Source organism: Monodelphis domestica, chromosome 6 (genome assembly GCF_027887165.1).
Source record: "Monodelphis domestica isolate mMonDom1 chromosome 6, mMonDom1.pri, whole genome shotgun sequence".
Lineage (NCBI taxonomy): Eukaryota > Metazoa > Chordata > Mammalia > Didelphimorphia > Didelphidae > Monodelphis > Monodelphis domestica.
In genome coordinates this window covers 63,121,381-63,264,990 of record NC_077232.1, presented here as the reverse complement: position 1 = coordinate 63,264,990, position 143,610 = coordinate 63,121,381, and the positions used below count along the sequence as shown (strand labels likewise).

The 143,610-nt window shown below is 43.4% G+C and overlaps 1 protein-coding gene across 3 annotated transcripts; it reads right to left on the bottom strand.

Annotated features, from left to right (window-relative positions):
• Positions 1-25,030: 25,030 nt before the first annotated feature.
• On the bottom strand, positions 25,031-125,772 carry DENND5A (DENN domain containing 5A). Of its 3 annotated transcripts, none has more exons than XM_001379248.4 (23): positions 125,243-125,772; positions 86,495-86,566; positions 85,571-85,680; positions 81,023-81,686; positions 70,857-71,044; positions 60,921-61,238; positions 58,412-58,627; positions 56,929-57,163; positions 55,890-56,040; positions 55,023-55,116; positions 48,205-48,336; positions 44,203-44,355; positions 42,466-42,550; positions 40,484-40,568; positions 39,914-40,042; positions 37,041-37,162; positions 32,291-32,436; positions 32,069-32,187; positions 31,656-31,837; positions 30,761-30,843; positions 30,020-30,143; positions 28,054-28,222; positions 25,031-26,284 (listed from the first exon to the last, which is right to left on the bottom strand). In XM_001379248.4, exons 1-23 carry the CDS (start codon positions 125,361-125,363, stop codon positions 26,101-26,103), a joined length of 3,882 nt encoding a protein of 1,293 aa, XP_001379285.1. In that variant the 5' UTR covers positions 125,364-125,772; the 3' UTR covers positions 25,031-26,100. The 3 variants fall into 3 exon arrangements, with proteins under 3 accessions (XP_001379285.1, XP_056658083.1, XP_007497139.1); XM_056802105.1 differs by lacking the exon at positions 125,243-125,772 and adding an exon at positions 113,691-113,721; XM_007497077.3 differs by lacking the exon at positions 86,495-86,566.
• Between the last annotated feature and the right edge of the window lie 17,838 nt (positions 125,773-143,610).

Sequence of the window (143,610 nt, the reverse complement as noted above, 5' to 3'; positions counted from 1 at the left end):
AGGAATTAGAGAACAGTTGAGCACAATCTGATATGCAACTTAGATCTTTGGAAAGCATAGTTCAAAAGGTTCATGGAGAAGATCAGTGGGATCCCATTCATGACAATTTTACAGAGGAATTCAGTAGACTCTCAGGAATGAACTTCTGAAAAACAATACTGATAAATGAAGAAGAGAGACTGATGTAGATACTCATTAAACGACTTGGATTTTTTTTAAGTATGTACAAAATGGGGCAGCAAGGTGGCTCAGTGAATGGAGAAACAGGCCTAGAAATGGGAAACCCTAGATTCAAATCTGGCCTCAGACACTTCTAGGCACATTACTTAACCTTCATTGCCTAGCCCTTACCACTTTTCTGCCTTAGTACTGATTCTAAGTAAAATAAATAAATAAACTATGTACTGAAGATTCAAGTGAGTATTTTGTTTCACTGGTTGACTAAAAGAGTCAAGACTGTGAAAGTAGGTAGTCATATAATGGGAGAGAAGAGAGAGTTTGAAGAACCCAAGGTCCTGTTGAGAATAAAAAGTAGATTTAGGAGGACTGAGAGTGGGAGACCTGGAAACATGGGACAGAGTAATCAGAGAAGTGGATGTTATCATTCAGAATCTTGGAGATAGTGAAGCTTTAGGTAATGGCGAGTCCAAGTTGTGACCATCCATGGGAATGGCTGAGGTAAGCTGGAGACAGAGGTTATAGGAGTTGAAAGGATTGATTAATTGGGAGATAATGATACTTGTGAATATTAAAGACACAAAGGAGGAGGGCAGGACTTATATGGAAAAGAAGCTATTTTTTATTGTCATCCAGTCATTTTTCAGTCACGCCTAACCCTGGTTATGGCTCAGGATGCCATGGATGATCTCGGCATCTTTGATGTCTGACCAAGCTTTAAGCTCACCACATTACCTCCTTCAACTGTCTTCATGGCTGTTGGAATAAATGATTCTCATCCACCCCTTCCACCATGAGGATGTCTTTGAATGTTTGGGATAGACCTTTCTCCTAATTCACAAACAACTTTACCAGCTTATTACCTTCATCCTGGTTTTACCAGAGATGGACACCAAAGGTGGATGAGCAGCCCTGAAAAGGGCTCTGCAAGCCTTCACACCAGAGGTGCTACACTTCCCTGAACATCCCATATACCCCTGTTCACCCATCGCATGGGCACCAAGCACTTTCTACTGCCCAGCAGTGAAGAACAGCATGACCTAGTGGACAGAGGACTTCCCTTGAAGTCAGAAAGACCTGAATTCAAGTCTTCCCTCTGATAGTGTGACTATATCATTTTGCTTTTCAGTGCCTCTAAGAAACTCACAGAACCATAGATTTAGTGCTGAGAGGGACCTCAGCAGTATTTTCTCTGGTTCAGCTCGATCGTTTTACAGATGAGAAAATAGTCTCTCTAAAGCTCTAAATTACAGGGGAGTTGACAGCCTACATTGGTATTGGTGAGAGCTTAGAAAAGAGAAGGTTGTATCCTACATCGAGGAAATCACAGATCCATAAGTCCATTTCTGTTAGGAGAGGCAGCTCCTCCACAGTAGATAGAGAATTTGGCAAACTATCTCTTGGGCACACTAGCTATGAACCCACAGGCCAATCTCTTAACCAGTTGTTGCCCTGGGCAATTCTCTAAGACAACTCGGTTTTGGTTTAGTCAGTATTTAGTCATTTTTTTCTCTCTGACTCTTCATTGATCCTATTTGGAGTGTTATTGGCAAAGATGCTGGAGTGATTTGCCTTTTCCTTCTCCAGCTCATTTTATAAATGAGGAAACTGAGGCAAACAGGATTAAGTGATTTATCCAGGGCCACACAGCTAGTGTCTGAATTCTGGTCTTCTTGACTTCAGAATTAGCTCTCTATCCAATGGACCACCTAGTTGTTCCGATCAGTTTTACTGATTTGCTTTTCTACATTGCTATTATTTTTGCTATTTTGTGTACTTGCTAGTCTGCATTTGGTGGAAAGAATGTTCACACCAGGAGTTCCCCACAGTGATGAGTCCAAAAATTACATATAGTATTTATATATGTATTACACACTAATGGAGTATAGATGTTAAATGATAGGGAGAGGGGAGTCGCATAAATAAGGAAACCAAAATAATAGGAGGATTTGATCTGCCTTTTTAAAATACTTTATTGAAATTTTAGGAAGGTGGTTTTGGTGATGAAGTCATTCAACTGGAAGACTATTTAATTAATCCCAAGACCAGAGCGCAGAGGACAGGTTAACAGCTTGCTCTATGAGTCAATGCACCAGGACACCATGTTACTCGCATTCGTGTGGTTTTCAGAAAGGCAGAAGCTGAGTCTGTGACAGAATGGATATAAACTGCTGCAACAAGGAAGGTCAGATCCTCACTAGCTCTTCAGAGTGAGAGCTTAGAAAATAGAAGGCTGGAGCCAACCAGTGGCTTTAGCTTCTATGGGAAATGGCTTATAAGCTGAGAGGCTAACGTTTCTTCTGGGTGAGGGTGGCATTGTGGGTAAGGGGCACCCTCAGAAAACCTCAGGGTGCCCTAGGTGGAAAACCAGCTTAGAAGAGAACTTGGCCAACCAGCTCAAGAAACTGAAGACTGATTCTGGGTAACTAATACTTCAGTTCCGAAATTTTAGAAACACTGACTGTCCTGACCAAAGGTCAGTTGCTATAATAAACTATTTTTCGGATGCTGGGAGGGATAATACAGCAACCTTTTAGGGTCAGAGACACAGTGTACTGGGGCATCTCAGTCCAAGAGGAAAGAGACTGGTTTTATTTTTGGAGCAGCCAAGGGAGGAGAACACAGAGTCAGTGCATTATTGGAGGAGCCTGAAAACATCTGGCACGAGAAGAAATAGAAAATGTACAAGAAGATGCACTGGTATTGGGAGAAACTTGGAGTGAGGGAGAATGTCATGGAGACACTTAGGCTGAAATACAAGGTACAGATGCAAAGAGAGTTCACTTAAGCTTTGCTTGAGTCCACCTCTGACTCTTCTGTGCAAGTGGATCTGGAATCTTGAAGACTAGTTTTCAAAGTGATCAATCAATAAGCACTTATTAAATGCCAGTTGGATTTTCTGCCAAGAGGGCCACTTGAGTAGGCTGTATAATTCCCATTTATCTACTCCAGTAAAGCACTAAAGTTCACACCACATTGAATAATGAGCAAGAAATCCAATAAAAAAAAAACCATGGGCATTGGCATCTTCTACCAATTGAAGTGCACAAAAATTCAGCCAGAAGTCCACCAGCACCAGTGCCCTCCAGCATGGCCAGTCATCAAGATCCATACAAGGTCCATACAAGGTGCTGGATCCCGAAGCAGAAAAAGCTGAGGGCTCCCCACCAAAGCCCAAAAGTGGTGAAGAGAGGGACCTTAGAAGGGGACCTTGAAACCCCCAGGAGAACAGCAGCAAAGACCCAGTTTGATGCCAAGAAGCAGTTCTCAGTGCTTAATCTAAGAGAGTCTAGCCCTTGAGGGGCTCTCAGGTCTCTGAGTCCAGAGACACCAAAAAGGACTCTGAAGGTTCCAGGCTTTGAATTTCAAAGATTCAGGGAGGCCAAACCCCAATGGGGTTTGGAGATAAGAATAGCGGAGTTGGACAGATGGGTTGCTCAGTGGGTAGAGCCAGGGCTAGAGATAGTAGGTCTTGGGTTTAAATGAACAACTTACTAAACAAAGCTGAGTATAATCCTACACGCCTATAAGTGGGAAAATGGATAGAGAGCCAGACTTAAAGATGGGAAATCCTGGGTTCAAAAATGACCTCAGTTACTTCCTACCTGTTTTAATCCCAATTATCTAGTCCTTACCACTCTTCTGCCTTGGAACTGATACTCAGTATTGATTCTAAGAGAAAGGTAAGGATTTAAAAAGGAAAAAAAAGAGATACAAACACTAAAATCCAAAGAAGCCTAGAAAAGCATATTTATGGGAACAACTGGAAGGAGCTTTAGGATGATGGAATGGTTCCATTCTAATAGGAGAAGAGACATGTATCCCTTCAGAACCCATGAAAAGCTCAGAGTAGGGGCACCCCAACAACAATCTGGGTGAGCCCTTTTTGAGGATGTGGAGAGGCTTATCCCCAGAGAATAGGCTACGCCAATTCCTGAAGACTGTCTGATTAGAGATGGAGGCCTTGTGACCTGTATCCACAAAGGGAGTCCACATGCCAAGGAAATCAGGGCCTTTGAAGTCATGAAGTAGGGGTAGGCAAAACCACAAGTTTGCACAATCGAAGCTATATACTTGCATTCACATGAGATAAAAATCTATGGCTTATTAATGCCAGCCTAAGTGGGCTATCAGGGAGGAACCAATTTTGCCCAACATCCATCTCTGATAAGGGTTTTCTCTCTCTGGGAACAGTCCAATGGAGGTGGTAAGCTGTAGCCAATTATAGAGACTTGGGTAGATTCAAGGGAGATAAACCCACAAAATGCCAAGACAATGTCTAAAACTTCAAATTAATTTCAGGGATGAGCTCAATTGGCATCTTTATCAAAGATATCACCAACACAAGCAAATTCCTGAATTTTCCATGAACATAGGACTTAACTTGCAAAAAAGGGAATGTTCTTAGATCATAAGAATCATAACACACAACAACTAGCCTTCATATCCCTCTTCAAGGTTTACAAAGAATTTTTAAAATAGTATTTCATTGGATCCTCACAACAACTCTAGGAGCTAGATGGTTTTATTATCCCCATTTTATAGTTGAGGAAACTGAGGTACAGAGGAATTCAGTGACTTGCCCAGGGTCCCACAGCCAGTAAGTGTCAGAAACTAAAATTTGAATTCAGATCTTCCTGATGCTCTCTCTCCCATTCCACCTTGTTGTTCATTCATTGTTTTCAGAGGACTAATGATATTATGAGTGGTGTCCTGAGTTAGATTTAAGTAAGACAAGTTGCACAAAATCATCAGCCACACTCTCTTTCAGAGTCACAAAAGGCGAGATGATGGCAAGAGCCTGGAATACAGTGGATGATCTTGGCCTCTTTGATGTCTAACCAAGCTGTAAGGACTCCATGTGCCTCCTTGGTCTGTTTGAACAAATTGTTCTCATCCACCCATTCCACCAGGGGGAAATATTCAAATGCTTGGGCTGTGCCATGTGGCCACTCAAGAAATCTATGTTGTTGTTGATTTATATGTATAACCCTTATCTTGTCTTAGTATTAATTCTAAGACAAAAATTGGGGTGAAGTGGTTTGCCCAAATTGCACAGCCAATAGACACCAATGGCAGTACTTAAGCTCTAGACTTCCAGACTTTGAGGCCAGTTCTTTATCCATTATAATTCACCACCTCTCTAATTTGTTTACATCTTTCCTGAAATGTAGTGTCCTGAATTGGTGCTAAGTGGAGCAAACTTATCATCGCCCTTATTCTGAACAGCATTCGATTAAGACAGACACCATTAGATCTCTGGCTGCCTCCTCAAACTCACATTGAGTTGGCAGGACATTTAGACCTCCAGATATCCTTCACAAGAACTCTCTAGCCAAGTCTTCCTATCCTATACGTACACTGAAAAGTCAGAACCAATTAAGTCAAATCTATGGGGGTTTTTTCTATCTTTATATTTATCCCTATTAAATTCATTCTGCTTGAATTGGTCCATTTCTGTTCTTTTTTTAAAACCTTTACCTTGTCTTAGAATCAATACTAAGTAACAGTTCCAAGGCAGAAGAGAGATACGGGTTAGACAATTAGGGCTAAGTGACTTGGTCAGGGTCCCAAAGTTAGGAAGTATCTGAGAGCAGATTTGAACCCAGGACTCCCTGTCTCTGGGTATGGTTCTCTATCCATTAAGTCACCTAGCTGCCCCCATTCCTGTTCTGTTTAACATCTATAGTTCCTTCACCCTATCCTCATAGGACCACTTTTCCCACCATACTGTTCTCTCTCAACAGCTCCATCAGTCCCCCAATTTCACTTCATAACTCTTTTCTTCCTTGAAAGAATTGGCTTTAATTGCTTCAAACCTTGCTATTTAAATTTATTTAAACCTAGAAATCCCAGTCAGTAAATTGCAGGCTGACCAACATGTTTAAATTAGGATTGAAAAAATATTTGACCAAAAAGAATTATAAAATGGGTGCCCATTAATTGAGAAATAACTACAACTTTTTTTGGTTTTGTTCAGTTGTTCTTCATGACACCATGGACCATGTTGTCCATGAGGTTTTTTGGCAAAGATATTGAGGTGGTTTACCATTTCCTTTTTCAGGGGATTAAGGCAAAAATCGATTAAGTGATTGTCCAAGATCAATCACAAAAGTAAGTAACTAAGTATTGGAGGTCAAATTTGAACTCAGGTCTCCCTGACCTCCAAACTCTATGCAATGAGCCACCTAATTGCCTCCTGAGCCACCTAGCTTGGTAACAGATCTAAAACTGTACTCCAAGTGGCAATCATTAAAGCAATCCAGTACTAGATAAGAAACAGAGTGGTTGATCAGAGGAATATATTAGATATACAAAATATAGAAGTAAATGACCACAGTAAACCTAGCATTTCACAGACCACAAAATCTTACCTTTTGAAGCAAGAATTCACTATTTGGCAAAAACTACTGGGAAAACTGGAAAGCATTCTGTCAGAAACTAGACATAAAGTGAAGCAACAAATTGGGAAACAATCTTTATAACAAAAACCTCTGACAAAGGTCTAATCACTCAAATTTATAAGAAGCTAAATCAATTGTACAAAAAACCAAGCCATTCCCCAATTGATAAATGGGCAAGGGACACGAATAGGCAATTTTCAGATAAAGAAATCAAAACTATTAATAAGCACATGAAAAAGTGCTCTACATCACTTATAATCAGAGAGATGCAAATCAAAACAACTCTGAGATATCACATCACACCTAGCAGATTGGCTAACATGACAACAAAGGAAAGTAATGAATGCTGGAGGGGATGTGGCAAAGTAGGGACATTAATTCATTGCTGGGGGAGTTGTGAATTGATCCAACCATTCTGGAGGGCAATTTGGAACTATGCCCAAAGAGCAATAAAATACTGTCTGCCCTTTGATCCAGCCATAGCACTGCTGAGATTGTACCCCAAAGAGATCATAAGGAAAAAGACTTGTACAAGAATATTCATAGCTGTGCTCTTTGTGGTGGCCAAAAACTGGAAAATGAGAGGATGCCCTTCAATTGGGGAATGGCTGAACAAATTGTGGTACATGTTGGTGATGGAATACTATTGTGCTAAAAGGAATAATAAAGTGGAGGAATTCCATGTGAACTAGAATGAACTCCAGGAATGTATGCAGAGTGAAATGAGCAGAACCAAAAGAACAATTTACATAGAGACTGATACACTGTGGTAAAATCAAATGGACTTCTCTACTAGTAGCAATGCAATGATCCAGAACTATTTGGAGGGACATATGAGAAAGAACGCTATCCACATCCAGAGGAAGAATTGTAGGAAAAGAAACACAGAAGAAAAACAACCACTTGATCACATGGGTCAAGGGGATATGACTGGGAAAGTGGACTCTAAAAGATCACCCTAGTGCAAATATTAACAATATAGAAATAGGTCTTGATAAAGGACACATGTTAAACCCAGTGGAATTATGAGTCAGATATGGGAAAGGTGGGGGGAGGGGAAGGAAAGAACATGAGTCTTATAACCATGAAAAAATATTCTAAATCATCTAATTAAATAAAATTTTCCAGAAAAAAAACTAGGCATAAAATAACATCATACCATACACAAAGATATGGTCAAAACATGTACAGGATTTAGATATAAAATGTGATATCATAAACTAATTAGAGGAGCTTAGGAAAAATTATTCATCAGATCTATGGATAAGCAAGAGATAAGAGAAAAATCACAAGGCAAAATGGATTAATTTTGATTACAACAAATTTAGAAAGTTTTGCATAAATAAAATCAATGCAACCAAATTTAGAAGGATTCTGGAGAAAATTTTATATAGCAAAGTTTCTCAAAAAAAAAAAAGATCTCATTTCTCTAATATATAGGGAACAGAGCCAAATTTATAAGAAATAGGAGTCAATATATAATGGGCCAACATTCCTCCATAGATAGTCAAAAGATATGAACAGTTTTCAGAAATAATAAAAGTTATCAATAATCATACTCAAAATCACTAGTTAGAAAAACGCAAATCTCTATCAGATCAATCTCTATCAGATTGGCTAACACGACTGAAAAGGAAAATGACAAATATTGAAGGGGATGGGGAAAAATAGAGGCACAAATGCATTGTTGGTGAAACTGTGAACTGGTTCAACCAATCTGGAAAACAATTTGAAACTATGTCCAAAAGGATTTAAAACTAAAACTGTGCATCCCCTTTAACCCTATAATATCACTCTTAAGTCTGTATCCCACAGAGATCATAAAAAAGGGGAAAGGACTTACTTGTGCAAAAATATTTATAGTAGCTCTTTTTGGGGTGGCAAAGAACTGGAAATTGAGGGGAAGCCCATCAACTGGGGAATGGCTAAACAAGTTGTGGTATATGATAGTGCTACAAGAAAATAATGTGCTGGATGCTTTCAGAAAAAACCTGGGAAAACTTATGTGAACTGATGCAAAATGAAATGAGCAGAACTAGGTGAACACTGTCTACAGTGACAGCAATACTGTACATGATAAACTGTGAATGACTTAGCTATTCTGATCAGTAATGACAATTCTGTAAGACTCGTGATGAAGAATGCTATTCACCTCACAAAAGAAAACTGATGAACTCTGAGTGCAGATTGAAGAATATTTTCTTGCTTATTTTTGGCAATGTGGCTAATATGGAAATATGGGGTATTGGGGCTTTTTTTAACCCTTTCTTTCTTAGTAACAACTCTAAGACAGAAGGGCAAGAGCTAGGCAAACAGGATTAAGTAACTTGCCCAATAACTAGGAAGTATCTGAGATAAAATTTGAACCCAGGTCCTACAGGCTCTGAGAGGCTTGGTGTTCTATCCATGGTACCACCTAACTGCTCCATAGAATTGTTTTTCATGACTTCACATGCACGATGTAAATCATATTGCTTGCCTGCTCAATGGATGGGGAACAGTTGGAGGCAAGGAGAGAACTCAGAACTGAAAATAAATATTTTTTTTAAAAGAAATGGCTAGGGAGCAGCTGGGTAGCTCAGTGGATTGAGAGTCAGGTCTAGAGATGGGAGATCCTAGGTTCAAATCTGGCCTCAGACACTTCCCAGCTACGTGACCCTGGGCAAGTCACTTAATCCCTATTGCCTAGCCCTTATCACTCTTCTGCCTTGTATTCTAAGATGGTAGAAGGTAAGGGTTTTTAAGTAATAATAATAAATAAATAATAAAAGAAATGGCTAGACAAATTGTGGTATATGACTATCATGGAATGCTATCACAATGTCAGAAATGATGAATATGAAGAATTTGGACAGACTTAGAAAGATTTGTATAAACTGATGCAGAGCAAAGCAAGCCATGCCAGAACAATTTACAAGATAGCCACAATAATGTAAAGGAAAATACTCAAATTTCAAAATTCAGATCAAGGCAATGATCAATTTCCATAATTATAACTTAGCATGTTCCAGAATACTAAGTTTGCCTGAAGAAAAAATAATACTTCATTTCAATAAAGCCATATTTAACCTGAGCTTAGAAAGTGGATCTAAAATCTGAGGAAAGTACACAAGCCCAGTTCTATTGCTATGGGAAGGAAATGAGAGAAGAAACAATTGTTTTTATTTTCACAATTAGCTCACTAGGTGATTCTGGGTAAGTCACTGAACCCCTCTTTTGCCTCTTTCCCCAATTGTAAAATGGGATCAGGTTCTCAAGGGAATTATAAAATCAAAAGATGAATGTAATGGTGTAAAAAATATTATTATTTAAATTGCAAAGTTTAAATTCCTTTTTAGAAGAATTTTAGGTAAAGAAGATGCTACTTCTCTGAATCCAGAACTGAACTGTTGGAGAAGCCTCCAGACCACAAGCTGCACAAAATTGAACTTTGGGTGTGGTTGATTGAACATTTATTTGTATGTATACTTTCATGCCAAAGGGGACTGCCCCCTAACTGGCTTTTTGTCAATGCGTCCAGCAGTTATTGGTTTTGTTCTTTTTTTTCTCTTATCCTCAAATTATTGTAATCTTTAAAATTGATTATGTTTTTATGATCCTTTGGGGAAGTCCTGCCCAGAGAATCAAACGGGGGAATGTAAAAATAGACTTGAATCCAGGACTTCAATCCCCAGAAATCCTTGCTCCACTTCCCCAGAATGCCCTCTAATCTCACTGAATTCTCACCTGGGTCGAGAGTGAGATGGGGTATTTACTGGAATTGCTTTCCATAGACTGAGGCATATCTGAGCTCCTCTCTGGCTAAAGTCATCTATAGAGATAGGAAAATAACTATTCCTTCTTTTTTTTCATTTAAAAATGTTTTATTTTTTTAATTTTCATTCACAAAGAAAGGACAGTTATTATATACAGGGGTTAACTGTTCCTTCTATGTGTATGTATGTACAGACACAACTTCTTGTCGTTGTTATTGTTCTTGTTTGTCATTTTCCAAGAGGACCAATGGCCTCATGAGAGTGATGTCTTGATTTGAACACAAGTCGGATTTAAGCAAGGCAGAGTTGTACAAAGTCCTTGGCTTCCCTCTCTCTTCCTGAGTCATTGAGGTCTGGTGATAGAACAAAAGTCAAGATGACTGGCTGGCCCAGGATATAGTCGGTGGATGACTTTGGCATCTCTGACATCTGACCAAATTCAACAAGGAAATGTCAGGAGCCGTGATTTGATCTTGGGTCTTCCTAGGTTGTGTCCCTTGTGCCATCTAGCCAAGAAAGAAATCCATGTTTTATTTATCTTGGTGTAGGGTGGGAAGTGTTGGTCCAAGCCTAATCTCTCCCACACTGTCTTCCAATTTTCCCAGCAATTTTCCATGTTTTATTTAATGAAATCATAAGAGCTAAGAGTTAGAAGAGTTAGAAGTTTCATTCATAATACATAATGCAAATGCCTCCAACAAATGCCTACTGTAAACTCTAAGGAAGAAACCAAATTTGAAGAAATTGCTGCTGACACTTTAAACTCACCCAGCCAGCCCTGGACCGGCATTTAGAGATTATTTTAATCCATCTCCCCAGTCAGAAAAGATCTTTCCTTCCTCTGACCTTGCATAACACTCTGGATTTCTTTTAGAATCATTATACTCTGTCACATGAAAACAAAACTCAAGAAGAGTTTTATTTAGAGTTCATTTGTGGGAGCTCTGCCCTCCCCATAATAACCTCATATTGAAAAGCAGACGTTAATAATAGCAAATATTTATATAGAACTTTAAAGTTTGCAAAGCGGTGTGCATATGTTATGTCATTTTATCCTTACAATGACCCTAGGAATTAGGTGCTATTAATATCCTCATTTTCCAGATGAGGAAACCGAGGTAGACTAAGGTCAAGAAATTTGCCCACGTGTATAATGAGTGTCTAAGGTGGGATTTGAACTCAGGTCTTCAAATCTCCAAGACTAGCATCTTCAGCACTTAAACCACCTACTTGCTTAATCCTTAAATTGTTATGGACTATGCTGAGATATACAAATGCTAATAATAAAATTATTTTTATTTTTTAATTCTGATTTTAATTATTATACAATTAAATTTTAATTTAATTTAATCATTTTAATAAATAATTATCTGTTATATAATTAATTTTAAATTATTAGATATAAAATTAGTTAAATTTTAATTTAAGCTTAAAAGAGCAAAGGAAAGACAATAGATGGCATTCTGAAATCAAAGCTGAATAGGAAGAATCTGTTTAAAGCAATTAATACCTATGTAACCCTAGTCTTATTATATACTTTCAGAACTGTAAAATAGAGCATGACAGATTTGGAAAGTAGCCTAATAAAAAAACCTCATGCGATATTAATGAAAGACAAGACCCTTTAGGTAGCTACAGAAAGATCAATACTTCCTCATCAAAAAAAGAGGATAGGGGGCAGCTGGGTAGCTCAGTGAATTGAGAGCCATGCCTAGAGACGGGAGGTCCTAGGTTCAAATCTGGCCTCAGACACTTCCCAGCTGTGTGACCCTGGGCAAGTCACTTGACCCCCATTGCCTAGCCCTTACCACTCTTCTACCTTGGAGCCAATACACAGTATTGACTCCAAGACGGAAGGTAAGGGTTTAAAAAAAAAGAGAGAATAAACACTCTCAGAGTCCATGATAAACAAGTTAAAAATCTACAGAAATATTTTTAGAATAAGCAGACATCCCTTTGCCAAACATTAGTAAAAGCTAATAACAGATGCCTGCCATTGGATGTGTTGAAAGAACTCCAAATTGAGTGACCTCTAGATGGAAGCTGTAAACCAGCTAAGATCCCTGAATGAAATCAAAAGGCCCTCCATGGGCAACATACACATGAAATCAACCAATATATATCTGTCAACAAAAAAGTGTCCAACCAAAGGTTGAGCCATGTGTTTATTCACAGAAACAGAGGAATTTATGATAGTAATTCAGAACCAGGTCAGGTTTTCCTAATAATTCAATGTAGATCCCTCAAGGAAAGAGTAGAATGTGTGTAGCACTTCACTGTAATATGCAAAAATCTTTAGTTGTTCAGTTGGTTCCAACCCCATTTGGAGTTTTCTTGGCAAAGACACGGGACCTTTTCCAGGTCATTTTACAGATGAAGAACTGAGGGAAACCAAGTGACTGGTCACACCATTAATAAGTGTCTGAGACTAGATCTGAACTCAAGAAGATGTCTTCCTGACTTCAGGCTTGATAATTTATCCACTGTACCACCTAGCAGTCATGTAACAATTTAGCTTGATAAATAATAAATAAATAAATAATAACGATGGAATAAATAAATAAATAATTGATTAATAAAATTTTAAAAACAGATAAATAAAAAAATAGCTTGAGCAAGACAAAACCAGGGGGCTTGAATTATTCATTAGAAGCCTCCTATCTTTCATAAATTAACAGGCTTCAAAATATCCTTGAGAATTCTACACATAAACTGTTGTGGTTCCAAACAATTATCACAGAGAGAACAGAGAGAACTGTTGCTAAGGCCAACCCCTCAATCTGTATCCTTGATCCCTTCCCTTCCTATCTTCTCTAGTACAATAGTGCCTCAACCATGATCTCCACTACTCTCTCTCACTCTAAGAGCTTCTTCTCTGTTACCTATAAGCATATTCATAACTTCCCCATCCTTAAAAAAAAACACACCTCATTTCATCTTACCATCCCCACTAGCTTCCACTTTTACCTCCTTCTCAGCTAAACATCTTTATAAAGCCATCTATGACTGATGACTTCACTTTCTCTTCTAAACCCTCTGCAATCTGGCTCCCAACCTCCTCATTTAAGCGAAATTGCTCTCTTCAGATTTATCAGTGATCTCCAAATGGCCAAATCTAAAGACCTTTCCTCCACACTCATCCTTCTTGCCCTCTGGTCAATCCTTTGGAGTTTGCTTGAGAGGATTTTCATTTCACAACCCAGTGGATAGGTTACAGTTAGGAAGACCCAAGTTCAAAGCTGACCTCAGACACTTATCAGCTGTGTGACTCTGGGCAAATCTCCTGACCTCTGTTTGCCTTACTTTGCTGAAGAAAGAAATGGTAACCCACTCATGTATCTTTGCCAAGAAAACTCCATGGACCATATGGTCCACAGGGTCATGAAGAATTTATAGACATAATTGAACAGCAATAACATTATCCTCCAAGGCTCTCAGTTGGTCATCTCATCAACACCCTTGGGTTCAATTATCATCTCTTTACAGATGAGTCTCAGATCTATGTATCTAGCCCTAGACCCTCTCCTGAGCCCCACGTAGTCCCACATCACCAAGTGCCTTTTGAAAATTTCAAATTGGATGTCTTAACACCTCGACATATCTAAAACAGAACTCATTATCTTTCCCTCTTCCCCACTTCCCCATTTTTCTTGAAGATGGCACCACTGTCCTCTAATCATCCAACCTAAGAATCTCTGTCATCCTCAATTCATTTAGATTCACTCCACATATCCAATTTATTGTCAAACCTTATTGTGCCCTTACAACCTCTCTTGTATCTGTTCATTTACACAGCCACCATGCTAGGATAAGCCCCCAATGCCTCTTGCCTGAATTACTGAAATAACCTTCTCATTGGTCTGTCTGGTTCAAGATTTTCTGCATTCCAATCCATCCTCCATTCAGCTACCAAAGTGATCTCCCTCAAGTCCCAGTCCCAGTGTTATCTCCCTCTTCTTCCCCACTTATTAACTCCAATGGCTCCATATTACTTCCAGATCAAAAACAAAATCCTTTATTTGGCATTAAAAGTTCTTCACAACTTATCCACTCTGGGATCTAGCTTTTTTAGTCATTTTTTCAGTCAAGTCTGACTCTATGACCTCATTTGGGGTTTTCGTGGTAAAGACATTGCAATAGCTTGCCATTTCCTTCTCCAGCTCATTTGATAGATGAGGAAACTGAGGCAAACTGGGTTAAGTGACATGCCCAGGATCACACAGCTAGTATGTGTCTGAGGCTAGATTTGAACTCAGGAAGATGAGTTTTCCTGACTTCAAGCCCAGCTCTCTTATACACTGGGCCACCTAAATGCCCAAGGCTCCAGCTATATTGGTCTATTTGCTTTTCCTTGCATGGAAAAGCATTTCCCATCTTTTCCACCTCGATGTTTTTGCATTAGCTGTGTTCTATGCCTGGAATGATCTCTCTCCTCAGAAGCCACCCATTCATTTTACAGAGAGGAAAATTGAGGCTTAGGGAGAAGCAACATGTACCTTCAAGAGCAAGCTATGTAGGGGGCAGCTAGCTGGGTAACTCAGTGGATTGAGAGCCAGACCTAGAGACAGGAGGTCCTGGGTTCAAATCTGGCCTCAGACACTTCCCAGCTGGGTGACCCTGGGCAAGTCACTTGACCCTCATTGCCTAGCCCTTACCACTCTTCTGCCTTGGAACCAGGACACAGTATTGATTCCAAGATGGAAGGTAAGGGTTTAAAAAAATTTTTTTTTAAAGAGCAAGCTATGTAAATCACACCAGAACCCTGGTATCTTGGATCCCACCCCAGGGATTCTTCAAGTAAAGAACCCTGTGCTGCCCATCCATGGGCTAGACAGGTACAAGCAATTAGCTATTAGGTGAGCTGAAGGTGTAGGGGCAGTCAAACTGGGAATGCCAGAGTAGTAGGCCTGGCTCAAGGAACCAGACATGGCACATAGATTCTAGGATGGACATCCCACTACTTTTGCCTCCTGACCATCCAGGAGTAACTATGGCAGGTAAATTAAAGGTAAAGACTCTTTATTGATCATCACATTCAATTATATCCTCCACTTAGATTATAATGTTTAAGTGGAAATTTTCTACCTTTGAACTACGTTCCCCAGAATTCCTTTTGTATTTCCCAGCATCCTTTTCCTTTTATTTACCTGAGTCTTTATGTTATTGGTTATCACTTTCTGAGACTCCTCCCTTTTTTCTCTTTTTTATTGACACTGAAGCTTGAGTTAGCTCTCTTTTAACTTGTTTTTATTTTAATAAATCTTATAAATATAATACTTTAGTTATTGTATATTAATTTTAATCCTCACAATATCAATATCTAACAACTGGGAGGTTCAATTTTAACCACTCTATTCAAGGCCAAACAAGACTTCTTATGAGTGGGCAGTTGTGTAGCTCAGTGGCCTGAGAGCCAGGTCTAGAGACAGGAGGTCTTGGGTTCAAATTTGATCTCAGACACTTCCTAGCTGTGTGACCCTGGGTAAGTCACTTAACCCCCATTGCCTAGCCCTTATTGCTCTTCTGCCTAGAAACCAATACACAGTATTAATTCTAAGAAGGAACTTAAGAGTTGTTTTTTTAAGCCCTCTTATGAGCTTGAGTGCCATATGGATTTTGCCATATGGATTTCCAATGGAGACAATACGGTTCAGTAAGAAGACAAGACAAAGTCAGAAGACCTACTCCACCTCAGACTCCCTAGGTGATTTTGGCAACAAACAAACCTAAGTTGCCTCAACTGAAAAATGGGGGAGAAAGAACTAAATCAGTTTTGAAGTCCATTCCAATTGCCCTCCCCGCTCCTTGCTTGTTGGATTCCTCCCTGTCCACTCAAATGGCATTTCCTCTGGGAAATTTTCCTTTGATAAAGACCTTCCAGCCCTCCTTCCCCCCTCCCCACCCCAGCTAGCACTGATCCCTCTTTCTAAATGTCATTTCTCACCCTGTATCGCATCTTTCGACTGTAAGCTCGAGAAGGGCAAGGATTGGGTCTTACCTAAGTTTTATAGGTACCGACGGCTCCTGGGATCCCCAACCTCAATCAGGTATAAATTACCAAGTTCCCATGAGGCAACCCTCAGTCTGTGGCTGGTCATCTCTTCGCTAACGGCCCTGCCAAACCTCGCAACCAACCGGAGCTAGGTCTTGGACCTTGTGGGCGATCTTATGGAAATTATGACTTGTGTTCCCTCACCTTCGCCATAAGATCATCGCTCTAAGAACTAAAAGGGACTTCAGAGACCATCTAATCCAACCCCTACTTTACAGATGAGAAACTGAGCCCCCAAAGGGACCTAGGGTAAAAGGGAGGAGTTGAGGCCAGCTCCTTGGACGCTTCATCCAGTGCTCTGGAATCAACGGAGGATCAGGATGGGTAACTCAGGGGAACAGGACATGGGCCATTGATTTTAAGACCTTCTCCTCTTGCCTGAACCCTGGGGACTTCTTTCTTTCGGAGCCTTCCCTTGCGATGGGGAAAGGGGCCAGTTATGGGCAGCAGTGAGGAAGAGAACCTCTGGGGAAGTGGAATCAAATCACGGGACTAGATCGCTAATAGGGACCCTTACAAGAGTGCCAGGGGGTGTAACGGGAAAGCATCCAAGCCTAGAAGCCAGAAACTAAGCTCTCGTGTACAGCTTTGTGACTTCATCCCCTGGGCCTCAGTTTCTTTTTCCTTTAAAATAAGGATTTGAACTCAAAGTCAATGACTTCTAGCCTCGTCGGTGCTAGCATTTCGGCTGAGTCAGGGAGTGTGTGGATCAGCACAGCCTCTTACTGCCACCTACCGACAAGATGGATTGTTTCCACCATTGGCGATGTCCATAAACCTAATTATCGGGTCCCCGCAGTGTGCAGAGCCCTGTGTTCAAAGCGGAAGGCTTTTACAAAGTTTAGAGAAAGTAGTGTTGACTATCAGTGGGTACCCAGACCAGGAAGAACCGGAAGGACGTGAATGCAGGCTCCCAGAGAGAAGGAAGTGGGTTCTGTCTTTGTGGGTCCGGTGCCTAGCGCAGTGCCCCGCGGCATTGGAATAGACATCAGATAACTAGGTAGCTCTCTTCCCGGACTAATTCCTCAGGTCGGCAGTCCGTTTGCTGTTTGGGCTGTCCCTGTGAGGGCTGAGGGCACTTGGCGGGGATCAGGACAAATATTCTGGGGAGGGGGGACCCGCTGATGTGGAGGAGTGCTCTGTGGGTCCCGCTTGCTAAAATTACATCTTCTGAGTCCCAGTGAGCTGGCCTTCCCTAGAAAGCCAGAGGACACAACTGGCCAAAGAGAGGCAGATACATAGGGAAGGAAGGTGGCCACAGCGAGCCACAACACTACGTCCCAGATGTCCACACTGCTTTCTGTTGGGCATATCATCTCTTCTGGGCAGGATGCTGCTCACATGGGCTTCCTGGACCTGAGCTCAGCCCAGTGCCCTGTGCCCTGTGCCAGGATTAACTTCCTCTTGTATCCCTAACGGGCTCTCTTCTTTATTGCCTGGGGTCACACTCCTCAAATTTGTCCTGACTCTTTTCAGACCTGCTGGGTGTCCTGAGTCCTACTGGGCAAGTAGCCACCTTACAGAGCTTATGGGGAACAAGGGGAGCAGAGGAGAGAGAGATCTCCTCTTCCACACTCCATCCTGATGCCCGTGGGTAGAGATATAATGAGAAAAGCAAAGACTGGCCTCCTCTCAAGAGCCAAATCCTCTCTCGGTAGCCTCCTTTCTTCTTTGCTGGCCACACTCTTCCGGGCTTTCCTAGGTCAGCCCTCTTTTGGCATGACAAGTTTGCTTTTCAAAGGATCCTGGGGGGCAAGAGAGGGGGAAACAGTTAGGTGGGTCAGTGGATTGGGATCCACGCCTAGGAAGAAGAAGTCCTGGGTTCAAATTTGACCACAGACACTTCCTAGCTGTGTGACCCTGGGCAAGTCACTTAACCCCTCCCTGTTGCCCAGCCCTTACTGTCTTCTGCTTTGGAGTCAAGATGGAAGGTGAGAGTTTAAGAAAAAGAGTACCAGGGATGGAGGAGATTTGGGGGCATCCAATGGCAAACTGCCCTCTCAATTCCATCAAGTTTTCTGTTATGAATTCTTCATTTCTCATAGATGGATAACAAAGTATAAAACACTTCTTTATACTTTAAAACCATCATATCTTTTTTATGTTCTCTGCCCCTTTATTTTCAGGAATTTTATCAACTGGGCTGGGAGGAAATAATTTGATTTGGGGGTGTTGGGACCATCTCTCCCCACCTTACTTCCCCACATTACCACTCTATACACCAATACAGGGCATCAGAGACATGTAAAACAGGTGCCACCAAGAAACCGGGTTTTTGAAGAGAGATAATAAACTTAGATTTGGGGGCAGCTGGGTAGTTCAGTGAATTGAGAGCCGGGCCCAGAGATGGGGAGGTCCTAGGTTCAAATCTGGCCTCAGACACTTCCCAGCTGTGTGACCCTGGGCAAGTCACTTGACCCCCATTGCCCAACCCTTATCACTCTTCTGCCTTGGAACTGATACACAGTATTGATTCTAAGATAGAAGGTAAGGGTTTTTAATTCCTAAAAATAAATAATAAAATAAAATAAACTTGGACTTGAATTTGTTGAGTTTGAAATGCAGATGGAGACAACAGCCAGAGAGGTGTCCTGTGGGTAACTGGAGCAGGGTACAAAGGGCTGGAGGTCAGAAAAGAAGTCAGGACTACAATGAAAAAATTTGGAAGTCATTAAAAAAAAAGTGGGAGTTGAAATCCTAGACAGGAATAAGGCTGACAATGGAGAGCATGAACAAACAGCATTTTAAGGGTCACAAGGCACTCCTTTATATATCATCCAGTTTTAGCCTCATACCCCTAAAGGATAGGCCCTGGAGGTACTCTCATTCCCAGTTTTTAGATGAGAAAACTGAATGCCAGAGAAGGTAAGTGACTTGGCCCTGGTTGTACAGCTAGGAAATATCTGAAGCTTGATTTGAATCTAAGTCTTCCTGATTCCAAATCTGGGAGCATTCTCTACTTGGCTGGTGGTATGGTGGATAGAGAGGCAGACATGGAGTCAGAATAACCTAAGACTAAATCTAGCCTCAGATACTTCCTCTGTGACCCTGGGAAAGTCACTTAACCTTTGTCTGCCTCAGTTTCTACAACTATAAAATAGAGATGAGAATATCATCTGCCTCACAGAATTATCTGTGAGAATGGAGCATTTGTAAAGTGCTAAGTACAGTCCCTGGCAGACATTAATAAAATGTTCATTCCCTCCCCCTCCACGCTGTCCTATACCCCAATTATCTCTAGCTTGACCAATGAGGCAGCCGTCCAACCTGGGGCCCTCACTCTGGAACTCATTTTGCCCCAAGTGATCTTATTCCTCTCTCTAAGAACCTGTTTGCACATCTGTAAAGTGAGAATGATGCTCATCCTTCCTCCACTGACAGCACTACAGAAGCATGGGCTCTTCCATCACCTCTGCACCCCCAAAGCCCTCCCCACAAACCTCAACCCCAGGAGCAAACCTATCCTCCCAGCCCTAACCTGGATAGATCTTCAAGGCTTTAAAGCCCAGCAAGACAAGCCTGGCTTCCAAGGAGTCCCATTTAGAAGCCACTGGACCACAGGCCAGAAACATGAAAAAAGAGGTGGCCTTTCCCTCTAGCTTTGAGGTGCCTCTGGAGGGTGCCTCAGGGAAATGCTGGGGTGATTTTTATTGGGGTTCTAATTTGCTTTCTTGCTTCTAATCTCTCTCACTGGTCTGTTCTCCATACAGATGTCAAAATAATCTCTCTAAAGCACAGATCTAACTTTGACACTCATTTATCATCGCCTGCAGTAGCACCATGGATAGAGCACCAGGCCTGGAATCTGGAAAGCCTGGATTCAAATCTAGCCTCAGGTATTTCCTAGCTGTGTGACTAGCAAAGTCATTTAAGGCTGATTGCCTCTCCCTTACCACTCTTCTGTCTTGGAACTGATATTTAGACCTGATTCTAAGACAGAAGGTAAGAATGTTCAGTGAGGGGGCAGCTAGGTAGCCCAGTCTGGAGTCTGGGTTCAAATCTGACCTCAGATACTTCCCAGCTGTGTAGCAAGTCACTTAACCCCAAGTTCCTAGTCTTTGCTTCTCTTCTGCTTTACAATTGCTACTAAGACAGAAGGTAAGTTAATTTTTTAAAAAAGGAGAACCTTCAGTGGCTCATTATTGCCTTTAGGATAAATATGAATCCTTCCATTTGGCACTTAATTCTCTTTCACAGATGGTCTAGCTAATCAAAACTTGCATTTATATAACATTTTAAGGTTTTACAAACATCTCATTTTAGGCAGTTAGGTGGCAAAATGGGCAGAACTCTGGCCTTGGAGTCAAGAAGCCCGGAGTTTAAATCCAGACATTCCTTAGTGCTGTGTAACCGTGGGCAAATCACCTAACCATTTTGTGCCTCAGTTTCCTCATTTGTAAAATGGGAGTGGTCATAATAGCACCTGGCTCCCAGCATTATCAAAAATGGAAAGAAGGAAACAATCATGCATTAAGCCCTACTTTGTACCAGGAATTATGTTATGCATCTTACAAATATTATGCCATTTGACCCTGATAATAATCTTTGGAGGTAGGGGATATTATGGTCTCCATTTTACAATTGAGAAAATTGAGGTGGCAGAAATTAAATGACTCTCCCAGAGTCATTCAGTTAGTATGCACCTAAAGCTGAATTCAAACTCAGGTGTTCCTGACTCCAGGTCCAGTGCTCTAGCCACTGAGCCAACTAGCTGCCTAAAAGGAGATCAAAAGTGCTATATAAATGCTGCTATTATATCATCTAATCCAATTTCCTTCCTGCACAGAGGAGAATACTAAGGTCCAGCAAGGGGAAGAGTGGTAGCTGTGTAGATGGTACAGTGGTACATTTATAATTACAAAGTCTGAGTTCAACTTACTATCCATGTGACTCTGAGGAAGTCATTTCCCCCTTCTAGATCTCAATATCCTCCTCTGTAAAATGAAGAGGTTAGGGGCAGCTAGGTAGTACGATAGATAGAACACCAACCCTCGAGATGGGAAGTCCTGGGTTCAAATGTGGCCTCAGATACTTCCTAGCTCTGTGACCCTGGGCAAGCCACTTAATCCCAATTGCTTAGCCCTTAGTACTCTTCTGCCTAAGAATCAATATTTAGTATTGATTCTAAGACAGAAGATCAGGACTGGTTGGGGTTTTTAAAAGAAATAAACAAAACCAAAATGAGGAGATTGTAGCAGATGATTTCCCAAACCAGGACACTTCTGATGCTAGCACTATCTCTAGTCTAGTACTGAGATACAGACAACTAGAGGAAAGAAATTAGGATGTCTGTATCATTCACACAGAAGTTCTGCCTTTCATTGTAAGAGTTAAGGTTTAGTTGAACAGATGAAATTTTAGGACATTCCTTCCCTCCCAAACTCTGTCATTTAACCAAATTCTGTAGAAATGCCAGAAAAATCTCACTGCTAGTGTATTATTTGGGGATCAGCTGTTGGCAAGTGATAGCCACTAGCTCTCCAAAGAAAATGGAGCAGAAAGCTATAGAAAACAGACTGTTCTCAGACAGGAACACTTCAGGGCTTGCTTCTAGTTCTGTCTAGACAGAGTAAAATGCATCCTTTCCCTGAATGGATCCATTCAAAAGCAATCAACCTCATCCCCACAGACAGCTAGCTGCCCACAAACTAAGAGAAAAGCATCTGCCAGCAAACCCAAGTTAGGAGTTGGAGACAACAGTCCTTCACCTCAGAATAGCAGTATGGAGGCTGGCTACCATTGTCACACACTCTCAGGTTCTCTCCTCTGCAGGGATCCAATCCCTGGGTCCAGAACTTGGAATTATAATATAGGAAATGAGTTCAGAAATCACCTCTAAGAAGTAGAATGAGCTGAACTTGGAGTCAGGAGTCCAAGATTCAAATCCCATCTCTACCATCTACTAGCTGTTGGAACCAGGGGCAAGTCCCTTAATTTCCCTAGGCCTCAGTTTCCCCCCATTACCACAGGTCACACAGAGATTAAGTAGTAAAGTCTAGATTTGAACACATCCTCGATTCCTTATCTTGAGACCTTTCCATTGTGCCTCACTATCTCTCCAATTAAATATTCACCTTCATGCACACTTCACTCTAGTCAAACTGGCCCATTAAGTGTTTCTCTCGCCCTCAGTTTGCTCATCTGTAAAATGGGGATAATATTAATATCTCCCTCCAATGGCTGTTATGAGGATCAAGTGAAATAATATGAAGAGTACTTTGTAAACCTTAAGACATGTCTATGAATGCTAGTATTTATTATCATCATCATCATTACTACTACTACTATTACAAGGAAGAGGTCAAGTAGTGTGCAATCTTATTTTATACATGAGAAAACTGAGACCCACGTAATTTGCTTAAGATCACAAAGCTAATAAGCAGCAGAGCCAGGAATTGAACTCAGGTCTTTCCCAATATGAGGAATTAATTTAAGGTCACAGAGTGAGTCAGTATTTGAGGCTGAAGATGGTTCATTAGTTACTCTGCCCCTATATTAGTCTTTCTCTTAGTCTTCATCACCCCCAGACCCTAGAGTTCAAGATTCTCCTGATATGTCATAGCCTCCCCCTCTACTATCTAAGTTCCTTCTATCCCTATTCACTGTCTGCCTCTCAGCTAAGTCAGGAAAGCATCCACACTAAGGTGTAAAAAAGGGGGCAGCTGGGTGGCTCAGCAAATTGAGAGTCAGGTCTAGAGAGGTCCTAGGTTCAATCTGGCCTCAGACACTTCCCAGCTGTGTGACCCTGAACAAGTCCCTTAACCCCCATTGCCTAGCCCTTAACACTCTTCTGCCTTGGAGCCAATACACAGTATTGATTCCAAGATGGAAGGTGAGGGCTTAAAAAAAAAAAAGAATAATCCTTTCCAAACCCTATGACAGTCATTTTAAGGATCAAAAAAGGTAACATGTATATGATAGTCTAGGCAAGAGGAAGTATTTATGAAAAGAAAAATGGATGGAGGAAGCCAAGTTCCAGAATACCTTTCTATGGGGTGGAGTCTCATCTAATGACATTCTCTCTTTTCCAGGTCCTGACATCCATCCTGGGTTCTTTTTATTTATTTTTTAAAACCTTTATCTTCCATCTTAGATTCACTACTGTGTATTGGTTCCAAGGCAGAAAAGCAGTAAGGGCTGGGCAATGGGAGTTAAGTGACTTGCCCAGGGTCACACAGCTAAGAAGTATCTGAGGTCAGTTTTGAACCTCCCAACTCTAGGCCTGGCTCTCCATCCACTAAGCCACCTGGCTGCCCCTGAGCTTGTGTTCTTATAGGATCCAGAGGGACCTTGGAGATCATCATACTCAACCAGTTTATTTTACAGAAGAAAAAACCTAAAGGCCAGAAGAAAGAAGTGGCCTGCTCAAAGGGCAGCACAGTGGTAGAGTGCTAGGTCTTGATTCAAATCTAGCCTCAGACACTTCCTAACTGTGTGAGCCTCTGCAAGCCACTTAAACCTGATTGCCTAGCCCTTACTGCTCTTCCATCTTAGAACTGATACTAAGACAGAAGGAAAGAGTTAAAAAAAAATTTTTTTTAAGTAATTTGCTTAGTGTCAAGTAACAAAACTAGAATTTGAACCCAGGTCCTAGAACTTCAAAAATATGTTTTGATTATTATGCCCCAATGAAGGCCCCTTTCTAAACTTGGGCCTTACCCAGCTCCAACATTCTATCATTGAGGTCCTAGGCTCAGAGCCAGAAAGGACCTTCTAGGCCACCTAGTTTATCCTTTTCCTTTGAGGGATAATAAAAGTAGAAGACAAACCCTGGAAGGAGCAGGGTCAAAATCTGAACCCAGGTCCTCTGCCTGTAAATCTGGTTCTGTTTGCACCGAGTCATCCTGTCTTCATCCTCAAAGGTCCTTTTGAGCTCATAAATTCCCCAGTTCATGATCTAAACATCTAGTTCTGACCCAATGATGTTAAGTTGTGGAACCAAGGTTAAAATCCAGGATTTCAGGGCTCCTGAGCCACAGCAAGTCCCCCAAACTCTGCTCTCTAGCCTGGCTCTCTGTGGTCACTACAGAAACTTGGAGCACGCCCAACACCTCTGGAAGCTCTCTCAGTCCTTAGAGGAAAAAACGGCGAAATTGCCACCCTTGAGGCTGCTCGGTGTAGGGGGTCAAGTCCAGCTCTGCTGCCCCTTCCCCAGGGGAAGACCCTCTCCCTCTCCAAGCCAAGCGCTTCTGGCTTTTAGGCATTGAGCACACTTTAACTTGTCTCATGCTTCTGTCTCTGGATGTCTCGGTTTTCTGTTGTGCTAATTAATACCCATTCATTTCAAAAGTGTATGGAAGTTTGCTAAGCAATTGTCTTTGTTTTCCTATAAAGTAGGCAATGCAAAATTTATTATCCATGTTCTGCAGATGCAGGAAATGAATCCCAGATTGTCCAAAGCTGAGATTTGAACCCATCCATGACTGCTTCCAAAAATCCAGGGCTCTTTCCACTCTACCACATTCCCTTTCTAGGCTCCAAGCTCTCTGCGGACAGGGACCGTATCCCTCTGTCTCCCCCAGTCAGCAAAGGCAGGGAGGGTGGTGTGATAGTCCCTGGAGCCCCAGCAGACGCTGCCCTCTCCCAGCAGCCCTCCCATCTCCCCATGGCCCCCTCCAACAAGCTCAAAGCATGCAGGCAGGTTTAGTTTCCAGGTGTTTTATTGATGTGGGCTGTATGACCACTGGTTTCTAAAACTGCCCAGAACAACAGAAATGGCACAGCCGCTAATCAACGCTAACAGAGCAGTTAGACTTTAAGAGGCCTTACCTCTTTAAAAAATTTAAAAAAAAAAGACTTACAAAACACACAATGGAAGGTTAAATAAATAAAATTAAAAACTAGACACAATGACACGGCGGTCCAAACCCACACTCAGTTTCCTCCCGAGCAGGTGCTGCAGCATGCCAGGAGAAGCTCTGCTCCACATTCTATCCCCAGACCTGGGTATGAGCTTTCCTTCCTCCTCAAATAATACTGACAACCAAAAGGAAAGGAAAAGGGGGGCTGAGGTGACTGAAAACAAAACCCAGCAGGGCCCAGGGCACTTCCCCAGCCAGCTTGCCAGGAGTGGGGCGGGTTCCGTCCAAGCACACGTTGGTGATGGTGTGAGTATAGAAAACAAGAGAATCACAGAATCACAGGATGTCGGGGCTGGAAGGGACCTTAGAGATCATCTAGTCCAGCCCCTCATTTGACAGATGAAGAAACTGAGGCCTAGACAGAGGAAATGGCCAGGGTCACACGACCAGTCCGTAGCAGAGCCAGGACTAGAAGGCAAACGTCCTTGCAAATACCAGCAATGGGATGTGGCCACTGAGTTTTCGGACCCAAAAGCCCCATCAAAGGCCAAGTTCTAAGGACGCCAAAAGGGTCACCGGACGTATGGAAAATACCACAGCTTGAAAATAAGCTGCTCAAGACTCATCTCTTCCTTCACTCTCTTTCACATGAAAGTGTGAAAGCAATTCTGCAAATAGACTCTAAAATAGATTATTTATTCCAAAATCCTCTTTTTTTTTTCTTTTTACATCGAGTTTACACCTCCTATCCGTTTCCTGCACTGTGCGGGGAGTCTCTTTCAGGATGCAAAGTCCAAGTTCCTCGCAGGCCCCCCAACCTCTGGGGGAGGCCATGCCTGGGCAGGGTCCCTGGAGTTGGGCCCTGGCATTCCTGCGGCTCCCAAGGAGGACCCCCTTGTCCTAGGATGGGGTCAGATATCAATCCCTTTGACGAGGGATGTCTCCAGCGTGATATTGAATTCCTGCAAAGTCTGTAGTACTCGGATCAAGGAATTAACGAGTGTGTGGTCCTTAAGAAGTGCCACGTCTTCGTACATCTGTGCTGTGATGGGACAGTCTGCGAGCAAGGCAATCCAGTGGTGTAACAGGTGATCTCTGCCCACAGCAGGATGAGCATGGCAAAAGAAAAAAAAGAACAAAAATGAAAAGGAGAAAAGAGTGAATTACAATCATCACAAAGATGACACTTCTCTACTAGTAGCAATGCAGTGATCCAGGACAATTACTTAGGAGATTGAACACTATCCACATCCAGAGAAAGAACTGTGGGAGCAGAAACACAGAAGAAAAACAACTGCCTGATCACATGGGTCGATGGAGTTATGATTGGGGATGTAGACTCAAAACAATCACCCTACAAATATAAGTAATATGGAAATAGGTCTTGATCAATGACACAAGTAAAACCCAGTGGAATTGAGCGTCGGCTATTGGGGGTTTGGGGGACATGAATCATGTAACCATGGATACATATTATTAATTAATTAATTAAAAATTTCCATTAAAAATAAAAGAATCATCACCAGGCTCACAGAGAAGACCACATCAGGGACATCCTAGGGACTGGATGAAACACCCCTGAAGTTGGCAACTTGGTCAGTTTTTTGGTCTTTTGGTGGGGAAATGGGGGGTGTTGTGTGTGCTTATTTGCAAGACTGTATATGAATCTCCTTCCCTTAAGTCTTACTCTGGGCATGAAAAGTGACTGCTGGGTGGTCAAGAGCAATGTCAAGGAAGCACAAAAAGCCTAGGAGACACCCCATCCAGACCCTACCAAGCTGAAAAGACTTCTATGAAAGGACCAGAAACTGTGACAGGACATCTGTTGGCTGAATAACCTGCCTAATGAAATAGGGAAAAGATCCTCACCCAAGAGCAATGAAGTTTGGGGCATCAATAATGCAGACACAACAGGGCTAAGATCTGAAATTACAGATCCTTAGAGCGACTGAAGTCTTTACCAAAGCAGAGGACAAAGAGAGAAAGACACAACGATAGAGGCCCAGAGCAAGGGCACTCTAGACTATGGTAATTCATAGACTGGTCTGGGCCATCAGTATTTCCATATTAAATACCCTTGCAGATAGACAGTGAGCTGGGCCCATAGTTCAACAGGAAATGGAAATGAAACTGGGTGGGATTGGAGGTCAGGAAGGACTTCTAGGATGCCTCTCCATCATCCCTTTTTAAACCCAGATCTAGTCTTCTAGTGGTGTTCAATGGCTACAAATCATGGAGTTCCATTATCTCAGTAAAATCATAACTGCAGGTGACCCAAAGGGGCATCAGACAGGAGAAGACATCGTCGTCGTCATGGGCAGGTTGGACCAGAAAAGAGAAGGCGAGAGAGAAAACAAAACTAGTACTAGACAGGGATCCGGGATATACTGGAAGAAGCAGAGGGAAGCCTCTAGCTCTGTGAATGGTTTTCTGATGGAGGATTTATGAACCAAGAGAGGTAAGGAACACCCAGAATGAGAAGGCATAAGTGGTCCAAGATTGGTGCCCAGGAAAGTATACCAATCCCAGGAAGATTCCTGCCCTCTCCATGTAACATTCTGCCCTCCTTGCCCTCGCTTCACTGATGCAGGCACCTTTCCCAAGATGGATAAAATAGCAACCTGCCCATATACACTCAGGAAATTTATCACACATGAAAAAGGCTTCTTTGGTTCGCCTGAAGGTAGGGCGCCATGAACTATTTTTTCTGGTTTCTGCACCACGGATGTTCGGACAGCCAAGCTGGAGCTACATTCTTAAAGAGCTGCCTTTGAGCTTTGACCACAGGCACAAAACTGTCCAGAGGGGACTTCTTCCCCGGACCGTAGCCTGGGGAGGGCACGCATGGCCGACTGAAGGCATACCTGGCTCCCAGACACACCAACATCTGGAACTTGCCATCTTTGCCAATGTTGCGGGGGGTGTTGTTGATGGCGGTGACAAAGCGGCAGAAGTTTCTGGCCCTCGTCTGCCAGTTCTCCTCGGGGACAAGATCGCTCTGTTCAAGGGTCTCATAGTACGTTTGTGCTTTTTCTTTAAAGAAGATGAGAAGGTTTTGTCCTCAGTGGCATGTCTGTCCTGCCAGAAGCCACCCTTCCGATGTCTGCCCATCTCCATTCCATCCCTTCCACCCAATCCTTGACCCCTTTTCTCCTAACTACCTACACAACTGATTTTTAAACATTATTACTGTCATTGTGGTATATTTTAACCATTGGTGCTCTCTGCCTGTGGATATGCCTTAGGTTTACCTTGTCTCGAAGGCTTTGCATTTATTTATCCATGCCCATGTTGGGCCTCTACCTGCCCCAATCCCCAAGCAGGACCTAAATTCCTGGAGGATGAGGATTGTCTTCGTCTTTGTCTCCCCAGAAGCTTCATAACTATTTGTGGTTTGATTCAATTTGATGAATAGGTAGATAGAATACAGTGCTAAGATCCTAGCTAAATATTTATTTAAATAACTTTAAATGGTTTTGTGTTTCCTATCCTTAATTTTTTTTTTAATAACCCTTACCTTCTAAGAATCTATACTAAGCATTGGGACCAAAGCACAAGAGCGGTAAGGTCTAGGCCATTGGGGTTAAGTGACTTGCCCAGGGTCACCCATCTAGGAAGTATCTGGGGCCAGATCTGAATCTAGGACCACCCATCTCTGGGCCACCCAGCTGCCCCTAAAATGCTTTCTATTTAAAAGAAGCAAAGAACCATAAAACAATGGGCACTGGAAGTCTCTAGAGTTTTTAGGACTCATTAAGTCTCAGTCCCTTCATTTTACAGAAGAAACTGATGCCCAGGGACAGCAAGGAAGTTGCCCAGGATCACACAATGAGAGGGACAGAACCAGGTCTCTAGATTCTAGGTCATTACCTGGCCCTCTTTGGAAGGATGAGAAGGAGGGGAAGAACTGAGTTAAAAAGAAAAATGCTGCTTGTTCAATATAATTAAACCACCAACATAAGTGCCTAATAGGGCACCTCTTGCCCGGCCAAGACCCTTGGGGAGGGACACGGGGTTTCCCTATCTCTCAGCCATCTCAAACAAGGGAACTTGGTGACATCCCACAGTTAGGACTCAAAAAGGAGACAGTCCCTGATTTCAAGCACCTTACGTTGTACTTTTGAATTACCTTTCCCCAACCCTATTCATTTATTCCCCCTACGAATCTGTCACTCTCTAGGGAAAAAAAAAAGATGTGGTCCATCCCCAATCCTTCTCCTAAGGCACACATGCAGGCATGTAGGCAGACAGGCAGACACACACAGATGTAAATAGCCAATTAAATGGTGCCCAGGCAGCAAACAAAAAATCCATGCCTACAATATTCTCCTCGATACACCATCTACATGAGGGACCTTCCTGCTGCTCTATCTTAGAGACCAGCCGGCTCACAGTTTGGGGGGAGTGAGTACACCCTGGCCTAGGGTGAGACACCTGTCAATCCTCAGAATCCCAGAGGTGGGGGAACCCTAGAAGGCCTCAAGGCTAACTACTACTTCAGGAGTCTTTTCTACAATCTGCCCAAACCCTGGACATTTCTAGCAATGAGGAGCTCACCTCCTTCCCAGGAAGCCTATTTCCCCAATTGTTAAGACTTTTGCCTGATATTGAGAGCCTACATCTGCCTCCCAGTAATCCCTCTTTCTCCCATCTGCCCCTCAGCTCGTCATCTTTCTGGCCTTTGAGGGGTCCAGCACAGAGGATGTCACAGCTGCTGGCTAAGTGGGAATGGTTCAACAGGGAGGTAGCGGTCTCACCCCAAATGGACGCCCTCTATACCCTCCCTTCTGCTTTCCCCTCCCATCATGTGTGGCCCTCACCTCAACTCACCCAGAAAATCCCAAATGAAGACGTTTTTGAAGAGCCGAGGGGATTTAAATCCATGCTGAAAGACTTGCTCCAGGGCAGACACCAGGCCACACTCGCCACAGAGCAGGAGCGTCAGGCTGCCTCGCTGCAAAACAGCCAGGAAGCCCTTGGGTCCCACCGGTGCCTTGTCTTCTTGTGGGGCCCCAACCAAGACGGGGCAGGTGGTGCGCCACCCCCAGCAGGCCTGAGGCTGAGCAGCGAGGCCCACAGCCCCCCTAACTCACAGTGGCCTCCAGAGACCACAAGGCCACCCCACGGGGATGGCTGCGAAATGAAGGAATTCCTAGCAGGGGCTCCCCTGGGCGCTGGGGTCTAACTCTTGTCTCTTTCTTGAGGAGTACAATGACATCATTTCTTCTTCCCCTCGCCCCTTACCCCCAAACACGCTGCCCCCCAATCCAGTGGCAGGGAAGCCACTGGACCAAGAATACGAAAGCCGTCTGCATGGTCTAGAAAGCCCCATCCACAACACGAGCTGCTCCAACACAAGTAATAATAACAACTTCCGTCGTTAGAGTGGAGGAAATCAAGTGTCTTCTTTTATGGAGCTTCCAGACAGGGAAGTCATTTTGTCCACCACGCTGGCCCAGGGCACAGCCAGGCCTCAAACTGAGGTCTCTTCCCTCTGAAGCCAGGCCTCCTTTCCCTCGTGTCCCCCTGGGCTCCCTCAGCTCCCAGGCCACCCCCCTAGGGGAGTCTCACCTCTTTCTCCGGCTTGTGGAAATGCTTGACGATGCCATTGACAGCCTCCCCAATGGACTCCTGGATCTGTCCTGTGTTTAACTCTGCACAAGACAGAACCAAAGCTGAGGTTCATTCCTTTGTGGGTCATTCCCTCTCCTCCCCCCACCTCCCAACCAGGACTAAGGGAAGCCATGACCCCGGCAAAGGGGAAAAGTTCTGGTAATGCAGGCCACAGCATCATAGGATTCAGAGGGAAAGGGTCATCCTGGGACAAGCCTCAAGCCAGAAAGAGAAACTGAGGCAATGGATCAGGGTTCATGACAAAGCTGCATGGAAGCAGCAGAACACCACGTACCATGAGCCACCCACAGGCCCAGCCAGAGCTCTAAGGACCATGGTGTGCTGAACGAAAGGGGAGTGAAGGCCTCTGGGTAGGCTCCCTTTAGTCACCCCAGAGCTCTGTGACCTCCTCTCTGACCACACAAGCCAAAGAGTGCCCTGTCCACCCTCTTCAGTAAAAGGAGAAAAAGTGTTTGTCCTGGAGGGTGAGAGATGTATAATTGAAAATCTGTTACCCTAAAAACTACATTTCCTGGGAGCCCACTGACTTCCTGTTGTTACGTACTTCCTGTAGACAGGGGATATTAGGCAGTGGGTGGAGGGTCCCACCCTCTTTGGCTTCCTGTCAGGAGCATGGTGGCAGTAAGTGAGGGGATTTTGAACTAGCTGATTAGCCATGGGCACGTGGTTTTTATTTTATATCCCTTTCATTCCTTTATATCTAATAATTACTAATAAATCTCTTAAAATAATTTTTTTGTATTATTGGAGATTAATTTTAATTTTTACAGAGACAAGGAAAGGCTCAATGCCTCTTGGCTAGCCAGGCCCAAGCCCTCCCCTTCCAACTTACTGGGCTTGTTACTGGGAGAGATGGTGACAAGCCTCCGGATCATGCTGGGTGACTGCTGCAAGGGGGGCGTTCGGCACTGCCTCTCATCTGCTTCTGGGTGACAGGTGAGCAGTTCTCCGACCAGAATCCGCTCCAGGCTCCCGTCATCCATCCCCTTCCCCAGCCACCGGCCACAGGGGAACCTGCAGGTATGCCAGAGTCACCAAGGAGATGCCTTGGACACCCCCACCCACATACACCCGAGGGCATGGATGTCTGGGGTACGGTTGTGATCATTTCCTTATCAAAGAAGCAGAAATGTGGAGGAAGGGTCTCGGGGGTAGAATATCCAGGTTCCTGTTGAGGTGGAGTCAGCCCTCCAAAAACATCCATTCCCTTCCCACCCAGAAGAGTGGGGCTGTGGACCCTCTTACTTATAGGTGTGTCCTGTGATCTCATTTCGGACCATCACATGCTCCACCAGCCACTTGGCGTACAACCCCGAGTTATCATGGCCAATCTGGACGGTGGTGAGCTTCCCCAGATTCTGGTACTGTCGAGTCCAAAAAAAAAGAAGAAGAAGAAGAAGGTGGGGACGGGGACCTAACTGGAGCCCAGGAGAAACGAGGACCCAATGATCTCTCCTGAGAGCATACCTCAAAGGTCATCTCCAAGACATTCCGGGGAACCTGAAGGATCTGCGTCTCTCCCAGCTCTCCCGAAATGCAGATCCAAGGGTTGGCCGTGAACATGGAGCCACCCAGCTTCTTGCTGGGGATGATCAGGATGTGGTACGGGATCACTGTGAGGGGGAAAGACACAGGGGGCTTTTGAGGCTAGGCTGGAGTCAGGCCGGAGGATGCTACTCTAATTTGGGAGGGAGACCCCTTTGGCCCCACGGCCGGCCCTTCCTGACACCCAGTGGTAGCCCCAGCATGTCCCTGCCCTGTGGAGCCAAGGAGGGGAGAGCAAAGAGCCCCCACTGTAGGGCTCAGTGTCATGAGAGCCCAGCAGAGACTCCTCAGCTCTGAGGATCCAACTCGGAGCAGAGAAGTTAAAGAGAGCTCAGGGAACAAGGCTGCATCCTGCAAGCACACAGATCTGACTCACGGCCAACACCTCTGGCTCATCCCCAGCTCCGTGCTGGCAGGGTGAAGAGAGACTGTGGGGTGGTTGACAGAATGCTAGATGAGGGACTTGAGTTCAAACCCTGCCTCTGACACTGACGAACTGAATGACCCTCAGAAAGTCATTTGACCTCCCTCAGACTCCTCATCTGGAAAATGAGGGTAATAAGAGCACCAACTTTGCAGGGTTGCTGTGGATCAAATAAGGGAATATCTGCAGTCCGGTGATCTGGGTTCACATTCTACTTCTGATGTTACTATTTGTGTGACCTTAAGTTATACTTAACTTTCCTTGGCCTCAGTTTTCCCATCTGTAAAATGAGGAGACCAACCAAGATAGCCTCTGAGGTCCTTCCCAACTACACAATTTTGATCCTAGAATCCTAAAGTGTTTTGCTAATGTAAAGATTAAATTTTAGGGAACATGGGGAGACTGAGGCAGGTAGAAATTAGTTTCTCTCTGCAAGGAGTATTATATTTTTTAGAGGTTTATTAAAGTTAAGGATTAAAAGAAAATACAGGATAAGAAAAAACACGTGTCTAGGCCAGAGGCCTAGACCTCACCTACATTATGGAAAGAGCTGTGTCTGCTCCAAAACGGAAGTCCTTAACTCACGTGACCGCTCTGAAGGAAAGCTGTCTGCGGGCGTCCTCCCTCTCCAAGCTCCTAACACCAACTCCCCGTCTAGCTCTCTCCACAGGAAGTGAGCGAATTCCAGAGGCTGTTCCCTACCTCACTTCCTGTGTCTCACAAATCCAATGGTTGGCTCTAGCTTGGCTTAGGACAGCCCAGGTGGGCAGTTAGTTATTTCTGATTTGTCATTGACTAGCGCATGCCCGTGTAGTGTGGGTGTGCACAATTTTTGGGTGCTAGACCAAGATGGAGACTTTTAAAATTCACAATCCCCCCTGATGATGATTGGGAGACTAGTCTCCCCAATTGATCACTAAACATAAGCATACTGCACCCCAAAAATTTCTAACTATAAGTGTATACAAAAATTTTTTTTACCCACTAAGAGGAAAATTGTAATAGTTGTAAATATGGGGAAATAGAGGAGAGAGAAGGACAGCAAACCAATGTTTTGCTGGGCGCATTGACAAAAGCCAATTAGGGGGCAGTCCCCTTTGGCATAAGAGTGTACATTCAAAAATGTTCAATCAACCACACCCCAAGGTTCATTCTGGATCTTCCTGTAGTGAAAAGGTTTAGATATCTTTCTGCAAACAGTTCATTCTCTGGATTTAGTTAACTAAATATATTGATTGAACATTGAACATTTTTGAATGTACACTCTTATGCCAAAGGGGACTGCCCCCTAATTGGCTTTTGTCAATGCGCCCAGCAAAACATTGGTTTGCTGTCCTTCTCTCTCCTCTATTTCCCCATATTTACAACTATTACAATTTTCCTCTTAGTGGGTAAAAAAAATTTTTGTATACACTTATAGTTAGAAATTTTTGGGGTGCAGTATGCTTATGTTTAGTGATCAATTGGGGAGACTAGTCTCCCAATCATCATCAGGGGGGATTGTGAATTTTAAAAGTCTCCATCTTGGTCTAGCACCCAAAAATTGTGCACACCCACACTACACGGGCATGCGCTAGTCAATGACAAATCAGAAATAACTAACTGCCCACCTGGGCTGTCCTAAGCCAAGCTAGAGCCAACCATTGGATTTGTGAGACACAGGAAGTGAGGTAGGGAACAGCCTCTGGAATTCGCTCACTTCCTGTGGAGAGAGCTAGACGGGGAGTTGGTGTTAGGAGCTTGGAGAGGGAGGACGCCCGCAGACAGCTTTCCTTCAGAGCGGTCACGTGAGTTAAGGACTTCCGTTTTGGAGCAGACACAGCTCTTTCCATAATGTAGGTGAGGTCTAGGCCTCTGGCCTAGACACGTGTTTTTTCTTATCCTGTATTTTCTTTTAATCCTTAACTTTAATAAACCTCTAAAAAATATAATACTCCTTGCAGAGAGAAACTAATTTCTACCTGCCTCAGTCTCCCCATGTTCCCTAAAATTTAATCTTTACACTAACCTTAAAGCACAATATAAGTGTTAGTTATTTTTATTTATAGTTTAAAACTGGAGGCAGGAGTTTAAAGATCTTCATAGGGCCCTAGAGTTCCTGAGCTCCTCAAAGCTCCTCTAATTAGTGGTAGAGAAATGTGTGAGAATTGAACGCTAGCCTGCACCCCTTTTCTATTTTCTTGGTACCCTAAGACTGACTTTAAAGTTTAAAAGAGGAAAATTTCATACCCAAGTTTGAAAATAGTCTATTCTCTGACTGAATTAGGCTGCCATTCAGTCCCACCCTTTGATAAAATTAAGAACAAAGGCTGGTGCTTATCAATCAGCAAACTATTTGAGAAAGGGAGAGAGGCAGGCAATCTGGGGGGACTGGAGTCCCGTAGACACTTGCCTCTGTCCTCAGCAGAGGCTGCCAAATCAGAGGGACTCAGAAAAGAGGTGTCCCCAGGAGTTTAAAGCAGAGTTGGGAAAAGGAAGTACTCCTCTTTTTCCTCCAAATCACAGATGGAGGAGGTGGCTAGGTGGGCGCTGGTGCATCTGTGGTGTGGTTGCACCCCTGGCTCAGGGAAGGAGGCTAGAAGAATGCCAGCGCTGTCGAGGAGGAGGCATGCCGAGGGGACAGCCAACCACAAGTCTTTTCATTTTCTGACCTGCTTATTAAAATCATTTAATAAATACATATACATTACAATACAGTCTCCAGAGAATTTTAATCTTAGCAAACGTCTGGGCCAAACGATGAGTTTCCTCATAGGGAAAAGAGATGAAAATTCATGATTCTGCTGATTCATAAGGAAAAATGCAAGTGTTTGATTGTTGTTGTTTTTTTATTTTTTCTGTGACATGGACCACTTTGCATTAAGTAGCCTACAGATTCCTTCTCAGAATAAATGCCTAACAGAAAAGCACAAAAGATTACAAAGGAAACCAATTTTATATGGAAATACAGAAGGGGGATGTGTGTGTATGTATAATAAATTCATAAGGAAAAATGTGAACGTTTGGCTTTTTTTTTTTACTTTTTCTGTGACATGGACCATTTTGTAGTAAGTAGCCTACAGATTCCTTCTCAGAATAAATGCCTAACATTAAGTACAAAAGATTACAAAGAAAGCCAATTTTATATGGAAATACAGAAGGGGGATATGTGTGCATATATAAATTCATAAGGAAAAATGCAAACGTTTGGTTGTTGGTTTTTTTTTTACTTTTTCTGTGACATGGACCACTTTGCACTAAGTAGACTACAGATCCCTTCTCGGAATAAATACCTAACAGAAAGCACAAAAGATTACAAAGGAAACCAATTTTATATGGAAATACAGTGAAAGGAGATGTGTGTGTGTGTATTTTTTAAATTTAAATTCAAGCACTAAAGTAAAAAATCCCTTTATTAGAGAAAGTCTACTTCCAGAACCTCAAGATTTCAGCATTCATATACAGGCTTTAAATCCCAGAACTCAGTGGATGATCTTGTCTTCAAATAATATTAGTAATGCTGTTATTAGTCTTCATCTGACTCAAGTTTGTAACTTTGCTTCCAAAGTGTTCTCATCCTCTCAGTTTGTCCTCAGAACATCCTCTTCCCTTTTACAGAGAGGGGAAAAACTGACTAGAACCCGAGTCTTTCCTGCCTCCTTCACAAGATTACACTGTAGTAGTGCATTTCTTACCCCTTCTGTCCAAAGTCATCCATGCCTTCCTCAGAGAAGGCAACGCCACAGAACACTTTTTTTGCAAAATGAGAGGGGTATGCTGTGTGGTTTTAAAAGGGCCTGGCCTTCCAGCTTTGTTACCCCCTCTTTCCAGGTCTGGAAGTGCCCTGGGTCTGAATGGTGCCCTTGGCACCAGATGGAGACCGAGAACGACCCAGACTGCTTTGTGAAACAACCAGAACCATATTGGCAGCATGCTGACCCAGAGAGTTATGCTCACCAACCAGAAGAGGGTCAAGCTGAATAGTTTTCAGAACAAACAGCTGTTTATGGCCAATGTGCATTTGTGTGAACACACACACGCATAGTATATACATACCCACGCTCACAATACACCCATACGTACACATTGCCCACCACAAATATAAATATACAATATACTCTCACATACGTATATACAAACACATAAATTCAAAAGGCCAACAGTTTGCCTTTTTTTTTTAAGAAAAAGAAGGAAAAAAGGATGAGAGAGAAGCTGCCAGATAGTTGGTCCAAAAAGGCAGATCAGGGACAGGAGGTAAGAACTACTCACTGATTGTCGTGAAGACATTGGTGAAGCAAAAATAGTCCACAGCGTTGAAGGACAAAAGATGATAAAGGAATTGCTCCTTCTCGTCATCGCAGCGCAGGAAAGCATAGCGTTTGTACAACTTCCTGCCAAGAAAAGGCCACACATCAGCCTCAGGGAGAGAGCAGAGGCTCGAGAGGACCAGGGATCTGGCCAGCCCGAGGAGGAAAGACCTTCACACTGCTTGAAGGGGAAGAACAGGCAGGGCTGCCCTCAGCTGTTCTCTCTCTTCCTTAAAGACTACAATGGAAACAAGGTCACACTGTAGTGTTCCAGGAATCATGGTACTAGAAAGACCTTGGAAGTCTGGTAGTATAATGCCCTCATTTTACAGAAGAGGAGACTGAGGCTCCAAGTGGCTAAGAGATTTGTCCAGGGTCACCCAGACAGGAGATGCCAGGCTAGGATCTCTTTCTACCCTGCCACATGACTCCTTCCTTCAAATCAATGAAAAAGTAATCAGGTTTTCCCAAGGTTCTCTTCTACAATCTTAAAATTCACAGAATCCTCAAGATCTAGAAGACCTCAGAGGGCATCTTCCCACATCTGAATGGAATCTGCCTTACTCAACAAGCAGCAATCCAATCTTTGCTTGAGAAACTCCAGTGGTGGGGACCTCACTGCCTTCCCAAAGTGCCCGCTTCCACTTGTGGGTGACTCTTAAGTGTTCACCAGTATTTCCTTACAACAAACCCATATTTGCCTCTTCACAACTCCCACCACTGCTGCTCATTCTGTCATCTGGAGCCCAAGAGAACAAACCTAATCCCTCTGCTCCTTCCATGATAAAGTCTTTCAGACATGGGGAGCTGGTTATCATGTCATGCTTCTCCTCCCCTATTGCCAAATCTTTCCTTCTCCAGGCTAAATATCTCCATTTATTCAAGTCATCCTTCACCATCCTGGCTACCTCCACTGAACATTCTCTAGCTTATTAATGTCCTTCTTAAAAATGGGATCTCCAGAATGGAATACAATACCCCAAATGGGGTCTGACCAAGAAGTACCATAAGACTATCATCTCCCCGATCCTGAAGACTACATCTCTCTTCAGGCAGTTGAAGACCCCATCAGCTTTCTTGACCACTATATTATACTGTTGACTTGGACTGCACTGCTGGGCCACTAGAACTCCTCCACCATCTTTTAGATGAGTTGTTGTTAAGCAATATCTCCCCCATCTTAGATTTGAAGAAGTTGACTTTTTGAGCTCAAGTGAAAGACTTTACACTTCTCCATATTAAATTTCATCATCTTCCTAGGTTCAAACCTGGCCTCAGACACCTCCCAGCTGTGTGACCCTGGGCAAGTCACTTAACCCCCATTGCCTAGCCCTTACCACTCTTCTGTCTTGTAACCAATACACAGTATTGATCCCAAGATGGAAGGTAAGAGTTTGAAAATAAATAAATAAATGAATGAATGAATGAATGAACGAACAAGCAAATAAAAATTAGGTAAATATATGGATTGATAAATAAGTAAATAAACAAATAGCTACATAAATGAATAAATAAATGAATGAATGAACGAATAGATACATACATACATAGGTACATAGATAGATAGGTACACAGACAGACAGACAGACAGACAGACAGACAGACAGACAGACAGATAGATAGATAGATAGATAGATAGATAGATAGATAGATAGATAGATAGATAGATAGATTAATTTCAGCATCTTGGATTTGGCCCCACTTTCTGACCTGGGAAGATTTTTCAGCATCACCAGCTCTTTCCACCAATCAACATGTAGTAGACCCACCACACTCCTCTCTCTCAACAGCTCCAGGAACCCTCGACTTTCACTCTCTAACCTTTTCTTTCTTTGTGGGCTTATCATGGGAAAGAAAGCAATTGGGTTTGTTCTACAAGGGTCCTGAAATGGTGGAAGTTGTGAAAAAAGCAAATTTAGGTTTGTTGTAAGGCAATACTTCTGAACACTTAAGAACCACCTGCAAGTAGAATGGGATAACTTGGGAAGGCAGTGAGTTTACCCTCACTGACAGTCATCAAGCAAAGATTATCACTTTTTGTGTATGATGTAGAATTGTTTCTAACCTTGCCATTCATAGTCCCTGAAACTTATTTCTCAAAAAAAAATTTTTAAGACTTTAAGGGGGAGCTAGATAGCTCAGTAAATTGAGAGCCAAGCCTTGAGACCAGAGGGTCCTAGGTTCAAATTTGACCTCAGATACTTCCTATCCATGTGACTCCAGGCAAGTCACTTAACCCTTGCCCTGGGATACTAAAGCAGAAGGTTAGGTTATTTTAAAAAACAACAACAAACTTAAACAGGTTTCTGATAGTTCGTTTCCCAAGAATGAGTTGTACAATGCCATATCCCCTGGATAATTAGTAAATAGGAACTTGGTGAAGTGAATTTTCATTTAGGTATAAAGACCTACCAAACCACGCTATTCTTAATTCTTAAAGATCAGTTTATTGATTTATAAAGTACTCTTGTAAAAGATTAGACTCTTCTATAATACATCTTCAAGCCTGGACAAGACAATTCACAGAATCCTCAAGTTCTAAGAGTTCTTGGAGGCTATCTTCCCACACCTGAATAGAATCCCTTCTATGTCTTGGGGAAAACAGAATGAAAAGATAGAATTCTGACACAGAATTCACTGTGAATGGGATACGGGAGAAGAGAAGGAGACACTGCAAAACCAACACACAAAACTGGAACACGACAGCAGAGGGTGCACAGCCCCAGGAGAAGGGTTCACCCACAGATTTCTTAACCACATTCCTCCCATACTCTGAATCTGCCTCACACTCATCATCTGTCTTCCCTACAGGAAGGGCATGCAGATTCTTCTTACTTGGTGAGTTCATGATCTGAAAGCAGCTGCTTTAGGTGCCGGGAAAGCAATTTCTTCTCCATGCTCAGTCGAACCCATGCCCTGGCCTTGCCAACATCAGTTTTGATCTCCCCAATGTTCTGGATGTGCCTGGAAGGAAAGAAGACTTACTTCAGTGGTCCCCAAGGGAGGGAAGGATGACAAGTTCCAACAGCGCCTACAGGAGACCCCTCTCCACTCTTTAAAGTTCCTCAATGTTTGTTGATTATGAGATGTTGCTTCAAGGGGCTCTAAGGGTGAAAGGCCACTTCTACACCCAACTGTCTTGTTTCAGTAGCTCAAAGTTGTTTCTAAAAGCCATTGCAGGTCTTGGAATATACTACTTTCTTATAGCAAAGTTTATAGTTTCGATCAAGAAATTTAAAAACAAAAACTCCCAAATATCTAAAGAAACCTACAAAAGTCTCATAAAAAATAAATTGCCCAGGAGGGAGATAATGCAAAGAAAGCCTCGAAGATTAGTCTGGACCACACACTGGTCAATGGAATGCTAAGTCGCTTACCCAAGACCCTTTGTGAATGCAAACAAACCTCATATCCTGGATGAGGGAGATCCTTAGGGGAGGCATGGCGGAGCTTGCATCAGATTTCCTTCGTTCTGAATCCAATAGTATTCCTAAAAACAAGACTCAACCAACTGAGCATTTCCAAGGAGATTTGGGTAGTGACCAAAATGGGGACATAAATGTTTGTGTATATACATGTACACATGTAGACATCTACCTAGATGTGCAGATGGACAAACACCGCCCAACTGGCTTCTGCCTCCAGGCTCCCCCCCTCCAGTCTATCTCTTTTTCCTTATATGCAGATCTCATCCAGTCTCTCCTTTGGGGCTTTATTATAAAATAGTGGTCCCTCAGTTTGGTGTTTAAAGTCCTCCATCATCTGACTCCAACTGACCTTACCATTCTTTTCCGCATCATTACTCCTCCTCACGTGTTCTTTTTCCCATCCCAAAGGAATTCACCTCATGCACCAATCCCTGATCCCATTTGGCCTTTCTACCTACTTTTGAAACACTCTAGCAGGAAATTCCCTATCCCAGGAATGAATGAACTCCCTCCTCATCTCTGCCTGCAGGGACCAGCTCAGGTACCACCCACTCCAAGAAATCTTCCCTCATCCCATTTCTCAGTAATGAGGGTCCCGTCCATCCCCAAATTCTCTGAAGAGTACACTTTTGTCTGGATGATAAATCCTTTGCCCCCATGTATTCTCTCATATTCTTGTATATATATGGCATCTTGTGTACAAATGGTATATTGTTAATGACAATAACAGTAGTAGTAATAGCTAGCATTTATAGAGGGTTTTATTTAAATGTTTTACAAAGTAGTTATTATAAATATTATCTCATTTGACCCTCACAACAACCTGTAAGGTGCTATTACTGTCCCCATTTTACAGAGGAAGAAACTGAGGTATGTGGGGTTAAATGACTTGCCCAGGGCCATACAGCTAGTAAATATCTGAGGTCAGATTTGAACTTACATATTCCAGATGCTTTCTAGCACTCTAATTATGGAGTCTCTATGAAGTTGGGGCCAAGCTGGATACTTCCCCCTTGCTTTACCATTTACTCCCTGGTTGAGCCTGGGCAATTTCTTTTATTCCATGGAGCCTCAGTTTTTCCCTCTCTAAAATGAGGGCTAATAAAACTATCTCACCAGATAACAGGTAAAAATATTTTGTAATTTTAAAAGAAAGGATAAAATATTAGCCTTCTTCTTATAATTATATAATTATTATATATTATGCTAATAATTATAAGTATTGCTATTAATATGATCCAACAAACATGTATTATAATAATACTATTATTATACTAATGTTATTATTATTCTATAATTATAGAAAACACACAATGCTGGCTATGATGCCAATGAATGCCATTTGAGGGCCTTATGATTCAGAAAACATTTCATAGCCTTTTCGGCTTCCTGGAAGCAAAGATCTGATTTGGAGTATTTTGTGGAAGAGATTTAACTCAATCAATCACTATACGTTAACTAAACAACTATTATATCACAAGCACTTTGCTAGATCATTGGGTAAAGAAACACAATGAAACAATCCCTCTTTTAAGGAAGCTAGAGGGGCAGCTAGGTAGTTCACTGGATGGAGAGTCTGGCCCAGAGATGGGAGATTCTGGGTTCAAATCTGGCCTCAGACACTTCCTTGCTGCGTGACCCTGGGCAAGTGACTTAACCCCCATTGCCTAGACCATTCTTCTCTTCTGCCTTGAAACCAAGACACAGTAGTGATTTTAAGACAGAAAGTAGGGGTTTTGAGGGGGTTTAGGGATAGGGTTAGGGTTTTTTAAAGAAGCAGCAGCAGCTAGATTCGTAGGATCAGAGGTCTCTAACTAGAATGGACTTCAAAAGCCATCCAGTCCAAACCTTCATTTTACCAATGAGGAAACTGAGGTCCAGGGAGGTTAAAGGACTTTGGCCAACATCAGACAGCTAGCAAAGGATAGATTCTTCCCTAGAAAGAAGAGACTGCCTTACCTGAGGTACTCAAGCTTCCTGACGTCAGCTTTCTTTGTCGATTTTCCTGATAATGCAATAGGTGTGACCACAAGGCTGACTTCCCCTGAAGGACAGACAAGAACAGTGGCAATGATAGCTTAGTTTCCAAACTTCAAAGAATCAAAGACCAAGAAAGGAACTCAAAGCTTCTTTGGAATTATGAGTAAAATTGGAATGCAGAGAACCTTAAGTTCACACTCTAATTTTGGCCAGATGAAAGGAATCTGAGCCTGTTGGGCTTTACCATACATGCACATACATACACATTCTCCCCTTAAGAGTCCAGGAAAGTCCCACATTAGAGGGTTTCAACATGGCGGCCAGATGGCCAATGATTGGCTATGCCATAGTAGGGAATCCTTTTAGACAAGAGTAGGACTAGATGGCTACAGGGGCCCCTTCCACCTCTAAAAATCCTGTATTACTGTGAACAATCCAGCAAAAGAAGTGGCCTGAGACTGAGTGGGGAACCTTGCCTTTTATCCCTTGGAATCATGAGGAAAGCTTTGAGAGAGTCTGTTAAAGGGGCTACATTTCAGAGTGAGTTATCCTACAGTCTGTCACCCAGGAGACCAGCAGGGTGCAATCTGAGGGCACCTACACTCATTTTCTTTCTTTCTCTCTCTCTCTCTTTCTGTCTCTCTCTCTCTGTGTCTCTCTGTCTCTCTCTCTCTCTGTCTCTCTCTTTCTCTCTCTCCTTCCCTCCCTTCCCCTGGACCATTAGCACAGACTCAAGAAATATGTAGGGAGTGGAAGCTGGGCTCCCCTCTCAGGATGTAACTACAAGCTGAGAGAGACCTTATGAAGCACCCCATCTAACCCAAACCCCTCCTTGGGGAGAAAAATCCAGGTATCCCATAAGCTCTGAAATTCCAACCCAGTCAGCCATGTTTACATGATTCATGATTCTTTCCCTCCCCCCTCCCAGAGCCGACAAACAAATTTGGAAGACTTTCTAATGGTTGAAAGTAAGAAAATGAGACTTTCCTACAAGATTTAGAAACTTAAAAAATTACATCTTTGATCCCACCCAAATCTAATTCAGCTAAACACAAACAGCCCATGTTCGAGGCAAGAGGATATTGTCCCTGGATAACCATCCCCAGTACAGAGATACAACTTTCTGCTGCCCAACAATAAGGTGACTCAGTGGCAGGCAGGACAGGACCTCTGACAAAATTCTAGGGGACATACAGCTCCTTGAGGGCCTCCAGAACCAAGCCTCATTTCTCCTGTTTTTAAAAAGAGGCAATACTTACTTACACGAGTCACTTCATAGAAATGTGGTGAGATCAAATGAGAATGTGAAATCACTGGGTGGACCAGGAAGTGGTGTAATCAATGATAACAACAGCTTTCCCTTCCCCGCTCCCCATATTTCTTCCTTGCCTGGCAGGGGCATGGAGGCCACTAAGTTCTCAAAGATGGCGCCAGCAGAGTATAAGCTGTGGAAGGTTAAGTTACTTGCCAAAAGTCATACGGCTGGAGACAGAATTTGAACCCAGGTCTGAGCTTGGCCCTTTATCCAATGCATCAAGCTGCCTCTCTGGAAAATCCTCCTTTTCCTTAAAAGCCCAACTCATATGCCATCTCTTCTAGGAAGCCTTCCCTGACCATCCACCCTCACTTAGTAAGAATCTTTGCCACTCACAAAGCACTTGGCAGCTCTCAAAGTCACCTTAATTATAACCATATAAAAACAGGCTGCTTCTTTACCTGTTTGACCTGCAGCCCATGGCTCCAGATCCTTTCCAGGAGATCACAGAGGCTAGCGATCAAAGTGTTCTCCTCCACCCCAGTGATGTTGACTTCTCCATGCCCCAACTCCACAGCCTCTCGGCCCATCTTCTCAACCAGCATCCTCTTGGTCTATAAGGCAAGTGACAGAATATCAGAGTCAGCAAAATGCAAGTGCACAGAAATGGCCCTTACTTCTAGCATTCCTGCGAGTGGGGGGGACACAGACAGCGCCTGCACCCCCACAAGCGCAATATGATCTCCCAAAAAGTCTGAGTGAGGAGAAAGGTTGCTGGCAATTAGTACAGAGCTTTGGGCCAGGCATCAAGAGAAATGGGTTCCAGTATTGCTTCCACCACTAACTGGCTGATCTTGGGTAGATTCCCTGCCCTGGTGTCTCTTGTAAAAAATAGACTCGAATACAGGACTACAATCCCCACAAGCCTTTGTTCCACTTCCCCAAGATGCTTTGTAATCTCACGGGAATTCTGAGGTGGGCCGAGATCGAGGAAGGATTTAAGCTGGTGGCAAAGGTTTTTGGGTCTCTCTCGCTTCTTTTGGACTTCCGTTTTGGAGCAGATGCGTCTCTTCCGTGATGTGAGGTTATCTGGCCTAGGCACGTGTTTTTTCTTATTCTGTATTTTCTTTCATCTTTAACCCTTAATAAACCTCTAAAAAAATATAATACTCCTTGCAGAGAGAAACTAATTTCTACCTGCCTCAGTCTCCCCATATTCCTAAATTTTAATCACTCTAGGTCCCAGTGTCCTCCTCTAGAAAATGAGGTATCTGGATCACGTGACCTCTCAGGTCCCCACTATCACCCCAATATCAATCTCTAACATTCTATAATCTACAAATTCCCCTCAAGGCTTAAAGAAACTTTGAATTATAGAAAATCAGGGTTTCAAGGCTGGAAAGAGTTAGAGCTCATTCAGTTCACCCCTCCACCCAGGGACAGAATTCCCTTGGCCATCCCTAAACTTCTCTGAGGCTGTTATCTACCTCCTGTGCCTTCTTCAACCCTGATCTTCCTCGTCATTGTCTGACAGACCCTCCAGTGGCACAGAATTTACTATAACAGGTCAAAGATGTATTTTTTTTAACATAATTGAGCAAAACTTTTCCATTCTGAGTCTAAGGGATAGCTAAAAATGTTAAGGAAAGCAAAGACCACAGAAGTCCTCTCTAGACCAGCTCCTTCATCAGAGAGACAAAGAAACTGAGGCCCAAAAGAAGGAAGTGCCCCTCCCAAGATTACTAACATCAGATCCAGGATGCCACCAAGGTACCCTAACTCACAGACGAAGATTCTTTCTGCTGCACATTATGCCTCCTTGGGCCTATTTTTTTTCATCAACTTATATATGTATGTTATATATAATATGTTATTTATAAATAAAAAAATATAAATTATTCTTTTAAATGAATTTATATAAATCAAAAATTTTTTAAGTTTTATATTGTTTTTGTAAAGAAAAAAATAATTCCTCCATATAACTTTAATTTAAGGTCTTAAAGGCAGCAACATAATCATGGAGTGGAATTACAAATTCTAATAAAATAGTATTTTAGGCAAGTTTTATAAACAAGTCCCAAGATTTGTCCAAAGCCTCTTTTCTTATCCCATATTCTAGAAGGCCAAGCCCAAAATCAAAACTGAGCTACTAAAGACAAGAAACTGCCTATGGCACAACCATAAATAGTCATCATGATTTTATTTCATTTTTTTAACCCTTACTTTCAGTCTTAGAACCACTACTGTTTATTGGTTCTAAGACAGAAGGGCAAGGGTGCCAGAGGCCATTATACCCCAACTGGCTGACAAGGTCACAGTCTGAGGAAAGGAGGTCAGCAAAGCAGACCCCAGAATGAGTCCCCCCATCCCCCTCTGTGACTTCTCTCCCCAAATTTTCCCCACTAATGGACTTGCTATGATTACTAGTCTCTCCCCAATACAGGAGAAATAATATGAGAGCAAATACTTATAGGATCAATAAATATATACCCTACTTTAAGCCCCCTAGGTTATTACCCTGAAAAGATTGCAATTACAGAATTAAAGTCCAAAGATTACTGCCCATGACCCCTCCTTTCTCAAGCATAAGACATACTCCAAGGCCCTACAATAAACACCGGTCAAAAGCTTGAGTATTATCATGAATCTTTTCCTACAGTTACCACACTCCAGTGAATTTGTTGGAACAGAAGCCAAGCAGCATTGCTACTTTAAATTAATACAAGAAAAACAGAACTTGTAAATTGAGGAAAACCCCAAAACTGGTCTGCTTTAAGCCCTCACACTTAGATACGAAGATGTTTTGTTGTTCATCTCCCAAGCAATTATGATGGATAGTGAAAGCTGACCAAAAGCACAATGACCCTCTCAGCAGGTCAAGGGGTACTAACCCACAAATGGCTTTAGTCACATTAATCATATCTATCACAGAGTGTTGTTGAAACCTAGTAAATAGTCACAGAGTTCTTTGTTGTAGTAACATTACAAGAGTGTTGTTTAGGTGATTTGATAATATCCAATCAAATTGTAAAATGTCACATACATAGAAAATTGATTGTGTGTATGAACCAAAAAAACCTATATAATAAATGCACCATGACACTATGGCAGAGCACTGTGTGTGATGCTTGAATACGTGGGTTGAATGCACAGTGTGTCTCATCTCCTTATTCTGGCCATGATGTCACATCTGGGCAGAGGGACCTTGGATCCTCAGAGGGGCCACTGGATGGACCCCTATATAAGAGCTAGGCAATGGGGGTTAAGTGACTTGCCCAGGGTCACACAGCTAGAAGTGTCTGAGGCTAGATTTGAACCTAGGACCTCCCGTCTCTAGTTCTGGCTTTCAATCCACTGAGCCACCAGGTGCCTCCCATCATGCTTTTAGAACACAAAAAAAAAAATGCATTTCAGAGAAGGGGGAGGGAAGGAGATATTTGCAAATCACAAGAATAGAGACTTCATAAATGCTTGTTATTGCCTAGAAAAATAGGGCTTAACAAATGTTTCTTGGATGAATGAATGAATAAGGAGAGGTCATGTCATGAAAATGAAAGACACTGGATGGTCAGAATGGGTTGTACACTGATCATCTCAAGCCAAGCCAGAAGAAGAACTAGAAAAAAGTCTCCTGCATACTGGATAGATTCTCCTTTGGAAAATTTATAGAAATATTTGGATAGATGAGAACCACCCAAGATGAAAAGTCATGGAGACTGGAGTCTCACTTTGGCACTTAAAAATCCTTCCCAGTCTGGGTTCAGCCTAGCTTGAATCCCAGACTTATTTCACATTAATGCCTTCACGTGCATTCGTGTTCTAGCCAGTGACCCACTCCAAACTGAGCATCAAACCTGCTCTCTCTGGGTCTTTCCATAGGCTTCTCCCCACACTGGGAATGCCCTCTTTTCTCACCATCTTCCCATCAGGCATGTCCTTCAGGGTTCAGTTTAGATGCCAAGAGAATATTTTCCTTATTCTCCTAGCTGCTGGTGCTCTCTTCCTCTCCAATGATCTTGAATTAACTTGTATGTGCAGAAAATAAAGGCTCACTGATTACTTGATATCAGAAATGGATCCTTCTTGAGCAGGGACTACTTTGCATTTTGTCTTTGCCTAGATAGCTATTAAAACAGGTGTTTAATAGATGCTCATTTAATTAAATTAAATTAGTGAAATTTAATCATGATCAAATTAGACACCAATCAAGAAACTAGAGTTTCACCTCCGTACTAGGTAAGACAGTAAGATTCCTTAAGGACAGGGGTAATGATGTCTTATTTATGTTTCCCCAGGCATTGCATATAGTAGGCACTTAATATATATTGCCCAAACTCAGTGCAAATTTAATTTTCTCCCTAAACTCAACCAGGGAAGACAGCATCTAGGGCCAGCTACGGCAGGCAGCAAAGAACCCCCCACCCAGTGCCACACAGATGTTCACACTCTACCCTGGGCTTTACCTTATTGCGACACTCCTTCAATAAGCCCTCCACAAACTTCCAGTTGGTCTGTGCAATCACCGAGGGGGAGAGGTTGGACAGCTTGGGCTGCCGGATGGTGCTGCCCATGTTCCTGGCTTCTTGGATGTACTTCTGTGGGGGGACAGGACACAGGAGCAAAGTCAAGACCAGCCCGGCTTCATCGGTTCAAACTATGACCTGCAGAGGGCAGCATGCCCCCATCCCCAGGACTCGGGCAAGGAGGGAGAAAGCGGGCAAGGGCTAAAGATGCCCCTTTTGGCATGGGATAAGTGAGCCTATTTTCCAGTAATTCAGAGAACTGCAGAAGTCTGAAATCATCTAACAAGCAGCTTGCAGAGTCCATGGAAGGTTGTATTTCACCTAGAATCCTGAAACAAATGAGTGTGCCAGCCGAGATGGAGGGAGGAGTGGCAGAACTCAGTGCCTTACAAGACTTGCTCCTCCCAGGCATGACGGCCAAGGCTGCTCTCTCCTCCCACTGAGAGGCCCCCAGTCTGCCCCCAGCCCCCATCCACCCTCCACTGGTCCCCAATGGGTTAGGCTAGTCACAGGATCCATTGGGTCAAGGACTGCTCAGCTAAGAAGCCTCAAGGCCACCCTCCTGTCAACTTGGGACCAGTCTGCTATTCAGGGCTCTTCACTCCCATCTGCCACCAGTAGTACCACCTACCCACTCATCCCACTGCACTTCAGCCAAGCTGCCCAACTCCCTGCCCTTCCAACCAGCCATGTCCCTCCAAGGCTCATATCTTTGCTTGGGATGGAATGCCCCTCTGCCCCCTTTTCCTTCCAGTCTTAAAGCCAAAGTTCATTGCCACCACCTCCATGAAGCCTTCCCTTGTGGCCCCTGCTTTCCCAACATGGCCCTCACAGAGAACCTGTTATCCTGACATATTTCAGAGGCAATTAACACAGTGGAAAGAACACTAGCCCCGACGTCAAAGGCCCCGAGGTTAAAGCCCATCTCTACTGCTTACTATCTGCAAGACCCTGGGCAAGTCACAACCTCCTGGAGCCATCTAGCTATCAAATTAGAGGATCAGACTAAAAGCCCACTGAGGCCCCTTCCAGTTCTAGGTCTAGGAACCAGGTATATCAACAGTGATTTGCATTTGTGTGTCTTATCCCCTTGCTAGGCTATAGATTTCAAAAGGGCAGAGACTAAGTCTTTTCTAACTCTGATATCTCCTCACTCAACTCCAAACATCTCTCAGGTGTAGCAGTCTTTTGTGTGCCCAGGTTGGGATTAATCAATCTCTCTCTGTGTGGGTGTCTGCTTTTCTCTCTCCTTTGTCTTTTTCTCCCTCTCTATTTCTTTTTTCTCTTTCTCTCTATCTCCTTTTCTCCTTCTTCCTTTCTGTGTCTGTCTTTCTCTCCTTTTTCTCTTTCTCCCTCTCTATTTCTTTTTTCTCTATCTTCTCTCCTTTTTCCTCTCTTTCTTTTTCTCTTTTCTTTTTCTTTCTCCCTCTCTACCTATTTCTTTTTTCTCTTCCTCTATATCTTCTCTTTCTTCCTCTCCTTTTTCTCCTTCTCCCTCTCTGTCTCTGTCTCTCTCTTCTTTTCCTCTTTCTCTCTCTCTGTCTCTCTCTCCCCTTGGCTGTCTCTGTCTTTCTCAATGCTCTCATTGTGCTAGGAGGAGCTCTGTGTTAAGATGAATAATTCATTTTTAAAAAGAAATTTCCAAGAGGAATCAGACACTACAGTATAGATAAATTAGGGCAAATCCTTCCAGAATGTAGAAATACTATGCCTCTATTTTGCAAAAGACAAAGCCGTCCACCAGTCCTAAAAGCTCAAAACTGTCAGAATCTTTCAGTGTCCCTTGAAACACTTCTGTGAACCCCAGCCACTTCATTACTGGGGGTGGGGGAGAAAAAATTGGCTGAGATGTAGACATTCTGGGTGAGGGAGGAGGGAAGGGAAAAGATATAGGATTAGGAACAGTAAACTTAGTCATACATCAGATGGATGGAATTCAAGAAGTTTCAGGAGCTTCGTCTCCAGGTGATTACCAACTTCTTCAATTCTATTCAAGTTCTACCACACAGACCTTTGCCAATCCATTAACAAATACATCTAGGTCCCTGTTCTGCAAGATTCTGTGCAGTCTCTGCTTCTCTCCACTGACCATGTCAAGGGCACCAGCTGCAGACAAAGAATCCTCACGTTGACTCCACTCTGCACAGCACCCAAAGCTTTGGGACAGAAAAATATCCTATGGCTAGGAAGGTTAGAAGGATCACAATGATGAAGCCTTAAGCCATGTGAGAGAATAATTTGTACCAGAGTGACAGAGAGAGAGAGAAGCCCACAGAGTCCAACCTGGGAGGGCAGCTAACTTTTCAGTCTCTATTGCTTTAACACCATGAAACAATTTAAAAAAAAAAGAAAAGAAAGTCTATTTTTTCATCTACACTAAAGGATTGAACCATTAATGGTATTACCATCCACCCAGTCACTTGGCTGGACATACTAGAGTCATTTTTGATCATTTTTGACTCTGAATCATAAAAACCGATTACGGAAAGGTACCTTAGGGGGCACACACATCTCCCACATTTATAGATGAAGCAACTAAAACCCCTCAAAGAGGAAATAACTTGTTCAAGGCCAGAGGAGATGGAGGGGAGGCAAGGAACTAAGCTATGACAATTATAAATTCAAATTATAAATAAATTATAAATTCAAAAAATGAAAGATGATCTCATCCAAATTTTCTGTTTTAATAACTAACAATGTGACAGGACTTACAATCATCATCTCTTTTAACTCTCACAACAATCCTGTGAGATTGGTGCTATTATCCTCATTTTACAAATGAACAAACTGAGATGAAAATAGGTTAACCAACTAGCCCAGGGTCAATAATAATAATAATAATAATAATAATAAATAAGCTAATGAGTGTCTGAGGCAGGATTTGAAATCAGGTCTTCCTGACTCCAAGTCTGGTACTACTACAGAAAAAGAAAATTAAATCTAGAAATTAAAATGCCCAGTATCACAAAGCTAGTTAGTTGATGATCAGAACTTTTGGAATTTTATCTTCAACTATCTAGACAAATTTTAAAAATATTTTTCATTCAGAGACTTTGGCATTAATTTAGCCTAGCTCTCTCCTCCTTTATAGATGGGGAAACTGGGGCACAAAGAAATAGACTTAACTCTGCCCCCATCCCTAACCCCATCACATAGCAAGCAAATGGCAAGACTGAGACTAGAACCCCATATCTATGGCTGGTTGGCCAGGTCTCTTTCTACACACCACAAAACTCAATTGGTCTTATTCAATTACCAGGAAATATATGGTCCAAGGCTTCACAAATGCTTATTTTTATTTATTGTCATGTTGACAACCCCTAGCATGGTGGAGGGGTAGAGAGAGGGCTATCTCTGTAGTCAGGAAGACCTGAGTTTAAGTCCTGATTCTTTCATATGTGGACTGAATAATTTCTCAGTGACCCAGGAAATTATCTAATTAAATAAGATAAATAACTTAGCAGAATGCCTAGCACATAGTAGATACTTAATAAATGTTTATTCCCCTTCCCTAAGACTAAATTACAAAAAAGTTATAGATTGGCATTGGTGAAGGGAATTTTCATATTAGGAGTTCCCCACACCTATAAATCAAAGGAAAAGACCCACCCCCTCCAAAAAATATGCATATATGTGCATATATGTATATTTATATTGACTACCTATAACTTTATTCCAACAGGCTAAGAAAATACCAAGTATCAATTACATGTTTCTTTTAACCAGATTCATGAAAAATAATCTTGATGGACTATAACACTATGCCATAAATGTTTCCATTCCTGACTTCCCAAAAGCATGATCTGACAAAAGTGGAATATTTATTCCTGATTCTCTCTTCTAAAACAGATTTTTCTGTACTACATACAAGTTTCTAACCAAGATCTATCTGTTCTGAATTGAATTATCTAGAGAGGCCTGTTTCCTGAATCAGGATCCTGACACACTTCTTGGAAGTGACCATCAAAGAAGCAAAAAGACACGGCCCAGAAAAAAAAAGATGAAGGTAGGAGGAGAAAGGCCCTGCCAGAGATAAAGACATCTTCTAAGGAACAACCATTATCTGATGGAAGGAAGGAAGGGAGGGAGGGAGGAAAGGAGTGAGGGAGGGAGGGGGAAGGAAGGAAGGCCTCTCACGGGTGAGTTACCATATAGACAAAGTAGTGATTTTCACAAATGGCTTCATCAAGAACAGACTATCAGGTGGCCGTGGAAACTGGTGTACAAGAACATAATGAAAAGATTTGTCTAAACTGATATAGAAGGAAATTATCAGAATCAGAACAACATTCTCAATGACTACGATGACATAAATAAATATAAATGGTAAAATCAAGTTGAATGTCATTCAATTACAATTATCCAACTGGACCCCAGAGAAAAGATGAGAAACAAATATGGATCATTTCACTGAAGAGGCAGGGGAAAATGTTGTGGCCACAGTAAGACATTGCCAATATACTGGCTAACTTTACATAACACTTTTTTCTTTTTTTTTTTCAAATTTGAGCTCATTGAATAAGGGAATTAGAACTATGATGTTAAAACAGAAGGCATCAATAAGTTAAAAAAAAAGACAGGCTACAATTAAGCTCATTCCTATTTTGACAGTATTAATAAAATGGTTTATAGAAAATGTTGATAGAGTTTACCTAGAATTAAGCAAAGTATTTAACAATATCTCTTATGTTGTTCTGAGGGGATACAGTAGAACTGTGTTGGCAAACCTATGGCATGTGTGCCGGAGGGGGCCACTCCCCTCCCCTTCTCCACCTTAACTGAGGACATTTCTCCTATCGCCCACTCTGCCCAGCAACCCAATAGAAGCTCTCCCTCCCTCCCCTGTCTGAGGTAAGGGAGCAGCTCAAATGTGGGGTAAGGGCTGCATTTGGAGCACTTGGTCTCTAAAAGGTTTGCCATCAATAGTCTAAAAGATAGACCGGCTGGACAAACCTGAAGAGGAGACATTCATTCATTGTTTGCAGTCAACTTGGAAGGAGATCTCTAGTGAAAGGGCACAAGGATCATGCTTGGTTCTATGCTGCCAAACATTTTTAACAAGGTCTATCTTAAATAAAGTCACAGAATGCTTACTATATTTGCAAATGCCATAAAGCTACATGGAATAACTAACAGTTTAGTCAACAAAGAAAAGAATTCATGTCTTCCTGACTCCCAAAGAACTTGTCCAGAACATCCAAGACTGGTTTTCCATCCACTACACTGAGCTACCTCTCAAGATAAAAACCAACCAAGAAAGTTAAAACAATCTTGGGCTTCCTTTAGAGACTTGTACCCAGGACCAGGTGTCCTGCTCAGGACCCATCTAGAGTACTATGTTGGATTCTGACATCACATGTTAAAAAGGTCATTAGCAAACTAAAGAGCACCCAGAAGAAGGTAAACAGGATGATGAAGGGTCTCAACACAATACCATAAGGTTATGAAGAATGAAGACTAAAGCCTGAGGAAGAAGATACTTGGAGTGGGGGAGGAAAGCATAACAGTTCTCCTGAATTACTTGAAGACTGACATATGGAAGAGGGATTAGATGGGTTCTTCTTGTTCCTAAAGCACAAAACCAGGAACAAGATGCAATGAAGCAAACCTAGGCTTGAGAGAAGGAAAAACTTATTAACAATTAGAGGTACCCAAAATGGAATGAAGCACCTCAGAAGATGGTGGGGTCCCCCACACTCCATGTCTTCAGACAAAATACCATTTGTCAGGGTATTCTAGTGGGTGGGCTTTGTACAGTGTGGAAGCAAAATATCAGAGTCTCCAATTGAAAGAGAGACTGAAATTAAGCAATAAATTGTAAAAAAAAATTAACTAGAGAGTACCTAAGCCTCTAAATTTATAATCAAAACAAAATAACACATGTGCAAATCATAGCATACACTATAAAATATCAGAAGAAACTGCCACTTCTGTGTGTAGATGTATTTTGTATAAATATACAATTATAATTTAGTTTATCCTAATGAAAGTATTATTATTTCGATTCTCTGTGACTTATGTTAATTTTCCTTCATTCTGGAAGTCCTTAAAGCCTACTAATAATAAGTAAAAATATAAAAAATAATAATAAATGGTAGTACTTGTAATGATGTTAATAATATAATATGTTGATATTAACTAATAATAAATAAGGCCATATTCTAAAGAAGTACCACAAAACATAATTTTGATTTGTTTTCCTTTTCTAACAAACTATTCCTAAGTTTTAACATGAATGAAGAACACTAACATAAAGTCCTTTGTAGAGGATTTTCATAGTTATTAGATCTAGATTTTTGAGGAAACTTGGTTGATGGAGAAAAGTCTCTCTGTAAAGCAGTCATCCTTCAAACAGCTGGTTGATGTCTAATAAAAACCGTTTCTAATAAATCTTATCACTGAATGCAACATGGAATCACTACTCGGTTTATTCCTTCAACAACAGATCCAAGTGGGACTAGATGGGTTCTCGATTCCCTTCCAGCTCTACAGACTGAACTTTGACTACAAAAAGGCCTTGGTCCCAACTCTACCACATATTAGCAACAACATCATGGGTTAAGCCCTCTCAATTTTCTCAATCTTATTTTCCTTATCTGTAAAATAGGGATAAGGCATTTTTTCCCATTTACTTCATAGCAAAATACTCTGCAAACATTAAAGCTCTAGGAAAACCATGAACACTGAAGGAGGAGGGCAGACGAGAGGTCACTGGTGGCATGGGCAGTCCTTCCCCACCCTTCCCTTGTGGCTCTCACCTCCCTCTGGTCATTATCTAGGCGTAGGTGCTCTGTGTGCTGCTTCTGTCTATCCTTCCGCCTCCACTGGGCAGGTGCATTCCTCTTTGTCCACCTGCCACAAACAAGAAGAGTGTTTTCTGGAGTGAGGTAGTGAGAAGCCCACAGGCTGGCCTGGAGGGCTGCTGGGGCTGGGATAGGGAGGTGATATTGGGGCTACACACATCACCAAGGGCATCAACTGCTCTGGAAGAAGAGTAGTCTGAGACCAAGGACTGAACGAGGGGATGTCTCTGAGGAGAGGCAGATGCCACCTCCACTGATAACTGAATCAAGATCACCCAGAATCCTGAAAAGATTTTCTCCCAGCCCCTTTCCACTTCCAACCACTGAAACAAATGGCATAACTCAGGCCATAAGCATCCTGGGCAGAGTACAGCAATTCTGCCAAGGAATTCTAAGCCTATTTTTGTCTGTTTTTATGGTCCAACAGGGGCTTGGAATCCTTGTCCTAATGAGTGAGGACAAGGATGGCCAACGTTCTAGAAAGAGTCATGGGCATCTCTGTAATCTGGTTAAAGCTCATGGATCCCTTCTTGAAATAATGTTTTTGCATGCATATGGCAAAATATAGAGGATAACCAAGAAAATCAATTATATTGTAATAAAGTTATCCAAAAATTCAGATTTCCAATTCACTGATTCTGTTCTTTTTCTTTGCCGTGTCAGAGGAATGAGCCTTCCTTATCTTTGGTTTACCAACATAGAGACCTTCAGGAAACTCAAAGTCATGGTGCCATACACCCAATCCCTTCGCCAATCCTCCCCAGCGTACACAATCCTTAATTTCCAGCATGCTCAGCTTGGAGAGCCTCTGGGCTTACTCACTTGTTGCTGACTGGCCCAGTGGAGAGCACGTCAGCCTGCAATTTGGGGAAGAATCCTGGCTCATACTTCCCCTGCCCGATCTTCATGTCCAATAAGTGGGGATGAATAGCCGTGTGGTCAATCTTCGCCAGCCTCAGCTCAATCGCCTTCTCTGCAGGAGACAGTGACAAGAACAAAATCAAACGGGTGAGGCATTTGGAACATCTTCCAGAAAGGATCTCAAAAGCTACAAAACTAAATCACAGCATCCTAGGAAAGGGGCTCCCAGAAAGAAAAGCCACACCAGAAGATGGTGCTCCCTAACAACGCTAACCTTTTCCTACTGTTGATTTTCGAGATGGATCAGGTGTATGTGTATATGGTAGGGGGGAATACATGCATGTGCGTGGGCCATAGGACATCCCCTGCAGCACAGACACAATTCCAGACCTGCCTCCATGGCCCACCCCTACTTTTTTCAAAAGGTCTGGAAAATGATTTGGTTTGTTCACATTTTAAGCCCAAGTTGCCAGACAAGGGCTCAAAGTTCTGTCCCTCCCTGGGGGATTCGGAACAAGTCACAACCTCTTGTGGTGGCTAGATGACCCCTAAGGCCCTCCTGGGTTTGTGTCTATGATCCTAGTTGCTCACATTCATCAGGGTATTAGACGAGTGTTTTTGATCCCTGAACACGCTCTACCAGACACACCAAAGATGTCTATACAGCTTATAAAAAACTGTCAGGGCTGCTGATGAGTCAGCCTCAGCACATCGTTGGGAATCTGAATCCTGACATCCTTCCAAAGCATTAGAGACAGTCAGCTCCCCCAGGTTACATTTCCTCAGGCCTTTGTAGAGAACTGCCATCTCAATGGAAGACCAGGAATAGGAGCTGAAGGGTGAGGAAAGAGTGCCTGACAATGCACAAAGGGGATGTGACAAGGAAACCAGGAATTCTCTTGGGACGCGGAGCCTCTCCCAACTGAACTGCACCCTCGCTGGCTCGTTGCAGGGTAGAGCTGAGCCAGATGGAGTCCCATCTCTAGGGGGAGCATCTCACCTGCTTCATCCACCGTAGTGCACTTCTGGTACATGGATGTTCGCAGGGTAGGCGTCCTCACGTTCAATAACCTGATTTTGTCCACTCGAGCATCAAACACCCTCAGAATAGGGTCTTTGTCATCGTCGTCATGGCACATGATCTTATTGTCGACAAAGGATGCAAACATCTGAGTCTCCAGGAATCTTGAGAGGAAGGGCAGGTAGGGCTCAGGTTGGTCTGATAAAAAAGAGGCCTATGGGACCCCCCAAAAAAGGGAACAAGATGGGGGAGGGAGAAACGGAGACAGCACTTTAGCCATGAGCAGCCACAGCAAAGGAGACAAGGTCATTTCATACAAGAGGACTGGCCACCTAGACTTTGTGATAAAGGATGGAAAGGTTTACACTTTTCAGTTCTTGCACACTTTCATGCATGAACTGAAAAGTGTAAACCTTTCCATCCTTTATCACAGCTTTCACTGGGCTTCAAATCTGCCCATCAAAGAGCAGACTTGATCCTTTTGGTTCCATACTTAATAAAAACACCTTACACATCCCATGGACTCAATCTTATAGATCAGTGAAAAGTGCCTGCTTGTTTAGACATCTAAAACCAGAGAAACAAGGACCAGGAGAGAACTTTTAAACATTAAACATGGTGTTCATAGTTGGCCAGATCAGCCACGAGGAAACCAAACCTCCTAACTGGACAGCCTACACTAACTCCTCAATGGGAAAAAGAGAAGGAGGCTACAGTTCAGACCTCATTACCTCTCCCCTAGATTATCCTGACAGCCTCCTGGATGGTCTCTCTGTCTCCATCTCCACTCCAGTCCACCCTACCAACTGCTGCCATAAGATCAGACCCTGCGATGCCCCTCTGGGATCACATACAAACTCCTCTGCTAAGCCTGTCCATCTCCCACCTCTGCGCTTCTGTGCTGGTCATCCCTCATGTTGGAAAGTCCTCCCACCCCACCTCTGCCCCACAAAGCCCACCCTTCCTCTAAGACTTGGGACAGGCACCATCTTCTGCATGAAGCCCTTTGTTATGTGCCCTCCTTCCCAACTCCCTGGCATTTAGCTACTTGTATGCTTCTATGTGCAGATTTACACATCTGTGTATTTATTACTTTTATATTGATGCTCTCTCTGTACATGTACATGTACTTGTTATCTCCCTCACCACAATATAAGGAAATTTCCTGGGTTTCCTTAGTAAAGATACTAAAGTGGGTTGCCATTTCCTTCCCCAGCTCATTTTACAGATAAGGAAACTGAGGCAAACAGGGTTGGGTGATTTGCCCAGGGTCATCCAGCAAGATGAATCTTCTTGACTCCAGGCCCGGTTCTCTAACCACTAAGTCTTAAAAGAGCTATTAGACCACTGGCATACCTTCGAGTTATCCCTAAGTCAGAAGCGTCCCCCTCCTTCCTTCACCAGACTCTATTGGCCCACTAGAAAAGATGCCATGACACCTCTGGATGCTTTGGGCACTCACTTTATCGAAGTTCTGCATCTGTTCTCGGTTAGTGAACCAGGACTCCTTATCCTGGCTGGGCTGAATGACAAACACTTCATAGTCGGCGAACATCTGGGTGAAACGGTTGGCAAAGACTTCCCGGATCTGGATGTTCAACTGGTAAACCCTGAGCTCCTCTTCTTCACACTGAACTTTGAGATCCTTATTGCTGCTGCTCTCTTCACGCATATCCAGCTGTGGCAATGAAACAATAACTAGAAAAAGAATTCCCTTTTTCCTCTCCTTCCCAAAATGAGAAGAGATCCTTTTTGTGACTCCTAAATGTAATCAGGTGGCCAGTAGCCCTACTGAGCACCCCCAACACAAAGCCCAGGAAAGCAAGACTTGTTAGTAGAAGGAGAAAACAGAACAGGGATGTAGGGGCTAAATATGGAGTCATAAGCAATGATGAGTCTGTTCAGTCCAGTGATTCACACTCTAATGACTAACTCTTCCCAAAAGGGAGGAGAAGAAATTCTCTTCTACTCAGAGCAAAGCCAATCTAAACTCAAACCCTGGGTGATGAATAGAAAAAAGTCCTGGATTTTAGAGTCAGGATCCTGGTTTCAAGTCTTACTATTTCAAATCCCTGCTAATTACTTTTGATATATTCTTGGGCAAGTCAATTAACTTTCCTGAGCCTTAGTTTCCTCATTTATATATTTTTAAAAATGGTGGGTATGATAGGACAGAAAGGGAGAAGCACCAGAAAACCTCTGGGGTCTCTTGGTTCAAGCCCTGTGATCTAATAATCTTAAACTGACTCAAAATGAAATAAGAGAATAATCACACAACAATGATTACCAAAATGTACAGGAAATTAACCCAAAAGATGAGAGATCTCAGATCAATGGATTCAGTGAATTAACCAATCTTGACTCCAGAGACCTAATGATAAGGAATAGTTCCCTATTCTTAAGTAGGGAGGGGGTGGGTCCCAGGAACAAAATGATGAGATGTGTGTTGTCAGACATAATTAATGTGCTGGTTTAATTTGTTTAACTGTACTTCCTTGTTATAAGAGAAGACTCTCATAGGGGAGAGAGGAGTATATATTGTAAGATGATGTGATAAATCATTTTTTAAACATTTTTAAAGGAAGGACCTCATATGGGCAGTACCATAGACCAAATTCAGAACTCCTGAAGCAATGACATCATCTGCCTCAAACTGAGGCAAACTCCCTCATTTAAAGGTGAAGAAACCACAGCTCCAAAGGGGAAGAATATGCCCAACTTGTCTCCTGTTGGCTGCCATTAAAAACGAAACAAAACAAGACAACTTCCCAATGGCACTTTAATTCCCAGACACCTTTTGTAAAACAGAAAAATGAAAAACTCAGAAGGTATCAATAAACATTTCTACCATACAAAATATTAAGGTCACTATGGTTAAGAATTGATTTTTGCCTCAGGCAAGAGCAAAAATCCATCTTCTTCACCCAGATCCAAACCAAATCAAGCCTGTTGGAACTCTAAAAGGTTCAGGAGAGAAGAGGCCCACCCAGGAGTATGAAGTAGTTCCAGGCATCCTGCCTGTGCTGTACTCAGCCCCTAACAAGAGCTGAAGAAACTCAGATGGCTTTCCTAGAACAAAGATTATTGCCTGGAGCACCTGACAATCTTTAAGCATCACTATGGCTACTTAGAATCATGAACAGTATTCCAGCAATTCTGGCTGCTGGTCACCTTTGAAAAAATGTTTAATTGATCCCTTTAAAAAAAAGAAGATCACTATCACTGCCTAATGACTTTGTCTTTTTTCTTTCTCCCTGCACTGGATTCTCCCTTCTAACAAATATGGCCAGTCGATCAAAACAAATCAAGTGATTGATAGTAACTGAAAATGTATGACTCCTTCTATACCTAGAGTCCACCCATAAGGTGAGATTGCCAAATGCCTTCAACTGGGTCTTGTCAAACATCCAAAGTAGAGAAATCCCTTGGGGAATGCCTGAACAAATGATGGCTATAAAGATGTGACAGAATATTACTATGCCTTTGGAAAATGATGGGAGTAACCTTTTCAGAGAAACATGGAAAGACTTTTAGGAACTGGTGCAGGGTGAAGAGAGCAGAACCAAAGAAACAACTTATACAATAAACAACATTTTAAAGACAAATAGCTCTCAAACTTGAAAAACAACCATTTCTGAAGAACAATGATGAAGCCTGCTACCCACCTTCTGGCAGGGAAGTGAAGGACGTAAGGTGCAAAATGAGGTGAATGTTTTTTGGACAAAGCCAATGTAAGATCTTGTTCTGTTTGACATTCCCCACTAGTTCATATTTATTACAAAAAATTTGTTCTTTCCTTTTTTCCCCAATGGGGAGAAGAAAAAGGGAAACAAGAGATTTGGGATAACTGAAAAAAAATTTTAAAAAGACAAAAAATCAGGGTTAGGTTCCCCCACCTATGGAAACAGAGGAACAAGCCAGGATTTTGACTTTACCTTAAGCTTTCTCCATAACACTGGCATTGGGCTCACCTTTTCCAAGCTCACCCCAGTCCTTTGGACCAGAGCTTGCAGCCTGGCGATGGTCTCATTCTCCTTGAGGAGTTCATAGGTATGCAGAGGGGAGCTGGCAATGTTCCCATTCCGTTTGTCAGAGGCAATGTCACAGGCCCTGAGGCTCTTCAGTTTGGAGGCGCTCTCACTGCAGTGCAAGTTCCCCTCAGGAGGAATCCCAAAGGCCATGAGAATCTCAGAAATCTCCTGAACAAACTCTAGCTTGTTGGGAAACTGAGGAAGGTCCTCAGGCAGCTCAATGAAATGGTTGTCAATATCGACGAAGCAGAGATTGGCCTGTCAGGAGAAAGGAAGGGTAGAGGGAGAGATGGAAAGAGAGGGAGGAGAAAAGGAGGGGGTAGAGAGACAGAGACAGGCAGAGATGGGGGGAGAGAGAGAGGAAGGGAGAGAGGAAGGGACATGGAAAGAGAAAAAGGGAGATGGGATGAGAGGAGGAGGAAAAGAAGGTGAGAAAGAGAAACATCATCATCAGCTGTAGCATTCACAGGGAAGGAGGGTACAAAGAAATGAACAAAAATGACTGTACTAATATAAAAATTTATGGTACTCTAAGGTTTACCGAAAAAACTTCCCTTGCCCCAACTCTGTGAAATATACGGTGTAAATTATACAACCTCCATGCCCATCTTATGGGGCTTTACAAACGTGAACTCTCTTATTATTACTACTGGCAGAGTCAAAACTTGAATCCAGGAGGGTTCCTGAGACCTTCTGCCTCTACACCCAGTGCACTTTCCTCTCCATCACTCAGCCAGCCATTGAAGAATGGAAGTTCCTTGAGACCAAAGATGATTTCATATCTGTCTTTGCATCCTCTGTACCTGGCACTTAGCAAACATCCAATAAGATCATGGATTTAGAGCTGGAAGGGACCATTTTGTCCACCCTCTTCATTTTATACTTGGGTAAACTGAGGCAAAGAGACATTAAGAGACTTGACCACAGTCACATAGCCAATGTCTAGCACAGGATGTGACCCAGGCTCCAAGGTTGGCACCTTGATGTCACTATTGATGGATCAGAGAGAAGCCCAGGCCACAGTGCTCACCCTTCGGGAACAAGGGTAGGGAGGAAAACAATTTAAGGAAGAATGCTCTCAGAGACCTTGGAGTTAGGATGAGGAGAGGATATGGCAGGGAAAGATGGGGTTTAGTGGTGAAAGCTACCCCCATGCAGCCCATGGGCCACTAGTCACTCTCAATTCTCGGAGGGCCCCAAAGCCAGTGTTTATGGCAGTTGGGATAATTCCATCGGGCTTCTTTTTTTCCCAACTCAGCCAAGGTTGAGCCGCACAGAAATGTGGGGGGAACCATCTCAGGCACAGGGGAAGATGGTGGTCAGGTTGGCTGAAGGCCCAAAACAACTACTGCAGAGTAACCAACTCTTGGCTTGCTAAAGCATAATAAACTTGTGGCAAGATAAAACCAACTGTTGGTTTAAAGTCTCTTTTATTCCTGCAGGGCCAATAAGAGCCAAGGTAGTGGAGAAGACTCACATGCACAAGGCCACTTAGAAAGGCAGGGCACCCTAGGCAGGGCACCCTAGGCAGGGCACCTCCTGGCCTGGACTCCACCAGCACAGCCACCCTCAGCTCACGTGTCTCTTGGGAACAAGTCCTTGTCCCACCAGGGGAGGACGGGCTTTTAAAGTAAGAGAAGGGACCTTCTACTTCTCATACAGAAATTCCCCAGGCAGACTTAAGCCAGCCGTGAACTTTAGAGGTTTGGGGAAGGCCCTTAGAGAAAGAATTCTAGAAGGGAACATCAATAGATAGATCTGTATACTGCTCAACCCCAGGAAGGAACAGAAGAGGAGACAGAGGAGGTCCTCCCTTCCGTCTAGGATTGGATGATTTGTAAATGTGTTGGTCTTTAGGTCTGAGAAAAAAATCAAGCATTTCCTTCCATTATTATTTTTTTACTTTTTATTTTTTATTGTATAAACCCTTACCTTCCATCTTAGAATTGATACTGTGTATTGGTTCCAAGGCAAAAGAGCGGTAAGGGCTAGGCAATGGGGGTCAAGTGACTTGCCCAGGGTCACACAGCTGGTAAGTGTCTGAGGCCAGATTTGAACCTAGGACCTCCCATCTCTAGGCCTGGCTCTCAAATCCATGGAACTACCCAGTTGCCCCTCCATTATTATTTTTAAAGTTATTCTGAGATGGTGTCATAGGCTTCCCCTGACTGCCAAAGGAGGTAGGGATGGAGGGCATCCAATGGCACAAAAAAGGTAAAAAACTCTTGTACTAAAGGTTTTTTTGAGGTCCCCCTTGGCTCTGGAATTCTATGTTCTAGTATACCTCTCAGCTTTGGCATTCTATGGGTCTAATGAGAAAAAAAAAACATTTATATCATGAATTGGGAACATTTTTAACCATTCAGTTTTTAAGTTTCCAGACAGGATTGTTTGGCTAGAGGAAAACAAAAACAAAAACAAAAAGAGGGAAAGACTGAAAGTTGATAGCTCAAAATTACAGTCACAAAGTAAGGACCATGCAAACCCCTTCTCAGAGAAACCCGGGTTGGAAAACCCCAGAAGGATTCTCCAACAACCTCCCCCTTAAAAGCAAGAAGCCCAGCAGCCTATCAGTGACTAGCCAGTTCTGCCATCCATGGCCACCGAGTCTTTGGACAATTCTTCGGCCTGTGGGGCTCAGAGGGATGCAAAGGCATGCCCCCATATGACTCAGGGGACCCCTCACACATTTTTTTCCTTAGTGCCCATTTCTTTGGCTTCAGGTGACAGCACAGAGAACAGTCAATGTTTATGAGGTTCTTAGAGTGGTCTTTATCTCAAATTGGTTTTCCCTCTAAGTGAATCAATTCCTGGAGTCTCCTCCTAAATCCCCTCTTCCCCCACATCACAGACAATGTTTTCTTCCCTTCTATTTCCCCTTTGGCTCTCCTCCTCTCCTTTAGGAGTCTCCCTTCTCATCCCTGGCCCCCTCAGACTTCCTCTCCACAGAAACCTCACCATGAGGTGAAGGGCGAAAAATCAATAAAAGCCTCATTAGAGGAAACGTTGGTTTAAAGGCCACTCCACAACCCTGGGAGCAAGAGGGTCCACGTTCTATCTGTGGGAGCTGTCATGCACACGGAATTTCAGAGTCATAGTGGAAGGGGAAGGGAATAAGCATTTATAAAGCTCCTACTATATGTCAGGCATCCAGTAAAGAGCTTTTTACAAATATTATCTCATATTGCATTTTTAACTTGTACTTCACATAAAAGAAATCCAAACCTTTTTATCTTTTATGAGGACTTTGCAAAAAAAAATTAATATCATGTTAATTAATATCATATCTCCATAATGGTCTTTGAAAAGAAATGAAATGTTTAGTCAACAATTAACCAACCAATTGTTTTGTCTGATAAAGGTCAATCAATCATTTGATTAAAAAAATACACACACACGCACTATCTCATTTGATCCTCACGGCAATCTTGCAAGGTGGGTACTATATTATACTCATTTTAAAGAGCTGAGTAGAGTTAGGTGGCTCAGTAGATAGAGAGCCTGGCCTGGAGTCAGGAGGTCCTGAGTTCAAATTAGGCCTCAATCACTTTCAGGCTGTGTGATTTCAGGCAAGTCACTTAACCCCAACTGTCCAACCCTTATTGCTCTTCTGCCTTGGAATTGATATGAAAAAGGATAAAAAATTTTTTAAAAAGACACAAAGAACTTTAAAAGACTGTCTGCCCTTTGATCCAGCCATAGCACTGCTGGGTTTGTACCCCAAAGAGATAATAAAGAAAAAGACTTGTACAAGAATATTCATAGCTGGGCTCTTTGTGATGGCAAAAAAATGGAAAATGAGGGGATGGGATGCCCTTCAATTGGGGAATGGCTGAACAAATTGTGGTATATGTTGGTGATGGAATACTATTGTGCTCAAAGGAATAATAAAGTTGAGGAATTCCATGGGAACTGGAAAGACCTCCAGGAAATGATGCAGAGTGAAAGGAGAAGAGCCAGGAAAACATTGTACACAGAGACTGATACACTGTGGTACAATCGAATGTAATGGACTTCTCTACTAGCAGCAATGCAATGACACAGGACAATTTGGAGGGACTTATGAGAAAGATGTTATCCACATCCAGAGAAAGAACTGTGGGAGCGGAAACCCAGAAGAAAAATATATGATTGACCACATAGTGTGATCGGGATGTGATTTGGGTTTTGATGTTTAAGGATCACTCTACTGCAAATATGAATAACATGGAAACATGTTTTGAACAATGATACATGTCTAACCCAGTAGGACTGCTTGGCCACTTTGGGAGGGGGGAGGGGGACAAGGATCATGAATCATGTAACCATGGAAAAATATTCTAGGTAAAAAAAATTTTTAAATTAAAAAAAAAAAAACGAATTGAGCAAACTGAACCTGATAGAGAAGTTAAATAACACAACTATTAAGTAATTGGGGCCAGATTTGAACTCGGACTTCCTGACTCCAGGTCCAGAGCTCTATCCACTTTGCCACCAGCTGGATTAAGGGTCATTGAGTATCTCTCTCATTTTTCAGATAGAAAAACTGAAGTTTGTGAGGGAAATATTCCAAAGGTTTACAAAGCATTTTGATGACAATAACCTGTGAGTTCAAGAGTATCCTCATTTCACAGAGGAGGAAACTGAGGCACAGAGCAAGGAAATCACTTGCCCCAAGTCCCTACAGATAAGTATTTATAAGAACTAGAACTCAAACTCAGGTCTTCTGACTCTCCAGATGAACATTCCTTCTAACACACTGTGCTGCCTTCCAGAAGAGGCCCTCCATGAATTCCAAGCGGCATTTTTATTATTACCCTCTCCAAGTTTCCTCCCTGTCTTTGTAAGCCTAATGCTGAGGGACAGACACACTGATCTTTGCCGGGTTTGAGGGCACTTGCTTAGAGCCCCAACATGAGGGTTCCTGGCACAAGAAGGCGGAAAAGCTAACCTAGAGAGTTTCGGTCCTCTCCTGGATGCCCAGATGGGTCACTAAACACACCAACTCCCAAGCCTTGGAAATAGCAGGTCTTATGACAAGGAGCAATACCACTCATGGCCAGGAGCCCTTCAAGAGCCAGCCAGCCTCCAGACGCAGAGGGGGAACATTGAAGCTTTAAACATGGCCCCTCAGCACAGAGCTTTACCAATGGTGCATGTCCCTTGAACCTCTCCTTGCCAAGGGACCTTTCAAGGTCTCCAATAATTCTAATGTAATGTTCCTTGAATGTGGCTTAATTGCAAGCAAGGAAGCTACAAGTGTGGATTTAAATGCTCATTTAAATGAGTTTTAGAGTTTCACCTCTGGCTTAATCAGATAGAGAGAGGAATAATTAAAGCCTGACAAAAATGACCCACCCGGAAGGACACAAAGCCACCAGCTTTCTACTTTGGGACTGGGTGGGGGGAAGGTGGAAATCACAGAAGGCTCAAAGAGCCCATTTCTCCAAAAGGAAACACGCAAGGCAGCTAAAAATAGAGTGTATTCACTCAATGATGGCGGGTTGGCTTCTCCCCTGCTGCTCCGAGCCAAATATAGAAGGACAACTTGAAAGAATTTCATAAACTACAAACACTGGCTACACACATTGCTGATGCCCTTGGACACAAGCAGACGGAGTGGAGAGAAAGATCCAAAGACCTGATCTATAAAGGCAGGATCACAGGCCAGAGACTCAACCAACCAGTCATGGGGATGCAAGCAAGAGGGATCTTGAGGAGGGAGGCAATGCTTGAAGTGTGATGGGGAAGGGCGAGGGAAGAGGGAAGAATAAATGGCGGGCGGAGGGATAGGAGAAGACAAAGATCACCATTCAGTAGGTTACTGAGGAGAAAAGGGGGAAGGGAGGACAGAAATGGAGAATCAAAGCATCACTATTCTGCGTGTCATTGAGAAGAAAAGGAGATGGACGGAGGGGGAAAGGGAGGAGGGGGAACAGACAGGGATTCGGAGGACAGAGAGAAGATCATTATTCTGCAGGTTACTCAGGGAGAATAAAGGAGGAGGAAGGAACAGAAGCAAAAGGCAGAGTGGAGGGAGGGAGGAAGAGGAAGGGCAGAGAGGAGGAAGAGGGGAGAAGGAGAATTCTGAAATTTTTGAATAAGGAAGAAGTTCAGAGAAGAGGACCTGAGGAGAAATAGGCCAGGGAGGGGAGGAGAGAGTCAAGAGGCAGAGAGAGACAGAAAAGGGATGGAGAGGTTGCCAAGGGAAAGCAGGATCACGCTTTAGCAGGTAAATCCAACTTTGTCAAGGTAAAACTCCTGACTCTACATCTCTCCAGAAACAATCAGGGTCTGGGGCAGCTCGTGGCTGGACCCCTCACTCCACCAAGCACTTAGTGAAGGAGCCTAGATGTATCCCTTTAGCTGAGGAAAGAGCCACCTTACCCCCACCCCCCAGCACCCCACCACCTCCAGACTCATCACTGGTGGCACAGGAGAAAAGGGTCAGCCTAAACTCTGGGAGACTGGAGGAGAGAGGACAGGAGAGGGCTCGGCCTTTCAGGGGAAGTGACCACGTGGACATCAGATCTTGCGGACAGTCTCTGGCTCTCTTCCTGCAGAAGGCCCCCGTGCCTGCTCCAAGCCCTGTACACTAACCTGCTGCCAAACCACAGCTCATCAGGAGCCGGACAGAGGCTTGGCAAGCAAAAAGTGCCTGAAACAGACATTCGAGTGGTTGTCTTAAAAAGGAAGGGAAGGGAGAGAAGGGTCCCAAAGGAAAAGAAGTGATCCCTCCCCTTCCTCCCCTGACAGTGGTCAGATTTCCTGCTTCCTCGGCTCCAATAACTACCCCCCATAGAGAACATGGGACAATGGACAGCTCACAAAAGCAGGCTGGGCTTCTGGACCCGCTGGGCTCATGAGTTTCTATCAAGGGGAACAAAGGCCTTTTGAGAAGCTCCTGGTGGCCCAGAGGGTGGCAGCCACTGATGAATTCTGATTTGGGCTGCCTATACCGCTGGACCTTCCCTTAGTCCATCTTTCTGGAGGGCTGTGCCCTCTGCACCTCCTCTGGTTCCACCCCTTGGTATCAATGCCCACTTCCCCACACACACCCTGACTCCACCACTCCAAAAGTCCTCATTGCTCAGTCATACTTCTACAAGTTGTGCCACCCTGGAGAAATCACAGCCTCTCCAGGACTCAGTTTCCTTGTTTGTGAAATAAAGGGATTGACTTGTGGACAGAAATCAGAGACCTTCAGAACTGGAAGGGACATTAACTTCTGGATTTTATGAACAAAGAAACCAAGACCCCAAAAGATACATGACTTTACCCAAAGTGGAGGAGCCAGGGTCAAACCTGTCTCTTGAGTCTATCATTCTATCCTGGGTCCCTTCTGCTTTGGACATTCTATGGTTCTATGTGTTTAAGGGAGGGAAAACAGTCTGGGGGTGTGAGGCAAAAGCCTTCCCTTAGGACAGAAAATCCTCCCTGTCCCAGCCAAGGACAAAGCTGGTACCCAGAGGGCTGGAACACGGCAGTGCAGCGTACCAGGACAGAGGAACGCAAAAGGGAGGGTCAGCACCCAAGGCAACTGGGGGAGCTGCCAGGCACCAGTGCATGTGGCCATCACATCCACATCACATGCCAGTGACGTGGAGGCTGTGCTTCCCGGAGTCACGGGAAGCCAGGCACATGCTGTACTGCCTCGGCATCTGTAGCAGGGGATGGACTGAGACCCCAAGAGCCAACCACACCTGGGCCAGATCCCACAGAGGGCCAAGCACAGATTCTAAAGCCTGGATTTCTGCCCGGGGGCCTCCAGACCCCAGAAGGCATGAGGCTGGCTGCTGGGACCTCTCCAACCTATAGAAAGGACTTGGGTTTTGTCAGTCAGAAGACCTGGGTTCTAGTCTCGCTGTGGTGCTTCCTACCATCAAGAGTCCCGCTGGTCACTTCACCTCCAATATCGCTGCTTCTCCTTATCCCTAAAAAGGGGAGATTAGGCTGGATGCTCTATCTCCAAGGTCCCTTTCAGCTCTCACATTCCAAGATTGTGCCATCGCAGACTCACTCAATTTAGGGGTTACAAGATTCTGATCAGGGGAACTAACAGGACTTATTTTACATTACTGTCCTTTCAAATAGCTAGGCTTTCTCTGGCCCTTGCTGTATGTACTTCCTGCTGCGAGGAAAAGCAAAAGCATGTGAATGAGTGCATAGGTTCTCTCTCCCTTCCCCCAAACTCTTCTGCTCCCATTCCCTTCCTCCCCTCCTCCTCTCTCCCTCTTCCTCATTTCCTCCCTCCCCGGTTCCTTTCTTCTTGTTATTCCATCCCACCTCACCCAGCAGAGACCCCTCAAGATGCAGATAAGAAAAGGGAGAAAAGAAAGGAGAAGCTTCATGGACAGACATGTTGGAGCCTAAAATTGAAGGGGAGGAAAAGAGAGCAGAGAGAGATGCATTTCTCTGCAATTAAGGCATCACAAGGTTGGGCTAATTATCAGGGATGCTCATCAAGGATGCTGACGACATCCGCCACTACCCAGATCCTCAGCCCCAGGCTGGCAGTACAATCCTAATGCTTTCCCTCTTGGCTATTCCTTTCTTCACTTTCCTTAGTTCAGGCTTCTTGCTCCAGAGCAGCACCCAGAGAATTCCCAATTGTTCCTTGTGGGGAGGGGAAAGGGCCGCCCCTAAGGCGTGGGCACAGTCATCCCATGTCAGTGCGGTCCTCATGTCCTGCACAGAAGCACAGAGGACTGGAGGAGGGCGATCCCAGCACACAGGGCATGTTTAAATGTTTCATGAATAGAAACCATTGATCATAACCACAGCTGATGTTTCTACAGCTGCCATTGTCATAGTGGTCATAGCGAGCACGTATACAGCGCTTCAAAGTTTGCAAAGCACTTTACATAACTTAGCTCGTTGCAGTTGAGCTCCACGACTCTATAGACTAAGTGCCACAGGCACGATTGTGAGCCCCCTTTTTACAGGTGAAAAAACTGAAGTGGCTTACCCAAGGGCACAGGTACTAACTCCCTAAAGCAGGATTCAAATCCAGATCCTCCAGCCTCCAAGGGCCACCCTCTATTCACTACCTGATGGTGATGATGATGACAAGAACAATAATACTTAAAGTGGACATTTATTTGGCACTTTAAGGTTTATAAAATGTCTTTATGGATCTTATCTCATTTCATCCTCACAACCAACTCCTTAGGAGATAGGAACTAGGAATACTATTTCCCCGTTTCACAAATAAAAGAAGTGAGGCTCAAATAGGTCAAGGGACCTGTTCATGGCAATCCAGACAGTAAGTGCCAGAGGTGGACTGAGCTCTAGGTCTCTCCTGATCTTCCCATGACATACTGCCTGCCTCGCAGTAGCAACAGACCAAGGTTCTCCTCTCCACCCCAGCTACAGACCCAAATTCCTAAGATGTGGCAGGGAATATAATTCGAAGGACATAAACCAGTTTCCAACCCAATCTCTAATTTTCCCTCCTGCTATTGTGTAATTAGAATTCTGTACCCCAGGACTCCCATTTCCCAGAATTCCATCTTCGTCCTCACATTGCATCCTTCCGTTTTGGAGATAAAGTTTCGGTATCCCCGCCCCCTCCTCTCTCTTCTCCCGCTATCACGGTCGGGAAAACTTCTCTGTACTCAGGTTCGTTCTATTTTCTCTACTTCAAGCGATTATTCATAAATCTTATAAAATATAATCCTTGGGAGTTGTTGGATATTCATTTTCATCTTACACTATAGAGACCAAGACAGGGGCAAGGCAGAGACTCAGAATAGGAGACAAAGCTGCCATCTCAAATCAGATGAGTCGATAGTCCTGTATCCAGAGACACAGTCGCCAGTAGGCACCTGGCCCTGGTGCTCTTCCCTCCCACCAAGGTGACCCCCATCTTCCCCAAAGCCTGAGGGCTTTTCTTACCTCCTGAGGCAACTCCAGCTTGGAGCGATCGTCCAGGCCATTGGAATGCAAGCCCATCAGGTACGGAACAGGAGCATCTAAGAAGTGCAGGAGAGAGGCGGGGAGAATGGGGACGTAGACATGTTGCCACTGGAAGGGAAACATGAGCGCCGTGATCGTCTCTGCCACAGTCATCAGCCTCTGGTAATCTGAGCCAAAACACACACACACAAACCACATCATCAAAAGAGAGGAACCTTCCTGCCCAAAGCATCCAGCCAACCCCTTCAATGAACACCCTCTTAAGATCAAAAGCAAACAATCAGAAATCCTGCCCCCACCCTAGAGATCTTCACCTCAACTTAGCACAAATTCGCTGGCCCAGTTGTGTGTGAACCAGACCTTTGAGGTGATACAGAGATGAGTAACACAGAGTCCTGGCTGGCCCTCAAAGAGCTTACAGTCTACCTGAACAGCGGATGAGGGACGCATACAGACAACAAGAACCCAAAGTGCTTGGAGAGATCCACAAAGGACCTCCAACTGGGGGAATTGGGGAAGGCTTCACAGAAGTGGTGGCCCTCAATGAAGAGGCAGGAAATTAACAGGTAGAAACAGGAGGGGAGTTGTGGGAGGCATTCCAGGTCCAGGAAATAGTGTTTGCAAAGTATGAAGGAGGAAAAAGAAGGGACAAGAACAGAGAATTTGCACTTGAGTTTGAATTAAAACATGGAGTGTATATAATGGGGAATAGAAAGGATGAAGAGATAGGCTACTGAATCCAAAGGATGGAGACTTCCCTCCTCTCCAGAGAGAGAATGGAGTGTGATGGGTACTGAATGCCATAGGTGGTGTCATAGTCACTCTAGCAACTGATTCTTTTTTCTTTCCTTTATTATGAGGGAAGAAATTATAGTGGGAAGGGATACTGAAGAAAGTGAGGAGGAGAAAAGGCAATACCTATACAAAAACTGGAATGCTTCAAAGAATCTTAGCACAAAAATAATACATCAGTTCATGAAACAGAAGAAAGAAGAAAAAAGAGGAGGAGAAGAAAAAGAGTTAAGATAATTAATCAAACATTTTAAAAATACACAGAAGAATACAAAAGGAAGTTCAGAAGAGAGTTAGACAACCAAAACAATGTGGGTACCACAATGTGACCAGCCCTTGCTGGGTGGAGGGAGGAAAAAGCCACCCTGCCTCCCACCTCTAGTCCGAGGTCCCCTGGGGGCTCCAAGGCACATATGAGCCAGGCAGGAAACCAAAGCCCCAAGAGGGCCATCTTGCTCTCAACCTCTTTGGCTTTCCCAGAGAAGGCAATTCCAAGAGAAATCATTCAAAAACAACCATGAGTATATAATGATTAAGTTTGGTCCTGGAAAAGAGCTGGCAAAATGTATTTCCTTCCCTTCCTTGCAGAGGTGGGAGGAAGGCCATGAGTGTGAAATCTTGTATGTACTACTAGACATGGTTGATATATGTTGTTTGGTTTTGTCAAATTGGTATTTTATTTTGTTTACCTTTTTAAAAAAAATTCTACCTCACACCTAGCAGATTGGCTAACATGACAGCTATGGAAAGTAGCAAATGCTGGAGGGGATGTGGCAAAGTAGGGACATTAATTCATTGCTGGTGGAGTTGTGAATTGATCCAACCATTCTGGAGGTCATTTTGGAACTATGCCCAAAGGGCACTAAAATACTGTCTGCCCTTTGATCTAGCCATAGCACTGCTGGGTTTGTACCCCAAAGAGATAATAAGGAAAAAGACATGTACAAGAATACTCATAGCTCCGCTCTTTGTGGTGGCAAACAATTGGGGAATGGCTGAAGATATTGTGGTATATGTTGGTGATGGAATACTATTGTGCTCAAAGGAATAATGAATTGCAGGAATTCCATGTGAACTGGAACAACCTCCAGGAAGTGATGCAGAGTGAGAGGAGCAGAACCAGGAGAACATCATACACAGAGACTGATACACTGTGGTACAATAGAATGTAATGGACTTCTCCATTAGTGGAAATGCAGTGATCCTGAACAACTTGGAGGAATCTACAAGAAAGAACACTATCCACATTCAGAGGAAATACTGTGGGAGTAAAAACATGGAAGAAAATCAACTGCTTGACTATATGGGTCGAGGGGCATATGACTGGGGATGTAGACTCTGAATGAACATCCTAGTGTAAACAACAACATGGAAATAGGTTCTGATCAAGGACACAAATAATACCCAATGAAATTGCGTGTCGGCTGCGGGAAGGGTGGGTGAAGGGGAGGGAGGGAAATAATGTGATTATTGTAACCAAGGAATAATGTTCTAAATTGACTAAATACACTAATTCAAATGGAAAAAAATTCTGTCACAAAAGCTGGTTTTCTGGTGGTAAAGATAGAAGTTTACATTCAGAAATGAAGGTGATAGGAAAACAAAATCTAAGAGGACACTTAAGTGGCTCAATGGATAGAGAGCCAGGCCCAAAGATGCGAGATCCTGGGTTCAAATCTGTATGACCCTGGGAAAGTCACTTGACCCCCACTGCCTAGCCCTTACCACTCTTCTGCCTTGGAACCAATACACAGTATTGATTTCAACACAAAAGGTAAGGGTTTACAAAAAAAAATTAAATTAAAAAAAATAAAATATAGCAATATGAAGTTTTATCAAGTGATTCATCACCCACCACATGGTGATTTCAGGTGATGCTTCAGGTGAGACTACTTCCCTGACCTAAGCCAGCAGAATCCATTCTATGCAAAACAGCTTCCATAAGAAAAAGGTTCTGGGAATCAAGAGACAACAAACTCTACTACCAGTTCCAAAGGAGCCTGAATAATGTACACTGCTGGCAGCAGAGAACCACTGAAGATTCACCAGTAACAGAAAACTGGCAATGTTCCCAAATAAAACTGCTGGGCTAGAAATAAAAGCTGGTCACAGTCATCAAAGGCCTGATAGGGCTATGCTGGGGTATGAACGATAGTTAAAATCATCTTTCATTTTGGCCAGAAAGATCAAATTCAGTCAAGAGGATTCTTTTAGGCCAGATTCCTCCCTCCCTTGTCTCCTTACAGAAACCAAAGCTACATCTGTGTCAGACCTAACGCCTGGGTTCCCTCTTGTCCCCTTGGAGAAGGCACGCCAATTAATAGTTATCTCAAAAATCTGAGTCATCTGAGGAATTTTCTTTTTTTGACTCTAAGACTGAGATGAATCAAAGAGAATTTTAAAAACGTGGGAGAGTGAATGGGGGTGGAAGAGTTCCTTCAATTGACATTTTACAGCCAAATGCACAGTCATACTACACCCCAGCACTGGTTCACAAACGTGTATTTAGGAAAAATCTCTGGCTAAAAAATTCCCCCCTCCTGGCAGGCGTGCAGACCCAGGCATGCATTGTGCAAAATGCCAACCATCCATGTGGGGTGCAGCACCACACAAGACAGAAGGCACCAGAGAGATCTTCAGTCACTATCCTAACTAGAAAGAACACCAGGATTGAAGGCAGAAAGATCTTTTTTGTGACATGAGCTGCATGAACCTGAGCAAACACCTACTGCCAATCCATGTCTCAGTTTCCCCAACTGCCAAAAAAGGGATAATAACACTAGTATCTCCCTTCCTCCCCTAGGAGATGCTTTTTAAACTTTCGAGCCCTGTAGAAATGGGCAGGATGAGGAATTCAAATAATGTTTCTGGGTTTTCTCCTCAGCCTAGAAAGGGCTGACATGACTAATAAGTCTAGCTGCTGCTGAAGAAAGCATCCCATGTTTAACCAGCTGAGACGTTCTCATCCGAGGCTGAGGATGACTCTGCCCTTCTTTCTTGCCCGGGGTTTACAAGGCAGTCTTTGGCTGGTAATGGGAACTGGATGTGGGGGCTGGAGAGGGGAGTTCAAAAAACAAGCACCTCACCAAGAGAACCGAAGACTGGCCAGCAACCCCAAAGAGGGGATTTCTCAGCTCTGGAAATCAAGAGCCTGTTTTCACACAGCTCAGAAAACCAGGTCTGAATTTTGTCCCGTCCCCCTAAAGGGCTCTGGAGCTCAGGCTGTGGCTTCTGTTGGCCAAGAAAAGTGTTTCCCTCAGGTAAAAAAAATACAGCACTGAAGCACTTCCTCTGTCCAATTTTTGGAATCATGGCACTGGTGGACGTAAGGAAATGATAGACAGAAGTCTTGGAATACAAGAAGTTACAGAAGGGGTCAAATAAGACTTCAGTCAATGATTTTGAGTGTTTGGGGTCAGCAGATGCTAGAGGACTCAATGAAGTAGGACTTTAGAGTTTGAGGTTCCCCCTCCTCAAAAAAAAACCCATAGCAACAACAATAACAAAACCATTGTTTGAAAGATGATCTAACAGGCTGCTTCACGCTTCAGCTCATCCATTCCTTCGTGGCCCGAGCTAGGTCATTCACCTGACAGTAATCCTCCCAGAGCTAACAGCATCAGCATTACGCTATCCTCAAGGGCAGGGTTGAAGAGTCCAAACTGACAAACCCAGAGCTTGCCACCTGCCTGGCTCTCAGCTCCCCACTGCAAAAAGGTGAAAACAATAAAGAGGAAGGAGCTAAAGGTTATCTGCATCCTGAGTGCCCCAGCCAATCAAAACCCAGCGCAGACACGTCAGCTCCTGGCAACGGGATGGGTTTGCCCACACGGCTCTCTTGTGATAATGAGCAATTACTTCTGACAAATGGAGGCAGAGAAACACTGGCACCTTCATAGACTGGGGGAGGGCAAGGGAAGAGCAGCATTGATTATTTGTCTTCATAATTTCCAGAGAGAGATACAAATCCAAAGGAGAGCTCTCTCCACACCCAAGCTGGACCTCCCCATTCCAGAACCTACACGTTGCCTGAGTGTATATCGCCTGACCCAAGCTGGACCTAGAATCCCCACTCCAGAACTTTCATGTTGCCTGAGCATATATCGCCTGAACCAAGCTGGACCTAGAATCCCCACTCCAGAACTTTCATGTTGCCTGAGCATATATCGCCTGAACCAAGCTAGACCTCCTCATTCCAGAACCTTCACGATGCCTGAGTGTATATCGCCTGACCCAAGCTGGACCTAGAATCCCCACTCCAGAACTTTCATGTTGCCTGAGCATATATCGCCTGAACCAAGCTGGACCTCCCCATTCCAGAACCTTCACGATGCCTGAGTGTATATCGCCTGACCCAAGCTGGACCTAGAATCCCCACTCCAGAACTTTCATGTTGCCTGAGCATATATCACCTGACCCAAGCTGGACCTCCCCATTCCAGAACCTTCATGTTGCCTGAGTGTATATCGCCTGACCCAAGCTAGACCTCCCCATTCCAGAACCTTCACGATGCCTGAGTGTATATCGCCTGACCCAAGCTGGACCTAGAATCCCCACTCCAGAACTTTCATGTTGCCTGAGCATATATCGCCTGACCCAAGCTGGACCTAGAATCCCCACTCCAGAACTTTCATGTTGCCTGAGCATATATCACCTGACCCAAGCTGGACCTCCCCATTCCAGAACCTTCACATTGCCTGAGTGTATATCGCCAAGCTGGACCTAAAATCCCCACTCCAGAACTTTCATGTTGCCTGAGCATATATCGCCTGACCCAAGCTGGACCTCCCCATTCCAGAACCTTCACATTGCCTGAGTGTATATCGCCTGACCCAAGCTAGACCTCCCCACTCCAGAACTTTCATGTTGTCTGAGCATATATCACCTGACCCAAGCTGGACCTCCCCATTCCAGAACCTTCACATTGCCTGAGTGTATATCGCCAAGCTGGACCTAAAATCCCCACTCCAGAACTTTCATGTTGCCTGAGCATATATCGCCTGACCCAAGCTGGACCTCCCCATTCCAGAACCTTCACATTGCCTGAGTGTATATCGCCTGACCCAAGCTGGACCTAAAATCCCCACTCCAGAACTTTCATGTTGCCTGAGCATATATCGCCTGACCCAAGCTGGACCTCCCCATTCCAGAACCTTCACATTGCCTGAGTGTATATCGCCTGACCCAAGCTAGACCTCCCCACTCCAGAACTTTCATGTTGTCTGAGCATATATCACCTGACCCAAGCTGGACCTCCCCATTCCAGAACCTTCACATTGCCTGAGTGTATATCGCCTGACCCAAGCTGGACCTAGAATCCCCACTCCAGAACTTTCATGTTGCCTGAGCATATATCGCCTGAACCAAGCTGGACCTCCCCATTCCAGAACCTTCATGTTGCCTGAGTGTATATCGCCTGACCCAAGCTAGACCTCCCCATTCCAGAACCTTCACAATGCCTGAGTGTATATCGCCTGACCCAAGCTAGACCTCCCCACTCCAGAACTTTCATGTTGCCTGAGCATATATCACCTGACCCAAGCTGGACCTCCCCATTCCAGAACCTTCACATTGCTTGAGTGTATATCGCCTGACCCAAGCTGGACCTAGAATCCCCACTCCAGAACTTTCATGTTGCCTGAGCATATATCGCCTGACCCAAGCTGGACCTCCCCATTCCAGAACCTTCATGTTGCCTGAGTGTATATCGCCTGACCCAAGCTGGACCTAGAATCCCCACTCCAGAACTTTCATGTTGCCTGAGCATATATCACCTGACCCAAGCTGGACCTCCCCATTCCAGAACCTTCACGTTGCCTGAGTGTATATCGCCTGACCCAAGCTAGACCTCCCCACTCCAGAACTTTCATGTTGCCTGAGCATATATCACCTGACCCAAGCTGGACCTCCCCATTCCAGAACCTTCACATTGCCTGAGTGTATATCGCCTGACCCAAGCTGGACCTAGAATCCCCACTCCAGAACTTTCATGTTGCCTGAGCATATATCGCCTGACCCAAGCTGGACCTCCCCATTCCAGAACCTTCATGTTGCCTGAGTGTATATCGCCTGACCCAAGCTAGACCTCCCCATTCCAGAATCTTCACGATGCCTGAGTGTATATCGCCTGACCCAAGCTGGACCTAGAATCCCCACTCCAGAACTTTAATGTTGCCTGAGCATATATCGCCTGACCCAAGCTGGACCTAGAATCCCCACTCCAGAACTTTCATGTTGCCTGAGCATATATCGCCTGAACCAAGCTGGACCTCCCCATTCCAGAACCTTCACGTTGCCTGAGTGTATATCGCCTGACCCAAGCTAGACCTCCCCACTCCAGAACTTTCATGTTGCCTGAGTATATATATCGCCTGACCCAAGCTGGACCTTGAACCCCCACTCCAGAACCTTCACGTTGCCTGAGCGTATATCACCTGACCCATGCATGCCCATGGGAACCACACAGTGACTCCATGCTTTGAAAGACCTGTCACTTCAATGCAGTAAGCACTCCCTGTCTCCACTAACATGCATCACAGCCTTCCTGTCCAGGGGCTCCAGGAATAACCAGGTATTAAGAAAGTCAGTGCACAGAAGACCTGAGTTCAAATCCTGCCTTGAACACATCAGAACTGTGACAAGTAACCTCTCTCAGCCTCAGTTCCCTCATCCTTAAAATGGGGATGATAATAATAGCCTCTCTTTCACATGGTTGTTGTGAGAACCTATGGGTAGAAAGTTCCCTGCAAGCTGTCATGGTGAATACTATTGCCATCTCCTAGAGGCCAGCACTCTGGTAATGAGCCTCTCCACCCCCAAAAACACACACATGCACAGCTCACCACCTGGCTTGAACACAAAGGCATCTCTAACTTGGCAGGTCCACAAGAAGTCTCGGGGGACATGATGCACACAGTAAATTACACATGCCTTATAAACAAAAGGAAAGATAGAGAGGCGCAATGGATAGAGAGCTGGCCTTGGAGCCAAGTTCAAATCCTGCCACTGACACCTACCAGCTGTGTGAGCCGGGATCAGTCATTTAATTTCTTGATCCCCCCCACAGCTCTGCTACAGAACTGTTACAACGATGATGTGTGCTGATTAAAGGAAATTCCGCACAGCTCCAGGTCCTGTCCCTGGCATAAACACAGAAAACACCCACCGCCTACCAAAACCATCCTCAATGGAGCAGGCTGGATCTTCCCAACCAACAAAGCACAGTTAAAGAGCAAAGATGGAGGCTTAGGAGGCCTGGACATTAGGCTCGACTCTGCTGCCCCAGCTGAATCAAAGAGGCCCTAGAAAAGAGACGGGGCTAACCAGCAGCTCCTCCCCAATGTTCCCCTGCTTTGCCTCCCCTACCAACACTTCCAAAAGCAGCTCCCCAAGCCTGGAGGGTGCTCTGTCATCTCTACCTGTGGAAAGGTTTCTTTTCCTTTAAGGAATTTTAAATTTTAAAATTTTAATTTTAAAATTTTAAATTTTTAAGCTCACTTTTACAGCTCACAATTTTAAAAGCTCACATTTACAGCGTATTTAAAACTTTTCAAGTCATTTTTTAGTTATTTCATTTGATTCTCACGATAACTCTGTAAGGTACTGTTATCACCATTTTCTAGATGAGGAAACTGGAGCTGGGAAAAGTTATATGACTTGGCCAGGATCATACAGCTAGGAAATATTTGGGATAGGATTTGAATATTACCTAGTTGCCCAAATCAAGTGCTGCTACTTTCTCCAAGAAGCCTTTCCTGATTTCTCCTTGCTGAAGGTGAATTCTTCTCCCTTATGTGCTCTTATCTTAGAGCATTCTGTCTGCCTCATCAGACTTTCCCTCATAAGAATCACTCCTTTTACACAATGGTTAACAAAAAAGGACTCATCCTCCTCCCACTGGACTACAACCTCCTCTTTTCAAGAAGAAAACTAAGGATTATCCTTAACTAGCCTTCCAGGCTCACCCCTACCCACCCATATCCAATCTATCTCTAAGGCTTGTTGATTGTACCTTCATAACATCTCCCGTGTGTCCTCCCCCTACCCACCTTCTGTCCTCTGACACAGCCACCACGCTGGGGCAGCCCCTCTCATGTCTAGAATACTGCAGTCACCGTCTGCTTGGTCTCCCTGCCACAAGTTTCTCCTCATTCCAGTCCACCCTCCACTTTGCAATTAATTTGATCTCCTAAAGCATAAGTGGGACCACATCACCCCAGCCACCCCTCCTGCCTTATTCAATAAACTCCATAGGCTCTCTATCACCTCCCTCCCAGACCAAATCTAAAAACTCTCTGGGAAAGACCTCAGAGACCATCTTGGCTAATTTCCCCTTGAAACTGAAGGTCAGTGGGGGAAGCCTTTGGTCAACAGTCACCCAGTTAGCAGTGCTGTAACGGAAGCTTGACCATAAGTCCTTGAGCCCAAGTCCAGGGCTCTTTCACCCTACCATTGATCTTCTGTTCATCTACTAGCTGTCTGGTTGGCTAAATCTGAGTTCAGTTCCCTTTTTCTTCTTTTTCACTTTCACCTAAAAGATAAGTTTATCTTCCATCATGTTCCGCTAAATATGTGAAGTCATATTCTGTGGCTCTACTCCACTCTACATAAAAATGGTAGCCAATGCTGGCCCTTTAAGCTCAAGCGAGAGCATCTCTTCACCCAGGATGGGATGAAGGCACAATCCAATCCAAGAGCCTTTGACTACTGTCATCCCCAGATCATCCTTTCAGTCATTAGTTCAGAGACTGAGAGGCTGAGAGACAGGGCTCTTCTCCTGGATCAGTGCATCTACTGTACAGACACAGCCAAGAAGACTCCCTTCTCTTCACAAGATGGCAGCCACTGCCACCACCTTCTACCTGGAAAGAAGGCTAGGGTTTGCTCCTATTGGCAAGAACCCTGGCCATTATTGTCCGCAATCACCACCTCCAGGGATTGCAGAAACATGTGGGAGTCATACCCTGTGGCTCTACTCCACTCTTCCCTTTCAGCTCAAGCCAGAGCATCTCTTCACCCAGGATGGGATGAAGGCACAACCCAATCCAAGAGACTTTGACTACTGCCATCCCCAGATCATCCTTTCAGTCATTAGTTCAGAGACTGAGAGGCTGAGAGACAGGGCTCTTCTCCTGGATCAGTGCATCTACTGTACAGACTCAGCCAAGAAGAGTCCCTTCTCTTCACAAGATGGCAGCCACTGCCACCACCTTCTACCTGGAAAGAAGGCTAGGGTTTGCTCCCATTGGCAAGAACCTTGGCCATTATTGTCCGCAATCACCACCTCCAGGGATTGCAGAAACCACCTGATGGAAAGAAGAGAGGGGATTGGATACAGAGAAGTCCTGACTTACGCTGGGAGTAGAGCAGGATTTGAAACTCCAACAGGGCACAAGTGAAAAGCTGGAGAACATTCTCCACCCCGAGCAATTCAAAGACCTCCCTGACGGGGAAGTCAAAAAGTGGCAGCTCGCTGGTGCTTGGTCTCTGGCAGATGATGGGTCCATAGACCCCTGAGAACTTCAGGGACCTGCCTGGGGGAGGAAGGGGCACCTCATAGAGAATGTTATAGATGTAGCTCTCGAGGGGCAGCGGCGGGGGCTGGGGTGATGTGACGGCCTGGTGAAGCTGCTCCAGGGCCCGCCTGCATGCCTTCATGAAGGACATGGGCGCGATGAGGCAGATGCACTTGGAGACATAGAGTGTGTCGCGGCTGATGTCGTAGGAGTTGAAGCGCTGGAGCTTGGAGCCGGGGGCACTGTCACAGCAGTCTTGGGGCCTGCCGCTGCCCTCTCTGCCATTGGGAGACGGCACGTGCAGCACGTCACACTCCACGTTGTGCATGTGGTACAGGGTCTGCATGGCGCTGCAGATCTGCTTGCTGGTCACCTCCTCGTAAAAGGTGAGAGCAAAGCCAAATGTCCGGGAGCCGTCCTCACGGGTGATGATAAAAGCGTGAAACTGGGGGCTCCTGGGGTCAGCCTGCGTCTTGAATGCCAGCCCTTTGGGCATGCACAACTGCAAAAGAGAGGACACAAGTGAGCGGAGAAAGACGCCCCCCCTGCCAATCTTGGCGCCCCCTTTACCCGATGCCAGCAGCACCACCCTACAAACAACTGCTGTTGCCTACTTTTACCATGCCCCACGCACCAGGGAGAAGAAGGGAGTAGAGGGAGGGAGGGAGGAAAAGAGGAAGGGAGGAAGGGAGGGAGGGAGGGAGGGAGGGAGGGAGGGAGGGAGGGAGGGAAAGAGGAAAGGAGGGAGGGAGGGAGGGAGGGAAGGAGGGAGGGAGGGAAAGAGGGAGGGAGGGAGGGAGGGAAAGAGGAAGGGAGGGAGGGAGGGAGGGAGGGAAAGAGGAAGGGAGGGAGGGAGGGAAATAGAAGGGAGGGAGGGAGGAAAAGAGGGCGGGAGGGAGGGAGGGAGGAAGGGAAGAAAAGAGGGAGGGAGGGAGGGAGGGAGGAAGGGAAGAAAAGAGGGAGGGAGGGAGGGAAGAAAAGAGGGAGGGAGGGAGGGAGGGAGGGAGGAAGGGAGGGAGGGAGGAAGGGAGGAAGGGAGGGAGGGAGGGAGGGAGAAAGGGAGGAAGGAAGGGAGAGAGGAAGGGAGGAGGTAGGGAAGGGAGGGCCAGGAAAATAATATATACAATATAATATACAAAAAATAATATATACAATGACTACAACAAAGTAAATGCCAAGAACAATCACATAAAACAAGCAAAACAATGATAATGAATAAGCTTGACCCTCCTGGCTCCTCTGCAGAGGTGGGTTCATGGGTATGGAACATGGGTATGGAACATAGAAAACCATTGATAAAGTTTAATAACCTTTTTCTCATTCTCTATATTTCTTTTTTTAACTGACAACAATATTTAACATTTATAGTGTTTGGCATCTAATAGGGAAGGGGATAAGACTTTTTTTTTTAAACCCTTATCTTCCATCTTATTAGAATCACTACTATGTATTGGTACCAAGGCAGAAATGTAGTAAGGGCTAGCCAGTGGGGGTTAAGTGACTTGCCCAGGGTCACACAGCTAGGAAGTGTCTGAGAGGAGATTTAAACCTAGGACCTCCCATCTCTAGGCTGGCTCTCAATTAACTGAGCCACCCAGCAGTCCCCAGAACAGTAACCACAGTAATATTAACATTTATATAGTGCTGCTCATTATTTCTTTTTTTTTAATATTTTCTTGGTTTTAGGGGATGGCTATGTCTTGGGGGGAATAGGAAGAACCCAAGGGGAAATCTAGGATGTTGTAAATATAAAACAATAAAAATCACTTTCGTCAAAAGAAATATGAGGAAGGAAGCTCACTTTAGGCTGAGAAGATCGAGGAAGGCTTCACAGATAAAGCAGCATTTAAGTTCTATGCATGTGTGCACACACATATGGATAAAACATATGATGTCTGTGTGTGTGTGTTGAACAAAGAGCAGAGATGAGCCTATCCCCAGCTATGTGGCCCTTGGATGACTGCTCACCCTAAGTGTCTGCAGAGAATTAGAAAAATTTCCCTACTAGGGAGTTCCCTGGCCAGTAATCCGTATGCATCAAGTCTTTTCATTTTTTCCAGGTCTCCCTCCCTCTAATCCATACAGCCTGGGCAGAGCGATGGCCCTTGGGGTGTCACTAGCAAGCGAATACTCTATCAAGGTCCACAGGGAGCCGGCTCCACGGCCTGAGGCATCTTTTATGATGTCATCTTTCAAACCGATGCTGCTTAAAAAACAACAACAAAAACCCTGAGAAGCCGCGGGGGCTGCCCCTTCCCACGTAAACCCAAAGCTCTAGGATCTGGGAACCCAAACCTCAAAGCGTGCACCAGGCAGAATGTCTGCAATCATTCCCTGTGGCCTCCGGGACTGTGTCCCGATCCTCGGCCACACGCTGATACCACACACCCTGGGCATCTCCATCAGCCCAGGCTCCCTTTCCTTAAGCACATCCGCCTTCGGTGGGGTTTGCCTCCTCTCCTCTTAGGCTTCCCCGTCTTTGTCTGCCAACAGCAGCCTGTAAATTCCCCTAAGTGGGCAGGAATGAGAACACCTGTCCCCTCCCGTGGAGGGGGCCCTAAAGAAGTGGGGAGCAGCAGCAGCACCCCCTTTCCCCAAGCAGGCACTGATGGTTTGCTGCCACAAGGAGAGGGAGCCAGGAAACCCTATCTCCCCCCCTCCTCCCCGACCGGAGGCCGACAGCATATTTGTTTCCCTCACAAGCTACACAGATCACGAGGGGACGAGATGACATTCTAATACAGCCTTTGGAAGGGAGCAGTCAGGCAGACGAAGAAACAAGGGCGAGAGACAGAAAGGAGCGACAGACGAACCGCAGAGGGGCTCGGGTGCTTCTGCTGTCTGTTCCCTAATTTTTTTTTTTAATTGTCAAGTCGTTCTGTAGAGAACAAAAAAATAAAAAAGAAAACAGACCAGGCAGGAGGGAAGAGGGAAACGCTTCTCTCTCTTCTCTAAGAGGGACCTCAAGTGACTAATGAGCATCCAGGCTGGAGGGGTGACTCCTCCCCTTTTCAAGCCCACAAGATGACAATTCTGAGCCTTCCCAGGGCACAGCATGGGCTGTTCTGGAAAACAGAAGGCCCTGAAGGATGCTCTGTCTCCAGCAGCCTGAACCTGGCTGTCCGAAGCCTCTGAATCATGGAGAGATGTGGCCTTGGCACCGAGGGAGGGGCATGGAACAGGGAGTCCCAGACCTCCAGGCTGCCTCTCAGCTCTCTATCGAGGGGCAGCTTGTTGATGCTTCTAGCCTCTCTGAGCCTCGGTCTCCTTAACTGCAAAACAAGGCGTAGAATCTCCTGCACACCCTCCCCCACGGGGCTCTCTGACAAACCAGTCCTAACACACTCGAAGGGATTCTGCACGAACAACTCTTCTGCAGCATCAACGCCAAGGACTTGTGCCGAGTCACACAAGGAGAAAGGGAGACAAATAGCCAGATGATCTTAAGCCAATCTGATCCAGTTATAAAGTTATTCTAGAGAAGACTTGGGAAGGGGCATGATCCCACCTCCAACATCAGAAGAGCTCTCATTTGGAGGAGGGCTTGGATGATTTCCCGGAGAAAATTGCTGAGAAAAACAGATATAAAGCAGAAGTTTTGCACTTCAGGTCCATGAACTTTTAGGAAGTGAATTTCCATGTCATTGGTTCCTTTTGTAACCTAGATATTTTATTGTACGCACTTAAAAACATGATTCAGAGGAGAGTCTCCAGGCTTCCCAAGATGGCCCCATGGACCCAGGACACAAAAAGCAAAACCTCATTTCAGCTCAATACAGGGGGGAAATTGTATAGGTTCTCAGTTTTAGGAAGAACCCTGGCAGTCATCCAGCCCAACTTCTTCATCATTTACAGATGAGAAAACCAAGGCCCAGAGAGGGAAAATGACTTCCTCAAAGTTATGTGCAACAAGAAAAGGAGCCTCACTGAGTGGCAGGGCCAGGATGCTAATCTGGGTCCAGATCCCAAATCCAATGCTCTTCCCATTGCACTCACTGTGCGAGTGGTACAATAGGAGGATGAAAAATGAGTTCCAGTTATTAGGTAGTGAGTTCCCCATTGGCACAAGTGTTCATGAAGAAGCTAGATGGCCCCCATTTGTAGAGGATATTGTAGAATGGAGTCATCCATTGGGCTAGGTCACTAATAAAGTCTTTTAACAGTCCTACGAACCTAAGCTAGGCTTATTTTGTACTTCAGTATTTGTGTCCCCCTAGCTCCATTCTCACTAGTCTGTGAGATCTATCAGAGCAGGGATTGTGTCTTATTTTGCAAGTCCCCCAGAGCCTAGCATAGGTTACTCCTTCAGGTTACTAAAACTCCACAAAATCAGCTTTCTCTGGCCCATCATTGGAACCATCTGAGCTCTCCCCGCCAGGTACTCACCATTCCCACCGCATCTTGGTCAAAGGGATTCCATTCTACGTTCTCAGGGTATCGGGCAAGAACCTTAGATTTGAACGTGCGTCTCAGGGGCGTCTGCTCAAAATTTTCTCCTGGAAAAAAAAAGAAAAAGAAAGGACGGTGCAAATCTTGAGGAGTTCACTGGGGGCCACCAGGGACCCAATGTGTGCTGCAGAGCCAGACACAGGAAGGGAAGAAGGCAGGAGGGTTAGTGGGCCAACATCTAGCCAACAACAAAGAGCAGCAAGGTGATTAGGGCAGTGAGGAAAAGGAAATGTTTTAGCGATGGTTATATAGGACACCACTGTCTATCTGTCTGTGCTTTTCTTGACAGGGAGATGGTTAATACAAACCTAGTCATTTATTTTTGGGGGGTGGCAGAATAGCTAAGAGAATGAAGGAACCCCCCCTCCCCAGTGAACACAAATTGCTTGAAGCTGGTTCAGATGTTTAGTATTCCACTGGTGACGTGGCAAAACGATAAATTGCTTTGCATTCTAAATGCAATCTGCATTTCTAATATCTCTGAAAAGCACAAAGAGACAAAAGATACAAGAGTTATAGAAAAATGGGTTTTTGGTGTGCTGTCTTTTTTTTTTTTGAGGGGGGGTTAAGTAAATCCAATGAGGCATCTCGTCAATTCAGAAACATCCGAAAGCCCATGCGTATGTTCTTGTCTGTCCCCTGTCCCCACTTCGGTTAGAGGCTTTTACAATTTAAAGATTAATGTGTAAATGCAGAAACAGAGAGAAGAGCACTAGAGCACCCACCACCTAGACAGAGGCAGATCTAACCATTCCCAGAGGAGCTGGAAAGTGAGGAGGTCAAAGGCACAAGACATCACAGAGAGCCACCTGGAAGAACCACCAGAAAGCTCTGGTCATTCTGAGCCGAGTTGGTTTTTACCTTCTGCTGTACTGGCAATGAAAGGGCTGGTGCCATCCCTGGCTTTAGAAGCCCGTATGTACTGGCATAAAGCTAGGTGACAAATGAGATAACAGAATGTTACAGGAGAATGGAGAGATGAAGGGCTGCACAGCTAGACCAATAGCCAACTCCAGGGCGGCCGCCTTGTCCCTGAGACTCGCGCCTTTCCCCACCCCGAGACCCCCGAGGGATCTCCTCTCTGGGCTTCGGGGGCCACAGAAGCGTCTGCCCCCTCGCTGACCCAGCAGCCTGGCCTCCCTGGCTGATCCCACGTACCAAACAGAGGGGAGGGAGGAGAGAAGGACCCCCAGGACTCTCACGAGCCGCCCTCTCACTGGGTCCAGGCTATGGGAATCCTGCTGGGGAGGGGCTGCGATGGCCCCCCACATCGGATCCATCCGGGGCATTCTAGGTTAACGCCCTCCTCCGACCCTTCACTGTAGCCTGGACGTGGCCTGGGGAGGTCCAAGGCCAAACCAGACGACTCCCTTTCCAGCCCGTCCTCCCAAGCTCAGGAGGAGAAAGCGACGGGTCCGTGCCTGGGGTTTGAGAACCCAGCCTGTTTAGCTAAGCGCACACCGGGAGAAGCTTCAGCCCTGCAGGGAGTCGGACTTTTTTCAGCCACAGCAAGTCTCCAAACCATGCACTAAGTCCCCATAAAGCATGGACGGTGTTGAAATCATGGTGGTCCTGAAGCAGACATCTCCCTGCCTAAGGAACCGGGGTCATCCCTGGAACAAAGACAGGACCATCCCCCAGAAGGAAAGCCCTGGCTGGCCTTGAGGGACCCCGGAGGGGCCCCCTAAGGCTGGAGTCTCCTAGACCAGACATCACCCAGGCCTGGCTTTCCCTGACTCAAGCCTTTCCTTCTGGGCTCCCTTATTCTGCCCTCAATGAAGACAGAAAATAAGCATCTCTCTCCTTCTTGGACATCTCTAGGACAGAACTGAAGGCCTCCACAGGCACGGTGGCCTCCCGGGCCTCTTTCAGAGCCCCGCTTCTAGAATCCCAACTCCCTTTTTCTTCTTTTTCCTCCTGCTAGAGTCCTTCTGAAATTTCCCATTTCAGGAAATCTCATGGCTCAAAATAAACTTGGTAATCTTCACTGCAGAGGACGGGCAAAATGAGCACACAGCTGCTGACAGCTGCGGCAACAATGGTGCCAAATTACAGCAAACCAAGAGAGTAATCAGGCGGGGGTCACGTGGGGCCTGTGGAGGACAGCCCTGGCTTTCAGGAACACCTGCAGAAGGCCCACCCAGGAGCCCCAAGAGGGTGCTCAGCCCTGCACAGGAGAACGGTGGATGGGGCATCTAGGAGAGCGTCCAGGAGCACAAAATAGGGGCCGGCTCTCCAAACACTTGAGAGAGGAGAGGGAGAAAGAAGGAGGGAAGGAGAGAGAGAGAGGGAAGGAGGGAGAGGGAGAAGGGAGGGAGAGGGAAAAGAGGAAGAGGGGGAGGGAGAGAGAAAAAGAGAGGGGTAGAGGGAGAGAGACGAAGGGAGAGGGAGAGAGAGGGAAGGGGAGGGGAGGAGGGAGAGAGAGATGAGAGGGAGAGAGAGGAGAGATAAAAGGAGGGAGGGAGAAGAGAAGGAGGAGGGAGGGGGAGAGAAGGAGGGAGGGAGAGAGAGGAGGAAGAGGAGAGAGAGAAAGAGAGAGAGAGGGAGGGAAAGAGAAACAAAGACAGAGGGAGACAAAGACAGAGACAGAGGGAGGGAAAGAGGGAGGGAGGGAGGAAGGGAGAGAGGGAAACTGGGTTTCTCCACTTGGGTAAATTGACGCAGAATGGAAGAGCTGAGGTCATGGACCCACTAGAAAAAGTACTAAAGGTAGGGGCAAGGAAAAGGTACATGGAAACTTGGGGGAAACCCAGGATATATTCATCAAGCTGGCAACTCAATTCAAGGCAGATAGAGAATGAGAACAATGCCTAGAAACAGGAGCAAAGTTAAGTTAGGTATTTCACAGGCCAAGTCTTAGGAACACCAACCAAACTGATGGTTTCAGTAACTAGAAGAGGGGTTCTGACCCAAGGCTAGAGTCGATGTTCCTGGGGTCATCTAGATACCTACAGAGCTAAGAGGCAGCTAAGGGGTGCACTGGGTCAGGAAGACATGTGTTCAAATTTAGCCTCAGACCCCTTACTAACTGTGATCCTGGGGCAAGTCACTTAATCTTTCTCAGCCTCAGTTTCTTCATCTGTAAAATGGGGTTAAAAAATACCATCTAGGAAATAGGTTTTGAGTGATAATACATGTATAACCCAGTAAAATTGCTTGTCAGCTCCAAGAGGGGGAAGGGAAGAGGAGAGGGAGACAACATGAATCATGTAACCATGGAAAAATATTTTTAAAATAAAATATTATAAAGTAAAACTAAAAACAAAATTTAATATGAAAATACATCTATTTCACAAGGATGATGTGAAAGTCAAATGAGACCATCTATGTAAAATCTTAAAGTGTTAGATATATAAACCATTGTTGTTATTATTATTATTATTGCTATGATGATGATGATGATGATGTCAATAATGTGGGTATTCCCTGACCATTAGCCCTTTCAGTAGTGTGCTACCTCTAGGGACAGAAGTAACCGCTTTCCCCTTTGCCTTTGGAGACTATCTCATGTGTTCCTGTGGGCATAAATATTAGTTCCTAGGGGCAGCTGGGTAGCTCAATGGATTGAGAGTCAGGCCCAGAGATTGGAAGGTCCTGGGTCCTCAGACCTCAGATCTGGTCTCAGACACTTCCCAGCTGTGTAACCCTGGTCAAGTCACTTGACCCCCATTGCCTAGCCCTTACTGCTCTTCTGCCTTGGAGCCAATACACAGTATTGATTCCAAGACGGGGTAAGAGTTTTTAAAAAATAAAATAAAATAAAAAATAAATATTAATTCCTAGCTGGCCAGCTCTCCATGGATGGAAAGCAGCCTGTTGTAGAAAAGAAAGGACAGTATTTTAGAGATCATGTTACCCCCCCCTCCCAATTTTACAGAGTAGGAAACTGAGGCCAAGAGGAGGGAAGTGATTTGACCAAGGTCAAACAGGTAGAAAGTAGAACAAAGGGGCGTCTGAGCTCAATACTCCTGACTCCAAGTCTGGTCCTCTTAGCACTACTCACCTCCTCCCCAAGTCCTAGTCCCATATTTGCTGCCAATTCACTATCACTTTGGGCAAGGCAGTTATCTTCTCTTGGCCTCAGTTTCTCCCTCTGGAAAAATTAAGGGACTGGGATGCATGGTCTCAAAAGTCCCTCTCTGCCCTGAAAACCCTAAACTCCAAGATCCCTTCTGACTCTGACAATATTTGGTGTGAATTCTTTATGCTTCCTCCCAATTCTGGCAGCCCATCTTCTAGGGCCCCTTCTGGCTTGGGAGTTGTACAATCTGGGTTCAAAGACCTCTCTCAGCTCTGACAGTGTACATTCTACATTCCATGATCCTTCCAGCTCTGACACTGTACATTCTGTGTTCGAAGGGCTCTCCCAGTGCCATGATACGGGACTCTATTGTTCAGTCTATGAATGGGGGCCCCTGAGCACAAAGCTCTGAGGGGATGGACCCTCTGGTTCTGGATGGATGCAGAACCTCTAAGGTGCACTGGGTCTCCCAACATCAAGGCTACAGCAGAACATGCAAGGAACATGAAGAAATTTCTTATTAAACCATCAGCCAAAGTCAACAAGAAGAAACATCATCGCCTTCATTTAGAAGATGATGTAAAAGTTTTACGAGGTCCACCGGTGCGTCTCTCAGTTCTTTATTTTAATTGACAAACTGGAGTGTGTCCAGAGGAAAATGACGAGGACAGTGAGGAGACCCGGAGACCAGACTATATGAGCCTCTATGACAGAATCTGCATTTGTTCATCCTGGAGAAGAAAAGGCTTCTGAGGTAACATGATCCCTGGCCAACTATTTTTATGAAGGTTTCTCAGGTAAAAGTGAAGTCAGGCTGGTTCTGTGGTAGTTCCAGAGGATTAGCCAGTTTAGGCTCAACAAATGGAAAACTTCATAACAATGAGGGCTGCCCAATAGGAAAAATGGATGGTTTCAAGAGATAGTGGGTTCTCTGGGTCACGACTAGGCATTTCAGCAAGTTCTCTCCTGGGGCAAGTGGCACAAAGATTCCAAAAGACTGCTGGGAGGTTCAGAAGGAGAGTGAGGAAAGAGACCTGGGTCACACAAAGAAGTTCATTACGTAGTAGCTTCCTAATTTAATTAATAAATTTTATTAAACTGGCATTAAGCTCTGTTTCTGCCCCGCTGAAAGGCTGTAACTAAGAAGCACCCTCTAAACTGAGTGGCCCTGAGGAAAAGATCTGGTGACCCTGCCCTAATAACTCCATGAATTCTCCCTCACTAAAGGTCTTCCCGTGGAGGCTGAATGAATGCTTGTCATGGTGTAGAAGGGGATTCCTGTCCAGTAGAGATGGGGCTGGATGACCTTTCAGCTCAAACATTCTGGGATGGAAATAGATGTTTCTGTTCCTAATTCAAAAGTTGCTATAATCCAGGTTCACACAATGAAGTACAGCAATAAGAATACATTTCCTTTAGAAGGTTAATAAAACGTAAAGCAGAATAACTGTGGGAGTGTCCTGACTCATCCCCTACAGTGGCATTTACATAACTGTGTTCTTCTTGGTGGGAAGGAGGCTAATCTCCATCACACTCTACTTCTGCTACTAGAATCCCTCTCAGGAGGAGATTAAAAAAAAGGGATTGGGACTGGGGTGGGGTATTCACAACTAAACACCACCTATGGGCCAAGGCAGGCCATCCAGGGCACACTGATCTACCAGAACAGGGGGACCTCAGCAGATGGCAAAGCTTTAGCTAGTAGGTCTCCATGGAGACAGAACCCATCAGACAGTAGGGCAGATGGAAGAGGTAGTCTCTGTTTCCCCTCAGTTGGCTATTGACTCAGGTCAGTGCCATTCCTCCACCTACTCTGAGCAGGGATGGGGGAAGGAGGGTTAAGGTATTTGTCAAGGCTTTAGAGAAATGAAAAGTTGACTAAGTTCTAAGAGGGAAGGGACTCCTTTACTTTTGTCTTGCAGCCCCAGTGACTAGCACACTGCTCAACACCCAGGAAAGCTCTCCTCCCTAAAAAAGGCTAGAGGACCTCTGGGATTCCTTTAAATAATCCACAAACTCCTTCACACTCTTTCCTATTCCTTGAGCTTTATTTAGAGTGCTGCAGAAAAACCCAGTCAATATTGCAAAAATTCAAAAATGGTGTCAGTTTATAAACATTAAAAAGAGGAATAAGAACTTGTTGTTTTGTGGACTTTAAAGCAGCCATTGCTGCTTAGCAGGGAGACAATGTGGTATTACTAGAAAAGGTGCTGGATCTGATAAACATCCTAGCTATGGATGCCCCCATGAGCAAAGAAATCACTTCAACCTCTGAGATCCTCAGTATCTTCATCTGTAAAATGGGGTTAGTGAAAACTGACTCATGACCCCTCCAGAGTTGTTGGGGGGAGAGCAAGGGGAAACTCCATTTACTTGGAATGAAGTTTTTATTCTGATTCATCTGAAGAGTGCCTGTCTGGATGCTGTCAAAGCTTTTTCATACCCATTATTGGATCTGATCAGAGCAGCTCAATTTTCTGGATTTGGGAGGTTGACAAAGTGCTTTCCATAAATCACCCTGTGAATTAAGCTGGGTTTTACATTACTGCCACCACTTTACAGATCAAAAAACTGAGGCTCATTTGCCCAAAGGGTGCTAAAAGACTGCCTGCCCTTTGATTCAGCCATACCACTGCTGGGTTTGTACCCCAAAGAGATAATAAGGAAAGACATGTACAAGAATATTCATAGCTGCGCTCTTTGTGGTGGCAAAAAAAAATTGGAAAATGAGGGAATGCCCTTCAATTGGGCAATGGCTGAACAAATTGTGGTATATGTTGTTGATGGAATACTATTGTGCTAAAAGGAATAATAAAGTGGAGGAATTCCATGGAGTCTGGAACAGCCTCCAGGAAGTGATGCAGAGTGAAAGGAGCAGAACCAGGAGAACATTGTGCACAGAGAATGATTGATACACTGTGGTACAATTGAATGTAATGGACTTCTCCATTAGTGGCAATGCAGTGATCTTGAACAACCTGGAGGAATCTATGAGAAAGATGCTATCCACATCCAGAGAAAGAACTGTGGGAATAGAAATGCAGAAGAAAAACAACTGCTTGAGCACATGGGTTGATGGAGATATGACTGGGGATATAGAATCAAAACAATATGGAAATGAGTCTTGATCAATAACACATGTAAAACCCAGTAGAATTGCGCATCAGTTACAGGAGGGGGTTGGGGAAGGGAGGGAAAGAACATGAATCATGTAACCATGGAAAAATATTCTAAATTAACGAATTAAATAAAATTTTCAAAAAAAAATGAAAGAAAGAAACTGAGGTTCAGAAATGGGAAAGAATTTGACCACCCTGGACCTGGACCCTCCATTCTAGTAATCTCTGAATCTCCCTGAGACTGCTCCTCAATTCAGGAACAGAGATTCTTAACCTGGAATCTGTGAACTTGTTTTTGTCATATTCTGATACTTGTTTCAATATAATTGACTGCTTTTGCCACCCAATATATTTTATTTTGTACACTTAAAAACAGGATTCTCACCAGACACTGCCAAAAGGAATCCACCACCCAGAAAAAGTTAAAAACCCCCACTGTAGGGTGAGAAGCAGACCAAAGGCTTTTACGAAATTGTTACCAGAAGCCAGACACCTGCTTGTTTCACCTTTTAGCTTCCCCAGGGTCCTGCTCAGGGGCTTTGGCAGAGTGACTCCCTGATACACATCTCAAAATAAATTGGAAATAGTGACATCCAACATCATGTAAGCTCCCTGAGGGCAGGGGCTGATCCCTTTCCTCCACTCCACCCCAGCACATAACAATAAACACTTAATGTTTGTGGGAAAGAAGAGACAAATGTCAGCAGCCACCACAGCTGCTTCCAGAGCAATAGCACCAGACCGGAGCTCCCAGGCCTCTGGTCACAAAGGGTCCCCTCACAGAACAAAAAACCCCTGAAAAGATGGCTGGCCTTCCACCTCTCTCCTCTGGCCTCAAGCCACAAAGACTCATTGTGTTCCCCAGAGCTCTTGAACATTTATGAAGATTTAACCAGTCACCCACCAGTTTCCCCATACTAGGCTGTCAACATAGCCAAAGACAAGCCTCAGAGATCATGTGTCAGGGAGGGGGAATTAGATCCCAAACTACCACAAAATTTAAATTAAACTGGAAATCTCATCAAGTCAGAGTAGGCTGTTAGAGCTGGAAGGATCTCAGTTTATCTCAGTAAACAGATTCTGTATCTAGTATGTGCCAGGCACTATGTGAAGTCCTGAGGGATGGACACACAGAAACAGCGTCTGTCCTCCAAAAGCATCTATTTCTAGAGTCCATCAAGGCCAATCTCTCTCATTTAAGAGGCTGCAAATGGTCAAAGAGAGCCCCAAGGAGTGGCCCACTCATGGGTTATAGAGTAGTTTAGCACCAGGTTCCCAAAACTGGGGAGTTCCACAGTGAAAATTGCATTTTTTTTTTCTTCCCAGACAAGCGGGAACAGCTGTGGCTGCAGCGGACACAGTCCAAAGACACAAAAGCAGCCTCCTCTCCTTCCTGCTCAGAGCCTCTACCCCTCCTACAACCCTCTGAAAAGTCACTGGAGAAGATCAAAGCCCAACCAGCAACTAGGCAATGAGCATCCTCTTATCCTGGAGACCCAGCAGTAACAATAACAAAAGCTAAGATTTATAAAGCACTTAACTATGGGTCAGGTACTCAGTGCTTTACACATCTCATTTGATCTTCACAACAGCCCTGAGAGGCAAGTGCTTTCTACTATCCCCATGTTGTAGATGAGGAAGCTGAGACCAACAGAAGTTCAGTGACTTGCCCAGGATCACACAGCTAAGAAGTGTCTGAGGCCAGATCTGAATTCAGATCTTCCTGATGGATATGCCCAAGACTCTATTCACTGGGCTACCCTAAGCTGCCCCAGAAGAAGGAACTGATACAGTCCTTCCTGTGTCCCTTCATCTGCTCAGGGCCATGGAAGAGACTGCCTTTACTGAGGGCTCAAGTTCTACCAGCAAGACTTCAGCCTCCATTGGATAATGGAGGCACCAAGAGGTGCAAACATTTAAGTCTCTCCAGTCTCAAGAAGGAGAGAGGTGAGATCAGGCTCAGTGCCTGACCCCACAGAACCTACAGTCCAGTGGGAAGAAGCCCCCCTTCAACTTGGATAACTAGGATGCGCTCTACCCTTTAGCAAGTACATCAGGGAGGTACAGAGTCCAAAGTGAAGCCATGGTCAGTAGCAGTGAGGACAGAGGGATCCAGGAAGGCGGGCTTTAAAGGGCAGAGGGGCAAACAGGAGAGAGGGGATTTCAGGAACAAGGGCTGGTGGATACAACGAAGTCAGGAAAGTGGCAGTCAGTGCCCTGCAGAATCTAGGGACAGGGAATTGTCTATTCGGCTAGAGCGCAGTCCATGGAAAGAAATATGAGAGAACATTACAGGAAGGCAGAGGCGACCCTAAGTGTCCCAGCATGTCCAGTAATGGCAGAAAGAACTTGACAATAAGAAATCCTTGGAAGACCTCCAAACAGAGGTTACAGGCATCCTTCAGGCAATCTCCAATCTAGTTGTAGATAGAAAGAGCTAAAAGGTTAAAAAAAATGCATGGGAGGGGTACAAAGTACTCTGAAAAATCTGAGGGGTGAGGCTAAGGAATGATGCTCTCTGATGTTCTGAGAAATCTGAGGAATGAGGCTAAGGAAAGGCTTCTAAAGATGAGCTATCCTATGAATGAATGAATGAATGAATGAATGAATGAATGAATGAATGAATGAAAAATACATGGGTGCACCATCTTCTAAGTTCCCTGAAAGCAGAGCCTAGCTCACTTTTGTATCTGTGTATCCATGGCTTAGTGCAATGCTAGACCTGCAGTAAGCACATAATAAATGGGTTTTTTTAAATATATATATATATATATACATATATATACACACACACAATTCCATATATATTTACCCATATTCATATGTATGATTCCACATGGTATTATGTTTATATTAAACTTGCAAAGGGGGTAAGGAGAGGAACTGTGACCCCAAGGGTGCAGAAGCCGTAGCATGGTTTGGGGATGGCAGGTCAGTGGTGTGGGAACCTGTTTCCAGGGAAAATAAGGTAAAAGCTGGCACATCTGAGTGAAGGGTCACAGAGGCAGGAGTCTGAATTCTGGTGGGAGGTCAAGGAAGGTCAGAGTACAGCAGTGTGGCTTGGAAAGGACAAGCTGGGGTGGCCCCACTGCAGGAGAAAGAATGAAGAAAAGGAGCCTGAAGACAAGCAAATTTGGTCAGTTGGCTGCACCGCTGTTCAGGGAGAGTCCAGAGAAGCCTGGACTTTCTTCAGGGCACCGGGGGACCTAGACAACTAACAACAAAAACTCCAGGTCCCAGTATGATACCTTAAAAAAACAAAACAAAGGGGGCAACTGGGTAGCTCAGTGAATTGAGAGCCATGCCTAGAGACGGGAGGTCCTAGGTTCAAATCTGGCCTCAGACACTTACCAGCTGTGTGACCCTGGGCAAGTCACTTGACCCCCATTGCCTAGCCCTTACCACTCTTCTGCCTTGGAGCCAATACACAGTATTGACTCCAAGACAGAAGGTAAGGGTTTAAAAAAAAACAAAACAAAGCCACAGCATTTACATCAACAACAATTACAACAACAAAAACACTTAGGAAGGGAATGGGGAAATTAGGCAGGCATGGGCTTGCTACTAAGGAGAAGGTCCTAACCAGGCTCCCACCTGCCAAGGACCATTCCTATGACCCATGGGGTGATCACAAGGGCCCAAGAAACAGAATATTGTTCTTTGACACAAAACAGTCAGGCATCAGATCAGCCCATCATTCATTTATCAATCACAGTTGAGGAAGAAAGATCAGTTCCCTATGGGCAAACAAGAAGGACTCCAGGGGAAAGAGCCCTGAAACAGCTCAGCCATTAACTCAGAATGGCTTCCAAGAACCATTTTCCCTCTCTGAGACTCAGTTTTCCCATCTATAAAATAGGAAGATGATTTCTATGGTCTCCACCAGCTCTGATATTCTAGGGTCCCTTATGATTCTAATAGTCCATGATTTGAAGAGTCTCTTCCCTCAAAGAATCCACAGTCTAGTCTATTTTGGCAAAATACAAAGGAAGCAATCAAAGCCTAACAGAAAGGACGCAGGGCTGGGGGTCAGAATACCTAGGATCAGTTGATCAGCCAGCCATTCCCTTTCCCTTTAGTAATAGAGGGGTTGGTGAAATGTACAGCCACATGCCCAGATACTATTGCTTAGCAAACAATGTTGGGGTCCAGAAGATGTGAGTTCAAATCCTACCTCAGACACTTACTAGTTATATAACTTTGTAAAAGATACTTTACCTCTCTCAGACTTGGTATCATCATATGTAAAATGGAAATAATAAGAACACCTATCTCACTGGATTCTTGTGAGGATCAAATAAAGGTATTGGGAAAACTTTCATCTATAAGATTATATCATTATAAATACTAGCTATTATAACCCTTCGACCTCAAGACTCCACAGTGTCTTCCCAAATCCCTTCTCCTCTCCTTCACATATCACCCACCACTTCACCTTCAAGAGTCAAAATTAGTATAAAGGGAACATGGGACATTTCTTTCTTTTTTTAAAATGAAAAATATTTATTTAATTAATTAAGAATATTTTCCCATGGTTACAAGATTCGTGTTCTTTCCTTCCCCTCTTTCTCCCCTCCTGGAGACAAGCAGCAATTCCACTGGGTTTTACATGTATCATTTTTCAAAACCTATTTCCCCATTATTAATATTTGCAATAAAGTGTCATTTAAAGTGGGACGTTTCTTTCTCATCCAACCTACCAGATGAAAAACAGTAACAGGAGAGGGTCCCAGAGGAGGACAAACAGGGAATAAAGGGTCTCAAATTGATGCCATACAAGGTATTGAAGATGTTTAACCTAGAGATCAGGAGGTACAAAAGTCTTCAAGAAAGCAGAAAGAAGTCCCCCAAGAATCTCAGGCAAGCTGGACAAGTTTGAAAGTGCCATGGTGAATTGATTCCAGATTTGATAAGAAAAGCAAATTGTCCCCAATATTATTCAGTTTCATGTGCAAATCTTTTTTGTTGCTGTTGATCTACTATTTGGAAATAATTGTTTTATTTGTTATTGAGTTCAAAATAAAAAGAATTCTAAAAAGAAAAATCGTTACTATCTTCGGGTCTTAAAAGTCTGTCTCATAAGAGGGTTTTTACTTCTTCTGCTTAGCTTCCAAGGGTAGAAGCAGAAAGAATAACACACAGAAGTTACAAAAAGGTAAATTCAGTCTTGATGTTAAGAAAAAACTTCTTAACTAGAGCTATCTATCCCAAAAGTGGCAAGAACTGCCTTTGCACATAGCGTGTTCCTATTACTGGTTGGAGATCTGCAAGTGAAGGCTGGATAGCCACTGGCTGAGATACTATAAGACAAGTAGATTCCTAGTCAGATCCGGAGTGGCCTAACAGGGCTCTGAGGTTCCTTCCAGCTAGAACTTTTTAAGAGGGATGTCTCTATGGCCATTAAAAAGGAATAATGTTTCTAATGTTTAAGGCCTTTTTAATAATAGTTTTGCTTTTTGTTTCAAGTGTTAAATGTATTATAGTTTACTTTTTTCTTAATTATGTAGTCTCAGGTCTCTGAAAGATCAATGGTAATTTAAACTTGTAGAGTCTGTATTTAAACAAGTAAGAGATAGTGTGGTAGAAGGAACACTGAGTATGGAGTAAAAAAAACATTGGGGTTCAAATTGTGGCTCTGACAGTACCTTTATGGCCTTGGGCAAGTCCTTTAGCTCTCTGGCCTTCGGTTTACTTCACTTTCTAAGTGAAGGGCTTATAGCTGAATGATCTTCAACTCCTTTCTCAACTCCTCACTATATTAGGTCCTCTAACTTCAACTCCTAGGCTCTTCCTGCCCTACCGTACCAAGATGTTCCCCAAGAAGCACAGAGATAAGTTTTATGCTAAAGATGAAGAGTCTCGGGTTAGATGGAAGGGCAGCCTTCAACATTCAATTTTAATTGGGTTAAATGTAAGGAAAAACTTCTGCCAAGTGCCCAGTGTTAGAATCGAAAACTGCCTGGAAAGAAGAATCCCACCTCTGAAGGCTTTTAAAGACTGGAATAGATTCTTGGCAACAGTTATTCGTGGCCTGCCTAAAAGCAGGGAGATGGACCTCCCAGCTACTTCTTAAAACCCCAGTGTCAGCTGGGAGTTTCTTTTTTAAGGCATGGCAGATAACCAGGGCAAACTCACTTCCTGAGGAAACTTAATATAGGAAAGAGGTTCCACAGGATCATAGATTTATAGCTAGAAAGGAACTCTGAGGTTTTCTGGTCTAACCACCTCATTTTACAAAGGGGGAAACAGAGGCCCAAAGAGTTGAGGCCAGAGGTCACCCACATAATAAATAACAGAGCTGAGGGGAGTTGAATCCAAATCCTTTGACTTCAAAACCAACATTCTTTCCACTACATTTTTTTTTAATTCCTATGGGGAGGGAAAAATCTATAGCATTCTTGACAAACCAGAGATGCTAATTTTAACAGAATTTTTCTCACCACAGCAGCAGAGGATGTGCCAGCCCTTAAAGCAAGACTGAACTCAATTCAATTTAGTTAGCATTTAGTAAGTACCTACGGGGTGAGCTAGGCACCATGGCAGGATCTAGAGAAACAAAGATAAGGCTGAAAACTGTCTGCCTTCAAGGGGTTTTCATGGGGGGGGGGGGGGGGGAAGGGGGGAGGTTCAAGAACACAACTAAGTAAATGCATAATCATTCTTGGCTGGGGAGGGAGGAAAGGAACCATCAAGAGGAAAGGCCCCAGGGGAAGGCTGTAGCCCTGGAGTGGAGCACCAACTGGACTCAGGGATTCCATGCAAAGGTGCAAGAACCAGGAGATGGAATCTCAGGGAACAGTCAATCAGACAGACTCATTTGGCTGAAATGTGGGATGCAGGCAACAGAGTAATGTGGAATGTGCCCAACGCTGGAGTCTGCACTTTATCCCAGAGGCAGAAGGGACTCAGAAAACTTCTGGGGCAAGTGGGATGTGATGATCTGTGCAGCTGTGCAGAAGATGGGAGGGAGAAGAAAAGAGTCAAAAGGAGGGGAACCAACTATAGAGCCATTGCAAGAGCCCGGGGGAAAGTGAGGAGGGCATGAGCTAGGATGGCGTATGCAAAGAGAAAGGAAATGAGCCAGATGTTGTAAGAGGGAATCCATTGGGCTAAAGAGGGCAGTTTGTACAAATATGAACACACAGATACATACACACACACACACACACACACACACACACACACACACACACACACACACAACTGGAGAGCTGCCAAACCCAAACCATGACCCTTGAGAGTAAAAGAGCCCAGCTGTCCATACACAGTGTTTTTCTAAATGCCCAAGTCCTCACTCTCAGGAATTCAAGCTGAAACCTACCTTCATAGATTATCTCACATGAGCTCCTTCTTTTCCCAAGGAAAAAAGCAAGGCCCAGAAAGGGAAAGAGGTGGGCCTGTGGTCACCCAGAAAAGCTTGGTTTTAGGGCTCCAAGTCTGGGGCACCTTCTACTTTTCCAGAACTTTTCCTGAGTTCAAAAGGTCAAGACAGAATCACAACACACTTGCCCAGACTTAACATTCACAGAAACACTCTCACTAACCAAACCACAAACTATAAAATTGTCTGTTTTCTCCTCCCATCCCACCAAAAATAGGCACAGCTAGAACCATGTTTCCACTCCAGACCCACCATAGGATCTGCAGAAACCTCATTCTCTTCCCCTTCCTGTGGAGGGATGTTACAAAGTACCCAAAGTTCCTGCTCTCAGGGAGCTCAGCTCACACCGACTTTGTCAAACTGTCCTCCTTTCTCTGGACAAAAGAGCGCTCACCCCCAACGTTACACAGTCCAGTCAGTGAATTAGGGCCATCCCACAAACTGGGACATCCCAGGACATCCGATGGATGGATGGATGGATGGATGGATGGATGGTCGGATGGACATCCATCATATTCTGGGAATATGAGAGGGCAGGAAATGTCCAAGCAGTCAGATATCTACAAATGTTCTCAGGTTATTTTAATCCTTTAGAAGATTCTCTCTATCTCTGAAGATCACACCATCTCCCTCCCTACCTCAGGAGACTGTTTTCAAGAGATGCTTTGGCCAAAAAAAATTCATCCATCTGGCAAAGAAATCTAATGAACATACTCATTCCATGAATTTATGGCAAGCCCAGCTCCCAAGCCTCCCACTTCCAATTGTTCTGAAAGCCACAAATTATTGTTTGTGCCATGATGACCCAATCTCCCATCTTCCAAAAGATCCAGCAAATCCATAAGACCATTTTACTTCTCTGCTTCAAAAACTTGCCTCCCCCCTGCAAAGAGGACAAAATACAGGCTCTCTCACCTGGGATTTAAGGTCCACCTCAATCACAATTCTCCCCCTATTCTCTCCTCTTCTGCCCTTCCTGAATTTCTTGGGTACTATAATTCAGCAGACAGAGCACCAAGCCTGGAGTCGAGAAGATTTCAGTATAAATCCTTCCTCAGGCACTTTCCACTGTAACCCTGGGCAAGTCACTTTACCTGTTTGCCTCAGTTTCTTCAACTGTAAAAATGGAATAACAAGCACCTACCTCCCACAATTTTGTGAGGATCAAAATAAAATATCTTCATAAAGTACTTGGCATAGTGCCTGGCACATAGTAGATGGTAACTATTACTCTGATTTCTATCATACTTGCATTTTCCAATTCTCCAAGTCATATTTATATAAATACATATATATACATATATGAAAACCCAACTCTAATGCCAATATTCTCCCAATTAGTTGATTAGTGCCACATATCATGCCACATCTTATTCTCAAAACAATCAAAATCACTACTAACCTAAAGGGCAACAGAAAAACAGATAGATGGTGGCTTAAAAAATTATTAGCATCTTATCAATGATAACTCATACATGAGAAGCATCATGAAGCACATTGTCAAGAATAAGAATATTAATAATGGGAAAAAGAGTGAGACAGGATAGCCCAACTGCCATGATGACATTTAAGAAATATTAAAAGAGAGGCACCTAGCATACCAAAGAGACTGATTGATTATAGAAGATTTATAGAACATCATATAGGATAAGAAAATATGGAGGGGTAGTAAGCTATTCTTTGGTATAGAAGTGTTCACAGACCCACTTAAGTATTCATATTAAGTACATATTCTCAGAATGGCACTGTTTACAAATAAAATATCTGAAAGATCACCCTAAGTAAGAGGGATTAGACATGTTCTTGATTCTAAATCATCAAGAAATATTTATAAAGTTCCTACTGTGTATCAAGCATCAGAATAGACACTAAACAAGAACCATCACTGACTGACTGGAAGCGATAAGCAGGAGGCAACTTTTGGTATAAGAACTTTCTAAAATGTAAGAATGTAAGCACAGGATGTTAGAATGTAAGCTCCTTGAGTGCATAAGCCAGCACATTTTTTGGTCGTCATATACTGAGAACCTAGTACAGAACTTGACACATAATAATAGCTTCAAAGATACTTACTGAATGTGTGATTCCTAAAAATCTGTGCTATCTATGATGGAATGGACTCCTTCAAGAGGTGGGGAGCTCCCCATCTCCCAAAGGTCTCCAAGTAGGATGTCAAGTTCTCCAAGTAGGTCTAAGGAAGGATGACTTCTTGAGAATTTTGTAGAGGAGGCTCCTGCTTCAGTTAGGGATCAGATTACTTGATCTCTAGGATCCCTTCCAATTCCTTCCTTCCAAATTCCCAAAACTAAATTATTATCTGGTCCTCTAAACTTCCCCACCTGGAAAATTAAGGTTCTGGACTAGATAATCTATAAGATCCTTCTCGCCTTGGATAGTCTATGAAACCTTGTCTGTGTCCTATATTGTCACAGAGACCAATAGCCTCCTGGCATAAAGCCCAGCCATTCTTGAATCTAATCACAGGTAGAACAGAGTGAAACTTATTGATGAATCTATTTAGGAAACATGTGATAAAAATCCATGAGGACAAAATAAATGTGAAACTGGCAAGGGAGCCTAGGCAAATGGAAAAGGAGAAAAAAGGTCTCCCAATGTCCATTAGATCCTAACGTGTATGGGTTGTTTAATTCTTTGTATCCCCAAGACCTAAGATGGCACCTGATACAACAGTAAGTGTTTAATAAATGTTAGATAACAGATTAACATTAGGGTAACAATTTATCAAGACTCTATCAAGACAGTGCACCATCAGGGCAGAAGGTGTTTCTACACTAGACTTTTCCTCCCAACAGACAAATGAGGAATATTCATTGTCTTGAGACAACTAGATGGCACAGTGGATAGATCTCTAAGTCCAGAGTCAAGGAGATCTAAATTCAAATCTAGCTCCAAATATGAATAGCTGTGTGACCATGGGCAAGTTACTTAACTCTGTTTGCCCTAATCCACTAAAGAAAGAAATGGCAAATCACCAGCATCTTTATCAAGAAAACCCCAAGGACAGTACAAGTCCATGGGGACACAAGAGTCCCACATGGCTAAAAAACTCAACAAGTATCTTAGTTGCAATGATTTGAGATCAGATTCTGCTAAGCTATGAAGACAACCAAAGCCTCATCTGACGTCAGCACAACGCATTCTCAGCTCTGGCTTTAAAACAGCCTCCTTGCTCTTGGATTTGGAGCATGGGGCTACAAACTATAATAATAACATGAGTAATGATAACAATCATCCACGGAGGCCTCCCTGCCAGGCAGAAACGACCCTGCTTCTCAGAGGTTCTGCCAGCCTAGAACAGGTTGGAAAAATTAGATGGTGATAGGCCACCTCTGTCATACAAAGACCAACCCAGGTCAAGTCCAAATAGGCTCCTAAGCAGCGTGGAAATTGCTTATCGGCCACAGTGACTCTGAAAGCTTATCTACTAGGCAGAGACTGACTGCAATGTGCATCAGCAGAGGGAACGTTCGCCCTAACTAAATGAAAAGGCCAGACTCTCTCCCTTCACTGGAAAGGTGAGAGACAAGGGTGTGGAATACTACCAACACCATCAAATAGAACCATTTAATGTTCAATGCATTTCCCAGCCCTGAACCCGGACTTTCCAGACTTTTTGTGCATTGTCTCTTCTGTTAGACTGGTTGCTCCTTTAGGGCAGAAACTTACAATTGTACAAATTAACTCTATTCCCAGCACTTAGCGCAGGGCCTGGCATAGAGTAGGAGCTTAATAAATGCTTACTGGATTGGACTGATTTGCTGATGAGTGTGGCTACCCAACTTTTATTTTTCTTCTCTTTTTTGTTACAGGGGAATGGCTCAAGGGGGAAAAAATGTTCAGAAACTAACCCAATCTAAAAACAAATGATGTCAATTTTTAAAAAGGAAGACTGGAAGGAATAATACTCCCATGATGAAAAGCTTTTATCTAATACTTTGCCTTCCTCGATCCTATGAAGTTGGAGTACACATACTAATGAGCCTCACGTTACAGAGGAGGAAATGAAGATGGAAAAGGATTTGTTGGAAGTCACATACCCAATGACTGATGGCACCAGGGCTGGAACACAGGCCTCCTGACTGCAAGGCCAATCACTCTTTCCCATTATTATAAAATCATGATCTAACTTCCTCACATGGGGTAGGACAGTGGAAAGGTTCTGGGCTGAAGAGAAAACCCAGGGTTTGTCCCCACATTTGACAATGATTTACTGTATGACCCTGGGTTGGTCACTTATCCTCTTCAAACTCCAGCATCCCCAGCCATAAAAATGAAGATCTGGATCAAGCCACTTTGTCTCTAAAGTGTACAGGGGCACCAGGGACAGAGAGCCAGGCCTGGGAGGTCCTGGATTCAAATATGGCCTCAGATACTTCCTAACTCTGAGACCCTGAACAAGTCACTTAATCTCCACTGCCTAGCCCATACCAATATTCTGCATTGGAACTAATGCTCTGGGGACAGGGGGGAAAGAAAGAGGAAGCGAGAAAGGAGGGGAGAGGGAAAGGGGGGAGAGAAAGTTAGGGAGAGGAAGAAGGAGAGAAAAGAGAGAGGGAGAATGAGAGGAAGGGAGGAAGAGGGAAAAAGAGAAAGAGGAAGAGGGAGAGAGAGGGAGAGAGAGTGTGTCTGTGAGTGAGATTCTATGAACTAGGATATGTTTGTGTTCCATGTGGGCGAACCTCTGTATACTCCTTCAGGCCAAGCTATATACAAAAGGCAAAAGGAGAAAGAATAAATAAGACACCCAGCCAAGGAGTCATCAAGCCCATCATCACTGGGCCATTCAATAGAAACTGCATGCCTCCTTGTCTAAGAGCATACAGAGGGGATTTCTGCTCCAGGAGAGGACTGGCTTAGATGTCTTCCAAGGTCCTTTCCAAATCTGAGCCTGTGGAATTATTGATGCCTACAGATATTACTGGAAAGCAAAGCAGTTGACAACAGGGGAGGCATGTCATTTCGCCTAGGCTGGGCATGTGTATGGTTGTTTTTTGGAGTTTGGGTTTATTTGTTGAGGGGTTTTTTTGTCTTACACATCCTGGAATTAATGCTGTTCTCTCTGAATCATTTCCTCTTCTTGCTTCCTGTCTTTAAAAACTCTGAAAGGCCTCTTGTCACTTCCCTGATCCATGTTTACGGGCACCGTTTCCTTTTATTCAGGCAGGCACAGTAAGTCAGAAGCCCCACCTGCCTCCAGGCTGCATCCCCAAGGGAGGGAGGCAGCTCTGGCACTGAATGAAGAAAGGAAGGGGCACAAGGAAGGAAGAGGATGCTCTTAGACTGGCAGAAGCAAACCACAGTGTGAGGTTTTTCTCCACTTTCAAAGAAAATAGACCTCTGAGAAAGAAAAAAAAAGCACAACTCACCCCCAAAAGAACCACACTAAAGGTGTGGTTCTCATACTCATCAGAACTCATTACTCATCAGTAGCAAGCCTGTGGATGGCAAGGAAATATGAGTGAGTGGCAATCCCTGATTCAAGTTTAATATTTATCCCCAGAATGGCAAGAGGAGAAAAAAAATTAACTGCACCTAAAAAGGAGGTAGTAAAAAGTAGACTTCATCCCCAATATCAAGGTGGCCCAGAGGCCAGAGAACTGGACCTGGAGGCAGGAAAAATCTGAGTTCAAATTCTCCCTCAGACACTCACTCACTAAGAGGACATCCTCGGACAAGACATTCGAACACTTAGCCACAGTTTCCTCATCTGGTAAACAGGGATAATAATAGAATCTACTTTTCCAGAGTTGTTGTGAGGCTCAAATGAGATAAAGTGTCAAAAACAGATGAAAGGCTAAACAGCAGTATCCTCAAGGGGCTGACAGTCTAATAAGCTGCCACTCTAACCCTTAGGATCTGGAGCCCAAACCCTCTTGTCCTCTGACTCACTTTCTCCATCCAAAGAATTCAAATTAATCCCACCCAATATTACAGAGCTATGGTAGGCATGGGATCAATGAATGTTTGGTCTAATAGATTTTGCCAGGGGAAGGAAGGCTTGGAAATTGTTATCAGAGATGCAGTCCTAAATTCAAATCTGGCCTCTGTCACTTATTAGTTGGGGGACCCTGGGCAAGTCCATTAAGCTCTGCCTCAGTTTCCTCAACCGAAAAGTAGGTATGATAATAGTACCAAGCTCCCAGGGTTGTTCTGAGGAGCAAATGAAATAATATTTCATATTTGTAAATTGTAAACTGCTTGGCACATAACACAGGCTTAATATGTTTGTTTCCTTCCCTTTCCCCTCCATACAGACAGTAAGAATTGGGGTCAGGACAATGAGCCAAGTCTTTAATGCTAAAACTAAATAGAAAAGGTCACAAAGGAAATGGGACAGCCACAAGATGAGTTTGGCACTGGTAACTTAATATTTTGATGTCTAGGCAAAGAGAATGTGGTTTTTCATTTTGGGGTGAGTGGCAAAAGGCAGAAGTAACACTAACCAGAGCTGGAGAGAGTTTGATTTAATCACAAAATAAAGCCCAATGGTTGAAGTCAACCAACTCCAAAACAAATCTTAGAGACCTTCCAGTTGTTGGAATGGCAGAGCCAGGGGTGACTATTCCAGGAACATTTCATGTGCCACACCATCTACCAGGCTGGGAAAACCAGCCTCATCCTGCTCCATGGGGGCAGGTCTCAGCTCCCCAAGAAGACACCAATTTGGCTGCCCAAAGGAGGCCCAAGTTTTAGGCTTATCTTATAACCCCCATAGTGCCCAGCACATAACAGGGTCCCAACAAGCCCTCCTCTATTGCTACCTGCCAGTTGATTAGCTGATTGAACCAAATAAGGGATCTTGGACATCTCCCATCCAAATCCTCTCCTCCCTAACACAGGTTTCCTTCTAGAAGACTTGGATGGATAAAAACCCTGCATCTTTACTTCAATAGAGTTGGTTTGCCTTTGTAAGCTGCCTGTGTATTTTATTTTATGCATTTAAAACTGTTAATCTGAGAAGAGGTTATATGAAAAATGTTATATCCCCCAAAAAAAGTGTTTTATATGTATATAACATATATCAAAAAGTGTGATAGTTGCAAATATATACATTTAAAAGTGTTACATACAAAAATGACTGCAATTGGGAAAAAATAAAACATTACTGAAGAAAACAAAATGACTGCAATGTGAAAAGCACCAATAGCAAGTATAAAAAAATATAGTGTTACAGAAAATAACTGCAGAATAATTCAACAGAATAAAATAACTCAACAGACAGGTGAGGAATGAGGCATACATTGTCAGATAAGGCCAGAAGGCTAATCAGTTTTGCTTATCTGTACTTTGCTTTAATACAGGAGGAGCCACTGGGAAGTGACAGTAATGTTTAACACTTTTTTAAAAAGAAAAAACTCTCCATATCAATTCCCATACTTCAAAATTTTAAACTCTGCTCAAAAGCAATGTTGCCCTGAGAAGATTTAGTTCTTTAAAAATGCCAGGGGCATTGAGGAGATGAGCCAAATTTGTCCAGGGTCACAGAGCCAGAATAGGGGAGAGACAGGTCTAAAATCTAGGCAGGTCTTTTTCAGAATGACTACTTGGTACTTCCCATTATTCACTCCATCCCTCCTCCCAACCAACCTAGTCTTTGTGCTATCCCCCTCCCTAGGCTATCCCCACTGCCAAAAGAGCTCTTTCCTCACCTTCCACCTCTTGGTTTACTCCATCTCAATGGTTCATCCCCACTAGATCCCAGAACAGTAATCTTCTGGCCCCAGGTCATTCTCCTTCCCGGAGTTTCCTGGCTCACAGTCATCCTTTCTTTCTACCCTAACTCTGGTCCTTATACTGGAGGATTTCCTACTAGAGGCCACCCTAACCTCTCAATTCTTCAGTCTTCTCTATTCCCTGGACCATCTTTTCTCTGGCCTTGCACAACCTGGCCTCAATCTACCTTTCCAATTTTGTTAAATATGACTCCCCATCTTCCACTGTTCAATCAAACTGGTCACCTTGCTGTTCCTCACACAGAAGACAGAAGACTTCACATCCCACTTCCCTGCCTTTGCCCTAGCAATCCATTATGCCTGTAATATACTACTCTCCCTTTCTCTTAGGATACTTTATTTCCGAAGATGGCAGCTTAGCAAGCAGCAAAAGTTCAGACTTCGTGAAAGACCCTTCCTTACCGATACAGACTGAATGCTCCTAGGGCACCGAAATTCAAGCTGAACAACAGGACAGAAGCGGGGAACCCTCCTTCTGGACTCAAATCAAAAGGTACACCCCCCAAAAGCCGGAATCCGAGAATACTCAGGGCTAAGGGAAAGGCAGAGAGAAGGTCCCAGGACCCCTCCCCCACAACCCAGAGGGCTGAGCCCCCAGCAGCAGAGGGAACCTCTGAGCGGGCAAAGGTGCTGGTTTGGAGGGTCTACCTTGGGAGCAGCGGGACACCGGGCTCGGAGCATCCAGCTTGGACAGTGGGGAGGAAGCCAGGGAGAAACAGGCTGAGGCTGGGTCCCTCCATCAGGCTCCAGTCTCACCCTTGCCTCAGGCAGATCCAGACCAATCCAGTTGAACTAATCCCATCAGAACTCCTCAGAGTTGAGGGAGGCTGGCAAAGGCACTTGCCGACAGCAGAGAAGCAGCTGGAGAGAACTGGAGAGAGCCTGTGCGGCCCAGCCTTCCAGGAGTCTTCAGAGCCTCAGTGCTTCATACCACATACAGCCCAACTCAATTGAACTCAATCCAATCAAAAGCCTCCAGAGGACAGGGAAGCTAACATTCCTCCCCTAGAGACTGTACCAAGGGATCTGACAAAGCTCCAAGAGGGGAGACTGACAGCCCCAAAACCAAAACAAAATGAGAGGAGCAAGAGCACAGCCAAATACAGGGAGCAAAGAAGGGGTAAACTCGAGCAAACAACAGAAAAAGAAGAAAGAAATTACAATAGACAGCTTCTGCACAGGTAATGAGCAAAGAGCAAATGAAACAGAGGGGGAGGACCCAGCAAAGGAAAAATCAAGAATCCCAGCGAATTGGATACAGGCTTTGGAAGAACTCAAAATGCAATTCAAAACACAATTAAGAGAGGCTGAAGACAATTGGGAAAAGAACTTAAAAATTAAGATAAGTCATCTGGAAACAGAAAATAGTGTCTTGAAAGCCAAAATCAACTAGCTGGAAAATGAGGCAAAGGAGATGAAAGATGAGGCAAAGGAGATGAAAGATGAGGTGAAGAAGATGAAAGATGACCTCCAAAGAAAATCCGACCAAAAGGAAAAGGACGACCAAAAAACTAAGGATGAAATCCAGTCTTTAAGAACCAGAATACAACTTGAATCGAGCGACCTCACAAGGCAGCAAGACACTATAAAACAAAACCAAAAGAATGAAAAAATTGAGGAAAATATGAAGCATCTCATTCACAACAGAGGATTTAGAAAATCGTTCAAGGAGAGACAATTTAAGAATTATTGGCCTACCAGAAGACCATGACAAAAGAAAAAGCCTGGACATTATATTACAGGAAATTATTAAAGAAAACTGCCCCAAAATCCTTGAACAAGAGGGAAAAGTAGAGATTGATAGAATCCACAGATCACCTCCTGTACCACCCAGGAATGTTATAGCCAAATTCAAGAACTATCAGACCAAAGAAAAGATATTACAAGTTGCCAAGAAGAAGTCATTCTGATACCAAGGAACCACAGTGAGGATCTCAGGATCTGGCTGCATCCACACTGAAAAAAAGAAAGGCATGGAATACGATATTCCGGAAAGCAAGGTAACTAGGTCTACAACCAAGAATCAACTACCCAGCAAAACTGACTATATTCTTACAGAGGAAAGTATGGTCATTCAACAAAATAGAAGAATTTCAAGAATTTGTAAAGAAAAGACCAGACCTGAACAGAAAATTTGATGTACAAGCACAGAACTCAAGAGAATCATCAAAAGCTAATTAAAAAAGAGGGGAAAAAAGAAAAACAAAAAAAAATTTTAAGAGACTCAATAAGTTAAAATGATAGGTATCCCTATAAGAAAAGAGGTCATTGGTAACTCTTAAAAACTGTTATTAGCTGGGCAGCAAAAAGAAGTATACTTAGAGGGAATAGCAACAAACTGTATAGGATGAAAGGACAAAACATAAATAGGTATATAGATATATGCATGCAAAAATACATACGCATGAGTATGCATATATATATATATAACTAGAGCTTAAAATAGGTTAATATTAAAAGAAATGGGAAAAGAAACAAATGGGGTAAATTTATATATCATAAAGAAGCTCATGGTGGGAGGGGGGAGAACATCAATACACTGGAAGGGTAAAGAGGTCAGAGACAGGAAATACTCAACTTTTACATGCTTTGAAAGTGACTCAAAGAGGGAAAAACAATCCAATCCATTGGGGGCAGAGAATAGATTTTCACCCTATAGGGGAGTAGAAGGGTAACAAATGGTCTGGTGGGGAGGGAAGCAGTACAAGAGAGGGAGGGAGTGGGAGGTTAATTTTAGAAAGACTACAGGGAAAATAAGGGGGGGATAAATAGGGAGGGGGTAGAAAGGGAAGTAAAATAAGGGTGGGAACGAGGGGGACTGTTCAAAGGATCCTTTATTTCCTTCAAAATTCAGCTTGACTGCCACTTTGTACATAAAAAGCTTTTCCTGATCCCCTTAGCTACTAATTCCCTCCTACATGAAATTTTATTGTATTTATTTTTTATTTTAATTTTACTTTTTAAAAATAGTTTTCCATGAGGGGATGCCCTTCAATTGGGAAATGGCTGAACAAATTGTGGTATATGTTGGTGATGGAATACTATTGTGCTCAAAGGAATAATAAAGTGGAGGAACTCCATGTGAACTGGAACGACCTCCAGGAATTGATGCAGAATGAAAGGAGCAGAACCAGGAGAACATTGTACACAGAGACTGATACACTGAGGCACAATCAAATGTAATGGACCTCTCTACTAGCAGCAATGAAATGATACAGGACAATTCTAAAGGACTTATGAGAAAGAATGCTATCCACATTCAGAGGAAGAGCTGTGGGAGTAGAAACACAGAAGAAAAACAACTGCTTGATTACATGGGGTGAGGGGATATGATTGGGGATATAGACTCTAAATGGACATCCTAGTGCAAACATCAACAACATGGAAAAAGGTTCTGATCAAGGACACAAGTAAAACCCAATGAAATTGCACATTGGCTGCAAGAAGGGTGAGTGGAGGGGGAAGGGAAATAATGTGATTATTGTAACCAAGGAATAATGTTCTAAATTAACTAAATAAATAAATTTAAAAAATTAAAATAAAAAAAGTTTTCCATGTTTCCATGATTAATTTTCTTTCCCTCCCCTCTTCTTTCCCCCTCCCAGAGCCGACAAGCCCACTGGGTTGTGCAAATGTTATCATTTGTGTATTTATTTTTAATATACTTCTTATGTGCTCCCCCAGAGAATATGTTTCTTGAGGGCAAGGCCAAAGGAAAAAAATTACAACACTGTAATGTTAAACAGTTTTGAACTATGCCCAAAGGGCTATTTACCAATTGACCCAGGAATACTACCACTAGGTCTGTACTCCAAAGAAATCAAAGAAAAAGGGAAAGGACCCATATATACAAAAATGTTCCTAGCAACCTTTTTTTGTAGTGGCAAAGAACTAGAAACTAAGGGGATGTCTATCAATTGGGGAATGGCTGAACATGAAATGATAGATTAATGTGATGGAATACTGTTGTGATAAGAAGTGAAGAGGGGAATAGTTTCAGAAAAACCTGGGAAGACTTATATGAACTAATTCAAAGTAAAGTATGTAGAACCAAGAGAGCAATGTGCACAGTAACAGCAATATTGTATGATGATCGACTGTGAATGATTTAGCTGTTCTAATAAATAATCAGTTCCAAAGGATGAAAAATGATGAAAAATGCTATCTATCTCCAGAGAGAACTGATGAGTACAGACTGAAGCACATTTTTTCATCTTTTTTTTTTACCTTTCATCTTAGAATCAATAAGAATACTGATTCTAAAGCAGAGGAGTGGTAAGGACTAGGCAATGGGGATGAAGTGAATTGCCCAGGATCACACAGCTAGGCAGTATCTGGGGTCAAATTTGAACCCAGGACCTTCATCTCTGAGCCTGGTTCTCAACCCACTGAATCACCTAGCTTTCCCCTTCCTTTATTTTTCTTGCATTTTCTTTTTCTGGAGCACAACTAATACGTTTTGCATGACTTCATATGCATAATGAGTTATCCTATTTCTTGCCATCTCAAAAGATGGAGGAAGGAAGGAAGGAAAGAAGGGAGAGAAAGAATTTGGAACTGAAAATAAAAATATTTTGTTTTACTGTACTATATGCATATTAGGCACAAGACTGCCAGAAACTATTTTTATTAATTTAACATTTTAAGTCCAAGAATTTCAAGCTCAGAGAAACATACAAATTGACAGTCTGTGCCTTTGGACATCCTTCTAACACAAAACAACTCAAGTAATCTATAAGAACCTTGAATAAAGGAAAAGATCTATTCCATCTAACAGAATAAGGGCTAATCTTTCCCTAAAACTACTCAATTCCTCCTTAGGCCACCTCCCTCAAGGGTACTCTAGGAGTAATCAAAAGGACCCACTCTCTAAGATCAATACTCTAATCCCTTCAAAATGGGGAAAGAGCATCTGGACAGCACTCACTTCTTCAAGGATCATAACTAAACAAGGGGTATTTCTTGTTTTTTCACTGAGTCGTTGCCCTTAATCTATTTTCCTTTAGCTCTGGTTCTTGACCTTTTTGACACACTTTCCTAAAGGTAAAAGTCTGGAAAGGGCTTTAGATAGAATGATGTATATTTCTCAATACTTTCAGTCAAACTAAAAAGGAGGTTTTAAATATGCTTCCAAAGCAGGAATCACTTTTGTCTTTATATCCTCTAGCATCTAGAAGAGTGGCTGGCACATAGTAGGCTCTTAAACATACATACTGATGATTGATTAATGGGCACTCTTGACTCTTTTTAAGGCTGACCTCAAGTGCCCCATCTTCAAGACCTTTATGATTCCCTTAGTTATTAAGTATTTCTTCATAGACACCAAGAGCTCTTAGAGGGCTGAGAGTATCTCATTTTTGTATTTTTATCCCCAACACTTATCCCAGTGCCTGGCACATAACAGGTACTTAATAAGTATATTCTTTTGGGGTTTTTTAAACCTCTACATTCTTTCTTAGAATCAATATCAGTTCAAAGGAAGAATAGCAGTAAGAGCTAAGCAATTGAGGGTAAGTGACATGCTCAGGGTCATACAGCTAGGCAAACCACAAACCAAGATCTTCCTATTTCAGAAGCTGGCACTCTACCACTGTGTGGCTGCCTCTAATACCATATGTCTGTTAATGTTATTGCTACTGCTCCCACCTACCTCAAGGACAGGATTGTTGTGAAAAACAAACAATTTAAAGTTAGAAAAAAGTACTCTGTAAACCCTAAAGGGCTTGGTAAATGCTAGATATCATTATTAGAAACACAAGAAGTGCTGATACTTGCTATCTACCAGGTAAGGAAAGCATCAAGCTTTAGGCTCAGGAGCTGATCAGAGCATTCTATGAGAGCACCTGCAAGGCAAAGAAAGGACAGGACTGATGCTTAACTTTATTTACTCTCTAGACAGATGCAAATGCCTGACACTGTTTGGCCAAGGGCAGAAAAAAAAAATTTTTTTTTAATGTAAAATCTAACATTTAAATTCAAATCTTTTTGGTTAAGAATTTTAACAATTACCAAAAATACCTAAAGATGGCTTTGGTTTAAGATACAATAAGCATAAAAACATCCCCCTCCTAGCTCCCATCACCATTTTAAGGAAAGCTCTTTGTAAAACTCTAGTCACTATAAAGCTGAATGCTCTAAATATTATCTTAGAGCAGAGCACTTTAACCTCTGGACTTCTAACCTGTTTAATATTTTAATAACAGGATTTCAATATGAGGGGTTTCTTTTGTAATTCTGTGTATTTTATTTTATGTACTTAAAAACATTGTTTAGAAAAGAGATCCTTATGGGGGCAGCTGGGTAGTTCAGTGGATTGAGAGTCAGACCTAGAGTTGGGAGGTCCTGAGTTTAAATCTGACCTCAGACACTCCCCAGCTATGTGACCCTGGGCAAATCACTTAACCCCCATTGCCTAGCCCTTACCACTCTTCTGTCTTGGAACCAATACACAGTATTGACTCCAAGACGGAATGGATGGGAGGATGGGAGGGAGGGAGGAAGGGAAGGAGGGAGGGAGAGAGGAAGAGGGAGAGAGAGAGGGAGGGAGGGAGAGGGAGAGAGGGAGAGAGAGAGAGAAAGAGAGAGAGAGAGAGAGAGAGGGAGAGGGAGAGGGAGAGAGGGAGAGGGAGAGAGGGAGAGAGAGAGGGAGAGGGAGAGGGAGAGGGAGAGAGGGAGAGAGAGAGGGAGAGGGAGAGGGAGAGGGAGAGAGAGAGAGAGAGAGAGAGAGAGAGAGAGAGAGAGAGAGAGAGAGAGAGAGAGAGAAAGAGAGAGAGAGAGAGAGAGAAAGAAAGAAAGAAAGAAAGAAAGAAAGAAAGAAAGAAAGAAAGAAAGAAAGAAAGAAAGAAAGAAAGAAAGAAAGAAAGAAAGAAAGAAAGAAAGAAAGAAAGAAAGAAAGAAAGAAAGAAAGAAAGAAAGAAAGAAAGAAGGAAGGAAGATCCACAGGCTTCATCTGACTGCTCAAAGGATGAAAACTAAGAGAGTTAAGAATCCCCCTGTTTTAAGAGATTGGAGTTGAGAAAGACTTTAACATTCTTCTACTCTACACCAAGGATACAGAAGAAAGAAACTGGGTTACAGGGAAATGACATGTCAACATCACACAGAACCATGGGGTAAGACCTAATTTCTTCTTTATATGATAGGTTCTTTTAACTTTTTAAGTTTTACAAGTGGTCATTCACTTATTTACTTACCCATCTATACACTCAAATCCTGCCATCTTTCCCTTCCTCTCATGGAAAGTAAAATTCTCCCAGTAAACCAGTTTAAAATTCACTTAACAGTTATATTCATCACAGACAACTAATGATCCATCCTTTATAGCAGGAGCTTCTTCTCCAGTAGTAGGGGGAGAAGGAGGAGGGGGGGGTGGTCCAGAGGAGGAAAACCTTCTAAATTAAGAAATCATTTGGGAACTCGAAAAAAAATTTTTTTAAGTTCTCTCTGCTTAATCTGTAAACAAGTAGGAAGAGTTACCTAAAGAATAACTAAATCACTTAGCTGTACTGTGCATTTATGATAAGTTTCATCATGCTGAATCAGACTGCAATATTGTGGTGTTCATGGGGTTTGTAATTAAAATTGTTAAAAATTTCAGGCTACATATGCTCATTTCATTAAAAATAATTATACAGGAAAGCACGTGGAATGAACACCAGATTCTGGAGTAAGAAAACCTGAGTCTCACTCTCAACTGTTGTTTATAAAATATCTGACCTTGGAAAAGCTGCTTAATGAGTTAGACTAGATGATTTCTGTGTCTCTCCTCCTTCATCTTGAAACTATCATGATGAAATTACAAACAAAATCTGTGTCCACTTTGTGCCCATTTCTGACACAGAAGAATCATATTCAGAAAATGCAAGTACTGGAATTAGCGTTGTCCTACTCAGTGACCTATGCAGCTTTCTAAGGCTATATATAAATGGTAGAAAAGTTGCCAACTACAATGATAGAGAAGCTTTTTTCATCTAAATAAGTTCATCACCACCACCACCCAAAAAAAAGTGAACCTCCTAAACAAACTGATTAGAATAAAGGACTAATCTCATTAATGTCTATTATATCAGAGATCAGATAGGGTTTACTTCTCGTGATTTACTAAACAAGTATTAAGGAGTAGGAGTTGAGTGGAACTAGGTCTAGAGATTTGAGTCTAAGCCAGATCTTCTGTCCTTTATCAGCTGTGTGACTTTGGATGTCCCAATCTCTCTGGGGTTCAATAAACTGAGGAAAAGTCTTTGAGTTACCTACCTCAAAATATTATTGTGTTGATCAAATGAAAGAACCATTTGTGAATGTATATTTTTAACTACAAATCCCTGTACAAATGTAAGTAAATTATTATTCTTGGTCTAATAAAGTGAGCATCCCATTTTCTGATATAGGTGAAAATATATTAGAGAATATCAATAAGGATTTCTCCCTCTGCTCTAAACCTGTGATTTCAGTGATGCTATGGAACTTCCAGAAAGGCAGCTAAACAGCATAAGTGGATAAAGCATCCAGCTTGGAGTCTGGAAAATTCATCTTCAGGAGTTCAAATCTGGCTTCAGATACTTTCTGGCTGGATGACTCTGGACAAATCACTTAATACTGTTTGCCTGAGTTTCCTCATCTATAAAATAAACTAGAGAAGGAAATGGCAAACCACTACAGGTTCTTTGTCAAGAAAGCCCCAAATGGGGTAATCAGATATGACTGAAAGGACTAAACAAAAAAATGGAACTTTCAGGGAGAAAATTCATTTGAACAATGAAGACTGAAATAAATGTAGCCATTTTAAATCTTCATAGTCTGAATCACTGCTGGTTAAGTGCCTTGCCCTTGTGCCTCAGAGTGGACACTTGAACCCAGGTCTTCCAGACATGGAGGCAATTCATTGCATATAGTTTCTCACATCTATATCAAACCTAAAGTAAAACTGACATCGAAGTAGGAAGGATACATATAGAGAGATCAACCAGCCTGGAGATTCAATGCCTTCCAGCCTTTCATCAGGCTATATTCCCAAAGTCTGAAATGTCTACCCTTCCCCTCTAAATTTGTTGAATTCCTCCCCATCTCTACTTCCAGTCCCTCCTCCAGCCAAGACTCTATCTTATCTCTACTCCACCTCCCCCTGCTCTTGCAGCACAGAGCTCTCTACTCATATCATTATCCCATGACTGAGAAGCTGGTACAATTTTTACAGTTTTTTGGGGTGTTTTTTTTTATCATTTCCAACCAGTAGAATAAGGGAAGATTTCAATTCTGAAAACAAAAGTGCCATTTCTTTAAGATAGTTATCCCAGGCTGTTCTTAATAAATCCCTAAGTCTGATCTCCTTAATTACGAAATCTGATGGCATTTTCTCAGTCAGTTTTCATCCTTCGGATCTCTCCAATGCTTCTGACTTTGTTGGCGGGGCCCTCAGCCAGCATGCTCCTTGCCCCTGATCTTTCCTGGTTCTCCTTTCTGTCTGACTGCTCCTTCTAAGTAGGCTTTACTGGTTCATTCCTCCGGTCTCACTTTAGCCAGGCCAATGAAAATGGCCTAGGTCAAGAAATAGAGCATCTTGTGGGAGGAATGCAGCAAGGAGACCAGGGTTGCTGATCATAAAGTTGGAGGGGAGTGGTAGATAATAATAATATATAATAATAATGTAATCAAAATCAAAATAATAGCTAATATTTATTAAACACCTACTATGTTGCAGGCATTGTGCTTAGTGCTTGACAGTTACTATCTCATTTAATCCTCATACAACTACAGGAAGGTAGGTGCTATTGTTACCCCCTTTTTATAGATAAGGTTTAAGAAAAATGGGAAGGTAGAATGGGGCCAAGTTGTAAAGGGCTTTGAATGCCAGAGAGAAGATTTTATATGTGATCCTGGGGGTGACAGAAAGCCACTGGCATTTATGGACTAGGGGGGTGGAAACAGCTGAGTAGAAGATGGGCCAGAGTAGGAAGAGCCTTGTAGTAGGCAGACCAACCATCAGCTAATTGCAAAAGTCCAAGCATGAGGAGATAAGAGTCTGCAAAAGGGTGATGGCAGTGTCAGAAGACAAGGAGGCATATGAGAGATGTTAGGAAAGTAAAGTTTATTTTATTTATTATTTAAATAAAAATCAATTTATTCATTTATTTAGAAGCTCCAAATCACCACAAACAAACCTATCATGCTTCAAACATAGAAAAGCTTGTTGTCACAGAGGAAAAATACATTTGTAACATAACTGGGCAATTACTCACTGTTTAAGGTGTCATTAAAGAATTTTAACAACAACCCCTTGGGAATCCCTGTCTTATAGCAATCTCAAACTCAATATGTCCAACACAAAATGCAGTATCTCTCCTCCCTACACCAAAATTACCTGTTTGTACTGAAGGTTTTACCATCAAAGTCATTCTCAACTCTTCCCTGTCCCTCACCCCACAACAGCTTATCATTTACAAAGTCTTGTACATTCTGCCTCTATGACATCTCTTGCTTCTGTCCCTGTCTCTCAATTCAGGTGCCCACCGTGGTTCAAGCACTCAGCACCTCTCACTTGTCTCCAGGCTCTCCTGTCTCCAATCCATCCTTTGCAAAAGTGCCAAAATAAGCTTCCTAATATCTGCATCTAACCATGTCACTCCTTTTCTTGTCAAGATCTGGTGGCTTCTCATTGCCTATGGGAAAAATTACAAACTCCACAGCTTCCCATTTAAAGTCTGGCTCCATCCAGCCTCCCTTTCCAGATCCATTACTCCCCTTCCCTCACTCTTTATTCCAGTCACTCTCCTATTTGCTGATCCAGAATTTGCCTCTACCTATACCTAGAATTCAGTCCCCTATTTGTTTGTGACTCATAGTTTCTTCTCAAGATTATATCAGTTGTCTTCTCTCCCTAGTTATTAACTGCCCTCCCTTGTTACATGATGATGTACAAAATCTTTATTTTCTTCAGCCAGACATTATATATTAAATACATATTATACATAATACATATATTACATATATGTATTATATATATATATATATATACAGGTCCATTAAATTTATGAACTTTCTTGGATTTTGGCATACCAAATACTCATAACCTCCAAGCCACATGGAATGAAAAGCTCTCAAAATATAGAGGCCCATGGAAAGAAATCAAAACCATGTGAGAAGAAGAGGAACTTCAAACTATTCCTGTCATCCCATCTGATGTTGGGGTTGTCCCAAAGATACTTTCAGTGAGCTTACACCTCAACACTTTCATTCAGTTACCAAAAAGATGATAATATCTAGCATTTTTATAGGTGCTTTAAAGTTTGCAAAGTGCTTTATCAATATTATTTCAGCACAATATTTGATACTCACAGCAACCCTTCCAGGTAGGTGCTGTTATCCCCATTTTTCAGATGAAGAAATTGAGGCAAAGGTTGTGACTTGCCCAGGGTCACCTAGCTAGTAAATATCTGATGCTGGATTTGAACTTGGTGTTCTTGACTCCCATGTTAGGAGTTCTTTTTATTGTGCCACTTAGCTGCCTCTTTAAAAACAAAAATAAATAATAATACTTGAGACCCTTGAAGAAGAGTCTGCCAAACATTAAACAAAAGAGCAATCTGACAGTGATTTGCCCCAAACTATCAAAACTAACAAGAACAATCATCATGTTTATACTTGTCTACTTAAATAGTCTTAATTCCTCAACAGAATGTAAACCCTTTTTGGTACACCCCCCCCCTTTGTGTCCTTTAGTTAAATACTAAACTGTAAATATCACTTTAGGGGGAAAAGGGGGACCATCTTCCTATTTAGTGATTGCAACCTCCATCTTGGCATCTAGGATGTATGACCTGGCTTAATATGCCCTAAATGGGGCAGCATGATGTATCAGAAAGAATCTGGGCTCTGGAGACAGAGTTCAAATTCCAGGACTCATGTACAACACTATAATTAAACATTACCTTAGACAAGTCACTGAACCTTCCCTACCTGTACCTACCTCAAAGGCAGCTGTGAAGGCACTATATAAAGGTATTGCTCCAGCCAAAGTCAGGAATGGGCACATTATAGGTGAATATACGACATTTTCAAAAGGCAACTATATAGAACAGAGGATAACTGCTCTACTTCTCTTTTGAATGACCCAGGAAATGAGTTTCAGAAATAAATCTGCAAGGTTCTATCATGCCCTGGTCCCTTTTCCCTTCTTTCACATTCAGTATGAATACAAATGATCTAATCTAGGACATCTTACTTTTGTCTTCCCCATATAGATCAGATCAGTTAAACTTCCCTTCTGTTCTGGTTGAGGTTTTGTCTACATTTGCTCCCTTAGAATTGAGAAGCCTATAACCAGAGGCAACATGCTACAGTGGTAAGAGCACTCTGGGGGGTTAGAGGATCTGGGTTCAAATCCCAGGTGTTTACTGCCTGGGTTAACTTGGGCTTACCTCTGAGTCTCACCTTCCTTATACATAAAACAGGGATAATAATGCTTTGCACTTCTGGAAACCCTGAAATGCTACCCAAATGGCACTGTCCTGCTGACAGAGGCTTCTATGGCCCCTTGTCCCCACTCTCATCCACCAAGATGACAGAAGGTTTTGATTTGAAGGGAAACAAAATTTCTTGGAAGACAGTGAGACTTGGCATGTTTTCCCAACCTGAACTAGAAACCTGAGCTCAGAAAAGTATGTTGCCTTAGAGCCTGCTATTGTCACAGCATGAACCGAACTAGCAATTCCCTCATCCCCCATGCTCATCAGCTCACTGCAAAGCTGCAATCACTGCTGGGGGTGTATAAGAGGATGGGGGAGAGCGGAGGCAAGGGGTGTGAAGGAGGAAATTCAGCAGACATGGAGAAGAGAAGAGAATGGAAAATGTTACTTCCTACTTCTCTGGGCCTTCTTATATCAAAGAAAGAGGAGGGGAAGGGAAGGGATTAGATAGATGAGAGGCAGGGAGTGTGGAAAAAACAGCAGACTTGGAGGGAGACGTGCACTGAAATCCTAGCTCTGCTGCTTACAAGCTAAGTGACTTCAGATATATCACTTGACTTCCACTAGGTCTCAGTTTCCTCAACTGCATAATGGGGATAATAATATATACACTACCAATCATTTGGGCATTTGTGAGGAAAATAGTTCCTAAATAACTGCTATAGCAGGAACTTTTAACTTAAGGTTTGTGGATTTTAAAAAATATTATGAAAACTGTATTTCAATAAAATTGGTTTCCTCTGTAATCCTCTGTATTTTATTTGTTCATTTTAAAACATGATTCTCATTTCCCAGACTGTAAAAGCGGGGTCCAGGTCACACAAAAAGCGTTTAAGATCTCCCAAACTAAAGAAACAGGAGCTATGATTACACTGGCTCCAAATTGGAAGCTCAGTTGCTGCAAACTCTAGGCCTAGTGTTGCAAGGGGACAGGAATACTGAAGGCTGATCACAGAGCGTGCCTCCGTGCTTCCCTCCCTCCCTCCCTCCTCTCTCCACAGGCAGAAAAGCAAGCCCCAGCCTCCTCCAACCCTCCATTCCCCCTTTAAGAAACCATCAACATAATGCTGCTAAGGGGCAAGACTATGGCAAGGATGCTACCTGGGGCCCAGAACCGCATTTACTCAGTGAGAACACAGTCTCCCAGGGACCTCTCCAGAGGTACGGGAACAATTCGTGATTTCCTGTAGTTTCCGTTACTATGACATCATCCTTTTCAGAGAGAAGCAGACCTGCAAGAAGCCCATGGACGCCCTGGGACTGAAAGTCAGCTGAACAGGCACAAGGCTGGCTAGGTTTTGCTTTGTTTTATGCTAGGATTCCCCAAGCTTTCTCCCACCCCCCTTGGGGATACCAGGGTCCCCTACCAACCGACAGGAGAGCAGAGCCTTCAATCAATGCCTGTGTGAATACAAAGACTGCAGGCTGGACAAACGGTCTCTGCTTTCCTGCTGCTGCCACCGCATTTAAAAATCCTCCAGCAACACGGGGAAACTACCCTTCTCTGGACAATTTCTGCAACTCCTTCCCTCCTTCATTCACCCCTGCTGCTTAATTATGAGGGAAACCTTTTAAAACTCGATGAGAAGCCAGTTCCTGTGGCAAGCAGCAGACAATTCACAAACCAACAGCAACTTTATTGTCTGACTGTTCAGATACCATCAAAAGGACAAAAAAGAATCCTTGGTCCTCTCCAAGAATGCCCTTAAAGGGATTAGAGGATTTTGCCTAATACTTCATGGCAGGATGTTATGAGAACATGTTTGCAATCTGCCAGACCATTCTAAGGTCAGATCAGGCCCAATTAGAGTAAGCTGGTATCTTGGATAGAGTCAGAGGAGTTGGATTCAAATCCTACTGTGTGCATGGCCTTGGGCAAGTCATTTAATATCTCTGACACTCAGTTTCCTCATTTGTAAAATTATGAGATTGGGCTGTGGTCTCTAAGGTCCCTTCTAGTTCCAGATCTGCCACCTTTTGAGGGATTTGGACTAAATCGGGTTAGAAACAGAATGAGAGCTAGGTGGCACAGTGGGAAAATCTATATTAAAATCCAGCCTCAGACACTGTCACTTAATTGTTGTTTAACTGGAGTTCTCCATCTGGAAAATGGGGAGCACCTACCTCCCAGGGTAGGAGACTTTGATAAGGATCAAATGAAATAATATTGAAAAGCATTTTGCAAACTTTAAAGGGCTATATAAAATGGCAGCTAGTCTTCTCATTAGTTATTATAGGTTAAGAAACCCTAGGCTAGATTCTCCAAAGAGTCATCTCTAAATCCTAGGAGCTGATGATTCAGGATTCTAGCCCTGGCTCTGCCACTAACTGAGCTTGGGGACCACAAGCAGCAGGTACCAGTTCCTTTCTGCATCTCAGTGTTTTCTCCTTTTTAAATGAAGGGATTAGGTTAGATCATCTTAAATTCCTTCTTAAGGTCCTTCCCAAGACTTATGTTCTAGAAAGTCCAACACTCTCATACATATTAAATGTCTGAATCTAAAAATGAAACATTAACATCTGTATTATCAATATCTAACGGCCAAGTATATGTGGGAGGGAGGGGTTACTAAGTACTTAGTCCAAGGCCCTATATACTAAGTATCACTTGGCACAGGAAGTCTCCAATTAAGGGCCTTCTCTCACCCTCTACTTCAAACGAAATTGATAACATTGTCTTCCCAATCTTTTCAAGGTTGAAATCTAGGTTTTAGTTTGTGGTGGCTTTCTAAAAAAGACTCAAGTGCTTTACTTCTTGGAATATTCATCTATATCTTTTCAAAGGGCATGCAGTCACTGGATTTTTTTCTTATGACTAATAAGAAAACTGTCTTGTCATCACCAAAGGCATGCAAATTTAGTCACTAGGATGAATGAACCATGAATGCTGTGATACAATTTCACTTTAGATCGAGGGCATCTACTGGAGGGCATCTGCTGTAAAATAGGGGCAGAAGTTTCCTGTCAAATAGCTAGAATGTCAAAACTTAACACAACAAACCATCAGCTGGCAGGGCTGAGGAAACCAAGCAAAATGACACAGCTCAAGCTTCCGGGTTACCAAAGTACAGTATCTAAACCACAAGCCTGGCAAGCTATTTTCTAAACCTGTCCCAGAGTCAGTGAGACAGAGAGAGAAACAGAGAGACAGAGAGAGACAGAGAGGGAGAGACAGAGAGAGGCAGAGAGAGACAGACAGAGAGAGAGACAGAGAGACAGAGAGAGACAGAGAGAGAGAGAGATAGAGACAAAGAGAGAGACAGAGACAGAGACAGAGACAGAGACAGAGACAGAGACAGAGACAGAGACAGAGACAGAGACAGAGACAGAGAGAGAACTAGGTCAGACAGAATTCTGACTGCTTTTCCGCTTCTTCCAGGTAACTCAGTTATATCACTTCCTTCACCCCTTCTCAGAAGGAGGAGGCTCATGGCAGGAAGGAAGGAGGGAATTTGTCCCCCAAATTCCCCAAGAGCTTAGATCCTTTGCCCTTTCACATTCTTAGGGGGAAGGACTCAAATCTGGGGGCCCTGCCCAGGAAAACAGATCAACTACCTCTGTGATCAGATGAAGTAACCACAGTAACCTCAGGGAGAGTCACAGGCTGGCCAGGACAGGGCCTCACCCACAGGGGCTCATTAGCTGGGGATCTAAGTTAAAACGAATGGCCTCACACCCTGGGGGCCCTGGGGAAGGCTAAGAACCAGAGTGCAGACCTCTTTAGGGAGGAGTCCTCCAAAACATAACTCTTAAGTTTTGGAGTAACTTGGGCTGGAGTTCCCTTTATTTCACCAGAGTACATCCCTCACCTTAACCCCCACCCCCAAGGATTAAGAGAGTTACACACAAAAAACAATCCAGCAGGAAGAAAAGAAGTAAACCCTTCCCCACACATAACTATGTCCCAAGAGCAGAGTCCCAAAACATTTGGGGCCTGGTCAGTTCTCCTTTCAGTCTCCCACACCAAGCACACCCCTCATCCACCTGGGGCATCCAGCTGCCCCACAAAGGATGAGGTTAGGAGAAGAGAGATGCTCCTCCTTCTAAAGAGGTATAAGAAGGAAGGGGTAGAGGTTAAAAGGGCTAGGAATCCCTGCAACCTTAGGGGAGCCTGCCCCCCCCCAGCTCCAGAGGGCCTAGAGACTCCACTGGGGTGAACAATAGGAATGTGGCCTTGACCCTTTCCCAGTATGTGGGAGAGAGGTCGGGGTCCCAAGGGTAATTGGTCCGGAAAAGGCACTGTAACAATGCTGCCTCCTTCAGGGTTCCCTTATCAGGGGTTCCCTTCTCCTCATTCATGGGGAGATCCCAGAGAAGACAGGGACTTCAAACAACACAGCCCAGACCAGAGATCCCCACTCTCCACGAAAAAGGGGGGGTACATTCCTGATCTGAGGGACTGAATAACACAACGCAGACCAGGGTCCCCCCACTGTTCATAGGAAAGGGGGTGAACAATGCAGCTTGAACCAGGGTCACCCACTCTGCGTGGGAAAAGGGGGTGAACATTTCTGAAGGGGAGAGATGAACAATGCAGTCTGGACCAGGGTCACCCACTCTCCACGGGAAAAGGGGTGAACATTTTTGAAGGGGGAAGGGAGTGAACAATGCAGACCGAACCAGGATCCCCCAATCCCCCATTCTCCATGGAAAAGGGGGGTAAGAATTCCAGACAAGGGGGGGAGGAAGAACAAAGCAGGTTGTCCGGGGTCCCCCAACCTTGGCTCGCTGTGGGGTGGAAGGGACGCAAATCAGGGAAGAAGGCAAACTTGATCCAGCTGCAAACCCCGCTAGTGCGTCCGTCCCGGAGCTGGGGAGGCCCCCCCCCAGTTGGTTGGCTCGCTCCCCTCAGTTAGTGGGCTCGCTCACTCACCCGACAGCTCGTCCGGCTCTAGTCCAGTTTCGGTGTCCAGCCCGCAGATGACAAAGTAGTCGGCGAAGCGGCTGGGAAGCGAGCCCCCGCCGCCCCCTCCGCCACCGCCGCTGCCGCTCATGGCGCTGAGGCCGGGGGCTGCCGCTGCTGCTGCTGCTGCTGCTGCCGCCGCCGCTGCTGCTGCTGGTGCCCCTCCGCCTCCGCCCCCGCGGCCCCCCACCCCTGCTCAGGCTGCCCCGGGCCCGGGCCCGGCTCGCGCCGCTGCCTCTACTGCCGCTGCCTCCGCTGCCGCCGCCGCCGCTACCGCGGCCCCGGTCCCAGCTCCGGCAGCTGCCCCGGCCCCAGCCCCGGCCCCCGCGGCCGCCGCGGCCAGGACCGCGCGGGGGGAGAGCGCGCCGCCCCGCGCGGCATCCTGGGTTCGGGCAGTCAGTCCGTGCGCTCCCGCCCCGCCCGTCCGGCCCGCGCCGCCGTCGCTGCCGCCGCCACCCGTCACTCGCCGCCCGCCTCCCTTCAGCTGTTTGCCAGGCGTCTGAACTAGCGTGCAAGTAAGAAAGCGAGCGAGAGAAGCGAGCTCCCCCGCCCCGCCTGCGGCCCGCTCCGCGCCTGCGCCACCCGGGGCTGAGGAGGGGGGCCAGGGGATGACGTGATGTTATTCTCCCGACTCCTTCCTCCTTTCCCGCCCCGAACTGACTGCTGCGCTCCTCCTCCTCCTCCTCCTCTTCCCTTCCCCCTTTCCTTCTCCTCCTTTCTCTCTTCTCCCTCATCTCCTCCTCTTCTTCCTTTCCATCCCTCCTCCTCATCATCTCTCCTTTCATTTCTCTTCTTTCATATTCCTCTTCCCCCTTTCCTTTTCCTTCATTCTCCCTTCCCCACTCCTCCCTGTTTCTTCTTCCCTTCTCCCTCTCCTTCGCCTCCTTTCTTCCATTTCCCTCCTCCCTTCTTTCTCCTCCTTCCTTCTCACTTCCCACTGTCCTACATCTTCCCTCCCTCCTCCTTCCTTTTCCCTCATCCCTCTATCTTACCCCTTTTGCCTTCTTCTCCCCACCCCACCCCTTCCCTCTCCCTCTCTCCTCTCCTCTCCTCTCCTCTATCCCTTGCTGAGCTAGACAGTTGGGGCAGCATCTAGCCAGCCAAGGGGAGAGACTTGAGCCTCCCTTAGAGTGGGGAGGAGCCCGTTTTCCGCCCCTGCTGGCTCACTAGGGTCCAGCGAGGTTGGACTCGGGATCCCTAGGCTCTCCTCTAGGGAGAATGCTGGCTGCATCAGGAAAGGATCTTAGTACGAGTACAATCCCAACAATCAACCCCCAAGAGTCCCCCCTTTTCCTGGAATGGCGGGAAGCTGGGGCCTGTCCAGCTGGGTGTTAAGGGGGCCCGCAGAGCATTAGAGCAGTGGACAGAGCTGAAACCTGAGTTCAAATTTCCAGCCTCAGACATTTACTATTCAATTCAGTCAATATTTATTAAGTGTCTACTATGTATCAAGCACTATTCTGCTAAGTGCTGTGGATACAAAAAAGAAGCAAAAGACAATCCCTGCCCCCTAGGAGGATACAACCTAATGAATGCACTAGCTGGATGACCCTGGCCAAATCACTTAATGCCAAGTGACTTAATTACAGTCTGACTTGGTACCTTCATCTGTAAAATGAAGATAGCATGTCATCTCATGGTTGATATGAGGATCAAATGAAATCATATTTACAGATCAATATTTAAACACTAGTTATTCGTACTGCCATGAGTGAGAGTACAAGGGTCACAAGAAACTGAGACAAATTGTGTGGGTCAGTGGGGACTCTGATGCCAGGGAAAGACCCCCCCTTCCCACTGAAACCTTGCCCTCCTCCATGTCTATTATGGCTCCTTAGTGGTGGGACCAATGCAACCTTCTCCCCTCTCCAGTACCTGTACCCATGGCTTTGTTTGTATTCCCTAACTAGCAGTGCCAAGCCTAGGGAGGATCCCCTTCTGGGACTTGACTTCTAGCACTCCCTATAGCTGACACTTGGGTCATCCTCCCAGTGAAGCTTTGAATTGGGAGCCCCAGGGGCCCTGCTTCAGCCTTAAGGAGTTACTGCTTTGACAACCGTTGTGTTTATATCTGAATGGCCCAAGGGACCTGCTGGCCTCTCTTCTCTGCCCTCTGAGCCCTTGCCCACCACCTCTCAAACAAAAATTAAAGCAGATTCTTGAAGTTTATAGGATGGGGAGGTTGGGGAGTTACATCTTTATTTCAGTTTATTTGGTTTCTTTTATAATATTTTTTTTTAAACCCTTACCTTCTGTCTTGGAGTATTGGCTCCAAGGCAGAAGAGTGGTAAGGGCTAGGCAATAGGGGTCAAGTGACTTGCCCAGGGTCACACAGCTGGGAAGTGTCTGAAATCAGATTTGAACCCAGGACCTCCTGTCTCTAGGCCTGGCTCTCAATCCACTGAGCTACCCAGCTGTCCCCGGTTTCTTTTATAATCTTATATTTTAATCCATGCATTTAAAAACAATTCTGGCAGGAGGGCCAAACTGCTCAAGGTGTCCATAGCCAAAAAAATCCCTGCATTAGAGGAAATGCTGGAGACAGGGGTTTGCGGATAATTTCCTAGGTCAGGGTAAGTTAGCACTAGAAAGAGGGAACATAAATATTGCTACCCTACAATATGAACACCCTGGGAATAAGGTCTATTTTTTGCCTTTCTATCTCCAGCACTATACACAGCCCTTGGCACAAAGTTTACTTGTTGACTAACTCCCTCATTCTTCAGCCCTCTAATGAATTCCCTTCACTAGCCTCATAACCTTTCCTGAGGACAACAGACTTTCTCAGGCCCCTGAGCAGGGTTAAATAAACAATCCTTGTCAGAAAGAAACTTGGTTTCTTATAAGTGTCACGTTTAGAAATACTTTTTAGAGTGTTAGAACTGGATGATGATGTCCCAAGCAACCCCATCAGGTTATAGATGGAGAAACTAAGATACTGAGCAGAAGAAGAGAGCTCCCCAATTTCACCTAGCTAGTGACAGAGCTAAAAACCTGGGCATCAACACCTAGGGTGAGCCAGATTATTCAGTAGGTTCCTTGGGAACACATCTGGGGGCCCCCATGGTTAGCAGAAGTTGTGCCCAAGGTCCTTCTCCTGTGGGAGAAATTTACCTTTTACAGTCATGTTCTTAGAAGTGGGAGTATGAAAGCAAGAGTGACATCTTCTCTGATCTTGTTTGCAATTGGACAAAATAGTGAATGGGGAGCTACACAGATCTTCTGCACCACTCAAAGCCAGAATAGATGATTCTGGCACAAAAAAAAAGCAGATGAGGATGGAAACAACCTCCCCATTTCCTTGTCACTTATGACGCGTAATGAGGAATTAGGAAAGACTCCTCACCTCTGACTAGTTCAGCTGGTAAGAGGACCTTGTAGAGAGGTGATGATGGAGAAAAGATCTTGGTACTTAGGGACCCCAAGGGATCTTGAGGGGAAACTTATCCCAGAGTAATGCTTTTTTTCATTTCCTCTTCTCATCAGTGAAGAGGGACACTTCACAAATGAGTTCAAACACCTAGAATTTCAATTATTGGAACCATAATTTATTAATAAAAGAGAGAAATAAAGGATCTACCAGCTGGGGCAGAATTCTCTAACGGAAACCTGCGTTGGTTTGACATTAAGGAACTGATTATATACATTACAGAGTTCTTATCTAACAAACAAACCTTAACACAGGAATGTGGGGTCTGAGATGGGGGGACAATTCTTAGATTTATAAGGGGGCTGTTATCCAAGGAGTGTTTATCTTCACTTAGCCAAATGTTAGTTCACTAGCCCTTTGATATTCCTGAAATTCCTCTTTTGTCTCTTGCCACCCAAGCTAAGCAGAAACCAGTTTGTTATCTGCCTAAACAGTTTGTCTCTCCTAGAGGGAAGGGAAACCAGGTCTGTCCCCTAAAAATGCAGATGAGGTAATTTTTCCATCTTTGGTCTTTTGGGGGCTACTTCATCAGTAAACTGGGCCAAAAATTAAGATTTGGCAGGCAGCATTAATTTTTCATTCTTTTAAGTAGAATTCTTTCTTTAAAATGCATTTTGCATCAAGCAATTAACAGACATTGGCATGCTACACATAACAGGTGCTTGTGACACAAAAACAAATCAGTCCCTGCCTTCAAGGAGCTCACATTCTATCAGGAAAGACACTTTAACATATGTACATCCATATATATGCGCATGTCTATATGTATATATCTGTATATACATAAATACATCTAGATGTGTATATTTTATACACAGACATATATGTTTCTTTTGTTGTTCAGTCATTTTCAGTCATGTCCACCTTTTCATGATCCCTCATGTCTGACTCTTCATGACCCCATTTGTAGTTTTCTTTTAAGGATACTGAAGTGGTTTGCTATTTCCTTCTCCAGCTCATTTTACAGATGAGGGACTGGGGAAAATTGGGTGAAGTGACTTGCCTAGGGTCACACAGCTAATAAATTTCTTTTTTTTAATTTTATGCTTATTTTCATGCAAACACACTCCCATATTGGTCATTGTTGTAAGAGCACATTCATACAAAACCAAAACCCCAAAATAAAACCATAAATATGCTAATGTGAAAGACAATATGCTTTATGTAATGATCTGGGATAATCCTGAAAGACTTATGGAGTTCTCTTTTACATCAGCCTATTTACAGTTTTATGTTGGGATTTTGGTTTTGTAAGAATGTGCTCTTACAACAATGACCAATATAGGAGTGTGTTTTGCATGACAATTAAGATAAAGTAAACAATAGTATGTTTTGATTTGCATCCATCCAATTCCAACAGTTCTGTCTCTGGAGGTGGAGAGCATTCCCCATCATAAGTCTTTCAGGATTGTCCCAGAGAGAGACAGACAGAGACAAACAGAGAGACAGTAACTTTCTGAGGTCAGTTTTAAACTCAAGAAGATAAGTCTTATTTTTAAAAAGGGAAAGGACTTGTTTATTCAAAAATATTTATAGCTACGCTTTTTGTGGTGGCAAAGAACTGGAAACTAAAGGGATGTCCCTCAATTGGAGAATGGTTGAACTATGGTATATGATGGTGATGGAATACTATTGTGCTTTAAGGAATGATGAAGAGGATGATTTTGGAAAGAGTTGGAAAGACCCACTGAATTGATGCAGAGTGAAATAAGCAGAACCAGGAGAACATTGTACACAGTAACAGCAATATTGTGGAACAATAAAATGTGATAGACTTTGCTAATAACAGTGATACAACAATTCAGGACAATTCTGAGGGACTTGTGAAAAAGAATACCACCCACCTCCAGAGAAAGAACTGTTGGACTAGAAATGTAAATGAAAACATATGATTTATCTCTTGTTTATTTGGATATATGATCTGGGATTTTGGCTTTATTGTTCACTTATAAAAAATGAATTATATGGAAGTATTTTATGTGATAATACATGTGGTAACCCAGATTGAATTGCTTGTCAGCTCTTGGAGGGGGGGAGGAAAGAAGGGAGGGAAACAACATGAATCATATAACCTCAGAAAACTCATGTGGGAAATTGTTATTAAAATAAAATAAAGATTAAAAAAGAAGAGTCTTTCTATACACTGTGCCATTTAACAGCACAATAAGTATATATATAACTTTAACCCCTCCCAACTGTTCCTTTCCTCCAATTTGCATCTGCTTTGTATACTTTATATACAGGGACTGTTAGCCCTTTTCTCTTCAAGGTTACTTTGTAATTACTTTGTTGACTATATATTCAGCGTGTGTGTGTGTGTGTGTGTGTGTGTGTGTGTGTACATTCCTTATATATGGACGATAATACTCCTCATATAAAGTATACAGGGACAACTAGGTGGCTTTGTGGATAGAGAACCAGGCCTGGAGATGGGAGCTCTTGGGTTCAAATTTATCCCTGGATACTTTCTAGCTGTATGACTCTGAGTTAGTCACTTAACCCTCATTGTCTATCCCTTACCACTCTCTTCTGCCTTGGAACCAATACTTAATAGTATTGATTCTAAGACAGAAGGTAAGGGTTTTCTAAATGAAAGAAATAAAATATGCAAAATATATCTTGGGGGTGCTATAGTCATTACTACTGAAGAACCTAAAAAAAAAAAAGATGTTTTCCATCAAATCCTTAGCATGCTCAAATAGCTTAACATCAAAAATTGATATGTATAAAGAATACAATATATTCAAAAGCAGATACAAAGTTTTATATCCTATATATGAAACATATGAAGCAGATGCAAAGTATCACACCCTATATATGAAACATACAAAGCAGATACAAAGTATATAACATGAATATGAAACATACAAAGTATTACCCCTGTATATGAAATATACAAAGCAGATGCAAAGTATTTAACCTGAATATGAAACATACGAAGCAGATACAAAGTATTACACCCTCTATTTGAAACAAAGAAGCAGATGCAAAGTATTATACACTGTATATAAAGTATACAAATCAGATACAAAGTAACCTTGAAGAAGGCTTAACAGTTAAGAGTGAAAGGAGAAACTTCTCTCCTCCTAACTCATGCATAAGGTGGTCCTTAAGCTTAATCTTAAAAGAAACAAAGGATACCAAGAGGCAACAAGGAGTTATGAGGGCATTCCAGACCCAAGGGGGATAATCTGTGTAAAGTTATGAAATGGGAAATAGTGTATCATGTATGGGGGGCATGAAGTAAGGCAATTTGGTTGTACCATGGGAAATGACATGGTAGGTCGCTGAAAACATGGGATGGAGCCAGCTTGTGAAGAGAAGTTTGGTTCTAGGGGTAATAGTAATGAGCAAAGGGATGACATAGTCACAACTGTACTTTGTGAAAATTGTTTGACATTTGTGGAAAGGAGGGATTGGACAGGAGAGGCAGGAAGGCCATTGAAATAATCCAGCTGAGAGGTGATAAGGGACTGAACTAGGGTGGTAGTTGTTAGAACAGAAAAAAAAAAGAGTGGGTATGAGCGAATCAAAGTAAAAACAGGAGCAACTAGGTAGCAAAGTGGATAGAGAGCCAGGCCTGGAGTCAAGAGGACCTAGGTTCAAATCTGGCCATAAATACTTCCTACCAGTAGGTCCCTGGACAAGTCATTTAACCCCAACTGCTTAGTCTTTGCCACACTTCTGTCTTTAAGTTGGTATTAAGACAAAAGATAAGGGTTTGTTTGTTTGTTATTGTGTGTGTGTGTGTGTGTGTGTGTGTGTGTGTGTGTGTGTGTTTAAGGTCAATATATGCTCCAACCCTTCTCCATTCCCACAGCCATCCTCCTATCCTCCTACTCCAAGCTTTTACATTATATCGTCTTACATTAGGTCCATTGCAATAGGCTTCCTGTCTCTTTGCTCTCCAAAAAGTCTATTTTGCATTAGCAACCTTGTGTTAATCCTCCTGAAATAATCTTCCTAAAACACCTCTTTGCACCTTTCATATATATTAATTAATTAGTTGATTGATGAAGTACTTCCTATAGGCAAAGTTCTGTGCTAAGCACTAGATACAAAAATAGAAAACAGAAACAGACCTTGCCCCCAAGGAGTTTGCATTCTAATGGGGAACAGCACATATAGGAAAAGTTTGAACTGCAAATCAAGTGAGAAAGCCCCATGGTCCTTAGCGTGTAACAGCAAAGCGGATAGTAATACATCTTTTTCATGTAATTTTCATTGTCAAAATCATATCAATTTCTGTTGTTAAATCATTTGACAGTGCTAAGGATTTGATGGAAAGCAAATTCTCATTAGGGTCTTTGATAGCTGTAACTATAGCACCCCCAAAAGCAGTAGGATTATATGCCAAGCTCTATCTCACAGGGGCTGCTACCCAGGATAATGACTGAGGGCACTGTGCTAGAAGTATTGCTTTTCCTAAGGCTCTTGGATTCAAGGACCCCTACTGTCTCTATCAGAGTCTCAGAGGAGATGGTAGACAAGGTAGTGGTGTTGGTAATAGCTAGTGTTAATTTTTTTATGGTTGAACCTGAATATTTAATTGGTGGTCGCCAAGGATTTAATTTCCAAATCCCAAAATGAATTACTAAAGTAAATGGAATTTATGGTAGTTTATTTACAATAGAGGGAAGATATTAAGGGAGAGATAAAAGGGGGGAGAGAGAGGGAGAGAGAGCTCTGGCTTTCTCTGAACCAGGTAGAAATTCTAAGGCACCAGTCAGGGGAAAGGAGTCTTAAGATGATGGGCCTTTCTCAGAGGTTCACACCTCCAGAAAGGCAAGGAAACTAAGTCAGCCTTTACATTTACTATGGTGACCTTCTAAAAGGAAAGCAGTCTGAGGTCTCCTGCATGAGCTTCTCCAGGGGTCCAGATCCACAGCCAAGTGTCTTCACTCTGAGTCTGAGTGTCTGTCTTCCAGTCTCTCCTCAAGTGTCTCTTTTTGCTCCAACTTCGAGTGTCTTCTTCCATTCCAACTCTGAGTGACTGAATGATCTTGATCTATCGATTCTTATGTGCCTCTGTTTCCTCTATTTAAAGACCTTTTTCTCTTGTGTCACCTCCCCTAAATTTTATGTCTACCAATCACAGCAGATGCTCCTCTTCAGGACTGCCCACTCAATGTATGAAATGGGTGTTCACACTTTTTGTAGTTAGTTAACACCTTTTTTTAGTTAAAATGGGTAGATCTACTTTAAATACTAAATTAACACTTTGGGGGATTAAAATCTAAAAATAGACAGGGAATTACAAATCAATCTTCACAATAAAGGAAGAGCTAAGTACCTTCATTGTTATGCTCTGGAGATAGCTAAATCTAATCATCACAATCACCCCTGATGATCATTGGGAGACTAGTCTCCTCATTGATCATTTAACAGAATCATCTTGTAGTCCTAAAACCTTCTAACTACAGATGTATACAATATTTCACTTTCTAAGAGGAAATTACAATAGTTAGAGAGAAATAGAAAAGAGAGAAAGCAAAGCCAATGTTTTGCTAAGCACACTGACAAAAAGCCAAATTAGGGGGCAATCTCCTTTGGAATAAAAGTGTACATTTACAATAAATGTTCAATACCCTTTGCCTATGCTAGGAATGTACATACTGGCACCTTTTTTTAAAAGGTTCTTTAAATAGTTCTTTATTACCTATAAAATCTAAATTCTTAGGATCAAAGCCCCACATGTACACACCGAATATTCTGGCTCCAAACTTACCTTTTCCAGATTTATTTCACAGCATTCCCTACAGAATCTTCTATTTTAACCAGAAGCTTTACTAATTATTCCCCAACATTTGATCTGGAACTAGGGTAAACCATATTGATAGTTACCTATGAGGGGGGAATATAAGGAGTAGAAGAGACACTTAAATAATAGTTTTTGTTAATATATCTACTTTTTTATTTTATTTTTAATTTTTTCCATGGTGACATGATTCTTATTGTTTCCCTCTCCTCTCTCCTCTCCCCTCCCTGAGTTGACAAGCAATTCCACTGGGTTATACATATATTATCACTCAAAACCTATTTCCATATTTTTCATTTTTGTAATAATCTTTTAAAACCAAAACCCTCAGATCATATAGCACATAAAAAAGTGATAAATCCCATGTTTTATTCTGCCTTTCTACTCCCAACAGTTCTTTCTCTAGAGGTGGATAACATTCTTTCTCATAAGTCCCTCAGAATTGTCCTAGAACATTGCACTCCTTTTAGTAGCAAAGTCAATCACATTTGATCATTCCACAATGTTTCCGTTACTGTGTAAAAGGTTCTCCTGGTTCTGCTTATTTCCCTTTGCATCCGTTCATGGAGGCCTTTCCAGTTCTTATAGAAATCAAGCAGTTCATCATTCCTTATAGCACAATAGTATTCTCTCACCATCATATACTATAATTTCATCAGCCGTTCCCCAATTGAAGAATATCCCCTCATTTCCCCATTTTTTGCCACAAAAAGCACAAATATAAATATTTTTGTACAAACAGAACCTTTTCCCTTTTTTTAACCCTTTGGGATACAAACCCAGATCAAAGAACATGAATTCTTTTGAAGCCCTTTGGGCAAAATTCCAAATTGCCTTTCAGAATAATTGGATCAATTCACAACTCCACCAGCAAAGCATTCATGTCCCAATTTTGCTACATCCCCTCCAACATTTATTGTTTTCCTTTACTGTTATAGTGGCCACTCTAACGCACATACTTTTAAGAGAAGACTATGACCAAAAGGCCATAGAGACAGTGAGGTGGAACATTGGATAAAGCATTGGGCCTGGATCAGGAAGACCCTGGACAAATCACTTAACCTCTGCCTTGCTCAATTTCCTCACCTATGAAATAGAGATAACAATAATCACTATCTCCTATGGATATTGTGCAGGCTAAATGAAATGATGGTTGTAAAGCATTTTTAAATTTTAAAGTGCTATATAAATGCTAGCTATTGTTATTACTAAAGGGACCAAAAGAAGGCCTTCCACGCATCCTCTCTTGGGGAATTAGAATGACACTAACAGATGACCAATCACAATTCCAGAGGACTAATGATGAAACCTGCTACCCACGCCTTCACGGAGTAGTGTCAGACTCAGGACACAGAATGAGACATAACTTTCAGTATGGCCAATATGGGAACTTGATTTGCTTGACTATGAATATTTGTTATAAGGATTTTGTTTTTTCTCTTTTTCCCCCCAGGAAAGAGGGAGAGAAAATAAATGCTTGTTAATTGAAAAAAAGGACATTTAAGAAAGCCTTTAAAAAATCATTCTGGAGGAGAAAGTACATCAGGGCTATAATCTTCATCAGTGGAGGGAGGTGGTACTACACTAATTAGAAGTATATGGTTTTTAATGCCAGGAAATTCCACTTTCCATGGTCATTAGTGATTTATTTCCCAAATTCTGTGTTCTAGGCAAGGCTCTAAAGTTGGTTGGGTGAGGAGGGGGAGGACTGAACAGTAATATATAATATCCCTTTATGTGTAGAATAGGAGCCAGAGGAAAGAAAGAAAAAGTATTGGGGTAAACCATACATGAGTATGGGAGTTACTCCCTGAATTTCAGTTACTTCCATCTCTAAAATGGGAAGGATAACACTTGTACTACCAACTTTGCAGAATTGCTCTGAAGACCACGTTTTAGAAACTGTCAAATGTGCGTTATCACAATTGCTTTGAATTATGCCTGACACCAAATGAAAGTAACCCGGAATTCTTGAAGCCAAGATGGTAAAGTATAGGTGTTAGTAAAGCTTCTCAAGCCAAAAAGGCTCTGAGTAGAGGTCTAACAATTAACCTACATAGGCTGGTCCTCTGATGACAAAGTGCTAAAAGGCTTAGTCAACAGGTAGTAATGAATATTTTCAGTTAAAGAAACTCATAAAGCTGTCTACAAAAGTATGGAGAGGGGCCAGCTATGTGACATAGTGATACCAAGCCAGGCCTAGAATCAAGAAGATCTGGATTCAAATCTGAGCTCAGACATTACCTAGTTGTGTGATGGTGGGCACTTGCCCCATTTGCCTAGCCCTTCTGCCTTGTAACTAAGACAGAAGATAACGGTTTGGGGTGATGAGGTGGGAAAGAGTATGGAGGAGCTATACTCTGCATTAGTGAATGGAATATCCCCATAGAGATCACACTTCCTTGGAAATATTTAAGCATTTTAAGTTTAATTTATCATTATTTGATGTCCCTTTGTGAAACCTTATGCTGTCCAATATGCCTCATGCCTTCCCACTCTAACGCTCTTGCTTACATCACATCCTCTACTTGGACCACTTCCCCAACCCATCCTCCACACCTTTTCTAGTTCCTCTCCTGCCTTCAAAACTCAATTCAATCCTCCATTTCTTACAACAAGCCTTCCTAAGCCATAGACCCTCAGAGAACAAAGTCCCTTTATATCATCTAAAACAGTGTGGTGTAAAAAATGGAGTCTTGAATCCAGGACTTCAATCCACAGGAGTCCTTGCTCCACTTCCCCAAAATGCTTTGTAATCTCACTGAAATTCTCACCTGGGCAGAGAGCAAATCATTATTTAAAGGGTCTCCACCTACAGCAGGGGCTCTTCTCTTCCTGTCTCCCCTGGCAATTTCTACCTGCATCAGCTTTCCCTAAATTTTAATCTTAACAGTTGGCGACCTAATGGGACAAAAGACTTTCAATTTTTTTTAAAGAAGGATAGCCTAGATAATGATTTCTAAGCTGCGTTTCTCCAAGCCTTTTTAGCCTTTTGACTCATCTTGGCCCTGATCCGGCTCCCGGACCTGCTGTTTGTCAGACTCAAATAGAAGTAATCTTTGCACCCATAGAGTGACTTAGAAAACCATAAATTAATATTATCTGTGTGTATTATATTTTCATTTCATTTCTTCTTTTTTTTAAACCTTACCTTCCATCTTGGAAGCAATACTGTTTTGGCTCCAAGGCAGAAGAGTGGTTAAGGGCTAGGCAATGGGGGTTAAGTGACTTGCCCAGGGTCACACAGCTGGGAAGTGTCTGAGGCCAGATTTGAACCTAGAATCTCCCATATCTAGGCCTGGCTCTCAACTCCACTAAGTCAACCAACTACCCCCATCATTTCTTTTCTTAAACATTTCCCAATTATATTTTAATCTGGTTTGGCTATACTTGGGAATTTTGTAGGCTACTTGGAGATTGACTGCTCTTATTTTATTTCTTTTTGGAGAGGAGAAAACTAAGTCACCCAAAGGGGAAAGGATTTATTCAAAGTGACACAGCCAGTTTCAAGAAAGGGGGAGAACAGGACTAGAATGCAGGTCTTATATCTCCTAGCCAACATTTACATGCAAACAAACTTCTTCCCAGACTTCTATAACCTTCTATTGGAAGTCTGGGTACCCCGCAGCTCTGGTCTCAGCCTAACAGCTTCTATGACCCATTTCTGGGCTTTCTGACCTCTAATGACCTTGCGTCCCCCAACCAGTTGTACTTAAGCACAAACCCCTAATTTTGAAAATGGTTTTCTGGTCCCTAGTCCCCTGACCCAGAGCTCTCTTCTCAGACTGATGGGGGCGGTGGGAGATGTGGCTTTGCATAAATACTTTTCCTACCTCTGAGCCAATCAACCTGATCTCAGAATTCAGACATAATTAAAGATGAAACTGTGAAGAAGAAATGAGGGTATTTTCCAAAACAAAAAAGAACAGGAGCTATAAGAAAGGGAAAATGTTATGATAAACCATTCATGAGAATGGGAAATCCCCCCTGAATTTCAGTTACTTCCATCTATAATATGGGAAGAATAATTCTTGTACTACTGACCTTACATATTTTTTCTGAAGATCATGTTTTGGAAACTGTCAAGTGTGAGTTAACACAATAATTCACACAGCATGAGAGTAACTGAATTCTTGAAGCAGAGAAAGTGAAGCGAAAATGTTCGTGGATCTTACTAAGCTCCAAAGGCTTTGAGTAAAGGTTTGACAATTAACTTACTTAAGCTGGTCCTCAGATGACAGAATGCTAAAAGGCTTAACCAGCAGGTAATGAATGTTTTTGATTAAAGAAATTTACACAAAAGTATAGGGGATTTGTGATCTGCATTGGTGAGAGTACCCACCATTCCTTGGAATCTTTAAGTATTTTAAGTATGTTATCATCATTCAAATCCTGACACATTGGTAAAGGATCACCAACTTTTCAGGTGATCATTCGCCAGTCTCCATCCTTAAAATGTCATTGATATGTAATAATGACTCAAATTTACCCACTGTTCTTAGAGCTTTGCTATTTAAAGCCTTCCAAAGACATGTCTAATTTGTGCTAACCCAGTGAGGTTGTTCCCTTTAATTCCATCTCATATCATCATTTTAGTTAGTTCAACACTAACTAGAGAAGGGAGTTCTTGTTATTACATCCTAAGCCTTCTGGGATGGAAGATTGATCAATTATTTGTAAAGTGTTTACAATTCCTGGCACGGAGTTAGTGCTTAATAAATGCTTGCTCCTTTGCATTAACCCTTCCCCTAAATAAAGTCACAGAACACTACAATCTCTGAAGAAGTGAAATGAAGGATCACTCATGGGATAATGGAGAGGCTTATGGTAGGCATGAGTAGCCTGTAACACACGGCAAAAAAAGGAATCATAAAGGAAAAGAGGAGCATATAAAATGGCATCAGCTACATGTTTAGCAGGAGTAATAGCTCCTAATGTCTCCACCGTCTGGACTAGACTAGTTTTTCCCAAAAAAAGCAGGAGGGATATCCCCAAGACTCATTTGGTCCAGGAGATGGGAGGTCTAACTGACTGATGTGGCTTCTTGGTCATAGGGAGCATAGAGAAGTCAGTCAGATCTGATAGATGCTAGGCAAGCCACCATAGCCACTTGATCTAGTACACCCTATTGACCCGAAATGTTTCCATATGGAGACAAGAGGTCTGGATCTACCTGAACCAGGACTATATCTTTGCTGAATAGCCTTTCCAGGGTCTAGCCTGGAAACTTCTTATTGCTAACAGTAAGATGGTGTACGTGTGTCTTATTTACTTCCTGTCTGAAACCTGAACCATTTGACTGGCCAGAGACAAGTCTGCCTGATCCACTACATTTATGAGCAAAAAAAGAAGGTGAGAGGCAAGGACAGACAGGATGAACAGAAATAGGAAGAAAGGAAACTAGCATTTATTAAACGATTACTATGTCCCAGGTACTGTGCTAATTGCCATAAATACAAAATACAAGCAACAAGAAAGGCAGCCCCACTTTACCTTCTAAAGGGGATAGACAGTGCACAAAACAAGGCTCAAAGGCAATGAGAAGGAGGTAGCTAGGTGGCCCAGGGGATAGAGAACCAGACGTGGAAGTCAGGATGGTAAGTCCTGAGTTCAAATATGATTTCAGACCGTTCCTAGCTCTGTCACCCTAAGCAGGTCACTTTAACCCCAATTGCTTGTCCTTTACTGTCTTCTGCCTTGGAATCAACACATAGTACTGATTCTAAAACAGAAAGTAAGGGTTTTTTGGTTTTTGGTTTAAAAAAAAACGAAAAAAAAGCAGAAGGGAAAGAGAGGTATCCAGTTAAGGAGCATAGTTTGGAAGTCTGGAAGACAAGAAAGAGCTTGTAGAGAAATAAAGACTGGCCTGGGCCCTTCCCCAAACTGGAGGCTCCAGGAAGGATTCACCATTGGGTAGGTAAAGGAGTCGGATCTTACAGAGGGCAGGGAAGTTCCAGGTTACAAATGTCATAGGGATGATTGGCTCTTCCAGGTAAAGAGTTCCCTGGCTCTGAGGGAAGTTCCAGAATGAAGCAGCATAGCTTGTAAATCTCAAATTAAAGTTCAGATCTGACCTACATAGCTGGAGATAGCCTATAAATTTCTTGTGGGCACAGATTTTACTTTTGTCTTTATAACCTCCGCACCTAGCCCAGTGCCTGGTACACAGTAGGTGTCTAATAAATACTCACTGAGTACTGCAAAGCACTTCCATGTGTGTTATCACACAAAGAGTTCTTAAAGGTAATTATAATTAATTCCCATTAATGTGGTACTCCACATCTATCTGCATGAGAAGCTAACTGTATTATATCAAGTTCTCACTGCACAGAATTGGTTATGCTGGACAAGGTCAGGGTGAACTGGTTTGACCTGTGGTATATCTAAATAGGTGAAATCATGAGCCACATTGTAATAAGACTGTCTTGTTTGCTACTGGCATCCTGTGATGATACCTGACATACCCCCAGTCAGCATCAGCTCAGAGACTGAGAATTCCCCTACAGAAGTTCTCCCCAGTGGCTGAGACAAGGACACATCTTTCTGTGGTATAAGCCTCTCAAGACTTATTTCCTCCCTCAGAGGTTTGGAAAGTCCATAAAGAATGAATTCTCCCCAGTAGCTTTCCCATTCACCATTATCTCTGATTCAGATCTGTAGAAAGATGCCTGTAAACTTTCTTAGAAACTGATAACGTCCTTTGAGATCTGAGAAGCTGCCACAGAATACAAATCTTAAAAGCAATCTTTCCAAATAAGATAAAAGGGCACATAAATGATTGTTATCTATAAGTGGGATCCCCTTCCATTCCCCCTTCCAGTATAAGACCCCTCAAGATCACTGCCCTGTGCTTGTTTCTCCCCAAGAACTAGGGTCTTGTGGTCTCTTTCCTTCCATCGTTGAGTCATTGGTAGTATCAAAAGCAATTTCTCAGAGTGTTTTGTTTGTATCCTTCCTTGCTTGACTACTTATTGAATATTATTGTTATATATATAATTATAATTACCTTTAAGAACTCTTTGTGTTATTTATGCACACATGGAATAATATGAACATTACTGAATAATCTTTGTTGTCATCATTAACGTATATAGTCAGACTTTTTCAATATGTTGATTAGGTTTGCTGAACTTTTTTTCCTCTTTTAAAAATTCTTTTAAATGATGACTTGTGGGGAAGTCAAAGGTGGAGGGATACAGACAATATACATCAATAAAATTTAATTCTAAAAGTTAATTATCATATAACTTTTGGCCCAAGGCCATTCAAGACTCTGAACTCATATAAACTAGTTTCAATTTGGGAGAGGGAGGCCTTGCACCAAGATCGGTTTCTCTCTTTGGTTTGTTGTCTCCACCTGGAGTTGCTCTCAGAAAATTCCAAATGGACCTATGGATTGGTTTGTGTATAGGTTTGCCCAAATGGAGTAAAGCAAGGAAAAGGGAATAAGAATTTATTAAACACCTGCTATGAACCAGTAACTATGATAAGAATTTTATGTTATCTCATTTGATGTCCACGGCATTCCTGAAAAGTAGGTACTATTATTATCCCTATTTTGCAGATGAAGAGCCTGAAGCAGACATAAGTTAAGTGACTTTCCCAGGGTTACACAGCTAGTAAGGGTCTGAGGCTTCATTAGAACTCAGGATTTCCTGATTCCAGGACTGGACCTCTATGCACTGAGCCATCTACCTATCTCCTGGCACCAGAAGTGGGTAAAAGAGTTCTGTAGGTCTTAACACTCATTATTAAATGCATAACAAATACAGAATCGCCTTTATTTTACCCTAAGACAATTATAAAAGACACAAAGAACCCTTATATCTCTTCTCCCTTTCACAGCCAATTTCCTAGGGGGGAAAAAGTCACTTATATTCTTGCCTTGATTCCTTTTTCTCTAATCTCTTCTAAATATGACTTCCAAATTCATCATGCAACTGAAATTGCTCTTGCCAAAAAGTTACAAATGATTTCATAATTGCCCAATATAATGGTTCTTTCCCAATCCTATCCTTTCCTAAGCTCTCTGTAATATTTGACAGTACTGACCACCTGTCTCATCCCAAGTTTGGGGGATTTTGTGACCGTGCTCTCATGATTCTTTTCCTTTTCTCATGACCTTCATTTCTTTTACTGAATCATCATCCATATCATGGCCTTTTCCTGAGCCCTCTTTTCTCTTTATACTCTTGTGACCTCACCAACCTCCAAAGGATTTTTTAAAAAATTATCTTTATCTAATGACATCTGGATCTATAAATATGGCCCCAGCTCTCCTAAATTCCATCCTTCTTACTGAAAATTTTGAACTGGATGTCTTGAAGGCATCTCAAACTCAACATGCTTAAAATTAAATATTTTCCCCTCAAAATTTACTTGTCTTCTAAAATATTGCTGAACCTGGAATCAGGAAGACTTGAGTTCAAATCCCGACTTTGATACACTAGTTGTCTGACTGTGTGTTGTGTTGTTCAGATTTTTTTTAACAAGTTCAAATCCCAGTTCAGACATTCACTAGTTGTGTCTATGTGAAAATCACTTAGTCCCCATCTGCCTCAGTTTCCTCATCTGAAAAACAGAGATAATAATAGCATCTATTTTCCAGGGTTGTTGTGAAGACCAAACAAAATAAAATATTTAAGCATTTTACAAGCCTTAACACACTATATAAATACTAATCATTAGTATTCTTCCAGTCACCTAGTTTTGCGGACTTGGCATTATTCTTATTTCTTCATTTTCCCTCCCCTTACATATCTAATCAGTTACCAATTCTTTTTGCTACTATCACAAACATCTTTCACATTTATTCCTTTCTGTCTCCTCACACAGCCATTACCTTAGTTCAGGGCCTCATTACTCCTTCCTGGCTCAAGTCTCTCACCTTTCCAATCTATCTTCTCTACCTGGCTGCCAAAGTGGTTTTCCTAAAGCTTGGGCCTGAACAAGTCACTCCTCTACTCAAACTCTAATGATTTGCTGTTGCCTTTGGAGTCATCTATAAACTCTTCTTGTTGGCACTTAAAACCCTTCACAACCTGGCCCCAATCTGCCCTTCTAGCCTTATTATCTATCACACTTTATCACTTAAATATTTTAGGTCCGGTCAAACTCACCTTTTCCCAGTTCCTCACATATGACGTATTC

Excerpts from the sequence above, each read along its gene's own strand:
- DENND5A (XM_001379248.4), bottom strand. The coding sequence starts at position 125,363 with ATGAGCGGCAGCGGCGGTGGCGGAGGGGGCGGCGGGGGCTCGCTTCCC. Across the intron at positions 42,551-44,202 it reads ATGGGCTGCAGGTCAAACAG|GGGAAGTCAGCCTTGTGGTC; the intron begins GTAAAGAAGCAG and ends TCTGTCCTTCAG. Across the intron at positions 30,844-31,655 it reads CTCTCCCAGTAACAAGCCCA|AGTTAAACACAGGACAGATC; the intron begins GTAAGTTGGAAG and ends TGTCTTGTGCAG.